This window comes from Notothenia rossii (assembly GCF_949606895.1).
Source record: "Notothenia rossii genome assembly, chromosome: 9".
Lineage (NCBI taxonomy): Eukaryota > Metazoa > Chordata > Actinopteri > Perciformes > Nototheniidae > Notothenia > Notothenia rossii.
Window position 1 is genome coordinate 12,409,377 of NC_136907.1, and position 144,179 is coordinate 12,553,555.

At 40.3% G+C, this 144,179-nt stretch overlaps 3 protein-coding genes and 2 long non-coding RNA genes across 7 annotated transcripts; 4 read left to right on the forward strand and 1 right to left on the reverse strand.

Annotated features, from left to right (window-relative positions):
- Positions 1-13,418: 13,418 nt before the first annotated feature.
- Positions 13,419-14,328, forward strand: LOC307019123. The gene is made up of 2 exons (XR_013802585.1): positions 13,419-13,601; positions 14,040-14,328. It is a non-coding gene; the product is annotated as an uncharacterized lncRNA (long non-coding RNA).
- Positions 14,329-21,517: 7,189 nt separating this feature from the next.
- On the reverse strand, positions 21,518-106,374 carry rtn4rl1a (reticulon 4 receptor-like 1a). 3 transcript variants are annotated; one of them, XM_079649751.1, is made up of 3 exons: positions 105,859-106,374; positions 25,935-26,389; positions 21,518-25,025 (listed from the first exon to the last, which is right to left on the reverse strand). In XM_079649751.1, the coding sequence occupies exons 1-3, from the start codon at positions 105,869-105,871 to the stop codon at positions 24,126-24,128; spliced, it is 1,368 nt and encodes a 455-aa protein (XP_079505877.1). In that variant the 5' UTR covers positions 105,872-106,374; the 3' UTR covers positions 21,518-24,125. The 3 variants fall into 3 exon arrangements, with proteins under 3 accessions (XP_079505877.1, XP_079505876.1, XP_079505878.1); XM_079649750.1 differs by lacking the exon at positions 105,859-106,374 and adding an exon at positions 94,774-94,908; XM_079649752.1 differs by lacking the exon at positions 105,859-106,374 and adding an exon at positions 54,828-54,851.
- On the forward strand, positions 76,220-77,637 carry LOC307019120. The gene is made up of 2 exons (XR_013802583.1): positions 76,220-77,317; positions 77,538-77,637. It is a non-coding gene; the product is annotated as an uncharacterized lncRNA (long non-coding RNA).
- Positions 84,820-86,700, forward strand: LOC307019119 (claudin-4-like). Its single transcript, XM_079649759.1, has one exon. It carries the CDS (start codon positions 85,380-85,382, stop codon positions 86,004-86,006), a length of 627 nt encoding a protein of 208 aa, XP_079505885.1. The 5' UTR covers positions 84,820-85,379; the 3' UTR covers positions 86,007-86,700.
- A 25,847-nt stretch (positions 106,375-132,221) lies between the features above and the next one.
- On the forward strand, positions 132,222-134,031 carry ovca2 (OVCA2 serine hydrolase domain containing). The gene is made up of 2 exons (XM_079649758.1): positions 132,222-132,611; positions 133,251-134,031. Exons 1-2 carry the CDS (start codon positions 132,458-132,460, stop codon positions 133,769-133,771), a joined length of 675 nt encoding a protein of 224 aa, XP_079505884.1. The 5' UTR covers positions 132,222-132,457; the 3' UTR covers positions 133,772-134,031.
- Positions 134,032-144,179: the final 10,148 nt, after the last annotated feature.

Below are 144,179 nucleotides of genomic sequence, written 5' to 3' on the forward strand. Positions count from 1 at the left end.
TCTCCTCTTTCTCTCTTTTAGTCAGGACTCTACCCTCTGATTTCTGAATCAGCTGCTGATGTCTGATTGACTTTTCAGAGAGACCTGTGGAGACGACAACTTTCTAAAACCTACTGAGGCAAAGCTTCTTTAATTATTCATATGCTATTCAATCCTATTCCTAAGTCGTTAAAAGCTTCATGTATTCGTCTTAATGTGGACTCCGACAGAGGCACAGTTTAGTTTCCCTTTCAGTGTGCAACCCTGTTAAATATTTGAGCCGTGGTACTTATTTACAGTTTTGTAACTTACACACACAAACAGTACATCCTGGTTTACCTCAGATGGGAGATTTATAAAGGTTTCACATGAGAAAGTAGGACGTTTAGTCTGGGACTTTACTGGGAAAAAGGAAAAAGTGTGTGCGTGTGTGTATGACCTCAGGAGTAATACCTGCAAGTGTGTGTGTGTGTGTGTGTGTGTGTGTGTGTGTGTGTGTGTGTGTGTGTGTGTGTGTGTGTGTGTGTGTGTGTGTGTGTGTGTGTGTGTGTGTGTGTGTGTGTGTGTGTGTGTGTGTGTGTGTGTGTGTGTGTGTGTGTGTGTGTGTGTGTGTGTGTGTGTGTGTGTGTGTGTGTGTGTGTGTGTGTGTGTGTGTGTGTGTGTGTGTGTGTGTGTGTGTGTGTGTGTGTGTGTGTTACCAAGAGGTCCTCAGAGAGAAACTGAGCTAAAGTTCCCAGCCAGTGGAGTTATTTAGTTGTCATCGGTAAATCGCTGCCTGTGTAGTAGCGGGCCGCTGGGCAAGCAGAAATAATGAGGACTGGTGACGGAGCCAGGTGGAGCTCTAATTTACGCAGCATGCCTCTGCCACACTTTATAATGGACAGGGCTCTGCTACTGTATGTAAAAGTAAAACTTGGGTCAGAAATCTAACAGTTTACTTTAAGGGGATTCCTTATTTCTGTTGAAAATGCTGTTGTGGAAGAACATGCACATGGTTTGGAAGTCAGCATATGGGAACAGTGCCTTATCAGATCAGCATTATTGAAATATCAGCTTGTAAAATGATACTGTAGTTGTAATAGAAGCCGAAGTAAAAGGCTATCATTTTTTAAAAGGGTAGAAATTCAATGAGAAACGTTACATAAGCAATCATAATGGATTTTTTTGACAGAATTCTGTGCTTTGTGAACATCTTTTTCTGTGCATGTGGGCAAATGTGAATGTGCGTGTTTGTTTCTGTGTCTGGAGAATTGACATTGCGTGTTCGCAGAACAAATGGTGGATTGCACAAGCATGGCCAGCTGTATTTGTCTGCTGTAAACCCTCTCAATCTGGTATCACCAGAGCACATTGTCTGAGTCACCCAATTGTGTTTTTGCATGTGTGTGTGACTTAAGCTCAAACTCCTTGTGTATTGTAGGACATTGCATAAAAAAAGAAGGAAATGCACTGTATTTCTCTGGGCTCTTCTTTAAATGTTGAACAACAGCCACACAGCAGTTACAAAGCATGAAATGACATGGGAGAAGTTGGATGTGGTTACTGGATTCTGTAATATGTTGCCAGCACTATGAGAGAATATGCAATCAGCTTGAATGGCTTCAACTGGAATGGAGAAAACCTATTTTGTTTAAAACATTCTTCATACTGTACAATCCTGGGCAGAGTAAGGATGGAAGTCTTTTGAGTGTGGCACAACATTGGTTCAGATACAGAAGGTTTTCTACTTCACAGGGTCTTCATCTGGGTGAAAATAACAAAAAAAAGAAAGACAAAAATCATAAAAATACATTATTAAAAAATATTGTTTCCCACCTGTTTCAGCCAGTGTAATCCATTAAACATGAAGCCAAGCGGCATTCTCAACATCTGTTCATGTGTCCCTGCAGAGACAATACATCACAGGAGTCAAGACACGTTGTATCATGATTCATAAAAGAGCCCTTTTACATCCTGTTGTTTACCTCTCAAGGCTGCAGCATTTCCTGTTCATGTTGCATTATGGATTTGGAACATCTAAATCAGACGAATTAAACATAAAACATATTCAAGTTCATCTTATTGTTAAATATGTTTGCCATTTTGAGGCAGCTAGATGCAACCTGTAACAACCGCTGACATACAATCACTTTTGAGGATGAGTTGGTAAGCTTTACTTCTTGAAATCTCCTATCTCATAATCTTTAGATATTACATCTCATACCCAATATCTATCATAATATGAAGCATCTCTTGGTTTCAATATTGTCTGGCTCTGTTTTTTCCAACTCCTGAGGGAAATATCTTGCTTTTTGTCTGCCAAATTGCTCCACTGTTCACCAGCTAGTTGGTAACTTTGACTGTCAGGAGAACACTGGGATTTAGAGCTTATTGTGTGCTAAACAGCTTCCTACTGTGACCGTAAACTACTCTCAGGATGAAAGTGAACCAAGGCAGAAAGTCCTGAGGCTGCAAAGACAACACAATGAGCTAACATGCTGAAATGCTAGCTGAGGGGAACTGTAGAGTAATAATTCTCTGGGTCTGAAATATTGTTGATATAAATGCATTGATTATAGCAGCTTTAACGACAGACAAAGAAAAATATCAACTCTATCATAATATTTGACGATTTGAAAGTGCTCCTTCTCAAATGCATGCATAGTAGAATCTGATTTTTGAATATGAGATGCTGAGCTCACACTCTTCAGGCCCGGTTCCAGAACAAAATGACTCAGGGTGCATCTGAGATTAGAGAGGGTGCAGTGGTAAAGTGCTATTTTTATAAATGGGGAGTGGACCTAAAACCCTTTAGGAGGTCCTCACCACCTCTAGGGGGGTCTAGGGGCATGCTTCCCCGGGAAGATTTTTTTTTCAAATATTGAAGTTAAAAGCATCAATCTGGTGCATTTAGCAAAATTAGGAGATCTATGGGTCTATGTGCTCTTTGCTTGATTCATGCCTTTCCAGTCCCTTATCACGTACAAGAGCATGGCGCCAGTTGTTGTAGCCAGTTGTGGTGGCATCTGACTTTCTTGAACCAAAATGTCTACAGAAGATGGCATCTTTTTCACATGAATATTCCAGCCAATCTCTGTTTTGAAACCATGAGCTGCAAAATGAGCGCCTTACCCCACTGTACAGGCGAGTTGGGTACTTTTTTAAATATACCTGGGCAGGCTCCGTTTTGCCGAGGTCCTCTGGCACTTGCTGAGGGGTGGCGGTGTTTGGGGCAACGAAGGCGGCTGCGGCTGCTCCGCCTCCGTGGGCGAGGCGGGCAAAGCCGGCAAGTCGGTTGTTAGTGTCCACGACAGTGGTCGCGGGTAATGTATGTCCCTATGATCTGAACTGTTATTACCTGCAGTAGATGCAGTGTTACTGCTGGCGATAAGGGCTGGTTGTTTTAACCATTTTCTGATGTCCATCACTGACTGCTGTGTAAGCATCTTGCAGATGATGAACGCGCGGCGGCACAGGTCCTGCGCACCTGACATAATAACGTTACCGTTTAAATTGACCAAATAAATGCAGCAGACCATGTTAATTAACCACAATTAGAATTGATTTTATTTCAACTATATTCTTCTTCTTCTTCTTCTTCTTCTTCTTCTTCTTCTTCTTCTTCTTCTTCTTCTTCTTCTTCTTCTTCTTCTTCTTCTTCTTATTATTATTATTATTATTATTATTATTATCATCACTACTATTATTATTGTTATTATTATTATTATTATTATTATTATTATATATGTAATATTTTTGACTTTTAATTTTTTTCCCTATTTTTTTTTCGCTTTTCATTTTTCAAATGAGGGTGCATAACGACTCAACTGAGGGTGCAATGCACCCTTATGCACCCCCGTAGAACCGGGCCTAACAATTATGCACATTTACAGAAGTTATTCCATTTGCTTTGCGTTTTGAGAAAAAGGCTGATTCGTTGTTTGAAAATCCGCATCGGCTTGAACTTGAGTATTCTATCAAAAATAACCCTTAACTTTAGCCTATCTATATTTGTAGCACTCACTGCCCTCAATGGAACAATTAAAATAAATAACAACAGGTTGAAAATCCAATCAGACAACGCAACAAAATAACTGAACACATGACTGAATCATATCGCAGATATTTTCGCTAGCTCTATTAAGCCCTGTGTTGGAAAAGTTAACCTTTATAAAAGTGATGTTTGATGTTTCATACCAGTGAACTATATATGCACTATATATATATATATATATATATATATATATATATATATATATATATATATATATATATATATAGCAGCCTTCAATTGAGCCCGTCGTGCGAAGCAACTTTGTCACCACATACATAAGGAAAGTCTCACAGAGTGACAAGGAGGAGAGGAGGTGATTTACCCAACAATGATGGAGGACGTGATGGATCTCAGAGAGGTGCTGGGGAGGAAAAGAGAGGAGGAATCCTCAGAGAAGGATGAAGAGGAAGTGACAGCGTGACATGGATGGGTGTCGCACCCTCCGTCTCTGCCGTTGGTCTTACAATGATGAAAGCACCAGCAGCCAAGACAGTTATCTAAGAGGCACCGGAGGAGGGAGGGAAAACAGTGGGAGAAAAGAAAGAAATGAGGAGCTGGAAGAGCAGGGGAGAAAGCATGAGGACGAGGTGAGAGTGGGAGGAAAGAGAGGAGCAGCAGGAGGTATAAACACTTCACATGTGAATCATAGGCATCTGGCAGGGAAGGAGAGGGAGGGGGAGACTGAGATGAGAGAAGTAAAGCGCAGCGACAGAGTTAGAGAGAAGGTGAGTGAGACAAAAGCAGACAGAATGATGGAGAGAGAGGGAACTAAAAGCATCAGGTAAAATATTATGAGTAGAGACAAAGAGGCAAATAAAGTGTTATACATGTTTCCTACTTTTTAGACGGCCTTTCTTTGTTCAGAACTTGAAAGGGCAATGGGCTTTCCCTGCTCGTGTGTGTGTGTGTGTGTGTGTGTGTGTGTGTGTGTGTGTGTGTGTGTGTGTGTGTGTGTGTGTGTGTGTGTGTGTGTGTGTGTGTGTGTGTGTGTGTGTGTGTGTGTGTGTGTGAGAGAGCAGGAGGGAGGTAGGGAAACTGACAAATCTTGTCAACTTGCTGTCCTCCCACATAATCTGCTGACAGCTTTTATGCCCAGTTAGAAAAAAAAATAGAAGAAAAAAAGATTTCAATTCCATCACTTTTTTTCAGATATTAATGGGCTCCCACAGAGGGAGCTGAGAAAACCTTTAGAGAGAAACACTGAGTGACAATGAGTTTTAAATCGCTTTTTTCAGGGGAGTTTTTACTAATGTATGAGCCAGTCCGTTATGGATGGATTCATATCCAGATATATCCCTTTTCACTCTGTTGCAGACGATGAAGACATTGAAGGCAAGCTCTTACAGCTGAGTCGTATTTAAACTGATAATGTTGTTTATGTTTTTGGAGCAAGAACACAGGGTTCTCTGCAGGTTCTGCTTATTATAAGGTGCCTGTTTGAACACAGGGTGAGTTAAGGTTCAGTTTCATAAAGGAAAATGAAGGCGTGATAAAAGATTAAAAAAATAAATTTGGTGTTTTATATATTCTAGAGTTGTTTCTAAATCATGATGTTTCACAATTTTGGCCAATACATTACATGTCATGTTAAACACTTTTATCCTAAGCGACTTAATTAAGTACTGTGGACAGTCCCCACAGGAGCAATTTGGGGTGAAGTGTCTTGCCACAACGGCATGCCGACTGCAGTGGGACTCGTACTAGGTACCCCCTGATTCGAAGTCCAGCACTCTATCCACTGAGCCACAGCCTCCCATACATCACCAAGATAATGCAGGGTTTAAATATTCTTTCACCACAGATAATTATTTGACACATTGTGTTTTGTTCTGACATATCTAACCCTAACCCTGCAAACACAGTTTATAATCTTTTTTTTTAAAAACCTCTTTTTCCACACTGTCTGACAGTGTCATGCATGTTACTGAACTTCTCATTAAAGCTGTATAATGTCTAGTGAAATATTCAACGTCCAAGTTATTATGGATGGAATATTTCCATCAAAAGAAAGATTCATGTTATGCTAATTTCCCCAAATATTTCAGCCGGACATATTTTGGAAACTATTGGATTTTTACTGGAATTTAAAATAAACTTCTGTGGGTTTGTAACTAATGACCCACTGGCAGCAATTTGGGGGGTTAAATATGTGGCTCCCTCGACTAGAAATGGTCTGATAACTATCCATGAATTTAAATCAGTTTTTAAAAACTGATTTAGCCAAACTCCCGCAGTCAACGGTTTCTACTCTAGTTTATTTGGATGGTCATGTAAGAATTCAAATTCATTTTAAAAGTTGAAATGTACAACGTATTTCTTATGCTGTAATAGGGTGTATGTAGTGTTGAGCATTTTCTCATGACTTGTTTAATATATTGTATTCATCTCATTTGTTGTTGTTTGTTTTGTTCTGATCCTTGGATACATGACTGCGGATGTTGCACACGGCGTTGGTTTTACACTGTGGTAATATATAATATGTGTAATATATTGAGTTTATGTGTTGGAGCCAGTGAGGATATATCAGATTACTTATATATCATGCTTGATCCATCCACCAGACTCTAAACTACTTTCTGCTGGTCTACAAGTAAGCTGTCCCCTGAAGATAAGTATTATCTGTATATGATAAATACCGTGGCAACCATCCCTGCACAGGATTTGTCAATGAAATACCAGTAGAACATGTAGAATTCTCGCCTTGAGAACTTGCATGAATGCCCCCATCAGCCCTGATCTCTGAGGACGAACGGAGCAGTTTTGCGACTTGAGAATTGATGAATTAAATAAATAAATGCCACATTCTTTGTTGTAATCAGCCCCCTGCGACACACACACACACACATACACACACACACACACACACACACACACACACACACACACACACACACACACACACACACACACACACACACACACACACACGGCTCAGACAGGCTCATAAAAAACAGATTAAACCATGATGGATCAGGTAATCTGCAACACAAGTCACATAAACAGAGTGGGTATGTGAGGAGAGGAAAATAAGAACGAGAACGACAAGAAACTATTTTGTTCCTCCTTACTTTCTGCTCCCACTCTGCTTTCTCCCATCTCCTGAGTGTTGTCTGTCATTATGTGAACACTAGAAATGTGCACTCGCACACACAAAAAGCTGAAGACACAAGCCACCTACACTCTGCCATTGTTCTCTCTCCCTCCATGTGGTTTTAATTTGCCAAATGCTTAGGCTTTAATTAATAAGAGAAAGAGAGAAGCCATTAATTGAAAGCATTCCTGAGAATATCATCTACTTCTCATGAGGACGGTTCCATTTATTCCCTCTCAACACTCCTAATACTACAACATCACACATTTCATACCCGCTTTATATTACATATGCACTACCAGACATTTAGAATAACATGATAAATGATTAAAACATTTACAAAAACAATACATGTGTGTGATGTGACGTACGCATGATAAGTGTCTTTTGACCCCGAGCGGTTAAGTAGGACACAATAACAGAAGCCATGTAAGTAACCTTACGGACAGATTCTGACACAGCCGATCGAAATGGAGCGGTGAAGAGTTGAAACCTGCACTCAGGGCTAAGAGGATTACAGTTGAACATTATCCAGCGTCTGCGGACAGACGAAAGTCATTCTTCACTTTAAGAAGGACAGTCTCACTATTGTGTGTTCTGAGGCCTGAGCGCCCTATTGTACATTTGCACACTGCACTTTGAGAGACTCACAACCCTGCTGCTCCCCGTCTGGGAATGTATACTAAGTTATATTGTCATGCTGTTTATTCCTCTCTCATACAGTCAATCTTCTCTGTATTATCTCTAGATTTGTATGTTAAATATGCCAATTCATCGTATGTGCAATACTGGTAAGGTCTGCCAAGTTCATGAGAGAGTTCACAGTGGTTTGGTACAGTATTGATCCTTGTGCTAAGAGGATTACATCTGAACATCACACTGTGCTGTCTGAATACAGATTCTTAATCATTCATAGATTTCAGAGCAGTAGATGATGTCAACAGATGGTTCATTTGCCTTCTGCAACCAGATAATCACTACCCAGTTCTGTACTGTTCTCGATGTGCTGGAGCTCCGGCAAAGAGAGAGTTACTTTCAACAGAAGTCTGCCATTCAGGACTGAACACAAAGAGAAACATATTATAATGTACCTGCCATGCACGGAGATACATTGCAATTATTTTTTAATGAACCAAAGCCTGATGATCTACGTAGTATTATACAACAGCTATGAATAATGCAAAAACATTTAGTTGCATGATGTTTAGGTGGATCAATGCTTTAAGTCATCTGGATAAAACCTCTGGGACATGAAGCAAGTTTTCTGTCTAACATTCACTGACATATCATTTCTGTATAACAGTGGTAGAGAAGTACATTCATTTACTCAAAAATGGTACCTCGCTGATGATACCCAACTGTATCTCAGCACCACTCCATCCTCCCAGCTCCCCCCTCAGTCTCTCATCAACTGCCTGCATGACATCAAAGCATGGATGTCATGCAACTATCTCAAACTAAATGGCAGGAAAACATAGCTCATGGTTGTGGCACCCAAGGCGCTGCTCCAGAAGGTTGGTGACTTCACCCTCGAGGTTGACGGCTGCTCCATCTCCCCATCTCCTGCCCGCAACCTGGGTGTCATCCTCGACTCCACCCTCTCCTTCCACTCCCACGTCAAGTCTGTGACCAAATCGGCCTTTTTCCATCTAAGGAACATTGCAAGACTCCGACCGTCACTCTCGGAGCCGGTTGCCGAAACCCTAGTCCATGCGTTTGTCACCTCCCGCTTGGACTACTGCAATGGTGTCCTGTTTAGGGTTCCCAACAAAACCCTGGACAGGCTCCAGTATGTCCAAAACTGTGCTGCTAGGGTACTCACACATACAAAGCCGTGGCAGCACATCACTCCCACCCTCATCCACCTCCACTGGTTGCCGGTCAAGTCCCGCATCACCTACAAAGTCCTCCTCCTTACCTACAAGTCCCTCCATGCCCATGCCCCCCAGTACCTATCGGACATCCTTCACCCACATACCCCACCCCGGAACCTGCGATCTTCAGACTCTGGCCTGCTTACCACCCCCCGCACCAAACTGCGAACCTTCGGGGACAGAGCCTTCAGCGTGGCAACCCCCACCCTCTGGAACGCTCTCCCTGCGGAGATCCGCAACATCCCTTGACGCCTTCAAAAGGGCCCTCAAGACCCATCTGTTCACCAAGGCCTTTGCCCCCTAATCTATTTGTTGTTTTTGTCTGTCTGACTGGTTGTCTGATTGCCTTTTGTTTTGTTATGTTTGTTTTGCCCGGTTCTTCCTTGTAAAGCAACCTTGGGTCCCATGAAAGGCGCTATATAAATCTAAGCTATTATTATTATTATTATTATTATTATTATTATTAATGTTGAGGTGCTACTGCTATTCCCTGCTACAATATGCTTGAAATTTCAGAGGGAACTTTTTTTTTTTTTACTACATACAAGCTGTTGTCGCTAGTTACTTTGCATATTGGGAAACTATAATGAGGTCATTCATTATAATACAATGTTAATGCACTTAACAATATTTAAAATTGTTTAAATTAGCTGCACTTGACCGGCTACAACAATAAGTGCTGCTTACATGTAGACACAAAAGAACATCCAATACTATGATAATGTAGCCTATTAGAGAAGCAATTATCTGAACAATGAGCCCTTTTACTTTTGAATCGTTTGATTTGACATTTTCTTCTAATAACCCGAATGAACTGACGCTATCACGTAGATCGTCTTGTGACAACCCTGTGGTTGTCCATCAGGTGGTGCTGCTGTAACCTGTGTGTTTCTTGTAATCAGCAGTGATGGGATGGGACTCACCTGTGGCCCTTGATTCCAGGATATAAGAGGGCTGCAGAACAGGCTCTCGCTCTCTCTCAGCTGCCATGCTCGGTGTAGCAGGACACCGCCCTTCTGTTTGTTTTATTGTTGGTTGTAGACACTGTTAGTTAAAAATAAATGATTGTTTTGGGCAACTCCTGTGTGGAACTGTTGTCCTTATGTTACAAGCAGAGCCAGCTTGTAACATATGGGGGCTCGTCCGATCCAAGAACCAGGTGATATGTGTTGACTTGATTTGTCTGCCTTGATTATTAGACAGTTTGTTTCTGGTGTAGGGCATTAAGCAGTAGCTTTGGAATTATCTTTCCTGATAGGCATAAGCAACATCTCCTTCAGGGGAGCTTGTTGGTTTGTTATTTTTGTTTGTTATTTTTGTGCATAAACATGATTCGACATCTTTTTGTCATGGGTACACGTCCGTGGCTGTCTTGGTGAGTAACAGCTTCGCTGGGGCTTTACCGGGTCATTGGGTAAGTGTTTAAAACACCTGTCGTGGCATGCATGAAGACTAGGGTGAGACAAGATAGCTAGTATTGGGTAGGCAGTTAGCTAGGGGAGAGGTATTCCAGAGTGAAACCAAAAATATATATATATATTTGTAGGTGTCTGTGCACCAGGTTCAAGGGAGTTCGCATAATCATGGCTACATTGACAGATTTTGTTAAGTGTCCCAGTGTGGAACTGCTGGAAAAATGTACTAAAGACAAACTGTTAAAAATTGCAGAGCATTTTGAAGTAGACGTTCCAAAGCAGGGTCGTAAAGACACCATAGTGACTACGTTACAGGCCCAGTTGGTACTGCAAGAAGTTCTGCCAACAGTGGCTGTCCATGATGGTTCCGAGGAGGAGTTGGCTGAGAAGGCAGCTATAAATCCAGAGCGTCAGAGAAGTGCAGGTTTTTCTTTGTTTGACTTTGGTGAATTGACATTTGAACAGAGAAAGGAAATAATGCTGCTGCAGTACCAACAAGACAGTGAACGTGAGGAACGAGCAAGTGCTCGTGAGGACCGGGCTAGAGCTCGTGAACAGGAAACTGAGATGGAGCGTTTAAGGTTAACCACAGTGGTGCAGGAAGCTGAATTGCAACAAGAGCGTTACAAGTTGGACCTCATCCAAGAGGGTAAGCTTTCTTCTGGGGTGTCCCCAGCAACTTTTGATGTAGCTTAGAACTTGAGGTTGTTACCGAAATTTGAGGAGAAGACTGTAGATTCGTTTTTTTGACTTTTTGAGCGACTTAGCCAAAGACGACAGTGGTCTGATTCTGAAAAAACATTGCTGTTACAGTGTGTGTTAACTGGTAGGGCTCACGAAGCATTTTCTGCATTAAGTATGGCTGACAGTGAAGATTACTTAAGGGTAAAGACTGCAGTGCTAAAAGCTTATGAGTTGGTGCCTGAGGCCTACCGTCAGCAGTTCAGGAAGCTAAGGAAGTCAGAAGGACAGACCTATGTGGAACTTGTTCGGGAGCTGACGATGAAATTGAATCGATGGGTCACGGCTTCCGAAGTAGTACATCTTAATGATTTGAGGGAACTGTTCCTTCTTGAACAATTCAAAGATATCCTTCCAGAACTCCTTGCTACGTACCTCAATGAGAATAAGGTTAAAAATGTAACAGACGCCGGGGTGTTAGCTGATGAATACACTTTAACACACAAGATTCATTCAGGGGAGAGATTTGACTGGGGGAGCAGAAATAACTGGTCTGGTGACCCCAGAGGTAGAGTGGGTGAAGTGTTAGGATCGGAGCAAAGGTCCGTGTATAGCTGGAGGGACAAAGTAGATCCAAATACTTGCAACTTTGGTTTGGGTAATGGTCACTGGAAAAATGAATGCCCGGTACTTAATGCAAAAACCAAGGGACTCCAAAATGGTCAGGTTCCCAGGCCTGTTGCCCTGGCATCTCCTGCCCACAAGGTTGCTAGGGATGAGGCTATAGCTGCGGTTAAACTCCATACCACCCCGCCACCAGTTGCTGCTGCGGTTTCTAACTTGGGACTAGCCCTGCAGGAGGCGAAGACTCGCCCCTCCCTGGCAGCAGAGGAATTTGATCCAGGTTATGCCCCTTTCATACGTCAAGGTTATGTGTCTTTGCAAGCGAGTGGCAAGAAACTCCTTGTTAAGATACTGAGAGACACGGGTGCTTTGGATTCGTACATAAGTGAGGGTGTTCTTCCATTTTCCTCGGAAACTGACACTGGAAGTTGTGTATTGTATAGGGGAATGGGGATGCATTTGCTATCTGCTCCAAAGCATTGGTTGGTGTTGTCCTGTGATTTGGGGCAGGGCGAGGTTGCCATGGGAGTCCGGCCTTCTTTGCCTGTTCCAGGAGTCATCCTGGGTAATGATTTGACTGGTGGCAGACTGTGGCCCGATGTGCTTCCTTCACCAGTGGTATCCTCAAAGCCAGTGGTGAGAGAACTTGCTGACCCTGAGAAAAAGCGGACAAAGGTATTTCTAGCATGTAACTCATTTTTTTCACCTTGTGCAGTAACACGAGCCCAGGCATATAAAGAGCCAGGCCCAAAAGGCAATTTGGGGAATGCTGTTTTTTCGCTGCCTGTTGTTCCATTGTCTGTCTCTCATAGTGAGTTGGTGAAGCTCTTGTCCCAGGTTCGCCACGCCGAGGAAATCACCAAACCCAAACCAGCGGTTAACGAGATGGTACCTGTTTCTACAGCCTTTCCAGTTGGACATCCGACATCTCAAAGGTTCCCAAAATATGATGGCTGATGCTTTGTCGAGAGCAGTACCTTAAGGGGGTTTTGTTCCTGTTTTCACTTCTTTTTTCCAGTGTATTCCTGCTCTTTAGTTGCTTCCAGGTTGCCAGGGTTGCTGAGTTGTGGAATGTAGGCAGTGGTAAAATGTATGTTTCATGTATGAGCTCAGTTATTGTGTTTCTTGTAATCAGCAGTGATGGGACTCACCTGTGGCCCTTGATTCCAGGATATAAGAGGGCTAGAGAACAGGCTCTCGCTCTCTCTCAGCTGCCCTGCTCGGTGCAGCAGGACACCGCTCTTCTGTTTGTTTTATTGTTGGTTGTAGACACTGTTAGTTAAAATAAATGATTGTTTTGGGCAACTCCTGTGTGGAACTGTTGTCCTTATGTTACAAGCAGAGCCAGCTTGTAACAGTCTATATAAGGAAAGAGTGGCCACTTTGTTCATGTTTTTGAATACAGTCTATGGTAAAAAGTATGGGATTAGTTTTGTATCATAAAGATAAAGCAACACTTTCTCAGAATAAAGCAAAACTATGAGTTCAAAAGAAAAAAAAACTGAGTCAAGCAAAATAAAATAAATTTCAAAAATAAAACTATAAGTTGCAAACAAATCATTTGTGTAATCATGTAAACTATAAGTATTTTTTCTTTGTTTTAACATAGGTTTTTGTTTGCAGTTTTTGTTTCTTCTTTCTCAATGATCAGACTTTTGCTCTCGCTGCAGCTTTCTCTTTTGCGCTCCCTCATTTTTTGTTTGAGATTTTGACACAAACCTCCCAGGTGGGCGGGAGTTTCAGGGGTGCGTCCCCATTGGCTACTCAGTTTTTGAGTGACAGCCCAGTCCTCCAGCGATTGTACAGTGCAGGCAGCTGCGGTGCGGTGGCTGCCTGAGCGTGGGTAGAACACCCGCAGAAGAACCAGCATTTCAATTATTATAATACTACAAGTGAAAATATATGTAAGTATTGATCGATTTTTGTTGTTTGTGCTGTACTATACGGTCTGTTTCTTTATTGTGGTAAGTGAGAAGTAAAGCTGTGCTATGAAAGTTAGCTTTTCCTACCTTTAGATCCATAACAATGCAAGCTAAGTAGCCTAACAGTTAGCTACAAAGCTAGCAGTGAGTGAGCGTTCAGACACCGGCGCACACACTCAAACTGACTCGTGTGTGCGGCGTGCCTGACTCTAACAACAGGCTTTCATGATTCTGTTTGGATATGCAAGTATAAGCCATGATAGCTTATTTTATATACGCTAATTTGATATGAAAATCAATGGAGGCTGAGTTAACTTTGTAGGAAAACCTACCGTCCATGACTGCCCCTGAGCTGTGTTTTATTTGTTAACTTCATATTTTTCCTTTCCTAAAACATTTATTTTCCTCTCATATTAACAGTGTGGATCATTGAGACAGCGTGGCGTCCAGAGGTCTTATCCCATTTTCCCACTTCCTCTGAGGGGACAGCACGGAGGGGGGCATGAAGAAAGAACTGCACCAGCTTCATCCACAGTGGCGTTACTGTTATCACTTGCTCAGTGTCATTTAATTTGACCCAATGTCTTTACATATACATTTAATATATTTTATTATTATCCACCTTTTTGTTTTATGTCCTTTTATTTAAAACATTCTTTGAGACTTCATCTTCTGGTTCAAATTTCAATAAATGTAATTTGTATAATCACTCTTTTGTCTTTATTCTACAGGAAAATGTTAGAGATTCCATTCAAATCTGTTGATTTTTCATATCTTCCTCAGGCTATGAATAGTATGTCGAATTTTTAATGCTAAATGTATATCATTTTCTCACAGGATATAGAATGAAACAACACCGGTTTTATCCATTGTGTATGAATGCTTCAGCTCTTCAGACCAACATAGTAAGATGTGAGCATGTTCCTAATTGTGTTGGTATGCAGCCTAGGTCTGGTCTGTTTAATAAAGCAAATCTGCCACTTTTATATTAGAACACAATATAGAACACAACATAGCACAGAGACAGCTCTGGTTAAAGTCACAAATGACATTCTAATAGCCTCTGACAAGGGACTTGTCTTTATTCTTGTCTTGCTCGATCTTAGTGCTGCATTTGATACTATCGACCATGATATCCTATTGCAAAGACTAGAGCACTTTGTTGGCATACAGGGAACTGCTTTAGGCTGGTTTAGGTCCTATCTATCTGAACGCTCTCAGTTTGTACGTGTCAACGATGAATCTTCCATGCAAACCAAAGTTAGCCATGGAGTGCCACAGGGCTCAGTGCTTGGACCTATTTTGTTCACCCTATATATGCTTCCGTTAGGCAATATTATAAGGAATCATTCTGTAAACTTTCATTGTTATGCGGATGATACTCAACTATATTTATCAATCAAGCCTGATGAAATTAATCATCTAAATACAATTCAAGACTGCCTCAAGGACTTAAAAACGTGGATGACCACAAATCTTTTGATGTTAAACACGACCAAAACTGAAGTTATTGGACATTTGGACATTTGGACTACCTATGTTGCAAATGTATTATCTTTTCAATTTATACACGGCATCTATTGCACGTCTGTCCGTCCTGGGAGAGGGATCCCTCCTCTGTTGCTCTCCCTGAGGTTTCTCCCATTTTTCCCTTTAAACTGTGGGTTTTCTCTGGAAGTTTTTCCTTGTACGATGTGAGGGTCTAAGGACAGAGGGTGTCGTATTGTCATACTGATATTCTGTACAAACTGTGAAGTCCACTGAGACAAATGTAACATTTGTGATATTGGGCTATATAAATAAACATTGATTGATTGATTGATATTGCAGAATTTGTTAAATTAAAGCAGTCTTTAATTGTTTGTCCTAAACATAGCAATATATGCTTTTGAAATGTAACATGTCTTTGAAAAATAATAGTATACAGTTTATATTGTGTATCACCTTTAGCTTGAAAATACATAGATGTGTTTTTCTTAATCTATAAAATAAATAGACAGACACTTTATCAATCCCAAATTGGGAAATTATTTAACAGCAGCAGTGTGTTCAGGTATTAAAATATTTAAAGTTGGAATAAGGTATGAACTACACATCACAAGTATAATGCACAGCAATCCATAAGAGAAGTCTGATATGTTCATGAAACTCCCCAGGAGACACCGACACTAATGTGGCCGAGTGAACTCCGGAGTTTGCTGCATGAGTTGCACTGTATGATCTGTGGTGTAGTGGGCTGTCACTCAAAAACTGAGTAGCCAATGGGGACACACCCCTGAAAGTCCCGCCCACCTCGGATGTTTGTGTCAAAATCTCAAACAAAAAACGAGGGAGCGCAAACGAGAAAGCTGCAGCGAGAGCAAAAGTCTGATCATTGAGAAAGAAGAAACAAGAACTGCAAACAAAAACCTATGTTAAAACAAAGAAAAAATACTTATAGTTTACATGATTACACAAATGATTTGTTTGCAACTTATAGTTTTATTTTTGAAATTTATTTTTATTTTGATTGACTTAGTTTTTTTTCTTTTAAACTCATAGTTTTGCTTTATTGTGAGAAAGTGTTGCTTTATCTTTATGATACAAAACTAATCCCATAAAAAGACACTCTTTATTACTTAAACATGAAAATGAAACAGAGTGGAGTGTCGTGTTTCATTAAACTATCTTTGACCAAACATACGGTTAAAGTTGTAGTTTGGCCAACGCGTGGAAGTAGGAAATATCATGAAATGTATGGCTAATATATGTTCACTACAGTTGGACACATTTCAAAGTTATCATTTCTGCGAGTGAAATTGAGTTGCCAATTAAAACGTTCAGCTTAAAAAATAGCTTGTCAAGAAATCATGTAAATGGTCTAATTGAGGCACTTCCGGTTGGACACGTTCTTCTTCAAAAGTATGAATTTAGTTTCCTGCAACATGTGACAAACTAAAGGCTGAAACAGCAGCCTGGCAGACGCACCTATTTGCAGTTCAAACCAGCTTTGCCATGTCTCTCTCTTCAACTGCTTTGCCTGCTAGCTCTGTTACAAACACTAATTTAAAAAGACACTTACCTACCAAGTCTAAGCATGTCCCTTCAGGCTGGTTTTGTGGAGTAAAATCAGCGTTGGTCCTTGATGGCTGGACCCCTCTCTCCTTGATGTACATATCAGCTTTTTGTCCCAAGATGAAAGCACCACTGAGACTCAGAAGCATCACTGATCAACTTCACATGAAAACATGCATGCTATGATTGGATGTCTTTGATTTGTGTGCTTAGCAATAAGGCTGCTGGTGACATTGGTTGTTGTAGTAGTTGATTTGATTCCAAGTGAAATGGTATTATTTATTAATTCATACAGCTGGGATATACTAGAGATGCCAGAAACTGACCATGATCAAAATCGAAAATCGGACAGCCCTGGCGAATAATAATCATCCTGCTTATCATTGTCTGAGCCATATGTTTGAGATGTTAATGTGCTTGTGTCAGCTAGTGAATAATTACTGTGTGTGCAGGTGATGTGTTTTAACCTGCTGCTGCAAATCAGGTTGAACTCTAGTTTTGGATCAGTCCATATCAGTGCACTAATTAGTATTTTCCCTGTATTGGTTGGAATTACTCTGTAGGGGAATAACCACACGGCATCCTTATATCTAAATAATATCTTGGCTCTGTATCTAATGTGGTTATCAAGGAAGTTTATCATCACTGTGTGATCTCTGGTGAACTGAGCGTGATGTGTGTTTGGGGAAAATATGAGATCACAGCAAAGACTTCAAATATCTACTCTTCATCTTCTATATTCACACCCATCAAGTCTGTGTGAATTTTCTGACTATATGTGTGCTGTGTTTGCGAAACCCATGTGTGTTTATGTCAGTACATTTATGTGTTCAGAACCAGTTTAAAATGGAAAGTTCAATCAAATATATTGATGCATATTATGAAATTTAACACAGTGATTTATCTAGCTTGCCACAAAATTGACCTCAAAGTAAATAAACAAACAAACACAAAACTTCTATTTGACATGACATGACTGATGTTGCAGTTTCAGAGCAAATCCAGTTGGACCCTTAATGAGGAAGTTGAAAACATTTCAATTCATGCACTAAATGCTTATATTATATTTACACTTTCTACTTTTTAGAGTTGCTGTATAGTTTTGCTGTTTAGCCAATCAAGCCTTTTATTTACCATCAAACTGAATAACAAGATGAAAGAAAGAAAATCACCCTCAGCAAACAGGGAAAAATGAACAATCCCACAAAACTAAACGTAACTATCTCAAAACTGAAAGGAGAATTACTCACTGCTACAGTAAAAAAAAAAGCTGCAAATAATTAATCATATAGAAAGTTTTATGGTGTAGGAATTAAGTCATGACAGCATCTTTGACAGGTAGGACTGAAAGTCAGACGCTGTCTCCTCGAGGAATCCAGCACAGCACAGCACTGAGAAATAATAGATAGGATCCCATTAGTACAGGAGCTCTGGGTGATGTTCCAGAGTTTTTTTTCTCTTTCTGAGAAAAAGTAGGAAAAAATAAAGTATTTTCATATCCCTCAGGGACGGTTTTGAGTGGGAGGAGCTTAAAGTAACCGACGTCAGACTGAAGAGCACTCAGACTGTGGTGATTCTTGGCGTGATGATGCTTTCCTGTTTGCACCTTGGTTTCAAAGTGAGCGGTCTACACGGGTCAGTGGACATTGCTGCTTGACTTGTTTCTGACCTGATTTAGGATCTTGGTGCTTTTTTAATGAAGGACAGTTGAGCATTTTCTGTAGAGTTTCCCAAGAAAAATACTGAAAACACCCTGGTGATGAGGCAGCAGAGAGTCGCATGAAGGTCGTCCCCCGCGGGCAGCCTGCGGGTGACGACCGGCAGAGCTGTGAGATATAACGGCATATTCATGTGCAGCCAAAGGTGTTCAAGTCAAACATTTCCACACACAATTGACAACCATTGACCACTGATGACACATTTTAGCAGTTCTAGCGCTCGAGGGATTTCATGCCTGTTGGTTATTCCACCACTTTGATCCACAGGGAAATATCCCAAAACGACTACATTTTATTAATATGACATTTTTTACAGGCATTCATGGTCCCCAGGAGATGAGTTTCAATGACTTTGGTGACCTCCCACTGAATTTTTCTATATTGCCACCATCAGGTCACAAACATTTGTTCTCAATAAGCTAAGTAGCCTACTTTCATTCACAGTATGATAAAAAAAACCACAATAAATTATATTTAATCCTGCATGGTGGGAACCATCATGGTAACGAGTGTCATTTATGTGTCTCGATTGATTTGTTCGATCTGTTTTTTTCGACAAGGGAACAGTGCAGAAGTTTAGTTAGCAACACAAATATTGTATTTGACACTGCCAAGGGGGCCGTGTTGCAGTGGAGATGCAGACACTTCTCTTATTTAACACATCCAGGATGATGAAACATTCAATAAAGCTCCAGCAAGACTCTAAAACTGATGAAAACACACTGACACGTTTTGATTCAGCATTGCCGACACAACAGACGTTAAAGCCGCGTACTCGAATGTAATTTCTATCACTTCCTTGTGTCAGATTATGCTGCTGAAAGGTTGAAAATGTCTTTCACTGTGGCTGACTGTTCAAGTGCACATTAACTTTGTATGCCCTTTTTAAGAAGATGAAGATGTATTGAATAATGGAACTTCACAGAATGGCAGGTTCAGGCTACAAATAGTAAAATGAGACGCAATTAAATGTAAAAGTGCGATTGATTGTGATGAAAGTTTTGATTTGAGCAGAAAGGCTGTTAGATGTTTCTTATCTAACAGGATGTAGGCCTGTGGGTTCATGGCTGTGAGTCCGCTTTCCTCCATTACAGCCCCACACTTTGACCTTCTTCCTAATTAGAATCAGATATCCGGCTGTAATGTGTGTAATGAAGCCAGACGGAGTTATGGCACTGGAAAGACGGCTGCTGTTAAATGGTGCTTACAGAAAGGTACTGTAAGGCATGTGAGCTGGTGCATGATGGGACGCCATGCGCTTGGATGGCGTCGGTAACGAAAATCAAATCAAGTAGAGGGAACATTGGCTTCTGAGAGCGAGTGAGTACAGCACAAATGTTGTGTATGCATCAGTTTAGTGGAAACATCATACATTTGCAATTCATTGAAGGTGTTTCTCATTTCCCAGTTTTCCGCTTGTTTCACAAAGTCTCCCACTGTTCTTTCTAGCACTGTTTTCTTTCTTTCTTTCCACTCTCCCTGGCTCTCTTCTGCTCTTCTATTGCTGAGTCTCAACTCTTCGGGGATTCACACAGAGAAATCAATTTTGCTTGGCCTCTTTGCCTTTGGAAGGGAACATAGGCATATATAAATATTCACATGCGGCTATTTCAGATCCTCAGCTTAGGGACTGAACTAGTGGATGAGCTGTTCTTCTGTTTGATCATGGAGCCTGTATACATGTGTCTCTATGGATACGTTCTCTCCTTCCTTACTACTTTGTTTTCTATCCTAAAATGCTTCTCACATTCCTCTTATCGTCCTTAAGAGCATATCTATTGATTTCATTTTATTTAGCTTCCTACCTCTTTCCCATCTAGACTTTCTTGCATCCCATATTTTGTCTTCCTTGTTTCTTCCCTCATACTTTCACCCATTCTCACTTATTATCCTCTTTGTCTTTCTTCATAGCTTTCACTCTTCATGCTTTCTGCAATATTTGTTGTTTTATCAATTTGCCCCAACTTCTTCCTTTCCTCCATCTTTACCTTTGTTTTTGTATCTTTATTGTTGCTTTCTATTTAAACGTGTGATTATTTCTTTCATCCTCCTTTTTTCAATATTAGTTTCGACCCTCTTTCCATTACTTGAAAACCTCACCGGCCATTCTTTATTGTTCTTACATACACATGATATATTTAGTAGTTCCTCCATAATTAATGTTCCTTTACCCATGTTGCTTCTATTTTAGAAACAGATTCATATTTCATATTCTCCCTGAACTCTATGAAATGAACTCAGTGACAGCCACTGCTCCTCATCACATGTAGAGTTTCTACATGGGCGAACACACGCGTGATCAAGGCTTAGTTTGGGACACATGTAGTTATTCACTGAAAACATGTCAGCGCTGATGCTGCAGCCACCCATATTATTCCTGTTTCCTCTCCCCTGGCTGCTGGTCTGTTTGGTGCTGATAACTACTTCATGGATTTCTTCCGCAGATATCTCCACCCCTCTGCTTTTAAATCCTTGTGCTTTTCTCTCCCTCTCTCTCCCCCAATTGTCAGCTTTGTTTTTACAAACGGAGCAGTGATACTGTCTCTCAGAGGCACCCCTCCCATGCCCTGGCCTGCTGTCAGGCTGGATCTGCCGTGACAGTGGGTACACTGGTGGACACGCACATATAATACATAAACACACACAGACGTAGAACTATGCAGTGCCGCGGGCAAACCCAAAATGTGAGCAAAAGGTAGACGTGCCAGCGCTCCATTTGACCTCACCTTGACCTGACAGAAGACACCTCCCTCAAATCCTCACCCTGTGCTAATGCTGCTCGACAGGTGTGTGTATTTGTGAGGTTGTGTGTGTGCTTGTGCTTACAGTCATTCTGATGCATATTTTATGGGAGGCTGCTGAATGTATGAGTGAAACTAGGGCATGATGGTTCAATGTGGCTGTGTTTCTCTCCCTGCAGTAGATGAATGTGCATACTTATTCCATTACCTTTTTATTTATTTTTTTACTTTCTAACCATTTCTCTTTCCTTTTCATTGCCTTATCATTCAGCCTCAGAGCTCGTTTTGAAGGTGTGTCTTAGACGCATTCACGCACGGACACGCACACAGATGTGCATATGCACTTACAAAAGAAAGGTGAACAAAAAACAGACCACATCAGCCATTTGAGGACACTTCCTGTTTAATGTTATTTATAAACAGCTTTTGAGTCTGGCATTGTTTGATAACCACATACAAAACATTTGGGTAGCACAAAGGAAGAAAGGAGAGGAAGAATAAGGAGGAGTGGGGAAGGAGGGAGCAATGAGGGTGGAAGAAAAAAAAGCATATGCGAGAGAGGGAGGAGGAGAGGATGAGGAAGGGAGAAAAGAGAGGGGTGAACAGGAGAAAAGAAAAGAGGAGGCGCAGGAAGGGGACAGTGCAGCTTACCGTTTATCTTGAATGAGTCAGCAGAATAAAAGACAGAACTGAAAAAAATATATGATATTAATCGTATTAAATAAAAAAAGTCCCAGCCCTTGGCTCCCTGTTTATTTTTTTAGGGAATTACCGAGACAAAACAGAGAATTTCTCTCTTTCTTTTTTTTTTGTTGTACTTTCTTTGTTGGTTTTTTTACAAAAAAAATCCTCACAGGAATAAACAGACACAATTTACATCACCTCTGGGTTCACAGCAGCACAAACAAGTTTACCAGAAGGGGGTCTCTAATCCTACATGTCAGGGGAATGACACCAGTGACAGGCCTCTGTCTGTCCCCAACATCTAGATAGATAGACATGAAAAGGCAGGGCTTAGCAGGAAACACACAAGCATGATGTGGCCCCTGCTCTCTGATTCCCATCCAAACACTTTAAAGTTGCCTGCAAACTCTATTCACACTATTCATTTCTTGTGCTTTTTGTCAGCATGTCATGATGTTAGCTTTTTATAGCTAGGTCAATCTTTGCATACAGGCATCCTTCTTAAAATAGAACATTTCAATGCTAAAGGAAATATAGACTTTTAGCATTACTGGCTAGTTAAGTATACCCGGAGGCCCGTGTGGTTCTGTACAGGTTGACCTCATTGGAGTTGTGCATTTGAGACTTTGGGTGAGTGACTCTGAAGTACTTCTAGAGGTCTAAAGTCAAACCTGTGGTGCTCTGCTGTGGGATTTGAAAGCCCCGGACTGATAGGGGTTAGATGTGTGTGACAGGCAGGCCGTGAAGGTGACCGGGCTTTGTTAGGTTTGTTTGTGTGCTTGAACCGCTCCACGTCCCATAGTCCTCTCTGTCCTTGTTATTTCCTGAAGAAGAATCCCAAGACACAAAAAGTTCCCACTTTGCCGGACGTAGCAGCATAAATATCCAACTCTCCAATCAGGGTTTACAGATCCTCAAGTCCGTCTGTTTTGGAGCACCCTGAACATATCACAAGGACAAGACCAGGGAATGCAGAAGAGGTTTGTCTGTCCCTTTGCACTGCGGGAACTTCACAGATTATCAACTGCTTTTGTTTTCCAGTACAAGCAGTTGTTTAGACCGTTGCAGGAGATATTGTGTTGGTTATCAGTGACTCCTTCCTGATGGCTTTTTTTTCTAGCAATCAAAACCCTCCTGTGTTCATTTGGATTGAATCATCACTACTTCAAATATATATATTTTGTTTCCCAATAATTCTCCACAGAATTACAGAGGAAAGTACATCATTTTTTGTGAGCCAGGCCCTGTCTTCAGATTTTCCTTGGCCTGCATGTCTTGACCCTTCAGGCTCGTTGAAGCATCTGTTTCATTGCCGTTAGGTCGAAGAGTGAACAAAACCATCCTCTCGCTCCATGGTTGGTCCACGTTGGCCTCTGGCTGTAATTAGGCACTCTTATCTAGTGTCGTTCTACCCGCATGGCTTTAGAATTTTCTTTTTTTCTTAGTAGACACACTCGTACAAACAGTGACAAAAACTTTAATTCACTCATTTACACTGACTTTGATGGCTCTTATAATGAAATGTTGGTTCTGAATGGCTTTTAAGTTCATGAGTTGGAGGATCAACAAATAGGACTAGATTGAAGAAATATCAGTTGAATAGACTGTTCACAGCTCCAGTGTTAATTCAGACAAATAGGCAAGGATACATTAGTGCGTCAATATGTTTCAGGTTCACCTTCCTGTGAGACATGCAAATAAAACCCTTTTTATGAGATATTTTGTGAATGTATTTATTACTGCATCTCAGATGACACATTGTTAATGCCACTTGTGTCTGTAGCATTTAGTTTCTGGATCTGAAGGTGCTGTTGAGTGAGCAGTCTGACAGTTATTAATGACGGTCTTTGTCTCAGCATGAGTGAGAGACGGAGGGTGCATTTTGTGTCAAGAGGGCTAAACAGAGACTGAGCCGTGAACTATTCTGATCCTTATTGTGCGTTCTTCTCGCTGTTACTTGAATTAATCATTGGTTTATTATCTAATGCGTCTGTACAGTTTTCACAAGTTTATGAATTCAGTAAAGCCATTAATGCCACGGAGACAAATGTAAAGTTTTCCTGATGTTTCTCTTGGTGACATCATCAAAGAAATGGGCTGAATTATTTTCCCTGACTTCCATGTTTTAATTATGACTCGTAAAGATGACTGCCTAAATACCACAGGGATACTTCGACAGTAGATATTTGGTTATGTTATGTACACACACAGTAATGCACACATGCCTCAGTTAAAGAGCCAGGGCAGGGTGGTTCAGGAGAATGAATCATAACTCTGCATCACCAGCACAAAAGTGTCCATTTCCTGTCTCAGCGTAGGATGACGGGGATGAGTGACAGCAACAGAGCTGATGGTAAACAGAAAATGTAATCTGCAAAGTGTGACCCTGCTTTATTATTGGCTCGCATGACCCCACTTGGTGGGCCGATGGAAGTTCTGGGGATGCACTTGTTCTTCCTCCTTCCATTTCCAGACAGGTCATATTTACCATCGTCTGGAGTATAGTCTTTCTCACCCCCCTCCCGTAGTACCTGCACCTCATTGAGCCCCCCTTTTGCCTTGCGGCCCCGGCGGGTACAGTTTCTGCGGCTTCCCTTAGGTGGGCGCGGCAGTGAGGAGGGGGTAGGTAAGCTGTACTGATCCCCATGGGGCAGGTATGGCCGCTGGTGGGGGTTGTGATGGTTTCTGTGGCGATTCAGGTGGTTCAAAGAGTCTCCGTTCTCCATATCTCTGCCCGGCCCACCCTGTGCGTGACCCTCGGTGGACAGACAACTGGGCAGCTCCTCTTTCTTCAGCGTTTTCAGGTCCTTATCCACCAGCTCTGGTGGTGAAACGCACATCAGAGAGGAGGTGGAGCCTCTGAACCTCCGCAGCCAATCCCAGAGTGACAGCGCCTTGCAGTCACATTCCCAGGGGTTGTCGTTGAGTCGAAGGTACTCCAGCGCCGGCAGGAGAGTCAGGCTGGATCCGGAGAGCTCGGTCAGAGAGTTGTTGAACAGGTAGAGGGTGGTGAGGCGCCGCAGGTCATGGAAAGCCTGGTGGTCGACCCACTGGATTCGGTTCTGGTGGAGAAGCAGGCGGTCTAAAACCCCCAGACCACGGAAAGTGTTCTGACGAAGGCTCCACAGTTTATTGCCATGCAGGAAGAGATGGCTGAGGTTCAGGAGGTCGATGAACAGATCGTCCTCCAGGAACTCCAGCTGGTTGTCCTGCAAGGATGTAGGGGAAGAATACAAGTTAAAAACAAAGGTTTAAAAGGGGCGCAGTGCAGTGAACATCACTTTGATTATTTCATGTTTACATTAATTTGCTGTCTTGTGATATGTTATTTAAAAAACGTTATGATCACTTTCACTAATTTCCGCAGTAGAATGCCCTTGTACAGCTTTAAGCTTGATTATGGCATCACATAGGAAATCAATAATATCACAATATTAAATGCATACATTAGATAATGTTAGATGATGTTATCCTGAATGCTTATAATACATAAACAAAGCATAGGATTAAAAACCTTTTTTTTTTTTAAATATTAAATGCAGAACGGTCGCATAGTTGACTAACTGTATGTGTTTTATAGGCTTCTAGCTAAATACCTAAATAAAACTGTGTATGAGGGGTCAGGAAGGTTTCCTGTCAAGGATTATGAGGAATTGGGCCAGTTGCCAATAATCATGGTTGATGTTCCCATCACCACTATCTATGGTTTTCTGTAAATCTGAGAAGTGGTAATACAGTAGATGATGTAGGGATGATGCCGTTTAAGCTGTAACCTTAACCCCACTGAGCGTCATTGTCAATTTATATAACCATTAGCTATATGGATATGAGATCCTTAAGTATATCTGTATAATGCAAACTTTTCTCCTCAAAGCCATGTAAATAAAATCATTTCTAAATGTCTATTTTAATTTATGTATTGTTTTCCAACAGTGGTTGATCACAAAAGCTATCCTGTGGGGTTACTTTAGTACGAGGGCTGCGTTCTCTGTCCAATTAAAATAAATGTAATCAGAAAAGGCATTAAGTGCTGAGCCAGGCTGATGGACGGATTAAACCATAATGCGCTTGTGGTGGCAGATGCAATATACAGTAGAGATAAAATGTTATCCGTGTACCTGTAGGTAGAGATATTGGAGATTAGTGAGGCCTGCAAAGATCCCTGGAGGCAGCGTAATCAGGCCGCAGTGGTACAAGTGCAGGGCGTGGAGCCGGCCCAGGCCCAGGAAGGTGTCCGAGGCCACGGCCTGCAGGTGCCGGTTGTCCCCCAGGTCCACCTCCTCCAGGCGGTCGAAGCCGTGGAAGGTGGAGGGCTGTATGTAGGAGATGTTGTTGGAGTAAAGCCACAACATGGTGGTGGTGGGCGAGAAGTGGCCACGGAGCAGCCGCTGGATCTTGTTGTTTTGCAGGAAGACTCGCTCGCTCTGGGCCGGGATGCCCTCAGGCACAGCATGGAAGTTGTGGGCCTGGCAGGAGACCGTGCTAGGTGAAGTGTAGCAGATGCAGTGACGAGGGCAAGGCAGAGAGAGATCCAGGCCACACAGCACCAACAGTAACTCCACCCCGCCATAACCTGAGAGAAGCAAAGAGATGAAGGGGAAGAGAGCGTGAGAGAAGGACAAGCAGAGTTAATTGAATTCATACAGCAGAGCTCCTGTTATCAGACACATCTTAAATGAAACACTCATTGCTCTCAGTTTACAAGGACAACAATAGGCATGGTTCAGTGAAGACAAATTACAACAACGACACAAATCTCACACACACACACATTCAGTATTGTTTTATTACTCAATTTTTCTTACTGTTTACTCTGTACCTTAACCTTGCCTATCCTTTGCTTTATCTTCATCTCAACTCAAATAAAGACCACCATGATGTTTTACAAGAACCTTGAAAAATCCCGAATACCAAGCGTCCCCTTCAACACCACACACAGATTTGTAAGATCACTAAAAACAACAAAGGAGCAGTGTGTGTGGGTCTTTGTTTTTGTTTCAACTGTGCGGGAGTATGATTGTCACATTTCTATTCATGAGTTCCTTGGACCAATCTTGATGCACACAAACACACACACACACACACACACACACACACACACACACACACACACACACACACACACACACACACACACACACACACACACACACACACACACACACACACACACACACACACACACACACACACACACACACACACACACACACACACACACACACACACACACACACACACACACACACACCCTCATCGAGAGCATCCTATCTACCGCTACACAGTGTTATATCCTTTGGTTATCCTCTAAAGGCGACAGAAAATCGATGTTTCTCCTGCTTACAAGTGAACACGCATCTCACCTGTAATACATTCACACAATAAGGGAAAGAGAGAGAGGGAGGTGCAGGATGAGGCGGGAATCATCTGCAGCATGCCTGTGAAGTGGATATTACTTTGAGTTTTTTGGATCCCTCTCGTCTCACTTGTATCTTTTATTAGATTGTTTCCCCCCCCGCGTTGGATCACTCCAGTGTTTGATGTATTATACGGCCAGAGGGGTCAAAAAAACAAAAGAGGGTGGAGGCATGCTGATCCAGGGAGCAAAGACGGAGAGAGGGACAATTCAATATTGTGAGTGTGTGAGTGTGTGAGTGTGTGTGTGTGTGTGTGTGTGTGTGTGTGTGTGTGTGTGTGTGTGTGTGTGTGTGTGTGTGTGTGTGTGTGTGTGTGTGTGTGTGTGTGTGTGTGTGTGTGTGTGTGTGTGTGTGTGTGAGTGTGTGTGTGTGTGTGTGTGTGTGGCAGGGACAGATGTGATGGACAGATGTCAGTCTGTGCAGGACACCGCCGCTCCGCTCTGTAAAGAACAACATGTTCTGAAATGTCAGCAGAGGACGGAGCAGTATTACCGGTGTAGTCCACTTGTGTCTGTATGGCTCTGTGCATTTGTGCAGCCACGTACACACCGGTGCGTACTGTATGTGTTTGTCTCCTCGTGTGTGGCATTTATCTGGAACATATGAGAGCAGTGTCTGTTGTTTGACAAGGCTGACCTTTTCCATCAAAAACACAGCTGCCGTCGTGATTGCCCATCTTCTGTCCTGTTGTACCAACAGCAAATCAATAGTGCACTCTTCGTAAATACTTTATGAATGGATGAATATTTAACATTTATAAATATGGATGGTTTAGCAGCAAGCACTTAATTATTTGTGGATTTTAGCATGTTTTTACTTATTTAATCATGAAAAATTATCATCACTTATCATCTTTTTATGAAACAATTTTGTTTATGACGTGTGACTAAAACAATACATCCTTTTCTCATCACTTATTCAAACCTTGATTGCAACCTTTAATTATATTAGACTTGGTAATCGGTAGACGTAAGGTGGATTTGTGTTTATCCGTTTGCCTTTTTAAATATCTATTAAAGTATTTGTTCCTTTTGTACAGCTATGGTTGCAGACTTTCTGTCCACCTTCTACACTTGCATACATTGATCGAATAATACAAAAACCTACAATAAACAAAGTTAAAGATGAATTGAACTGAAAGCACTTTCGATTTTACTATTGCGATAATATCATTTTTGTTCATCTTTTGTGTGATATCTGATTCAGAAACACCTCTTATCTACTTTGGAGGAAGGTTGAATAATAAACGTTAAACCCTGATAAATTCACATTTATTATTGATGCTTATGCTGAAGGCTCTTTATGTACGTGTATTATTGTATATGCGCTCGTGTCTCACTCCCTCCTCTTTAACTGTTATCTGTTTCACACTGATGCTTCTCCCAGCTTTGATTGGTCTAATGGTTATAAGCTGGCTGTAACATACTGTACAACATGTAACCAGTCCCTCGGGTAATCAAAATGATTTTTATCTCCGTTTTTTTCCTGCCCCTTCTCTACTCCTCTGCTTTATCTGAGCCATCTTTGTTGCCCTTTTGCTTCATGCTCCTCTGCCTCCTTCCTCCACATCTCTATCTTGCTGTGCTGCTCAGCCCCGCCTAATGTATCCGTTAATTAGCTAAAAGGCTGCTGTTTGCTTCTCTGTATGTGAGTGTGTGGACATGTGTACATTTCTGTATCTGTGACTTTGTGTTCTTTCTTGTTTGTTCCTAACTGAGAATCACTTTTTCTATTTTCTATTTCTTAAAGTATCTTGTATTAACCTTTTGTCTCCATTTTTATGATATTGAGCTTTTAGATTTTATTGTCAAAATTGTGACATTCGCCACTCGTGCATATATTTTACTTAAAATATAAGCTTGACTTACACTAGGGTTTCATAGATTAGACTGATGCAATTTTCTTTGCTTAAGCCTCAACTGGTTTACAAAGTACAATATAGATTTTCTCAGCTGTTAGTGTAAGTTTAAATTTAGTAAACGCACCAAGGGGGTGTCCCCACTGGCACCATTTTCTTTTTGTACATTCAAATTGTCCTCAGTCTGGCTGACACATACATCTAATAGTGCTTCCAGCGTTAGTTAGCATTTCCAATTGCTTTGCCGTTGCCTTTTGTTTACCCCTGCAGTCTCTCCATTTTTTTCTTTTTTCTTATTTTCATCATCATTGCTTTTTATCTGACTTTCTTCTCCCTCCGCATTGCCTCTTTGATTTTTTGCAATTATATCCTCCATTTTTTTGTTTTGCTTTCCATAGTGCATTATAGTGGGTACTCTGAATAATTATGCGTGTTTACATTTGAACCCTTTTGATGGAAATGTTCACAGATGTGGGTGTTTAGATGGCTGTAGGGATGGAAGTGATGACAGAATTGTACTGACTGCCATATGGATGTGACATGGGGGCAGCACATCTCTCACCATCATCCAGTCACTCAAACATTGTATTCATCTATTGCCTAGTTACAAGGAAATCATCTGGATTGACTTGGAGGACTGCTTTTGATAGCAAGGCGGAAAACGAGAAATTAGGTTTAAAGTTCATGGTGTGCATATTATAAGTAGCAAAAAGGAAGTGTACATATGTTGTATTTCTCTCTACAACAGTTAGGATTCACCTCCAATTCTGTGCTGAAATCTGATTTCAGCCCTGCTGCACTGGCGCAGTCTGCAATACTTGAATAGACAACTAATTGCAGATCAGCAATTAGCTTGAGGCGTTAAGCTGGCGTTAAGCCAAGATGTAGATCTGTAGGTTACATAAAAATCACCCGTAGTTCTTCATAACGCATTTCCCCGAGTACTCCGGTAAATAGGGAAATGAATCAGGAGGAGTTGCTATAAAAGTGATTTGTGCGTGCCGTGAATCTCTGGTGAAGGGGAGTAATGTTTCAAAGCTCATTTGATACCTAATACCTTCTTAAGATTGAAATATTTTACAGGATTTTGTCAGGCATGGCTCTCAGAACAAAGATTAAGAGAAGTATGTGGGCTGCAGCTGAATTGTCTTAGGTGCTTAACCATTTGCAAATGTGATTACTCGAACAGGGGAAGAGCGAAAAAGGCAGCAATCAAACAAAAGTAAATACTGTCTAAGCTCATATTTATATGAGATACCTGAACAATAACCCCAGACATTCACAGTAAACTCAGTCACGTTGCAGTTACATAATATTACATGTGATATTAAGATTCAAACCTGTTAGCTCTTACATGTTGCTGTTACAAGTGAAAAGTCTGTTGGGAATCGGTGCTAATGTTAGAAAGCTGGGTTAAAGCTTTGAGTTTTTGAGCAAAATACAAATTTAATAGCAATATTGGTCCTTCCAAATGTTATCCTATATGAAAAACACATCAGCAGAATACTTTTAGTTTATAATACCTTATACAAAAGCGTGAAAAATATTTCCTGTATGGACACTGTAGGGGTGTCACCTTAACCATGTATCTAACACACTTCATGGCATGTTGCGTAATATTTACTTTAGAAAGTGATACTGTCTTTTACGCCACACAGCCGAAGGTGGTTCGCTGATCGTATTCCAGCTTGATTGGATCATAATTAAACTGCTGTCGATGTCCTTTTGTCCTCCGGGGCTGGTATGCAAACGCAGCTTCTACCTTATACCAGTAATTGTCCATTTCAGCAAGTGATGCCTTTTTAATCACAACTCTCCCTCTCATTTTCTCCTTCTCTCTCTGCCTCTGCATTTGTTCCCTGCTGGTTGTTTGTCTGAATTCTAATCTTAGCCTCTTGGTTAGATATTTGTTGAAAGCTTCATCAAGCACAGCCAGGGTTCAATTACAATAGCCATCTCCCTCCTCTGTCTTCCTCGTATCACTCCACACCAGTCGTAAAGTGAACACAAACATACAGGGAGAAAATAAAAATAAACCCCACTTAAGCACACACACATTCTGCTTGTCATGCCATCATCACCGAATTGCCTCAACTGCAACTTGGCATCTGGGGGAGACACCTGCCATTCATTCTGGCAAACACAGGGAGAAGGTAACAGAGCAGGGAATGTGAGAGGGGGAGGGAAAAGGAGAGGAGGGGATCCAGAGAGGGGAGGAATGGGCAATATCTTATTTAAAGGGAATGAGGAGCTCCTAAAACATGAAAGCCAAGACTAGGCAAGAGAGGCACAGCATGGCGTCGTGGGAGGAAGTGAGCGCAGCGAGTGAGACTGAGCTAAAAGAGGAAGATGGGGATGACAGGGATCTACTGCGAAGCGTAGACCATTATATAGTTAGCTGTGGAAATGTCTGTCTGCTCTGCACGGAACACAACTGTGACGTCTAAGAATCGCTAACTAATTATATGACCTTCTGTGACGCGAGTCAGATAAACAATCGCAAACTGGTTAACGCAAATGAATACTCCACTTGCAGAAAAACTCACAGTCACACTGAAACACTCTTGTGCACCCAGGTGCGCACACACATGCACGCAGGCCACAGGCGCACACACCCACATACAGAGACAGATAATCAAAACAAATTAAACAGCAGTGGAAGGATTAAACCACAAAAAAGCTGGTGAAAAAGTGAGTAAGAAAGGAGAAAACACAAAAGTGGAATTTTACAAAAATGAGGCGGAAGAGAGAAGGGGTTTGGGAGGGACGACGGCTAGCTTAGACACTCCATAGATGCGGCTGCTCTCTTGTTGGTGGTTGATTTAGCTTAGCATAATCCCAAAGATCATTTAGCGTTGCTCATTGGAATGGTGATAAATCTCTGGCTGAGTTAATGAGAGATTTAAACGGCGTCATTGCCTCAAAGCCACAGCTGAAATATCTGTGCACTATATAATCCTCCCCTCTCATGTAATATAGTACATAACCATTACATCCATCTTCATATTGCAGACAAATCAGGTCAATATTGCCGGCTCCGCACCATTGATCCTCTGTGGCCAAGGAATTACTTTTTTGTAGCCTTGTAGGTTTATTTTATTTAAAGCCCTACTTTTACGACCCAAAAACTAGAACAATTCAAATCAAGCTGACAGAAAACTCCCAGGCCGAGTACGGGTAACATCTTTAAAGTTGGGGTAAAGATGCAATCAAGACAGAATACGAAAGTCCCAATAAGAATATATTCATCCCAAGTCATTAATAGTCTTTTAAATGTAATCTTGTCATTAGTGCACATGCACCTTTACTCTTTTTTTTAATTATGTATACTAATAGGAAACTGCAGACTCATCAGTATCCCCATCACAGTGGTGTCAGCCTTTAAGCAGCAGTGAAGCAAAGTCCTAAAAGTTGAAAGAAAAGTCGATGTTCATTATCATGAAGCACCCTAAGTGGTCCCAGTGCACCCGAATCTGAGCGGACTTGCTTAAAAAGCTGTTTTTTAAAGGTATCTAGGAATCATACAATTAGCTCCAGCCCTGTTTAGTCTATTCTTCCCGCCTGGTCTTGTTCTCTTTTCCAGTGAAGCTTTCCGACATCTGTTCAGCACTCAACATACTGGCCCAGTAAAAATAAATGTTAAGGGCGGAGGCAGATGCCCGCACTTTTGAGCGACCAAGAGAGAAAATGCAAAAATAACCTCTACCCTCTTTGCATGCAGTAATTGGGTCATTTGGAAGGCTAAGCTTATCTCAACACTAATCAAGCTCTAATTATACTCAGAAAAACTTTGCCCACCACTCCCTCCCTCCCATATACACACACTCTGCACATGAATAATCAGATGATGCAGGTCACAGCTTTCCCTATTTAACTCCTGCCTATTAGCGGAGGAAAGATGTGAGCGAGAGTACAGTTGTGCTGCCTGCTGCGCTCTGTTTCGTCCTGCTTCACTGAAACCACGCTGACAAACACAGGCCGACAGGGTGACATGTGTCAATGGGAAACAGGGGCGATGTTCTGACTTCAATGAGGAGGTGCGGCACCTCCTCCTCCGACATGAAACCCGAATGCATTCAGGCACACCAGGACACAGGAAGCTGAGACCCACACAATCCTTGCTTGGCACAGAAACAGAATGTACACAAATATTTTGATCATGAAATAACTCAAAAACTCTTTATTAGGAAAATGAAGGGGAAAATATTCGATCTAAGAATACGAGAACGGCATTTAACTGCTTATTTCTGAAATACTAAGAGGTTGATGATGATTAGATAATGATTAGATGCTAATTTGAGCCACTTTTCTCTCACTTTGCATTCCTAGACATATTATCTGAGTCTTGAGATACTCATATTAAAAGTGAACCTTGTTTTTTGTAAAATAAATAATGTGATTAGAGTCCTCATAAAACAATAAACACTCCATACACAATACTTTGGGTGCGTGGTAACATAACAATCTATAAAATCTGAAAGTTATTTCTTTAAAGTCACCCATAGGTTTCTGAGAAGTCGTTGTGAAGCTCAAAGTGTGGAGCCTCGGCCATGTTAGCAGTAACACCGTTACATCGACCCAAGACAGCACCCACCTGTGACTCAAAGGGGCTAAACCCCTGAGAGTGCTTCACTTTAACTGCTAATGTAATTGAAATGACCTATAACATTTTTTGTTCCTTCGTAAAGTTGGGCATTTTAACATAGGGGTCTACGGAGATTGATCCTATTTGCTGCCATAAAATGATATGCATTTCCGCAAAGGCTTCAGTGCTGCTCGGTAGGGGAACACAGTCTGCGTGTAAGTAGCCTATCTTGTGGATAACAATGAGCATACTGAAAATGATGAAAAAGTACACTATTCCAAACAATAGCACACATGTTTTCAAGCATAATTGCAGATGCAAGGTGACACACACACACACACACACACACACACACACACACACACACACACACACACACACACACACACACACACACACACACACACACACACACACACACACACACACACACACACACACACACAAACACACAGATGTGCACCCCCATTGGAGCTAATTCACAGGGATGTTACAGCTGACTGAACCTGATCTGGCAGAAGGCAGTGTCTGCCGAGATGGTGTGTATGAGTGTCAGTTTTAACATCTGTGGAGTGTGTGAACTTGCGTGCACTCACACTCTCTCCACAGCAGATGTAGTCGAGGTGCTGGTTGCCCCCCTGTGTCTTGCGATGACTGGATCTGGAACGTTTTTTTGGCAGAAGCCCTCAGTGGAGAGCGAGGAAAAATGAGCCTGTCCAACCGGCCAATGAGAAGTGCAGCATGGGGTCCGAGTGGGCTCTTCTCTTAATAGCTGTTAGGCCAATTTCCCCAGCATGAGGAAAATATATGTTCCTGTTATTGTGACTACATCATTCCCTGCTCTCCCCTCTACACTGCAGGTATGAATCACCCTTTGTCACCCTCCCCCGCTCTCCTCCCTGTTGTTCGTTTAGTTTCCCATCTGTCTCTATTACAAACACTGCTAAAAGTACATCAGGACTTATTATTGCAAGAATCTTTCAGGGCGATGACTGTCTGCGCTCCTGCACCTTGTTCCCACAGTATTTGTTTTTGAGGCACTCGGAGCGAGACATTTCCGTCATGCTCTCGGATTACACTTGTAAATCAAACGCAGAGTGATTTAAGAAAAGAGAGCAGGAAGGAGGCAGAAGGCGAACAAGACGAAGTGTTACAAATCCAAATCTCCAGAATGACAAGTGAAGTGAGCGATCTCAGCACAGTGACATGTCCGAGAGATCATCCGTCAACGGGCTGTTTTGTTGGATCACACGCTGTTGCAGCACACTTGCCTTTGACTGGGCCTTTTACAGGCAGGCATGGGCCATCTTTCAGTCTGATTGGCCGAAACAAGCGGGGGAGATGGGCATCAAGTCCCTCATTAAACAGGCTCCCCATAGAGAATCATTTGAAGGACTGTAGAACTGTCAGAGCTTGATGCGATCAGTTTCGTTCCAAAATGAGTTATCCGGCAGCTGACAAAATTGTGAAACCTCCAGCAACAAAGAGATGAATGACTTGAAGTCACGACTGCATATACAGTATAGTGTGCTGGAATGAAATTGCCTGATCAACCCCCGTCTATCTAAATCCAGAGTGTCACATTGAAATGTTTCTAATGGCTTACAGCTGACTGCCGTTTTAAGCGTTCTCACCATTAGCCCGATAGGCCTATTAGTGGAGCAAAGTGCTACACTTTCCCCTGTCCGGCTCGCTTTTTACTTTTTGACGTTTTTCACACTGTGGCGCTGGAGGGAAATACACTCAGGTGGAATGACAATGAAATAGTGGAGGGAAGACATCCGTCAGGAAATATGAGAAGGGCAGTGAAAGGGAGAGGAGGGATGTGTGACAGGCGAACAGGCGGCGCCACAGCTCTGCTCCATCAGCTAAAGAGAGATGAATGAAGCGAGAAGAACATGTCGGTTAAACTTCCTCAATCAGTCATCAGAGCGGGCTAATCTGAAGGTTGCTGGTTAAACTCCCGCGCCTGTCATAGTGTTTGGCTCCAATGAAGGTTAGAATCATCTGGAAATATCTCGTCCGGCTCTTCTTCTGTTATCTAATTTGTTGCACTGTATTTCCTCTGTGGCTCCTGCTCTGTTTACCGTTTTTGGTTTTGATCATGAACCTGTTTTGCTCTCCCATTTTCAAGGGCTTGTTTTTCTATTTTTAAATATAAACTCCCCGGGATGTTGATAGGTACACGTCCTGCATCTCTTGACACATTAAAATAACAAAGCATGCAATAAACTCACCATTGATTTGTGTAGCGGATGCACCCTATTTACTCCCTGATAATAGGAGGCTCCAGATTCTATTCAGAGGTGTGTGTTTGTACATTTAATAACACAAGACAACTTTACTGCTTATTTATTTTTTCTGCAGCTACAGCCAACAGCTGATCTTATCAGATTGCGTCCTTTTAAAATGACCTCATTTGAAAACTGTCTTAGTTTCATGCCGGAGAGGTTTTTGACAAATGTTTTGAAAAGACACTTATCATATTTGGGATTTCATGTTTTACATTTTCAGATACTTCTTCAACAAATGAATTATATTAGATCCAACCTCAACATAACCTTAATTTCACTAAAATGCTCACCTGTGGGTCTCAAGGACTCACTACATTGAGAACCTATTAGCATCACTGCACTCCACTGAATATATCTCTCTCTCGCCTGTATGGTTTAAGAGTGGCTTTGAAAAGTTTGCAGCTTCAATGGCAGCTTTTCAGCTTGCCTTCACAGCAGGTACAATGGATTCCAGTGATGACTCAGTCCCAGCATAATAATTTCTCAACACATTCACAGAAGCCTCTGAAACCACTGCTGCAATACAACCGTCTTCTCTTCTCTTGAGCTTCATGCTCTCTGTCCTCACTTTGACATTAAATCTCTGCCTGTGTTTTATTGGTGATCTGAGAGGATAGAAGACGGATACAAAAAAGTCAAAAGACGGCACACTGGCATTATGTGTTTGTAAATCTGATATTTCTAAAAATAAACCAATTTAAGATTCACTCTATAAATACCTGCTGTTGTGCAGTGCAAGAGGGAATAAGAGAAGAGAAGAACAACAGTAGTGCTGTATACTTTAGACACTGTTTCTGTAGTATCAATATTGGTTTGCATAAAAAGGTTCTTAATTTCTAAAATGTACAGTGTAATGCTAAAATCACTCTCTACATCTTAAACAGTGGATAGGCCAAATAAAATGGAGTGGTACGAATGTGTTGAGCCTAAAATGGCAAAATAGCAAAGTTTGTGACTTGAACGACAATTTAAAAATCTTTATATTTAAGGGAAAGTTTTGTTCTCTGTGTCCCCACCACACACAATCCATTCTAAATGTAGGTATGACTTGAAATACACAAGGGTCAGGATTTGTAATGTTGAGCGTGCCTTTTGATATTCCGTTCCTCATTTCATTTGAACAAGATTAAAGTGGAAAGCTGTTGTTTTACTTTGTTGAAACATCAAAATGGCTGCAACCCATAAATAATATGGCATGGCATCAGTTTTGATGATTCAGGCTATGTTAAAGATGCGTTCGGCCACTATAATTCAATAACTCCATTCCTGCATTTGTCATGTTCCTTGACCTCCACTTCCTGTTTACTTGGTCCTTTTATTTTGTGCTTCAGTGTCTTTTCATCCTAATTTTCTCTGGTTACCTGCTTCCCTCAGCTTTTTGTACTTGTTCTGTTGATTGCAGTACCTTTCAGTTCATTGCCACTATTTGATTTATAGGGAGTTTAAATGAAAAAAACTCACATTGAGGTCTGTGGATTATCCAGTCTAACTGGGACACGTTTCTTTGGTAACACATGTCACTGTTGAGGTTTTCAGATGTCGATTCTCAGTGCTTTGAACATCACAATGTGAAATTCGATTCACCTCTAGTTCCTGGGGACAGTTTCCAGAGTTGGATATATGTAAGCATTGGCATTTCAATCTAAAAACTGCATTGTGATACACCCACAAGGGGGCAAATGAGAACATATTTGGTTTAAACAACTCTTTAAGGTGGAAGGTTTGGTTCATGTCAGGGTCAGATACTCATTCCAATTTATCCCGCAAATTGAACAGGCTAAACTCAAAAATAATTCCTTGAACTTTCTCTTTATTTTTGGCTTCTTTTTATTCCACGAGGAATCTTTTTTCACACGCTCAAGGACAAGCATTATTCGTCAAAATACATCTTGGCAATTCGTGATTTGGAATTGAAACATTTTATTCCAGGCAGAGTGACTCCGCTCTCTCCCCTCACCCGAGGCGAATAAAGACCCACAGTGCAGTGTGTCCCTGACATTTTCCAGCATGGGGGCCACAGCACTCGTCACAATTCCATTAATGTTAAGATGTTCTTCCTCAAGGCCACACAAACACACCTACAACCACACACACGTTTGAGGACCCATTGGAAAAACACAGAAAACTGAAAATCATTCATTCACAGGCACACTCTTCACTAACACTTGCCGTAACGTGCAAACACACACTTCTTTATACTGCATCTAAATGCCATAAAGCATGCATGAACACACACACTTTTGCTTCCCCAAAGGTGTACTACTTGGACGGTTTCACAAACACACACCACCCCACGGACACACACATTGTACTTCACACAGAAAACCTCACAGAGCAGCTTGGAAATGAATTATGAATGCATATCTTCGAGTCCACCCTCCTTCCAGACTCACAAAGTCTGTCCACTCGATCCACCTCCACCTTGGCTACATAATCCTCTCAATTCCACACCCTCTTTATACCACCTTTCTCTGACCCCTTTCCCTCCTCAATTCCTTCTCTTCATCATGCTTCTTCCTGCCCGACTCCCAAATTAGTTTTAGTTTCTGAATGAAGGGTGGATCTGAATTCTGATGCTTTCTTTGCAAAGTGGAGCACTAAAGCATTTTTCCCAAGTTGGGGTAATGTAATGTGTGCACGTGTTTGTGTGTGAGAACAGTATGCACTGTGCTGCTGCACCAAGACGTCAATCAAATCTGAATTTTATGATTGCAAATGAACCAAAACAGCTGTGCATGTAACCGGCTATATTGCCTTTCAAAATGAGTGATCACAGAGAGAGTTGGAAGCGGCGTCATCATATTTGAAAGCATTTGTTTGCTTGTCCAAGCCAATAAGAGAGGCCTGAATTGTTATATTTTAACACGCGTTGATCTGTGTGTGTGCGTTTGCGCGGGTGTTTGATGTCCTCGTACATCTTACAAATAGTACTTTCTAATGCCAGCTTATGGCAGCCCTGAAGAAATCAGAAACACACACACACACACGCACAAACACACAGTGTGTTATAGTTGTTCTCTACTGCAGGGTTCAGCATGACAGTAAAATGCCTTGCAAAGAGGTAAACCATATGCCAGTACCTCTCCCACGCCGTAGACACACACACGGACACACACACTCTCTCTCAACCATCCTTCTCTCTCTCTCTTTCTTTATCTCTCTGTTTGTCTGTCTCTCCTTCAATTATAGCCCATATGCTAGAAGGCCGCGAGCTCTCCATGTGCCCCTTTGAAGTGAAGTAGATTAAAAAAAACAACGTTTGGAATACCGTAAATGAGCATTTTTCAGAGCTGAGAGTAAGGCTACACACATTCAAATATACACAAATTCCCAGAAATGCATTTATTAACATGCACATGCTAACTGTATCGCAGACATGTATGTGTACAGAAAAACAAGATTTCTACTATGACATGAATATATTCATCAGTGTGTGTCTAAATACATAAATGCGCACATATAAATGCGCAGTCAGCATATTAATATTTGATTCATTATTCCCTGTGACCTCTGCATGTTTCAGAAATGTACAGTATGACGCATGAGCTGAGAGATGGGTGGAAAAAATACTAAAAGCAGAATGTCCTCTCAAAAAATGTTATGCTGCATTCAGGAACAAGCTTTCCCTACTGAATGTAGAGCAGGGTTGGGAAATTGGATTTTGAAGTAATTTGGTTCACGTCTTTAACTCCATAGATTTCTCTGCTCCATGTATTCACTGCACAGGGATTTGTTACCTGAGGTGCAGTGCATTATCTGTCTCTCTCTGCTTGGCCTAACAAAACATACAGCGATTACACTTTGACTCTGCAAATGCGTATAACACTACGGAGAGAGAGAGAGAGAGAGAGAGAGAGAGAGAGAGAGAGAGAGAGAGAGAGAGAGAGAGAGAGAGAGAGAGAGAGAGAGAGAGAGAGAGAGAGAGAGAGAGAGAGAGAGAGACACACACACACACACACACACACACACACACACACACACACACACACACACACACTGTGTTCATCCGGTATTTACAACCCGTCCCATAAGGCCTTGGGATAGCCCTCGCAATTTTTAACAACTAAGTTATTAACGGGAACGTTTCTCACTGGGGTGGATGATGCCAACCACACACTAACAAGTACACAAACATCGACACAAATATTGAGAAAGATGTGAAATGCATTTTGGATGAATTGAAATATATATATATATTTAAATAATAACGTTACTCGTTTTAAGGATAATAAAACTTTTCTGAATTAGTTTGCTGTCCAGATTAAACAAGCTTTTGAATCAATGTTTGATTGATTTTCACACAGAAGTTAACTAAATAGGCTTACATTTTGAATCTAACAACAGTTGATTTGATCAGTTGTAACTCAGTCATTTACTGCTAACTCTTATGTGTAACGCAACGTCCACACGGTTCCGTGACGTGCTTCAACGTAGACACTTCCCATTCACTTTGAATGGGGTGACGTCAAGCTTTGCCGAACTGCATTGTTGTTCCGTCGCGTCGCTTTGCCTCCGTTGCTCGCTTTGAAAGTTGAGAAAAGTTCAACTTTTCAAGTGTCGACGAAAGCACCAGCCAATCAAATCATTTGCCAGTACAAGTGCTAGCCAATCAAACCGCGTGCTTGTGTGTCCAGGGCGGGAGATGTGTTTGGTTGTTGGTCGCGCACAAGTCGCGCACCAGACATGCCCACCGGCAAGCTTCAACGCGACGGAGCCGCGTGGACGTACCGTAACGGTGGTTGGTTATTGTGTATGACCTGCTGCTAAGCAACAGTATCTAGTAAAATGAATTTTTCTTGTATTACATAGTGGAGATAGTAATCTACAGGAGTACAGTATTATTATTAACGGTATGCTCCAGTTTTACATGACAAAGGATTTGAGGATGAATCCCTTTAGTGAGAACAACTAATAGAAATGATGGCCAAAATGTTGAAACCAGAGGAACCTGAACAAGAATTCTCCTTTCTAGCCTGAGGCTTGGTGGAAAAAAGACAAAAAGATGACGAAGAACAGACCTGAAATGTTAGACTAAACTGTCACAAAGAAAACCTTGTGCTCCTCTAAGCCCCTGCACCGCCAAATTCAAGAGCAACTTTTCTGTCTCCAGGGAACAAAGTCTGACGGCACTTCAGGAGCAGAGAGGGCAGTTTTTTCTCATATTCTTCAATAAACTATTTGTTTGTTGGGTTTTAGTGGTGCCTAGTTTTATGGCCTTTATGGAAGAAATTTGAGAGTGATAAAAGTTGAGTAGGGAGCAGTGTGAAATGACTAGTGCCTGCGTGGGTGTGCAGTGTGCATGTTTCACATGTCCAAATGTATGTAGGTGTGTGTCAGCCATCCTCACATCCAGTTTTGTCCATGTAATCAACTGCTCCCACCTGTCAGCTCAGGTGTAATAGGAACCCTAATTTGACTGTGAGAATGAATAATGCATGCCACAATAGAAAGAAATCCACAATGAGAGGATTTAGGAAACTTTGGTGCGTACAGTATATTCAAACTGACACTGCAGAGCACTGAATCACACCCGCCTGTTGACAGGACTTACTTCTCCTCGCTGACTACATTTACATGCAGGCCAGAAACCAGATTCTTTGAGAAGTTCAGTCACGAGAAATCAGATAACGTGTTCACTCAAGTGGTCTCATTACTGCAAAAGACAAAGCTTTCATGTGTTAAACTTGTCAATTAATAAATGTTTTCCCTATCAATCTACCAGTTTCTGTGTTGGTCAGGTTTAATTATAATTCAACCTGCTAAAGAAACCTCTTTACTTGATGTCAAAAATATATTATTTTGACTTAATGTGGCCTTGACACTTAAAAGTTGTGATGTTTTTGCCTATTTTGTACAAGAAAACATTTGCTATCTAATTTTAAGGCAGGTTATTTTGAAGATATTAATTCAATAATTTCATTTCTTTCATGAAAAATATGCTCTCAATGTCTTAAAAAGTATTAATAACAAATGTTGTGTAGGTGAGGTGTAGACATTATTTCATTGGCCAATGAAGTGTTCATTTACACCTACAGATAGCATAATCTCTTCCATTAAACCAACACTGCATATGTCTAACACCTGTTCTCTAGTGTAAGGTTATACATCTGTGAAATGTAGATTCTTGCCATAAGAGGTATATTATGATCTTTATATGTATTTATCAGGTCTTGCAATAGTTTGGTATTTATGTGCTTGCTCTATAAAATGACTTTCAGCACTTAGCTCTCCATCAACAGCTAGTCAGGTTTCTAAAGCAACATTATCACCAACCCTCTCTTCTGACCTTCTGAAGCAGTCTTATGGCGACTACACAGCAGCAAAATGTTTACTGAGCACTTCCACACTTTGTTAACAAGAATGTCATCTTTACAAAGATACTGCATATTAAGTCAGGTTGAAGATTGGAAAGCCAAATCTGCTAAACGTGCTATGTGCTGTCATCAAACACGTTGCATCCAAACTCTGTGTAGCAAAAATACTGAAAGGAAGTTTTGGAAAAAGCAGACACAGAAATAATGTCAGATTTTTGAAAAATGTAAGCGGCAATCAGGGTATACAATGATAATCATGAACATGTCAAAGTTCCTGCAATCATATTGTTCATGTATATGTCACTTTTCTAACACTCAGTTATAACGTGCTGTACAGTTTGGCAAGAAAAGGCTTGTCAAGCAAAATGATTTCAAAAAGTTTTTTCTGTACTCCATGTTGAGTTGGAATGTCGTTTGTTCTTGTGTGCTATTTCTCTTTGAGATCGTACTTGTACATACGCTGGGTGTGTGTGTGTGTGTGTGTGTGTTGAAGGAAGTGCACAGCGCTACACTGTACTGTAAGCAGTAACGCTGCTCTTATGGAGATCCTAAAATACTGCACAGTGGGTTTTCTGCCTAGAGACAGACACAGACACACGGAGAGATTGAGTAAGAGAGCGGAGATGAAAGCGAGAGAACAGCACAACATTCGGAGAGTAGGGCTGAATGAATAATAGGCAATCTATAATGGATGGCAAGTTGACCAAGTTCTCTCTCTCGCTCTGTCTTTCTCTCTCTCTCTTTTGTTTCCTCCTCCCCCCTCACTTCCTCTGTGCTACTCTCTCACTGTGACACCATGTCACTGCTCTGAGGCACATGTTCTGGAAGAAGAAGACGACTGCCATCCTCCCCTGAGCCTCTTAGCTGCTTTTGGAAAAGAGCCGCTTTACTTCATGGGCTTCTCAAATCTCCTGGAGCAGTCTCTCACTTCTACTTTCTCCAAAAAGTCAGATTTAGGGGACAAGGAGATGTGAAAAGGGAGAGAGGAAGGAGGAACAATTAAGGAAATGGATATTTGAACAAGAATGTAAAACAGGAAACTGTGTAAATGGGTAGAGACATTCTGGGGTGCAACGTTTGGCACCGGTTTGTTCTTTTGCACTTAGCACAAAGCAGTGCCATTTATCTAACAACAACATTGATACATGGATATGCAGCGTTCATGAAATAGGTGAAATCTTTAACACAGTTTTAAAAATCATTTGTTATTGCCTCCACTCTTTGTAATGATGAAACCTCTCTAATATGAATGCAGAAAGAGACACTTGGTGAGGCAGGTTTGAATTGATGTTTTTGACGTATATTTTTCTACATTTTATTTCTTTATTATATCATTGTCAGACGTAAACATTTGCACCTTTGTGCCTGTCGCCATCAGGCTGCACAATAAGGGGTTAATGATGAAAAAGAAATACAATTAAATCACTGGACATAAATATACACTATTTCCACAACCCATGTTAACATATTATTAGTAGTAGACCAAATTGGTAGATAGATATGTCACTATACTATATACAGATGTCCATTTTCACTTTAACTTATTCCGTACTTTATAACTTAGATGACCAAATATGTACATATGCTGACAGTTATTTTACTCTTATTTGTACTCATCTCCTATTTCATAGTCTTTTATTATTATTATTATTATTATTATTATTATTATTATCATTTAAAAGAAATTCTTGATTTTATTTATTTTTGATTTTATTAATCTGTGTGAATCTTTGCTGTCCTGTTTTTTCACGCTTACCCTGTTGCTGCTTTGTACAACTGAATTTCCCCTCGGGGATTAATAAAGGTTAATCTTATCTTATCTTATCTTATATATTTTTCTACATTTTATTTCTTTATTATATCATTGTCAGACGTAAACATTTTCATCTGTTACAAGAAAGCTTCGCTGCTTGATTTCCATGCTTGTCAGCAAGCAGGATGTAGAAATGCTCGGCTCTGTGTTGTTTAGTCTATAACAGCTGTGTATGTTGTCCATAAGCTCCTAAGCTGCCTTCCCTACTGCGTGACTCCCAGTGTTGCACAGACCTCCCGTTATGTTACTCTGATAAGTTTATTGTATACATCAAAACCGAGCACTGAGCATATTACAACATGGAGAGAGCTGGAAATAATGGGCAGGGAAACATGTACGGCTTCTCCGCGCTTTGTGTGTGGGTCTTTAAGACGAAATCCACATTGTTGTTGAGACAATGACGGGAAAGAGGCTGGCAGCGTTCATTCAAGAGGTGGAAAATGATCATTGTTTTTAGAGAAGATGTGTTGCTTGTTATTGGATTTGAATGCCATATTTGAACAAAGATGCACCGTCTGGTAGATGCCAAAACAGAAGGCATAGGCGGCAAAGATAAGAAGAGATTAGATAGAGATGAAGATGAGAAAAGCACCTGGGAAAACATAGTTTAAGAGAAACAACAGCTGAGGTGATTTATTTGTCCACAGCCACTCCTCCCTGTTGGTGTAAGAAGAGTCAGCTGGGATCCAAACACTCGGCCCCCATTGGACACGCTCAATTGTTCCATCACTCCATCTCAGTCTAAAGCATTTTGAGTTTTTACAGCTCACACTCTCAATCTGTAGTCTGAACTGCATCATTTTAAGATAGTAAACTGTTATTGCATTCTTTTGTATTGCTACTTTAGTGTCCTCCATCCATCTTTTAGCTGTTAACATCATCAATAGTCTCTCTCCGAGTACACTGCGAGGACATCAGCTGAAACATTTAACACATCTCTCCTTGAATCCACAAGGCAGGCGGCAGCATGTAAGCAGCATTAAGCGAAACTCCAAACATTGTTGATGTTGTCTCAGCTGTGTCGAGTGCACAACCCATCGCTAATTGGCACGCTTCAAAGTTTACAAGGTCAAAATCATTTTGACTTTGTTTTCCAATTAGCTGCAACTAACACACAATAACACCCATTTGATACACGGTACATCCAAGCTTGATTTGATCCAGCGAAGGCACACACAGTCTTTAGTGAAATGTAAATACATATTTTAGACACATCTGCAGATTGTTGCCGCATAAGAAATTAATTGCTTATTAGTTTGTTTTTCACTTGTATTTAGAAACAACTGAAATTCATTGATTTTGTTCTCATGCCAAACAATATGGAAATAATATTTCTAGCAAATAAACAAATCATTTGCACGATAGATCTTTCGGGTGACTGACGGGTTGTTTTGCAAATGGGTTTTAATTTAATTTGACATTTGCTGTTGCCATACCCCAAAGACGTCTCTGTGTGTAAAATCCTGCACATCATTAGGTTATTTCCGAATCCCTAGCCTCCAGATATTTTGTTTAATATTTTGGTACGCCCACTACTATCCCTGCACAGCCTTATATAGGAACATCTCTTCAAAAAAATTCAGCTAGATCCCCTAATTAACTCAGTATTCTTCTGATGTCTGAAGGTCTCCTCAAGCAACGCAATCCCATGCAGGAGGGGAATCTAAAAAGACGCCCTTTGGTGACCTACGTGAGCTTAATCGTGAGTCAGCAGAGAAAAAACTGCCCCACAGAGTTTTATAAAAAAAAAAAATCAAGCAGAAACATGCCCATTCACAAACAGAAACACAAATATTAACGAACACTAGATAATTCTCCTTTTAGTTACTACTCATACTGTAAGTCTGCTTTAGTTGGCACCAGAAGTGGAGCACACAGCAGGATGTTGGGCAGAACCAGCAGTACTGCATGTTCCTACATGAAGTGAAAGATCCAAACGTACAATTAACATCACAAGAGTCTATATCCACATACATACACTGGTGTGTGTGTGTGTGTGTGTGTGTGTGTGTGTGTGTGTGTGTGTGTGTGTGTGTGTGTGTGTGTGTGTACGCACTTATGTTTGACTGACAGCTGATGTAATTATAGTTCCACAGTGGCAGTAACCCCCGCGCAACCTCTCTGGCTGAGTCTCCGCACCCCGGCTGTGATGAACTCCAGCACGGAGGCTAATGCCAAAACGTACGCTTCCCCTTGCTGAAAATAAACCCACTAAATGACCGAGGGAAGAGACGGACAGAGAGAGGAAGAAGAGGGAGAAAGGGGAGATAAACACAAGGATGAACGCGCACAACTTGGTCCACACTGAGCAGATAAACCACGATGGAAAAAGTGATCAAAAAAGATAACCAGGAAGAAAATTATTTAGGGCTGGGTAAAGTGGAGAGAGGGGAGAGAAGTGGTGGTGGGTAAGGATGACAACGATGTGCTGCTAACAGGCACAGGACCAAAATAAACTGAGCAGAGGTGAGAGACGAAACCATTTTTGATTGAGTGTGAGGACGGAGAAAGAAGAGTTTAAAGGGGAGAGAGAGGGAGGCTGAGGGAAGGGAGAAGTAAGTGTTGTATGAGAGCAGGGAGCGTGTGGTGCAAAACAAATGGCAAGAAAATGAGAGGCCGAGCAGACAAGATCTAGCAACTAGTTGGTGAACATAGTGGAGCCAGAAGTGTACCTCAGGAGTTGGTAGTGGTGGACGTAAACACAACCTCAAATCCATTTTGATGTGGCTGTGTTTTCGGAATATAAATGTATACATGTGTCAAAGTTGTGTTGACGGCTAGCTTACTGCTCAGACCCTATGGCTAAAGAGAATCGATGGATACAGGTTGTAGGAATGTCCCTAGTAGCCCTAAGATCTTAATGTTTAATTCAGAAAGGAGAATTTTCAGCACGGTATAAACAGGAAGTCTCGTGAGCTGTAACAAACGTACTTATCTATAATGTAAAGAATAACAGAGGCTTGTCTGATGACCCAACCGAGGAAACTTTCGATCTAATAAATCTATTGTTTCTGAAATGATTCAGCAAAACTTGAGGTGAATTGTTTTTTTTTTATTAAAGGGCTAACGGGTAGTATTCAACTGGGACCCTATTTCTAATGTTTTTTGTCTAAGCAACTATTATGACAATGTTTGTAAAAAACAGCCTGCATCGTAATTGGGGCAAATGCAAGCTGTGATTGTACGTCCACTAAAAGTCTGACAGCATCACGGAAGGATACCTATAGAGAAATAAAAACATATCTTTACCTTTTAATTTATTCACAGTGTTTGTTTTTGTGTTTCTAAGGCTCACTCGAGGACAATTCCTTATCATAAATCTAGCGATGCATTCACAACGTAGAAGGCGCCGTTAAAATAAACTCTTTCATTGAAAATCTTTTAGACATCACTAAGCTACACCTCTCTGCCCTAACACAACAAACTCTGACAACACCGGCACTCACCTTTCAAAATGTCACTCACACTTCTACCATTTTCTTCCGGCAACAAGTCACATGACACAAAAAAACAAGCATCAGGAAAAAACTAAAAGGTAAAACATTTATATATATTTCCTTTTTCTCTGTAGGGTATTTTTAATCTCTCTCGCTTTCTCTCTCTCTCCCTCCATTACTCTGTGTTCCTGATCGTCACAAGTTTGATGAAATATTCATACTTCCCTGACGTAGCCTTCTCTTTTCCCCTCCCTTCTCTCCACCTCTTTCCCTCTGCTTCATCTGGCATTAAAATAGAAAATCACTGTTATCTTCTCTCTCCTCATCATGGACCCATCTGTGCATCCCCTCCTCTTCCATCACCCTTTCTACCTTCATCTCATTCCACCTGAGTCTGAAGTCTGTTGTCTCTCTCCTGTCATGTGGTTTTAAGTCCAGCTATGTGAAAGTCATCTGTAATCTGCAGGTTCAGTCTGTGCTATCGTTGTGCTGGAAATGTTAATGTGGAGGGTGGCAGAGCAGGGATTATATAAATTAATGTGATGTACAGCGTCAGTAACGGAACAGCTCAGACGATCTGATGTACAGCGGAGTGAAACATGCTCAGCTAAGCCTCCTCGGGCTCCAGTGATAAATGATAAGTGGTAGAAATTCAATAGAGCAACTTATCAGGGGGTAGAAATAATTCATCATTTCACGTTTGGTATATTTCTCTGTTCAAGTTCTGTAGGTACTCTTTGTGGCTCAAGATGAATATAAGTCACGGTTCGGCGGAGGCACGTGCCTCTAGCATTCTTGCAGTGACATATCGAGGTCACATTTTCAAATGATGTTTTGGTGTGGGCTTACGATCGTACACAGTTGAATCCTGTTTGCTTTGGTTTCTGCTCAGTCTCCATTTATTTTATGCCGTGTCTGTAACTTTTGCTAAGCAGGGAGGCCTGTTATGAAACGATCCTGGTTTTCAAGGTAGAAAATATTAACAGAGCGTATACCTCTGCCAAGGCCGTACAGTCCTTTGAACGGTTTTAAATAGACATCTTACATGCAGATACATAGTTATTAAAAGAGATGTGACCATGTGACATGTTTTTGGTTCCAACTTTAAAAATAAACATGAGGGAAATGTACTGACCTTTTGTATGTATTGCATCAAAAAATTAGAGTTAAATAAGAAGACTGATACAAATCTAATGTACGTAAATAAAGGTAGATTTTGTTGACAAATGATGGGAGCCATCACAATACATCAATGATAGATTCTCATATAAAAGGTTTAAAACACAACCAGTTAAAGCTAAACAAATGTAAGCAGGGCCGATCTGAGGTAGTGGAAACTGCAGAATCCTTAATTGGCTCTGAGAGGCTGTTTACCAACGAGCAGCGATCTGATTGGACCAAAACCCCCAACAGAGATATTTTTGACTGCAGTGACAACACCTGTACTTTTTTGCAATCTGTTCTGTTCTAAATATCTTCAGTTCTGTTTAATTCACACAGCATTAAGAAGAAAATGATAGCTCAAAGAAAAGAAATGTCAACAACAACCCCTTTTGTCAGATAAGTTGAGCCACGTTTCTTTCAACCTCTTGCTGTAGTTGCTTTTTTTCTCCTTTGGCGCTCCACACTGCACATGTTAAAGTCACAGATGACAACTATGACTCAACAACAACTACCCACAGTGAGGCATCTGTGCTGTGGATGCATTGCCACGGCTTTATGACTGCGACAAACTAAAACTACTGCTGAACAATGACAATGATTATTTGAATCAGTCAAAAAACGTGAGTGTTTTAAGGTAGAGGAGAAGTTTTATGATGTTTGTGCGGCAGTATTTTTTGGCAGAGGGAATAATGTTGCAGGCCAATCGACATCAACAGATGATGTCGATAACCAATCAACGAGGAACAAGTCGTAACTAGAAATGTTCTCTATAAAGTCGTCACAGTACAGAGCTGTGACACTAGCATACTTCACACAACTGCAGACGTGTTTAATTATCAACTATATTACCAGAAGAGGAGGAAAGAGTTACTGTGCTCCAGCTGGGAGGAAGTAAATATCATTCCTTGACAAATACATTTCATGCCTTAATGTACTTTTTGTGTACTTTAGTTTTTTATGTTCTTTCTAGCGATTGCAATTCCACCAAAATACATTATTATTATTATTATTATTGTGAAATGGTCTGGGTAACTAAGTAATGTCAATTTAAAATGTTATGGCTTTTAGGAAATGAGATGGAATGAACAAGATGACTAACATGATGACATGATGGACCCGATGCACACAGCCTCCATCTCCGCTTCACATAATTACTTCGGGGAATAGAGTGCAGATATGACTCCATTTCAATCATTTAGATTCAATAACGTCACATTGGAGTGTTTGGGTGAAAAGAGGAGAGAAATTAGTGTGTGTGTGTTTGTGTGTATGCATGAGCATTTCTGCACACACCTTGCATCTCCATAAGTGTCTGACATACTGTAGAGACACTGCAGCCTTGGCTCAGTCTGACACAGAGCCCGCACAACAATACTCTCTGAGCCAATCACAGCCTCCAGTTAGGAAGCCAGACAATCAAGGAAGAGGTAGAATATGAGGTAGAGGGGAAATAACTTAAGAGGAGGCAAGAAACAGAGAGAAAGAGAGGGGTTTGCACTCTAAAGATATGAGGCTTACAGCTAACAAAACATCTTCAAGTTCTCTCACTGAAACATAATAATTGAAATGCACCCACAATTTATCCCCCAAAAAAAGGGATAATAATTATTTCCTGTCAGTTCCATTCGGCTAACTCCATTTTGTAATTGGCTCTCTTCAGGTTGACTGTTTGTATTGAACGGTCTGCAATTGTTACTTCCCCGTCTGTTCTGGGTTTTTTAGATGTGTGAATGTGCAATATAATGTGTAAATAAACCATAAGCACTGCAGAGTTTTCACATTCAGATTCACGGTGCAGAACAGCAGACATTTCACGTTCCCCCCGACATATAAATGTATTGATTTGTTGATTTGAAGCCAGAGGTTCAGCATAGCACACGCTTCTGATGAGATGTTTGTCTCTACTTGTGTGACTTAAAATAACATGAAGGTCTCTGTATTTGTCTCCCCTTCTCATTTCGCACCCGACCTCACATAATAATTTGTATTTACATGGCACGTGTCAGTGTGTAGGTGCTGTATGTGTGATGTACAGAGGATTGGACTTTCACCCAGCAACTTTCTGAATACTTATCACACCTTCAGATTGATTTTAACCCCTCTATACATACAACCATACATGCGAGATGCCATATATATGCAGTATGAAAGAAAAACAAAAAGAGATGTTCTTAAATTTGAAAAAGCAATAATCTGTTGTTCATGACTTGACTTGGAGCGAGTGAGCGAGTATGATGGGATTCGTCACCCTTCAAGTGGCAGCACGGCTGAAGTATGTGGATCATTGCCATTACTGTCAGGTGCATTAGTCTCTGTTTACTAGAGGCTGCCCTGGAAAAAGCTTAACCACTGCAACTAGTGGTTAATGAGGTGTGTTCAGTGCAGCAGCAACTCTAACTATTATCTAGCATGCAGGGGAACAAAGCCACAGGAGGATATTGATTATCTATTTGACATGCTGCTGAAGCCACAAGGGCAGAATGGGACCTGGATGAAAGAAAACTATTTGAGCCTTTACATCTGGCATGAGCTTTGAAAACATTTTGTGTGAAAATCAGACAATAGAAAAATGGATGCCCTTGGAAGATGATGGTTTCTTGTAATGAATAGTTTGAAGCAGGTTTGACTTTTATTCTGAGAAGATTGGCCCAATTCCCTGACAGTTATAACATCAAATTAATGTCAGAGGTGTCTGTGGTGGATGAGGAGCAGTTTTGAAGGAATACGCAGCCAACTTGCTCTTTTGTTCATATATTGTAAACACCTTAAACAGGTTGTATATACAGACGAGGGCGGTCTATTTTGAAAGATGTATGTATTATTTTGCAGCAGTTGAGTAAAATGTAAGATTTTACACTGATACCTCTTCTTCTGCTTGTCTTTGTTTTTCCATTTAGGAATTGCAACCACACATGGAGCTTTGTGGTACTACGAGCAGGTACTAAAGTCATTTACAACAACATTGATTATTTTCATTACCCATTCATCTTCAGATTGTATTCTAAATGGATCTATCTATTGTTTGGTCCACACAACGTAACAAAATTGTGAGGAGTCCAAACCATATTTCTTTGATTGTCTCTTTTTGCCAGTCCTAAACCCAAGGTATTCAATTTATTGATAACAAATCTGACATAAAAGCAGAAAATGTCCATACTAACAGCTATTTCGGACATCTTCTGACTATTTCCATAGCTCTGCAAACCTGTCATATTTATCTTCTAGAGTATTTCTAATAGGAATCTGCTCTTACAATATTTTGGCTCAATATGTACTGTATACACCAACAACTACCCCTCTATCTGTGATCTCCTAAAGTTTATCTTTGCTGCAATAAATGGCTTAAACTTGACTGAAACAAGCGTTAGTAAAGTGTTACATAATCATAGTTGTTATTACTTAATGAATAAGAAGTAGTATAAGGGATTTCAGTTCAGTGAATGTCCTTTTTTCACAGCAGATGATTTGACTTGTTAAGAAGGAAAAGCAGTTATTACTAATCCATGACTCCATTGATGGCCATTGAGCCAGCATGTACAATACCACGACCCTGAACTGAAGCGGCTAAATGTTATCCAGCCATCATTCATTTATTATTAACACCTGTGCTTTTACTGATGGAACATGTATTTTTTAAATAATTAAAAACTATGAATAATCCCATTATCGCTCAAGGTACTGCTTGTTTGTTGTTTACCGTGATGCATTATAAAATATTACTCAAAATGCTGGATGAGTGTTGGTCACTGCAGTCAGAAATGTAACTCCAAAACCTTTTTGTCCTCCAATCCCTGCCAATGTGTTACCTTGAGAGGAGACCAACAGACACAGTGCTTGCCCAGAGATGATTATCATTACAGCAGTGTTCGGTTTCCTGCCTTGGCAAAAATCAAGGCATTTTTAAAAATGGTAATGATCAAAGCCGACCTCAACGTGGATGTGAGAGTAAGTAAGAGGAACTTCACTCCAAAGACTACACAACAATAATAATGGTGCAAATTTGCCATTTCAAGGCTAACAGTAATCATAGATATATTTATTTTTAGCTGTGTGCATCTCTCTTGCTCGCACACAGCTGGAAATCAAGACTTTGCGATGTTGTAGTAATTCACATCCTGGTGCCGCTCAGCTCAGTTAATCAGGGACACAATCTGAGGATTTGTGATTGTTTGAATATCTTAGTCAAATAATTTCAAATGCGTCATAATAATTGAGTTTGAACCACGGCCTTCTAAAACCATCCTAAAATGTGCCTACCTGTGATTTGCACTCCTTACACGGCTGTCTAATATGACAGCTTCAACATGTGAGTGAGCAGTGAGAGAATTATATTATACCAGCATATTTGAATGAATATCAAAGATGAGTAGAAACAGGCGGCTGTTTTGGTTTATAAATCAAAAGTAAAGGTGTGGCGGGTGGATATATCTCACTTCATTAATAATGAATACTTGTTTATACTTAAGCACTTGTACTGTAGCACTGAACACTCTCTTAAGTGATTTATATGGCAGGGATTCTTCATTGTTTTTTTTCCCAAAGCTATGATGCATTGCAGCATTAGCAATGCTGACATGAGTAACAAAGGATCCGGTTTTTGAGAAACCACAAACTGGTTGTCTAAGACGGAGCGGAGGCATTTGTTTTCAGTTTCCCCCAAAGTTCAAAATCTGTATTTCAGAGCTTGCTTAATTCCTGCATTTCATTACATTTGACCAGACTATGCTTTTTTTGGAGGTGTTGGAAGCTGGGATTCTGTGAAGGGGGGGTGGGGTGGGAAGCATTAGTGGAAAGGTCAGTGGGTTGCCATTACTAAAACTGTTGTGTTTCTGCAAAACGCAGCACATTGTGACACACCATCCATTGCCTCTCAGAATAACTGCTCCCTCAGGGATGAAGACCCCCCCCCCCCTAAAGTCTTCTTCACACAGTCCTGCTATCAAAGTCCTCTGCTAAGGACGGGCATCAATATGTACGATTGACTGGCGATGTCAAAGCGTGGATGTTAAATCAGGGTCACAGGGTCCTCTTCATGTTAAATGGTTAGTCTTAGAGCCGTGTGTGTGTGTGTGTGTGTGTGTGTGTCAAGGCCCTTATGAATGCTAGTGTGCGAGGATCTGTAGAAAACAGCATCAAATAACTAGCTTTATGTTTCCTTTCCCAGGGGGCTCTGGCTATCAAGGATATGGGAAAATTGGATTTAGTATGGCAATTTTTTCTACCTTTAAGTGAGGCGAAGACAGCAATCAGGGCAGGATTAAAATGTACAACACTGTGAGAGGTCACATGTAAACATGTTTCCTTTTCTAATCTCTAACAGCTCCTTCATTTGAACTGTGAGGAAGAAGTTCACTTAACATGGCATCAACAAATAACCACATCATGTGAGTGCATCCTTTTAGCCGTACTTTAACCTGTGCTATCTTCAGGTCCAGAACATCTACCTACCTGCCTTTTTTAAATCTAATGCAAGCAAAGCCACCTGTTGTTTATTAGGGTGATTTTTGTTCAGCGGAAGGAAAAGTTAAAAAAGAGAAGCTTTGATTAATCCATAAGCTTTAAATATACTCTGATATAATAGTTGACGTATGTGGGTATTAGTGGAGTAAGATTAACTGCTATGATCAAATATTAGATAATGCTTTAAAAATAAGCTGCCAACATGGAAAGTCCCTCGTATGACGAAGCACAGTGAAGCCGAGGCACATAATGTTCCTGTTAATTGCACTGCTTGTTCTGTGCGCAGACATTGTTCCTTGAGAGCATGAAGATAATTTTCTATAAAATCCACTACTTAAACCCAACTGAATAAACTATTACCATTTTTTCCAATTAAAACATTGTAAGAAGTCATTATTTTACACCAACATGGGACCCTGAGAGCAATACAAAGGTTTTAAAAACATTCTAATACAACTCTGCGTATGTGAAAATCACATTGTGAGAAAATCTGTCTCTTGTTCTGTGTCACGGTTTGTGAAACAAGCAGGACCCAAATGCAGATATAAACTGAACATTCCTTTATTTCAAGGCTGAGAGAGAGAGAGAGAGAGAGAGAGAGAGAGAGAGAGAGAGAGAGAGAGAGATATATATATATATATACACACAATGACAAAACAGAACACTCACCGCAGAACTAGTCATGGAACAAGACGAACCGACAAAGACAGACAGACAACCCAGCACTTAAATACACACAAGACTAATCACACAACAAGACACAGGTGAGGAGGGAGGAGGAAACACAGGTGAGGAGGGAGGAGGAAACACAGGTGAGGAGGGAGGAGGAAACACAGGTGAGGAGGGAGGAGGAAACACAGGGGCCACAGGTGAACATAATCAGACAATTAGACACACCAGGGAAAAGGACCAGACAATAAACAGGAGGAAAACATGACAGGGAAAACAGCAAAACACCCAAACCTAGACATCGAATCGTGACATTCTGAGCCCATGAGATTAAAAAAGGGCCGAATGTTAGAGATAGTAGATAGTAGAGGTCAAACCTAACGATGCCTGGAAGAACAGGAGATGTTCCTCCACACACTCAAATGATCACTTAATGAAGCGTGTCATTGGTTATCGGATGGTCATACAGCAATGAGGAGGTTAGAGGTGGGGAGAGACGGGATGGAGAGGGAGGACAGAAGAATGTAAGGAGACAAGATGGAGAGCAGGGCAAGCTATGTATTATTCATATGATGTCAAGTAGGTCAGCCTCAACCCAAAACACCCAATGAGCAGGAGTCACATAAACACAATCTCAGAATGTGACTACAGTATTTGTACATATTGCCTTGAGAAAATGTGCTAGAATAAGCAATAAAGTTATCAGACGACGCACCGAGCTGTAAAATGCTCACGCAGTACCAGCATGTTTGAAAGTTTCAACCTACACTCAGTGACGTGGAAAGAGAATATGGTAATTGTGCATCGCTTAGGGGATTCATGAAACATGTGTTCCATAATGGTGCAGCTCAACTCGCAGCTCAGCTCCCCAGTAAAGATGTCCAGGTCACACTACATAAACTGCATCCATGTGCCAGATGTTGGTGCAAAAACATCCCAGAATTCAATGTGTATGAGACGAGGATTAGCTGGTTATCTTTTATCATCGTATTCTTCTTCTTTTCTGAGAAGAGGAACATTTGGAGTTAGAACTTTTGAATTTGAGTACATCAAAAGTAAAGTAATCATAGCGAATAAGAACGTTTTGTTATTAAGATTTGATTGCGTACTGTTACTTTAAGAGCTCTCTCCCTGGTGTATCTTCTACAGTGACTGTCACATTGTTTTCTCAACGTGTCCTGTCATGTTTTTGTTTAATATCAAAAAGAAATCTCTGTAAACTATACCTTGTGACAAATGTGGAATAAAAGTTGTTTATATTTTTCCGACTCTATAACCGATGTCAAGTGGATTTTGTTCAACTAGATCAGACAGACACATGTGGACCATGACAAATTACAAAGTGAACATGTTTGTGTAACAAACCACTGAAGGGAATAAATAGTAGTACAGTGTTTTTAAGCTGTATTTTGTTCAGTATTGTATCTGTATTTTGACAACTATTTTTAATAATAGCTGTGATGCTCTACATCACTGACATTCAACATATTTACCATATTCACAATTCCTATTGTTATTACCAACTAGTGCACCTGGTGGATGATTGTTATGTCATTGGTTGGGAAGGTGCTTGCTCCAAAAGGAAATACTGAACTAAGAGAGCTTTTGACAGTTATAACAATTGATCACCTTGGATCATCAAAGTTAGCACAACACTTGATGGTCAATTGAAAATGTGTTGGCGACGTTAAACAGTTTTTTATTTGGATCAAAGTGGCAGGCCTTACTAATAGCAATATGAAGGCTAACACTTAATAACAAGGTAGAAGAGGATCAATAATTGATTTTCTTCTACACAAAATGATGTCTTTTATCTTATCTGCCATTTGAATTCTGAACTTTTAACCTCTTTAGGCCTAATTTCCCCTGTTTTATCCACTGAAAATCGGTCAACATTTCTTATTTTAACTCCATAAAGCATTAGATGTCGGGAACTAAGACGTAAGTGTGCCGCGGCAGAGCTGGAGAAGCTAACCGTGTCAGACGGGAACCAGCAGTGATGTGACTCAGCCGTACTGAGCATCAAACTCCATGGCTGAAATAAGGCTGGTCCTGACTGTACATCATTAAAATGTACAACAGTAACAAACACTAATAGTATGCAAACTGACTCTTGTGGGTCAGACAGGATGTGAAGGGACTGTGGACTAAAGCAGGAGGCCTGTGCATAAATATTGTACAAGAATAATTCATACAAACATTTACATACCATTAGAGTATGCTGTCATTTCAACACCACTGTCCACTCATTACACTTGCAGTTCCTCCTATAGTATTGCGGAGCTGCAGGCAATGGCATGCATATTGACAAGGGAATACTGTATGCTACTGTACAAGTCATAATTATGGAAACCGGATAGCCTAAGAGTAGGGATGTAAATATGGAAATGGGGAACAATGCAAATATGTCATTGTATAAGAATTAAAGGAATTCTACGCTCCAGTTGGAGACAGGTTGAAGGAAAAATTAATTCAAGTGTAAGTGTGAAATGAATGCAGGCGTGAACGAGAACAAGCATGTTTTTATGCAGGAGAACGAGATTCCCAGTCGCACATTTGCATACTGGTTCAAGCTGAAAGACAGCCTCTGTACTTCTCTAAGTTAAGGCACACAGACAGTTGGAAGAATCAAAGAGTTGACTCTTGCATTATGCAACAATAATCATATCTGAACAATAATATTTCTATAATATCCATCTCTTAACAGTTCGCTGCTCTGTCTCTATTACAGCAATCGCTCATGCCAGACTGCTGTCACACTGTCCATGGTGGGCTCATCTTTCATAACATATTTTGATTTTATTGGTGATGGAAGTGGATGATCGCTACAAAAATGTTTCAGAAACAAGTCCTTTGGTTTAAATACCCTCTCTGAGAAAATGTTGCTTGTGAAAGTGAACTGGTAATCTTAATGAATGAGTAATGATCCGTCTTCCCTATTTTATGCATCCATCTTGCAGAACGCTGCTTTTGCTAAATGTTGGCATCATATAAGCTTGCAGTATCAACATACAGTAAAGCTACTACACCCTTGTGGTTGTTTTCCTCTGGGAGGAAGCAGCGGCTCAGCAGGCAACCTTATAAAAGTTCTGAGATTTTCAGAAAAATAAAGTCCGGAAATTTGGGAAAAACAATCCATTTCAGTAGTTAGCGGCAGCACGAATCACCGTTTTGGATCGAGCTGTTATGGAAGCACAACACGTGTGTCAGAAACTGAAACGAGGCCCCTGGATCTTTTCAGGGATTTTCCCTCTGTGCTGAAGAGCGTATTGTATCTAGTTCCACTAGTCCCAAACTGGGGTAAGTGTACCTCCAGGACTTTTGGAGCTCTCCAGAGCTGTAAAAGGGGATATTCTAAATGTGGCATCAAATTATTAACGATAAACCTCATTAACTTTGAGAGCCTTCTGCTTATCATTGCCTCAGTTAATTGTGAGCACTAAAATATGTTTCTTTAATACAAAATAATTTGAAGATTAAAAATGGTTCACTATTATAACATCAGTTGAACATTTTCAGTGCAATTGTGTTTTCTCTCCCCGATGGTCTCAGATCAGTAGTCGACATTTTGACTAAAACATTTTTTGTCAATCATGTCTTGTTGCTATCTTTCATTCAATCAAAGTGCTCTGAATGTTCTGTTTCTCTCACTGTCACAAGATGATGGTATGTTATCAACGAGTCCAAATGAGAAGTCATGAAAAATCTTGTTTAAAATCTTTTTGCACCATTGCGCATTAGCTTACTCTTTGATCTGCACTGTTTCTGTGTGTGCCCAAGGCAACAGAAGGATGCAAACTGTAGATCAGTCAGGCGAAGATGACAGCGAAGATATTTGGTATTCCTGAGTTTCTTTTGCTCGTGGTCCATCCAGTGACAGTGCAGAGTTATTTTGTTATTGTGGTGCCGCTTGTCCGTTCCATCTCCTCTCACATGGACGTTGTGGACGTTGTCTGCTTCCTGGCCAGACTAAGTAACTTCACATCAACAAATCCTGCTGCTGCCGAACTGTTTCCCAACCACAGTGTGTCCTGTCAAAGTATCCTTGAGTAAGATTGAACACCTACCTTGCTCACTCAATCAGAGCCATACAGTAGAGTGTGCTTATACATTAAAGCACCAGCTCATGGTTCAACACTGTCAGTCTGCTGTCAGATAAATCTTTTAATCTTGAAGAAAAACCTCAGAAGACCTTTTTGTTGAAGTGCAAAGATATTGAACAACTTGTGTCCTCCATAAAATCTCCCACTATCAATCAAATGATTACCTAAACTGCATTTCTGCACCAATGCTGATCAATGGATGTCACACCAAAGACCATCTTTCCTGTCATTTTAGGTGATGAATTACCGCTTGGGTACTGCACATATCAATTGTTTCTAATTTCCACTTGCAATATTGTCCTTGTCTAGTTTGCCCTGTAATTATTATTATTACAATCCCCTGCCAGGGAAAGTTTTAATTAAGCTCAATAATAGGAGAATACAGAAATCTTCAAAACAAAACCACAACAAACATGCTTGATTGACAACTCCTAACTATAAATACACTGGATTAAAAAACAAAAAACAAAACGAATGAAAATACTGCATAATGTTTTCATTTGTGTTGCCCTTACATAAATGAACGAATAAACTGAATATATCTACAGGTAAATTAAGTAACCTATAATATTTTAAAAAATGTTTTGAAGCTGTACGAAGAATCAAATAGCTTCTCAAATTCACAGCTCTGAAGAGATCTGAGGCCTGTACTACGAATCCAGTTCAACATACCCTGGATATGTTTGAGTTATCTGACTTAACTAACCCAAAACAAACACGATCTCGCTAAGCGGTCCTACGACGCTGCTTATCAACTCGGTAAACTATAATATAGACAAATATGAAGAAGTTCAACTTTAAAGATCCATGACTTAAACACTTTATCCAGGATAAAAGCCACATAGCTGCAGCTGCAAGGTGAATACAGAACAGCTGGTAAAATAAAAAGTGTTTGAATGCGTACATTAACAGGTTTATTTTCTAAGACACGAGTGGATCTGACTTTAATTACATTTGACTCAAGTGTTTCGTCAACTTAATGTGTTGCTTAAAATAATATTTCTGAATACAGTATGTGACACTGTGAGTGTTGCACGGCCAGATACGGCTCAGCTGACTCAGATAAGGAAATATATGATACATTATGATGTGATAAAATGTGATATGAAGGATAATGGGACACATCGACGTCTGCACTCACAGTGCCGCAGACTGTACGTAATGTTACTTTGATGATCCGGTTACTTATGTTAACTTGTGGCAGATATTTAAGTAAGTTTTCTTAATGCTAATGTTATATTAGTCAGATTGCTCTGAAGATGGGAGGTGATATTCTATTAATATTCACGTTCACACAGTTGATTTTTGCCGGCCGTCTTTCCTGCAACGGCAGTTTTTCTGTATTTCCTTTATCCTGTAATATGACTTGATAGCTTTAAACTCTGTAAACGGAGCTCTGATTGGACAGTAGGCGGTGCTTTCACTGAGTTGATCTCTTATCCTGGAACCTCCGGAGCAGGTTAGCCGTTACCATGGAGATCTACCCCGGTAAGAAGTGAACTAGCGTCGTAGGACCGGAAACCCAGAGTTAACCCTGAAGTCACCTCGCTAAGCAAAAATCCGGCTTCGTAGTACAGGCCTCTGGTCATGAAGGTACCTTTTGATAAAATAAATCGTTTTTTTTCAGCTTTTCCTTTTGTTCTTCAGACTTTTCTACCAAAGCTCTTGGGCTCTGACTCCTAAAAACCTTGTCACCTTTTGTCTTTGACTTTAGAAAACCATCCTCCCTGTGGAGTGGAGGCACCGACTGGCTCTGCAGAACGAGGTCAACCTGTGCTGCTAAATGGTTTCAAAACAATCAGAAACACAGGTTTAAAATAACTGGCAACCAGTGAGCGGAGGTAAATAAAACTACCTTTTAATGGCGTAAATAATGTTCGGGACATGCTGTGCTACAAACATTATGTTTTCTCTTAAGCTCAGAGGAGGAAACAAAGGGTAGGGAAAAAGCTGTACGAATAATTCGGGAAACATAACAAATGTAGATTTTCCAATACAGCTGGGCTTAATGAATATTAAAATGAAATCTATCAAGTTTAGTAGGATGTGATCGTTGGTATGGCTAAGGTTGATGTTTAGAAACTTTGTAAGCTATTAAGTTTAGGAGACTTTTAATTGTTAATGGTTAGGTAATGATTTGAGTACATTTGGTGGCAACATATCAATCTCCATTATTAAACGTCAGAAGGGTCGTTCACAATTAATTTAAAGTATTGGAATCAACTTTATCATGAATCCCATCATAGCAAGAACATAAACACAGATAAATGATGGATCCAAAGTAAATACACAATAAAGTTAAATTAAGAGCTTTGGCTATACATAAAACTGTAGAAACATGTATTTGCGGAAGTATCATACTGCATGTCTGTCTGATTTGCAGTGTGTGTGTGTGTAAAACAAACACAATATTTTTTGTAGGGCAATGGCATATTCATTATCTTTTTTGCAGACACATTGTTTGTACATATGGCCGCAAATCTCTGGTGTTGAAAGCGAATACACAAATACTAAATCCCTTTCCCCGGCCTCCGTACTGTCTTTGTTGCACTGGAACTGAACACTTTGCCTGTATTGTGTTTTTGCATAATCACAGGAATGATTTGGTCCAGTTGAGAAAAATAAATAACACAAGGGATTAGGTCTGAGCAGAATGGGTAAGGAAAGCCAGGGAGGAGTTTTAAACTGCAGCTCAATAATAAAGAATGTAGCGCTACGACCTCAATAACAGACTGATTAGTGTTTACATTTCCATCCAACTTTACATTACAAATGCCTTATCTTGTTTGCGGAAGGTATGGAATCAAGTTCTTTTATCAAATAAAACTGTGTCCGGGGTTTATAATATCAAAGGTTCAGTTTTCTTTTGATTTCCTTTGTGAGAAATCTGTCTCTGCGTGTCGGAAATCGATCAAATAGACCCGCCATTAATCTTACTCTCACTTGTGTGGGAAAGAAATAAAAAAACCTGTTTCTCTCCGCGCTCGCTGCCTCTCTGCGCTCCGGCTCCCAGGAGCGGTTCTCAGTGGGCAGCCTGAGCTAACACACGCAAACGCAGCAGCCGTATACACCGGCAAACATGCACATACACACCGCGGTGAACACTCAAAAACACAGGGGCACACACACATAGCGGGTAATCTGTCTGATTGAAAGAGCTTTCAGATGGGTAATTAAATTTCCCAATGATCCGCTGCGGTGGCTACACACGAATCCGGCTTTCAGAGGTGAGCAGACGACCAGGGCCCACAACAGTAACACACAGTTACTGCCACACACACACACACACACACACGCACGCACACACGCACACACACACACACACACACACACACACACACACACACACACACACACACACACACACACACACACACACACACACACACACACACACACACACACACACACACAGAGAGGTTATATTTCATGTTGACAAGGACAAGATAAACACTGGGGTCTTTAACGACCATTAGCTCTTTCCTCAACTTCATCTTCAGCACTTCTGCCATCCCGCCGTAACCGAAAAACAAGCACCCATACTGCTATCTTTGTGACCTGCCAGTAGTGACAGAAAGTAAGAGAGGCTAAACCATTCATTTAAATACATCATAATACAATTTATGGGGATACAACACACACACACACATGATGATGATACCTCCTTGTATCAACAGAAGACTTCACTGAAAAATAACCATATTTTTGAATGTGCGTAATGGCTTGAAGTAAGAGTTTTAGCTAATGACAACTGTAAACTGACACAAAAGAGGCAGGACACAGTGTGCCATATTGTATACCATTGTGTTAAGAGATTTTCTCACAACTGTATCTGGCAACCTGCGCCATATCTGGATTGATGAACAGTTGGATTAGATCCAATAGATCCTCGTAAAATCAAATATGTTCATCACATCTTACTTACTTTATAAAATGTTGGATTTGATGGCGATCCCTGAATGACTAATTGTCTTGTGTTTAAGGCTGCAAGAAGACACCGTTCACTGTTTATAGGAACACTCTTCACGCAATCAAAAGCAAGATAGAGAAAAGGCAAATACGATTATTGTGCGGCAGAATGCTTCATTAAAAAGAAAATTACACTAAGCTAAACGCTTAAACCCTGATCCAATCTCCCCACTGATAGTTTGTTTTGAAAAAATAAAATCTGAAAATAATGAGCCCACAATTAGCTCATCAATTAACAGAACTCTGGTTTAGGGGAGAGAAAAATCACTTGTTTTCATCTCTTCTCTTTTTTTAGTGTTTGGCTTCACTTACAGTATTCATCCTCCCAGGAGAAAAGAAATGAGCAGCATTACCAAGAGAACATGTTGTCTGTTCACAGCAAATAGAAACAATAACCGCCGCCCCGTCGGGCTAAATGTAGCATATCGGCAGCAATGAAAAGAACAGAGGTTATAAAAGCAACAGTGTGATTTGATCACCAATCGGCATGGCAACCAGCCCTGGCCAAGCAGCCTAAATTAATTGAGGTCTCCCATGTGAAACAGAGGCAAAGCTAATCGAGCCGCTCAGGATCTGTCTGTTTAGCTCAAAAGGCAACAAAAGCAGGTTCAACACACATCTGGATCATCGACTCCAAACGGCTGGATATACACGAGCTTTAGTCACTCGTGATGGTGAGGTTTAATATAACTGAGAGGGGTTTATTCACTCCTGCAGGGAAACCTTTTTAATATGTTTCTCTGCACATAAAGGTCAGAGTGGAAAGCTCAGAGCTGAACAGGCTCCCTCGAGCTTGTAGAGATACAATGTTTAGCTCAAGGACACTTCAGTAGGTGTGCTTGAGTGTTTGTGAGAAGGAGAGAGTCAGTTTGAAAATATGTTTTCGATGATTTTGCTGTATTTTGCCATTTATTCGTTTGCCACAAAGTTTAACAATAAGTGACTCGTGGGCACACACACACACGTACACACAGACACACACACACACACACACACACACACACACACACAAACACACACACACACACACACACACACACACACACACACACACACACACACACACTCTCCTTGCTCCCCTCACTGTTTTTTCTTTCTGTGTTTTCTTATTCTCAAATCTGCTGATGACAACAGCTCAGGTCTTCAGCTTCCTCGCCATCTGGACAATGTGTGCACATTGTGAAACTTAAATAAATGCTCTTAAATACATGATGATTTTGTAAACGATTGTGAGGTGAAAAAGCATAGGATAAAATGAAAGAAAGCACAGAGCAAACTAGAGGAAGACGGCTTGGAAGGAAGGAGAGGGGGAAGCTTCTTGTTCCTTCTCTTTCTTTTTTTCCTTCTTTCCACCTTAATAAGAGAGGTCTGTGTGAGCGGCATAGCAAGCAGAATGATGAAGGAGCCACAGGAAGATGGGGGGGGGGATTAGTCAGGGGAGACATGATGATGATGATGATGATGATGAGCCAAATACTAGAACAGCACCGGGCGATTAAATTAGATCAGATCGAACAAGGAGCAAGGTGGCCAAAACAGTGTTGATTGGCTGAAGTGAGCCAAATGAAAATGTGACATGAAATACTGCGGATGTGTTGGAAAATTCCCACCCCTGTTTTTAATTGCAGAAGCACGAAAGTAGCATGCTAATTGAACAGTCAGAAGAGGATAGAAAGAGGCTTAGGCTCAGCCACTCTCAATCCATGGTGTTTATCTGATTTAAGCTCTAATGTGAAATTGGGACACGAGAGAGACCGGGACTAGAGAAAAATGGTGAAGCAGAAGGGGGGAGAGCATTGGGAATTGGAGAGAAAGAGAGAGGTGTAGAGGGGTGGGACTGGGAGCAATTCACAAGCTTGTTAAAATACCTCTAATTACCAGCTGGCCTTGCAATATAATGAGTGTACCTGAGCGCTAAGAGCTGAGGGGCAACAGGGAGACGCATTTAATAGCAGGACAGGAGGGGAGCAGGGAGAGAGAAAAGGAATTATAGGTGAGAAAGATAAAAAACACAAACGGGTCAATGAGGTGGAGTGTTCATGTAAACAGAGGCATGGTCACATTAACAATGAAACTGCACTTCGTGAGGCACAGAGGGAGCCGGAGCCGAGACAATAATCACAGCAGGAAAACTGAGTTGTGCATTTCCTAAACTAAGGCTGTGGTTGATGATTAATTTCTCTCTATTATTTTGATTAATAAGTAATTAGTTTAATCTGTCAGAAAATGGTAAATAGCAATGTGAGTTTGTCCTGAGGCCCAACAGTGCTGTGAGCTTAATGCTAACAATGATAATGCTAACATGTGCGTGTTTATAAAGTAATATTCACTACATCCAGCATCTTATCCAGCATTTGCTAATTACTATAAAGAGCAGGTATAGATGGGAGTAATGCCATTCGTTTTTCAAGAAGTTGGTGAAAAATGAGCACTAGAGTAAAAGTGATTAAAGTCATAACACATAAAAGTGATTTATTGGCAATTAATCTGAAAGTTATTGTGACATTTTACTCTGGCCCACAAATGTCAACCAATTGATGGAGGGAGTTAGTGGATCTTCATTCTCTGGGGATCTGTCTGTACCAAACATTATGACGATACATTTAAAAATTATTGAGATATTTCAGTTTGGACAAAATGGTGGACCAACTGAACAATCAACCCAGTCTCACGGCATTTCGTGTTATAATTAATTTAATCTATTGATTCGTGTTCACCAACACGATTTTCGCATTTCTTTCGTGTCACACAGAACGATTTTAAAAGCAATGTATTTCTATTGGTAGTATGTTTCGTGCCTGCACCACGTCTTTTTGTCCGGTCGGGTCTTGGAATACCAGAAGCTGTGTGGTTCATAAAAACATTTTTTTACTCAATATCTTACCCTAAGCCTAACCATATCCCTTTTATTTTAAATTGTATAATGTCGGAGATTTTTTGTCGTCCGTGAGGAAAAGAAATGGGGCTCAGAGCCTCAAAATACTGAAATCTGTATTTTTTGTCATATTTGTTTCCTTCTAATTTGTTATTATTTGGTGCAGGCACGAAACATACCAATAGAAATACATTGCTTCTAAAATCGTTCTGTGTCAGAATACTGAAATCTGTTTGTTTTTTTTTATCTGTTTTTCCTTCTAATTTGTTATTATTTACATTGCTTTTAAAATCGTTCTGTGTGAAACGAAAAAAATTGCGAAATCGTGTTGGTGAACACGAATCAATAGATTAATTTTGTGACTATAACACAAAATGCCGTGAGACTGTGTTGGAACAATATACAGTAGTCATCGTTAGCGCTGCGCTAAAAAAACATTATTCCTGCAGACCAAACTTAAAGATATAGATACATTTACAATGATAAATGAGCTCTCCCATTTGAGGGGCTGAAACCAGAAAATAAATGATTTAACCTATAAACTGGTTGTCAACATTGTTATATGTTTACTGCTGTCATAAATAATTTTTTTATTTCATTTAAGTTCAGCCTAAAGTTTTGACCACGTACTTTTTGATAAATCTAGAGCACAACAAAGTATAAACATAAATCACCCCAAATGTTTGTGACCACAGACTATAAAGTGCACAGTAAACACAATCTTGAGATTGGCTGTCATGCCGTTTCTCTGCTTTATTGGGGGAATAGAGTTTCTGCTCCACGAGGCATGCACACTAACCACTGAAGATACAGATCCACAGATTGGAAATGGGCTTTAAAAGGTCACTGCTTACAGCGGCATTGACAGTGCTAAATGCAGGGTTCTTGTAGAGCATGACAGTAATAGAGAGGGAACAGAAAAGACTGCAGTATCTTTTTGAAGGCCTTGTTTGAAAAGACAGTTCAGCAAGTCCAATATGTTAACTTTGAATGTTTTAGCACAAGAGGCAGCTAACGTATAGCCTTTATTCTTTTCTTTTTTGACAGTGTACAGTAGAGTGAGACAAATAAAAAACGGGCTGAGTGATGACATGAGACAAATAGCACAGACATAAAACCGGGACCCCGCTGGTATATGTTAACTGCTGAGCAAACTGAGCCACCAGGACGCCCTGAGGACTTCATGTGTGACAGCTTTAACAATGAGGAGCATTTGAAATGGAAAATATTCGCAAAGATAACTCATACATCAACTCACATATCAAGAATGCAGATGGAGGGCAGTTGTTTCAAAGATTTGCTCTATAGCTGGAGGACATGTTTCCTTTTAAGAGTGGAGTAAGAGATGAAGTAATGGAAAGATACATTGTGCCAAAAGCAATAACTGTTGGATAAAAATGAATTTGTAGTCCATTGGCAGAGAGGTGGAGTCAATCCGAGCTCATTTTGAAGCATCATTTGATTAGATTAAAGGACTCTATAGGTCAATGTGTTGCTGCTACACCTCACTGCACACGTACTTAGCAGGTCATTAGTTTCTTCATTGCAGATCATTTGTTTCTGAAATGTTTTATCAACATTTACTTTGTAAAATGGCAACCCATCCATTATCCAAAAATGTTTAATATAGAAAATTGTTCAATATATCAAATACTATTGATGTTGGATTGATAAACTCCTACTGATATCTCCTACTACACTGCAAAGTCAGATGTTTACTCGCACTAAAACCTTTATGTTTCCACAAATATACAAATACAATGTATCTGATGTCACAAAATTAGACTTTTATATATATATATATGTATATATACATATATATATATGTTAAAAGATTTAATTAAGGAGAAAAGAGTAAAGTTTCCCTTTTCATCAGATGATTATATATATCCCTTTACTGTGTCAAACACTGCACGTACTGTACAGTACATCATTTTGAAAAACAAAGCTCAAACATACAGGTTATGTAACAATATGAAATGAACACATTCTTTTGAGTGGAGGAGGACTTTAGAAATAGATGAATCGATAAATTACACGGTGTACCATTTGAAAATGAATACTGGCACAGTATGTAGGTGCTTTAAAAGAAGGATAAACCTTGAAAACAAGTAACATCAGCAGGAACAACAGAAAAGGGCTGCAGTTATTCTGTGTACATCACCGAGCTGAATATATATGTTCACTAGAGCCGTGTTCAAAAAGAACATGTTGCCGAACATTGGTTTAAAAAAAGGATGTTCTGATTTGCTTAACAAAGAGCTAGTTACAAAACACATGATTCATAGGCAATGTTCTGCTGCCACGTCGATGAGTAATTACGGTTCTGCTTTCATAAGTAGAACATGCATAATGAATCCTGCTTTAGTTTGGTGCGTGCAACATTGTGCTCAAATGTTGAGAAAGCATACACACCTGTACCGTTGGTCGATGGACGGGGTTTAGATTAAAGGAAGCACAGATGGAGCACAGCGGTCTCTCTGCGGAGTAAATATATAACTCTCACACAGATATCATTACCGCAACAAATTCACTAACAAGACTGATTCAGACTGAACCAATTATTGATGAATCACCCTCTATTAGAGAACAGAAAGCGAGAGCGCGGATGCATCAGATGAGCTTCTTCCCCCTAAAATTGTATAACGAGACATGATTGTGTGACAAATGTTGTGCATGTAGGTGGCTGCTGGTAACCTCTACTTTGGATTGAATGCATCATGCATGGTTTCAAAAGCCCATCGGGATGTACAGACTGCACCTTCCCACTATTCAATCATCCAAATCAGCAGGAAACGTGAACAAAATGAAATGGGGCTTTGTACTTTGTAATCATCTGTGTCACAAAGGGTCTTTATTGAGCTATGCTGGGAAGCAGATCAACACTTTAAGAAGAATCTATAGGACGTTCTCCAACTGTTTGGCATTTTGCATCATGAACAGGATCAAGGGAGCTCAGGCATCTGACAGCGGTCCACATCACAGCCGCTCTCTCAATCCACTTCTCATTGATGGTGGCAGTCGGGGGGAAGCACTCTGTCTTCATCTACACAAAGCTCTGCTGGATTTCCTTCTGATTTCATGATGATCACTTTTATGCAAAGTCTTTTATGGCTTCATTACACTGGTTTATCAAGGTGGTCCAACTTCGCCATTTTGTTCTCGTACCAGAGATAATAGGATACTTTCTCTAAGTGTTCAGGTCTCTTTAACCAGAAAGGCTACCACAGGGGCAACTTTTTCAAATTTCAGAAATGTGGAGGCTGCACTCCAACAAAGGAAGTAACTTTGGCTTTGACTCAAAGGGATGTGCACATGGGGGGCTGCTGTCATGCCACTCATGCATAAGCAGCAGTGGCCTTTTCCAAAGTGCTGTAGGATGCTAATGGAATGTTTGAAGGCCCTTTGACATCTTCTGCTTTGCAAGTAGTATTTTTCTTTTGCTGTGAATCTCTTCCTGCATGCTCCTCAACTGTTAAATGTTTCAATCATCAAAAACTTTGAAGGAATTTTGAAAGGAAATAGTGCTGTGCAAAAACATCTAGTGGTGTATTAGTGAAAAGTTGAGGGTGGCTCTCAGGACTCTCACTGTCTCTGGTTTCTGTAAAGCTCTAAGAGAGTTGCTCTCATCCATCTGAACTGACCTACATATTTAGACCTAATGCAACCCCACTGCAGTGGCATTCACAGCCTGCTTTTTAATTACAAAGAAACAGCATTTGTAACATATGTCTTGAAGTTTTTGAAGATTTGAGTCCTTGTTGATTTGGCCATGCTTGTGTTTAAACACGATAAAAACAATTGTTGTTTAACACGACAACCATTTTTGAGCAGTTATACTGTAGATACAACAGAAGTAGAGCAACTGGAGTATCTGCGTATATTTATGTGTATATTGGAATATTTAAAGAAGGACATTACCACGACATTTCATTCTTTAACACTCCAGGCAATGTAAAACCATCTTTTCAGACAGTGTCACTTTGTTTTAACCTTCTTCAAAAGATATGACATCACTTTTTGACAACCTCATATCGCTGAGTGCCTATCCTCTGAAGTGACAGATCAAAACATGAAAGGGAAGCTGTTTTTGTTGCACAACATGAATATAACTTTGCAAGTTCAGCGTCTGGAAACATTTGCTCATGAATGTTAGAGTAGTCTAAGCCTGACTTGAATACGAAATTTGATCAAAATGTGTTGATGGCCCGGAGAATCTGTGCCTCATGCACTGCTTGGTCTGAGAATAAAATGCTTACATTTAAACTACTGTGCAGCAGCTGCTTCTAACAATTGTGTTGCAAACATATTAAGATTATTTTGTGTACCCTGACTATGTTAAATGGGATCTTCCCTGATCTACAATTGCCCACTTTGCATTGTCCACTTCAGGCTTTGTGCTTCATAGCTTTCAATATTTCCAGCAGATGGAACTCTTTTTGTGTGATGTAAAGGTCATTATGAAATTGTCTGAAACCTTCAGATGGGTTTGCCCTTGTGTCTAACCCTCGAGTGCTGAAAGATCTTTCATCATTTTTATCACAACATCAAAGGGTTTTCTTCAAAATGTTTGCAATATGCTTTTTATTATTTTTCTAACTAAAACCATGAGTCATTTAAACTGCAAATGTATTATCTGATACATTTGATATCATCTAGTTGAGTTAATTAAAGCAAAGTAAAACTCCCTGTCACCTCAGTTAGGGCTTTAAAGAACAAGTGCAGAGTTAAGATATTTATGAGCTCTTAATATTTTATTGTTTTTCAGCAGACCTGTCTTAACTGTTAAAAACTTTATCCTGAAACTTACTGTAACACCTCCCACACTTCAACCAACCAGCCTGCACTGTTTGTGCCTGACATTTATCTTCCTTAGCAGAGAAAGGCTCATACATTCATAGTTTTTTTTTGCCTAAACAAATTGTTTACCACATACATCTACCAATTTGCTTTTAAGTTGACCAATTCCACATCTGTGAACATGTTGAACTGAAAGCTTGTGTCAAATGGGATTAGATTGGGTGCTATGTTTAACTTTGAAATTGGATTAGCTGAATTCAAGTGTGTAGATGAAGCTGTAGTTAAGGAGAGTTTCATAGCTAACATGTTTAAAAACTTTTGGGAAATGGGTCTGTGTTTACTTGAGATGCAGATTGCTTGAGGCCATGCATGACACTAAAAGTTTGGGGTGGAGGGCCGCTCAAATCAAGGCTGACTTTGAAATTTCTCGCAATTTCCTTTTGCAGTTTTCTTCTGAGCAGTGCTGGGGGCTGTGTGTGACTCAGGTAGAGATCACGACCGTATTGGGCATCCTCTCACGTCCTCTGCAACCAGTCTGGCGCAGTCAGTGGCTGAGATCTCACAGATTTGAGAACAGGAGAGGTTTTTTACAGATGTGAAAGCTGACAGGGGTGGAGAAGATGAAGGAGAGGGGCGTTTGGCTCCAGGAACTGTGTCTGTTTTGCTGTGTTGGAAATTCCGACATGAGTTATATTTGTCAGCTGTAATAGAAAAGGATTTCCAGAGTGTGGTTTGCTGATGTACTGGACTGGAAAGAGCTGCCACTGCTGTCGGGATCTTATATATATTCCTGAAGTCACAGGAGCTGTGCAACACATTAGGGAAGGTAGCTGTTTCCATCAAGTACACTGATGAGGTGAATCCAGGCAAAAAGTCATTATCTCTTATGGAGTCCCCTTTATTAAATATCAATCACAAAGTGAAACAGAACATGTAAACAGGCTGACAAACAGAGGCTGATGAGAAACACTAAAACGCTTATGATAATTAAAATGTGACTGCAGCTGGAAATCAGGAAAATGTCCCTGATGTTTTGTACTTTCAATTTAGTTGCTCCTCAGTGGAGAGAAAACTGTAATCGTCAGTCATTTCAAATTGAAATTCCTGACACTAAAATTGACTGTGATTGTAACTGACTGCACAATGTCATCTTTCTCTCTTTTAATTGCCTTGTTTTCCAACCCGAAAAGGATTGCTGCAGACCTTCTCAGCCTATTGTAATACATTTTAATCTATGAGTCCTTTCAACCCACACAACTCACCTGTGTACATGCATATTCTAACTACATGCAGACTTCACACATCTCCCTGAGTCTCTGCAGGCGACTCACAAATGAACGTGCCGCTCCACAGCTGTCTCATCACTTCCAGTTTGGACAGATTTCTTTTGCTGCTTCCTCTCATAGTTTGTCAGTGTTGATGTGTTTGTGTGCTTGAGTGTTTCTGATTGTGTCGCGGGTGCATGCATGTGACAAAAATAGAGGGAGGTAAAAGCAAATTATTTTCTTGATGGAAAGACATGTATTTCAAACAAGTTTGAAATGTGCATCCAGAGATATGAAATCTCTTGTAAGACTGCAATGATAATTGGCACGTTTTCATCTGGGACACAATTGGAGAGAAAGTGTGTGTGTGTGTGTGTGTGTGTGTGTGTGTGTGTGTGTGTGTGTGTGTGTGTGTGTGTGTGTGTGTGTGTGTGTGTGTGTGTGTGTGTGTGTGTGTGTGTGTGTGTGTGTGTGTGTGTGTGTGTGTGTGTGTGTGTGTGTGTTTTGGCTGTTGTGTGAGGCTATGGGGAAACGATTTAATGTGAACCCCCAGGCGATAAAGACTAAGAAATGATGAGAGAACATCTCACACAAAGGCATTAAATAGCCAATATTACTGTTTTAGAGAAGGGCTGCTTTTGATTTGGACAGGGTCGCTCCATTTAAATAAAATGCAAGTCCATTCTGTCTTTTTACACAAAATAAATGCGATTGAAACACTGGGATACTTGTGTTTATAAACAGAGAGAGATTATTGTGAGATTATGTTCCCGAGGCGTTGATCCCCGCAAATGGGATCAGACTGTGATGAGTATGACAGCTGAACAATATTCTCAGAGGGTTTGAATGTTACGCCTCTTCCTGCTTGTGTCTTTATATGATAACAGGCATAACGTCACATAGACAAGTTCAACTTAAAACGCCTAAATACCTGGCAAACAGCCGTCAGGTTGAATTAGGTAAGCAGTCAGTCATGGAAAAGTTTGCTGAAATGCCTTTAAAATAATTTTCTCTGAGTGGTAACATCTAAATTTGGCATCACGGATATGCATGGGAGAGAATGAAAAGTTTCTCTGACTGCAGTTTGACCATAGTCTGTGCACGTCTGAGTATTTCATAAAGTAATTTCAGCCCACTCCCATGTCTGCTGTCTGCCTCGGTCGCTTCCACCCTCTTCCTCCTCCCTTGCCTCCATTTGTATCCAAATGTCTGTCACAATTCTGTGCCTTGTATCTACCAAGCCTCTAACGCCGGGCGGAGGGGCTCGAAGAGAAGAGTATGAAATATGAAACAGAGTTACATAAGGAGGATTCAGTCAGCGGCTACAAGTTGAGCTGAGTTAAGCATCTGTGTACAAGAAAACACCCTCCGTCACACATAAATACACAGTGTTCACACACCAAAATACACTGTGCATATCCTGGAGGTCTAACAAATGCATTTCCTTTCTCATTAAAACTTTGCTAATAACATTTTTGGGGAATTTGTCGATTATTAAATAATGTGGAACTATTGGCAGGAACAGGGATTATGTCAATTGGGTGTGTGTCTGTGCGTGTGTGTACACAAGGTAATAGAGGTCTCCATAGTGTGCCTTTGAAGTCGCATTGATGCTAATACCAAGGAAAACCCATATTGGCAAACTGCCTTGAATAGAGTGACAAATGGGTATTTTGTATTGATTGGAAATAGACAGTCATGCCTATTCATTTGTTATTAGGGGTGTAATGGTTCACAGAATTCATGGTTCGGTATGTACCTCGGTTTGGGGGTCACGGTTTGGCACGGGTTCGGTACAACAAGAAAAAGCAAAAAAAAGTCCCAAATGCATAATTCCAGGTTTGTTTTTATTTTGAACAGTAGTGCAAGTTTCAGTTTAAAAAGCAAGGAACTCTAACATTTTGAATAATTAACTTTATTACGCAGTTCAAAACAAACCGCAAACAGTACCACACACACTCAGATGGCCATATTATCTATAATGGCTGATGTCAAACAAAAGGTTCAATACAACTAAAAATAATGTCTTGAAAATATTACAAAATAATTAATAAGATAGTGTTTCAATCACTTTCAATCACAATCAATAAAAGCCGGGGTCCTCTACTACAGTGGTTCTCAAACTTTTTTCAATAATGTACCCCCTTTGAAAAAAAATGTCAGCCAAGTACGCTCTGATCAGCGCAAAAACGATTTGTTAGGGACAAAAAGCCTACATAAAGAGGTACAGTACAGCGCTGCACCATCAGTGTCTGATTCAACAACCTTGTAACTGAGAAACCCTTAAAGCTACATTTCAAATGTTTACAATTCATCACTACATTCATGGCAAACCAATTTTAACATCATGCAATAACACTAAAACGACATTAGTTACATTGAACTGATCTTTTAAATAACTTGTACTTACAATTTAGTGAGAAACATGGGCTTGTGCTTCACTGAGGATCTTTGTCATTCTCAGTGACAGGGAGGCAACCGCAGTTATTACACTTCGCATTTTGAAATATGTACAACTTGACATTTAGCTTGAGCTGGCTTTAATACTTTCTTTATGGTATTCAAATTGGGCTCAAGTAGAACCTTTACCCATGATTTTGCTAGTTCTGAAAGAATAATCAACATTGTGCATAAGATAAAGCACCATAACACCTCTATCAGCTGACGCCAACAGGCAGAAACAGTGAGAGCACAGCAGCCCAAGGTTGCAGGCTACTCTGAAAAATATAAAATATAAATCATATACTGGTTTGTTTAACACCTTTATGTTTACCACATCATTCCATATTATGTTTTTTCATAGTTTTGATGTATTCGGTATGAATCTACAATGCAAAAAATAATCTAAATAAATAATAACCTTCGAAGGAGAAGGTGTGTCCAAACTTTTGACTTGTACTGTACACTATAAGATCAGACACGCCAGTGTTAACATGAGTTATTGTGGCTGATGCACTTCAGTGCAGCAAACAAGGATGCTGCTGCCAGCAATTGGTTTTTCCAACTGTCTCTCCTCTAAGGGCAGGAAAATACAAAGGGCGAATCGGATAATCAGCCTCAACACACACACACACACACACACACACACACACACACACACACACACACACACACACACACACACACACACACACACACACACACACACACACACACACACACACACACACACACACACACACACACACACACACACACACACACACACACACACACACACACACACACACACACACACACACACACACACACACACACACACACACACACACACACACACACACACACACACACTCGCCTCAGCTCTCTCTCTCTCTCTGCAAGCCTGCATCAGTGTCTGGTCTGCTTGGTATACTTTATGACTCTTCTAGTCCTTCAGCTCTGACATGTACACTAACGATTCCTGAGGCTCACACACACAAACACCCTCACAAACACACTCACAAAATCCTTATGATCCTTGTGTTGTTGCTCTGTGATCACACACATTTGTATCCCATTTATCCGAAAATGTTCTCACACACACAAACTCACAGTACATACATAACAAGCCCTAGCTGTTGCTAGGTGAACCTGCATCTGAGGCCTCCGCAGGGCTCCTGATAGGGAGTAGCCTTGGCACTCGGTCCACAAAGGACTTTCCAGCTGTGTGTCTGTGTTGTGCCTTCTTTATTTCTTGCACCATAATTATGTCTCAATGTTCTTCCAATGAAACTGTCACCCTGCCATGGGGTGTGGACTCATTTGACTTGTTTTTTGTTTTAGCATGAATTCAGTATAATTTTCCTTGAAATATGACTCCTCCCAGGTAATGATTGCACAATGACCCACAGCATCTGTTCTCTAAGTCTACTATTGCATAAGGGCGCAGCATAGCCGTTGAAAAACATTATGCCAAAAGCTTCTGTTATTTACTTTGATCTGTCAGCTTTCATGTCTATTGGCTACGGGGATAAGCTGTTGAACTGCTGTTGTCTTTTGCCGGGCTCCGGTGATTGCCAAATCTGGGTGATGCCTTCTGATATGATTTAAGCATGTTTGGCTTGTGTTACCATTAGCATACCGCACCGCTGACGAACAACGCCGGTGTTGTGTCAAATTATGCACCCCCGTCGTGAAATGCACCCCCGGCCTAGCCTGCCGTAAAAAGCACCCCCCCAAAAACGATGCTTCTATTAATCCCATCCTCAAGCACTTGATGTAAAAATAAACAATACATTGTAAAGCACAAGTATACAGACAGGATGTCACAATTAAATAAAAACATATATTAAATAAAAAATGTACTGAAAAATAAGTGACGAATGAGTGCAAAATCCAGGATTGGACAACCCAACCATCAAAAAAACAACATAGATTAGCGGACTATAGAGAGGCGAAGTCCCTCCCCTTCCGGGAGCCTCCATGGGACCCCGGAAGCGGAAAATTATACATAGAAGTCAATGGAGAGAGAAAAGTTATCTTTTGATCCCGTTTGAATTGTGCCACGAATGACACATATGATGTTTGTCAATCTTAAACAATCATTTCCATGCAAAAAAAGTCACAGTTTGTCGTAAAACTGCTGAAATATAAGACTATGAATAATACGCAACTAGAAAGACTACAAATCCCAAATGCATTCTGGGTCGCGTAAGTGATGTCATAGGCGATAATGCTCCAAGACTGGTTGTGACTCGCAAAGCAAAGAGGAAGAAGAAGACTGATTTATTCCCTCCAATAAATATAAGAGATTGCTCCAATAAATTCACTTTTACAAGATGCCTGTGTGCTTTGTACGAGGTTGTAATCACAAAAGAGATCATACCACTTGCTCGTTCTATCGCTTCCCGTCTGATGAAAGGACCAGGAGTCGTTGGACCAAACATATCAGGTAATATACATGTTTTGCATGGAACATAGTCAAGTTAGCTACCTAGCTAGTAGCGAGCATGTTAGTTAGCATTATATTACATTACTTAGCCTTGTCATTTGTATTAGCCTTAACACGAAGTAAACCGAAATGTTAAACAGTAAGAGTATTCATGATGGTAAGTATTTTGTGAAACATTTGAAGAGTAGCCTATCGCCCCCTCCACCAGGTGCTAAGGGGGCGGGAGGTAGGCTAACCCCACATTAGTATCAGCGATCTTTTCTACTTAATGCTATCTGCACAAATGGTTAACATTGACCATTAAAAGATCAGGCAGTTCAGGGAGAGTCGAAGGAAGGAAGGAAGGCAGGCAGCTTTGCATGACATTCTTCTGGACGTGTTTCATTGTGATGATAGTGAGAGTGAGTCAATCTGTTTGTTGGAAAGACAGTAGTTGAGTGATTACTGAGAGAAAATTATTAAAAGAGATAATTATTCAGTGTTGTTACTTTAAAGTGTTGTTACTGACCTTTTTCTCTTTTATTTTCTTTACCTCACCTGTAACTGCTGAGACCCTGAGGAACAAGCACACTGGACTGACCTGCTCTGGCAACCTGATTTCCACTGTACGTAATAGTATTTGGTTATGGTATATTATTTATATACATCAAAGGCACAATGCACCCCCCAGAGACACACATGTATTGAGTGTGATATTTTGCATTGGTCATGTGAAATCATCTTTACATACTAGAAAACTGTAGGAGCGGCAACTTGTTTTGAAATTGAATTTTTAATATCCGATAATAAAGTTGATCTGTTTTCTTTATTCTTCTCTCTTCCCAGCTCCATCCATCACCATTCTCTGTTCCTGCAGGTCCTGCTTGCTAATCAATATTCATATTTTTTTACACAATTACAAATAAAGTCAATGTATTGTATGACATGAAGTTGTGCTTCATTCTGAGTCAATAATAAATTCATTCTGCCTTCAGCTGCAAAATTATTGTGGACTGCACTGACATCCATGTAGCTGCCCCCCAGTAAGATGAACCAAGCAAAGTTGACATACTCAACATACAGCTGTACTCTTAAGTTTACATGAAGAATTTGTGAAATATTGGTAATAACAGGTTTAAATGATTATTAGTAATTAATTATATAATTTTCTCATCGTAGATGAGCAGACAGGGAGCAGATGAGAAAAGCAGAATATGCAGCTGCCATTTTCCACATGGAAAAGAGAAAGGGCCAAGTGTATTTGAGTGGACAAAAGAGAAATCCCAAATACGAAAAATGAAATTATACAATTTACAGATATGTATACAAATAAATATATATCCTATATACACTATCATGTATAATGATGGTGTATGATGTAGAAGGAAGTGTGGTAGATAACAAGTAAATATAGTTACATACAGATCCATGTTACAGCAAAAGATGGAATAACTAAGAAGCACGCAGTATAATAATAATTACACGCAACAATTAAATAACTGCTCAGCATCTCCACCACAATCCCAATCTGCTGTGTCCTGTTTTCCTCCCCTCTGCATAACACCCCATCACACATACGAAACACAACGCAGAGTCCGAGGGTGTTAAGAGTATGTTTATTTAAATGTCCTCCTCTCTACTGGCCAACACAGGGAGCATATGCTGGGTGTAGAATTGTTCCAGGAGGAGGAGATTTCCACGCCATGCAGGGTCTTTGGGGATGGGGATGATAATCCCCTCCTTCGTGGTCCACAGTAGCAGAGACTCTGGTCTGTGATGTGCAGCTGTTATATAATATACAATACATTTTTTTGAAAAACATTTGATCAAAAAATAAAGATTTGGTCAGGATCTAGAGTCAGTGTGTAGTTTATTAATTAATCAATGCTCTCTACATTAGGAAAACACATACCAGTGTACCAGAGGGAGTCACACACAGCTGTGCCTAGATAACCAAACAAATTGACAACAGGGATGCAAACTCATCAGGTATGAAAAAGGTGACAAGGATCCGAGCCCCCTGACCCCACAGAATATCGGCTTTAAAATTAGGAATAACAGGATTTTAGCAGTCAGAACAACTAAAGCAGCAGTGTTAATATTAACAGAAACGCCATAGAGTCACATCTAATAGAAATATATAAAAAGCATTTATTTTAATTGTGTAGCAGTCAGTTTATAATTTTGGCAGCACTGTTGAGCATTTTGAAAATGTATTTTCATGCCTCTGTGCAAGGCTTAGTCTTTCTATCTTTATAGCCACTGGTGTAAAGTAACCAAGTTCATAAACTCAACAAGTACTATACTTGGGCACAATTTTGAGATACTTGTACTTTACTTAAGTATTTCAATGTTTTGCTACTTTGTACTTCTACTCCACTACAGTTCAGAGGTAAATGGTGTACTTTTACTCCACTACATGTATGTAATACCTTTAGTTACTTCACAGATCTGGATTAATTAAGTGAAATATAATCAAGTGTTAAATCAGACTTTAGTTCCACCTGGATTAAATCCACAAGCTACCCTGCAGTATACAAAGTCATTCAAACTAGCTGCACCTTTAACAGCTTTGAGAACACTTTCATGATCAATCATTATAAAACATATCATATTATTCTGAAATGGACCAATCTGCAAAATGACTACTTTTACTGTCGCTACTTTCACTATATTTTGATAATAATAATTTTCTACTTTTACTTGAGGAACATTTGGAATGCAGGACTTTTACTGTAACAGAGTATTCCTACACTCTGGTACTTCTACTTTTACTCAAGTACAAGAACTGAGTACTTCTACTTTTAATCAATTTCAAGATATATACTTATACCACCTCTGTTTATAGCCTATGAAAAAAACGATTAGAAAACGAAGGCTAAAGCTAACGTTAGCAGATAGTGACAATGTATGCTAGTTAGCTAGCTCAACGATAATATTGCGACGGGGAAAAAAAACTTTTCAGTGCATATCACGCTCTGCCGCTCCGACAGGGAGCTCTACTCTGAACACCTGAACGGCCCGTTCTAACAGCTGTTCACCAGCGGTCCAGTCTGTGCCACAGTGACTCCGGACGCACAGTTAATATTAACGAACGCACCGTAGGTAATGTAGCTGCTGAAGCTAGACCATCATCGCCGAGCAGCAGAGGCTTATTATACATCATGAGCAGAGCCGACAGGCAGGAAGACTCGAGCACACAGCTCGCGCTTCATTATAATATATAAAAAAAAGCTCGCGGCCGCACATTAATCCGGGTCCCAGACCCCCTCCCATACCCCAAAAATATTTTTATTGCAGATCTACATAAAAACGACCTATTTTGGATTCAAAACGGAGAATTTCGCCGAAAGATGACAAGTTTGCATCCCTGGACAAGATAACCAAAATCCTTGAATCTACACACAGCAAATAAACTCAAATGACACAACGAGATGTAAAAAGGAGATCACACATATAGTCGATATAGAACTGGCCGCTTCAATCTGAAGAGCAACTAAAACAAAACACGGGAGTGTATCTTGTTCTTGTGAACACTAATGTTATCCACAGCATACACAGACACCACAAAGTTCTTAAGGAGAAAACTAGTTGCTAAAACAAAACACGTTAGTGTACCTTGTTAGCTAGCTGACATTAACCTTAGACATTGCACTCATATTACTCACTGAAACCTTGTAAAGCCGGTCCCGCATGCTGGCTCTTACAGAACCGCTCCCTTTCGTGTATGTACAGCTCTCAACATGCCCAGACTTGTAGTGATTTTCACCTCTTTTTATACTTTTTCGCCTCATTCTGAAAGAAACAGGTGAAATTTACTAACGTGACAGCCATCTTTGTGATGGTGACGCGTATTGTGCGAGACCAGAGACCTGTAGTTCACTGAGCGGTTTCACACAAAAAAAATTGTAACTTCACAGTTTTACGACACATTTTTATTTTTTTGACTTGCAAAATGTTCTTTTAATTTGACAAACATCATATGTGTCATTCGTGGCACAATTCAAACGGGATCGAAAGATGACTTTTCTCTCTCCATTGACGTCAATGTATAATTTTCCGCTTCCGGGGTCCCATGGGTCGGAAGTAGATGGGCGGGACTTCGCCTCTCTATACGTCTAAATGCGCGTTCCCGTGTATTTCACGACGGGGGTGCATCATTTGACACAACACGGGCACACCGTTCTGGTCCGATCCACCACTCGCACTTTATCGTTATTGTAGTCCACAGGGAACCCGAAATGTTCCCACACAGCTGATTTAAATTAAGCAGGTGGGTTCTAGCTCCTTTGTGTTATCCATAGGTGTTATCTGAACTCGCAATACTAACTTCTTCTTCTTCTTCTTGTATTTTATTCGTTTTGTTGCGTTTTCTTCTTCATTTGTTGTTTATGGGCGGCTGGCAAACAGCTTTTAGGTGCAATACCGCCCCCTGGATTATATATAGTGTAGTGGATACTGCCCTGAATGACAGACTTTTTTCCCACTCGTAAAAAAAAGGGCGTATTCGTCGTGTGACTGCATGCCCCGAACCGTGACGTCCGAAGCGTGACGGTACGGGACGAATACGGATACCGTTACAACCCTATTTGTTATTGAATATTCTGTTAGTTCATGATATATTATCACTAGTTCAAGTTATACCTCTGCTAATTTATTATAGTAAAAAGCCTGTCAACCTGTAACTCTTAGACCTTTACAGTTCAATATAAAGGTGAACATCTTTATCAAAACACTGATTTTCTGTACACAGAAAGAAACAGTGATTCTGTTTGGTTTTTACCCCGCTCCTTATTACAGAACATAAGCCCCACATACTGTGTGTCTAATTCTGTGTACTCTGGCAGTGGAAAGTGTTATGAAACCTCCTCCTTGTAATCAGCCGTTTGTCCTCTTTGACCTCCATAGAACAACTGTGTGTGTTTGTGTGTGGAAAGAGACATTTTTAGTTTTCATTCGTCTGTCTACTTTGTGTGTGTGTGTGTGTGTGTGTGTGTGTGTGTGTGTGTGTGTGTGTGTGTGTGTGTGTGTGTGTGTGTGTGTGTGTGTGTGTGTGTGTGTGTGTGTGTGTGTGTGTGTGTGTGTGTGTGTGTGTGTGTGCGCTCTTGAGAATATGTGTGCCTTTATGATACTTTTAAAAGGAACAATGCAGGTTAACTGTGATAAGGACATACAGAAAGAACAGAATATTTGTTGTTGTATTAAATCCAAAGGAATACTGTTGCCGAGCTGCTTTATACCGTATGTCTGCCACCAACTGTCTGATAAAATGATGTAAACAAATATGGTAATGCTAGACTAAATTACTCTGAAAACTATTTAGGTATGAGTACACAGATGGAATACAGTATGCGAGTCACCTCTGCAGCCACTCAGACTCAATCACACTTTAGACAAACCACTGCTCGCTCCTGTATGGTTATTTTCTGTCTTCCTCCATGTTAACTAGGTAGACTCTCCACATTCATGGATTAAATTATGAGAAAAAGTGTTAGTCCCAATGCAGCATAGCTGTCAGGGATGCTGTGTGAAAAACATCAAAGCCACTGCAGCCCCATTTTCTTTTTACACCTCATCAATTCTGCTCCAAATTCTTTTTTTACTCTCTTCTCTCGCTCTGCTTTTTAACTTGCGGTCTACTTAGTGTCTGTGACAAAGATTACTAGACTTGAATTTGATCTCACTGCGCTCACAGTAAAAGTATTATGATCTGCACAATGGTCTAATAGCCAAGTTACGACAAACACTATGCAATCACTACTATACCATAGTACTGTGTACTTTAACATGAATACAAACGGCTACATTAAGAGGAATGTTAACCAACAGGGGTTTAAATAACAAAGCGTTGTTCTTCTAAAAATATATTATCCCACGTTTGCTGATTTATTTCCTATATGTAGCAAACCAAATCAAGATTAAGCTGAAACCTTCTATGTGTGCATCTATTTTTCCTGCCCATCTGGGATGTATGTGTGTGTGAAAGTTTGTAGGTGTGGAAGTCGTAACACCACAACCTAACAGCATATTTCTACAAAGCTTGCATTGTAAACAGAAATCGGCACAAAGGAAACCCTCACAGTAACATATTGCTTGTTTTACATTGCATCTAATTAACTTTCAAGCAGTTAAAGCAGAAGTTGAATAAGATCCTTACGGTATGCGTGTAATATGACTGCATTACACTTTGATACTGTGTTACTGATGAATCGTCAGCACTTGTTTGTTATTTGTTAATCCTGTTAAAGGATGGAGGTGTAAATTCATCTGCCCCACCATGACCAAGCCATAACATATTTTCCTAACTAGTAATCCTATTGACTTGAATTCTTATGTGGATAATATAATAATAATAATAACAATACAGATTTTTGCTACTTAATGAAATTCATGACGAGGTATCTAAACAGTTACTTGACTTGTAATGTATTGCTGATAGCCCCTAGGAGAATTATCCTGATATTAGTTTATTAAATAGTCTCTTTCCTGTAGTACCACCACGGGGCAAACATGTCCACTTTTACAAAAGAAATGTCAAACCTAGAGGAGAGATAGTTTGAAATCTGCTAAGCTTGTTCATGCATAAAAGATACAATGTTGCCATTCTTATGATTCGCCTTGTGTTTCCCTCAGGTCAAATTGTCAACTTGGTACATGACTAAATCTATTTCCCGTACATTTCCTCTTTATTTGCCCAGACAAAGGGTGTCTTTTGCGATCTCACACAATGCTATTTAGCTTCACAGGTCAAACTCTCAACTACACAAGAGACCATATATAAAAAACAAACCATAATGACATGACATGTACTGATTACATTCTTGCTCCCCAGAAAATACATTCTTATATTTGGACTTTTCCCTTGTGGGTTGGGGTTAGGGGTTGAATTACCTCCAGGCTAAAATATCAAAACTGAACTAAATAAATCTTTGAAGCCAAGTTCCCCTTTCTTGGCCTTTAACCTGTTAAGCCTGTGAGCAACATCTTTCAAGAAACAGCGTCTGAGGGCTTCTTAAGATTTCACAAACTATGAATGTGTCATACCCACTTAACGGGAAGAAACTCAGCTACCTGACGATATGAACAATTTTTACCCGAACAAAACACAACTCTAACACCAAGCTTCTGAATTAGCACTAAGTGAAAGAGTGCTAACGCACTTAGCACATAACTCACGGTAGAAATATTGTATATTTCATCGGATCTGCACAAACAAGATATCATGAAAACTGAGATTCCACAGATTCAGGGCAGCGAAGGCAAGCAAAGACAACACACAACTTAGCTTTACAGGGCCAAAACGGCAAATATGCCTTACCTTTGGTGTTTTCTGATCAAAAGTTTTGTTTAATGGCATTAAAACGCATATAAACGCTGTTGAAGGTTAATCCAATGTCTCTGTGTCTCTTTGAAATGATTACTGATAATCCATCATAACATTTATGTCAATAAGAGTAGTTTTCATATATAGCTGCTATGAGAGTGTATAAGAGCTTCTGGTTTTAGGCATTCTGGCTACGCATCACTCATTCACCAATGGTCATGTTTAGGTGGATTCAGGGACCTCCCCTCGGTTCTATTGGGTCTAACGGTTCAAAAGAGGTGTCAATCATCAAAATCAACCCATGGGTTCCAGAGATATGGCAAATCCACCCAAATGACCCCAGAAGTGGGTTATTTTTTTCTAAAACTCTCTAAAAGGTTGAATGTCACTTGTTTTACATCAATCTTGATTCAGGGTACTTATTGTATGTTATAGTTTGGATTCCTAAAGCTTGTAGTCTGCTATCCCATCATTCAAGGGTGGTTTTCACTATAAGTAATGGGTTTCTTTTGGACGGAAACTAATTTATATTTTTTTACTATGTTCAATCTGAATTTACTTTAAAATAAAAAAATCTATAATGATTCTGACTTTTCTACATCCAACTCAGGTTTATCATTGTGTATTGAGTAAAAATATTATTTATTCACCCCTTTTCAGAAATTAAGATATAGTCATTTGTTCTGGGACCTGAAAAAACAAGCTTGGGGCTTAACAGGTTTAACCGATACTGTGAAGATCACGCTGTCTGTATGCTCAAAGTATCAGAGAATCGGCCTATTGTGTTTTCCCTCTGCTCCTATTAGCTCTGGTTACAGTTATACCGGTTTCCATGCAGAGCTTCTGGGATTGTTTTCCTAACACTGAATCCTCACTGTTTAAGAAACCCACACGACCAGAACCAGGAAGTAACGAAGCTCAATAATGAGACAGTTAGTCTATAGCCTGAGTGTGTTTTTGCACCATTGTGTGTGTGTTTGTGTTTCTATGCTTACTCACAACAAGCTCTCTAAGTAGCCTGAAGCTACCTCTTTGTTCTCAAGCACGGTTAACCATGGCATGTATAATTTAACTCTGTACTTATGTTTAAGGAACTATAGCAATTGTTTTTTTGTGAATATTTTAAACAGAACTTCTCCTTCCCTTGAGATGAGGTTGCCATTTTACCAGGGACCAACCCAACCTTAGACACACCCTCCCAATATCACATCCCTCTTTTCCCCCCTGCCTCCACACCCTCTCGCAGGTGCTTTCACTTTGCAGGGACACCTGAACAGAGAAGGAGGATCTTTACTGACAGCTTTGTTGGAAAATCCGTGGACTCAGTATTTCAGTTTAGTTCTGTCATCACACGGAGAGCCAGCATGTCGATGGGCCAGGAGATCGTGGGCATTGCCGTTGGAGTCATTGGTTTTATCTTAGCAATAGTGACATGCGTTCTGCCAATGTGGAGGGTGACGACTTTCATCGGTGCCAGCATCATCACCACTCAGACCGTCACGGAGGGCCTGTGGATGAGCTGTGTGACCCAGAGCACGGGTCAGATGCAGTGCAAGATGTACGACTCCATGCTGGCCCTGGCTCAGGAGGTGCAGGCCTCTCGGGCCATGATGATCATCGCCATCATACTCGGGATTCTCGGGATCTTGATCTCCGTCATCGGAGCCAACTGCACCAACTACGTCGAAGACGAGGGAGCCAAGGCCAAAGTGATGATCATCGCTGGAATCTTCTTTGTCCTGGGTGGCCTTCTGGTCCTCATCCCCGTCTCCTGGTCAGCCAGGGTCGTCACCCGTGATTTCTACAACCTGAGCAGCTCACAGAAGAGGGAGATTGGGGCCTCGCTCTACATCGGCTGGGGCGCGGCCGCCTTGCTCCTGATTGGCGGGGCATTGCTTTGCAGCACCTGCCCACCTAGAGAGAATAAGTACAAGCCAATGGGGTACTCCGCCCCGTATGACAGGAAAGACTGTTTGAAAAAAAGTACCTGACAGATAGATGTGGAAAGTAGGATAATTTTTTGTTGCACATGAGTGATGAGAGATTTGAAGACCAGTGTTTGTGTGTTTGTATCAGCCTTTTAGGGATCAGCAGTTGTCGCCTCTTGAGATTTAGGTATGGAGGGGAGTGATGTCTCCAAATAAGATAAAAGTTGCACACAAAAATGTGAAATGTGTCTAAAGGCATGCATGGAATTGAACATATATGCAGAATAAAAGTGCCATTGATTAATAAATAATGCTTGAAATGTTACTTTGGGTGAAGTTCACCATTTTATTTTTAAAGAAAATCCCAATTTTCAGCTGGTTTATTATGAAATTGTGTAGCAAATTGTTTTAAAATGTTGCACCTGTCAAAACAATGTCAATATGAAGTGTCATTATGAGTCTAATTTAGTAACAAAAAATGAACCTATGTGCAGTAAGATAACAATATGACTCGCCTTAAAGTCTAACGGCATATACTGTATATCTTTTGCTTATTAAAATAAATGTTTGTAACTATTTAAAAAATCTTTTCTGACCCAAAAATATAAATTCAAATGTTCTCAATTAGAAATAAGTTCTCACTTGGACTACTAAAATGGATTAAAAATGATATGAGGAGCAGTATTTGTTTCTGTACAGTATTCTCATCCACGTGTTCCCCAGAATTAAATGGTCAAAGAATAAAGGGTTTACAGATCTTCAGATTTCTGTACTTATTCTTGAAGATTCAACACTAACCATTCACATCATGAAAACATGTTTGGTCATGAAAAAAGGAGATACACACAATGACGTACTTCCACACAGGCAGTCAAGCTGTTTTATTATTTTTTGTTGGCACATTCGTGTTCACACAAAATACTTTTTTCCATGTTCCAGCATGTTTTCTTCAGGTGCAACAACAACTCTGGGCGGTGTTGCAAGTGCACATAGCACACCCTTTCAGGCGCCTCTCAGCTTGCGTCTTTGAACAGATCACAGATCCGGTTCAAACTAGGACTTGCCTCTGATCCAGAGATTTTGTCGGAGAGCTCCAAAAACTGTTGGCAAGTGGGCTAAAGTCAAACATTCATGGTCTCGTGGGGATAAACCTTTTAGATTTCTTTGACCACTCATCCTCTCCTTAAGCCCCACTCTCAGTAGGAACAATTAGGCGGGGGTTATAGTCAACCCAACACTTTTCTATCCTGGAGTGTAATGATGTTGAATTTTAGGCTTCAACCTGTGCTGTTTCATTGATGCATTCAAAGTAGCCATTATATGTATTCTTCATGGGAAGCATAACCCTGATTAATACATGAAATTATTTCCTTTCCTCACTATTGCTTTCCCGCTCATCTAAAAGGTTTTCTTCAGCCAAGGCTATATATGAATGGCCCTGCACATATGAGTGAGCCCATTAACTTTGTATTCCTTGCATTTGTTTGATGTGCTTCTCACGCAGTCTTTGCAGAGACTAGCCTTCAATCTGACTTCAATCCCCGCTGTACTTCAAGCTTCCTCTTAGCTCCCTCTTGATCCTCCTTCTCACGGTAGCATTGCCCTTTTCTACCCAAACAACCTCCTAATGAGGCCAAACCACTGCTTTCATACAAGACATGCATGTCACACCCAATCAGTTCACAGGGCGGTGTTGCCGGCCCTTGTTGCTTTGGTTCAAAATCCATCTCCTGCTGTCAATGTTTTACACATTTCACCCTCTTTCTCCCGCCTCTTGCTGCCTTGGTTTCCACCTCTAAAAAGTGGGACAACGCCAGAGGTCACAGGAAGAGGTGGCGCATTATAGGATAGACACCGTGACATGGTTTAAAGAACCCTCTGCCCTGCTCCAACCTTTGTCTTTTAGTATTCTCTCTACGGTGTATTCCAGCGTCTGCTCCCCCTGGTTCGGGTGCAGCAGATGTTACAGAGTTAAGCTATAATCGTTCTGCTTTAGCTGTAGGCGACAGCTGTGCTTATATATTCTAAACCAGCAGAGTCTATTCCACTCTACCATCCCTCTATCTTCTGGATGAGTGATAGCTATTGGACTGATCTTTATATCACTGCAAAAACTCACTTTCTGCTCCAATACACTCCAGACTTTCACAATGCTCATCTGCATCGATCTCTTTCTGTTGGCTTGAGTCACTTTCTTTTTTTCTCCATTCTACGTATTCTTTTTCCATCACTTCTTTTATTCAACACCATCAATATGACTTCATGCATAGTCTCTCTGAGTAGTTGTCTTCCCATATTTCAGTATTTTGCCTCTGCGTCTCATCTCTATCCGGACTCCTGTCTCCTATTCCTAATTAGCCTGTCCATAATGCATAATGCCACTCGGTAGACAGGCTTTGTGCCTCTCTGGTATCTTTGTAGATGAAGGAGAATGGACTGGTTTATCCCAGATACAACGGTGACACAGTAAATGAACAAAGTACAATTCACTTTATTCAATAGGGCCAGCACTGCAGCTGAGACTGATGGAGTGTTTGCAAGTTGAGACTGAGAGACTCAAAATGTTGCAGAACATTTTTGGGTTCAGCCTGTTCTATAAACAGAGTGCATTTAATATTTACGATGGTGACGCTCTTACACTGAGTACTTAGCAATTACCATTATGGTAGAATAGCCCTTATTTAAGCATCACCAGCTGTACAAGTAAGCAAAGGTGAAACTATTTGAGTGGGTTTAAGGTAATAAGCTCACGTGGGTCATCAGAAACATCAACATCACGGTTTATCATTCAAATCATTTTTCTGGGATAAATGCCACAAAATGACCTCTCCTCCAATAAGGAGCCTCTGTTTGTATATCCCTTATATCACTGTAAACTGAATATCTGTGGATTTGGAGTGCTGATCAGATAAACAAGACTGTTGAAGATATATTTCCTTGGACTTTTGCTATTTTTCTTATTCTTGCTGTCTTATTAAATTACAGTGCTTGGCATCCTGTCAATACAAGGTTCAGTTATGGTTTGCAGTGTTGATAAGACATACAAACATAAACTTTACATTTCTTTTTACATCTGTTGCTGCATTTTGATACAGCATGGTGTGTTCATGCTTTAAAACTACAATTTAAAAAAGCTGTGTCTCATTTACAACCTTATTTTACCTTGTTGAATCTTGGTTACAATGGCAGCTGTAGTAGGAAGCTCTTGTTCATAAACTGAAACTTCATTAAGTTGAGTTTTGTTGAAATTTTTGAAAAAAACTGCAATGAGACATTACTTCATCTAGGAAAGGTCATGCATCTGTGAAAGTTGTTGTTATTGGTGCATATATGTGCATCGTCAAAGCTTGTGTTAATCAAATGATGTGGTAAAATATTTAAACATGTGCTATTGACTTGTGATTTGAGACAGCTGAAATGGAAAGAAACAATGATGACCACAAGGATAAGTCACGTTATTCATGTGTATGAGATCACATGTTCAAGTTATGGACAAGGACCTTATCTCCTTGTCTCTTTAAAGAAGATCAATTTCATTTTTCTAAGACAGTAAACATATTGCACATGTTCAAAAATCTGAATAAAATGTATTTGTTCCATTTTCCAAAAATGCATATTAGCCCCTGAAAACTCAAATTCAAATCTTCTATATTTCCCAATAACATTCATCAGTACTGTGAAAAAAAACAGTTTTTATCAGGTTTGATTGACAGGTTGTCAACATAAGCAAACAACACTTTAAACCTAGCGTGGAAACAGAACAAAAACTCATAAAGTAATCTGTCATGAAATAACACGACAGAAAATAGTGCGTTCATGTAGGATTTACTAAAGTAAGCTGATTGAGAAAATAGGTTTTCAGGGCCTTAACATTGATATCATGTAATACAAATCTTTATCGAAGTGGTCGCATTATGTGCTGGGGTGTGTGTGCTTGTGAGCACTCACACACATTTTGTGTGCACGCATATGCTAGTGCTTTGGATATCAGTGGCTCATTTGGAAATAAACTGATGCTCACAGTCAGATAAGAGGCTTATTGTGTAGTGAGACCATTTCCTAATTAAAAGCGAATATTAATAATCTCTAGAGAACATGTTTCACTAATACAACGTAACTGGAGCGTTTACTCCAACATTCATGACGCCCCCGTCATCCGATGATAATATCCCCATCAGGCTATAAAAACAACCGCATGCAAACGTAAAGCTGCTAATCCACCCATACAACACAAGTGAATTTTTTATGTTTTCGAAGAATGATGGTATTACAATTGGCTAATTGCAAGAGAAGCAACCTGCAACACAAATGTGTCCCCCAAAATGTATCGATTTAATAGTTTTGTTTCCATCTTGAGGTAAAGCATTCAATTAGAAATGTCTTAGTGGGAGTCAGCACGATGCTTCAAACTGCTTGTACAAAGCAGGATTTATAAACAAGAAGCTGTCAGGATGATAAAATATGCCTAAAGAAAAGTAAGGTGGGCCCAAATGGGCCGAAACTCACAAACACACACGCAAACATGTTCAACACACACACCTTGGGGAAGCGATGAGACAGCTCTGGTTTTGAATTGAAGCTGCCCATCTTTGGTTAGCCCATAAAACTCCTCTCAGAATCACAGGTCTGAACCATTAAATTCCCTTTGATAAACGGAATATATGACAGCCTCCCCCCTCCCTTCTGTCTCCCCCCTCCATCCTCTCTCTCCCGGGGACATGGCTGTGGACGGCCCGTCCCCTTTGATGTGAGGAGAGCGAGGGCTTAACTCGCTCTGGCCTGGATGACTGACTCCTATTCCAGGAGGTATTACTATGCTAACTCTTTAAGGTAAACCTGTGCTCAGTCATCCCTGGACCACAGGGGACTCGTGGGTTAACACGGACGGATTGTGGTATGAAGCGGAAATGTGGATGTATGGCCTATGATGGAGGTGTAAATCAGGGAAATACAATTAGGCTCAACGGAGTTTGGGTGTGCTTATAGTTTTAGTATGTTTTCCTCACATTTAATCCAATGTGTCCTCCTTTGCTGAAGCCTCCTTGGTGTCATTAAAACTCCAAACTAGCGTCCAACAACTAGCAGCAATAGGATTGAAGAAGTGGATTACATGCTATTACCCTCTTTATGGTACATCTCAGAAGGATGAAGGAGGAACTAAGTCCCTCCTTCTCTGACTCGACCATTTTAAGAACACTTTATTAACAGCCTGTCCTACTTCTCCTTCTCACCATGGAAACATATGTAATCTATTTAGCACACACATGACATACGCATGGGACATAGCTGGTTATCACACCAGTTGATCCAGACAGAAGAATATGGCGTCTTTAGGTTCAGTCTCAACTCCCACACGTTGCACAACAAGCAGCACACATGCACATATGACTACATGAAAAACCTCTTTTGTAAATGTGTCTGGGGAAATGCTTGTGAAATGACATTTGGAGAAGATGTAGCTTGTCTCGATCTGTTGCCGAACGGAGCGTGTAAGGTCCCCAAGACTAGCAGCAGAGACAGATGGGAAGAGACGGTAGGTAGAGGAGGCAGAGGGAAATGCAGACCAAAACATCCTGAGATATGACGGGAACCCTGACACTCTGTATTAGTGTCATATTCATAACGGTTTAAATGTGTGGTTTTTTTACACTCATGATAGGATACAGGACTGTTTCATTTGTTTTAAATCAGACACAACAACAACAAATAAGTCGTTTTTGGACATAAAAATGCTTTACTTTTAAATCAATTTTTTGTTTAGCCCTTTTGGCCTCAGGTAATAACTTAACATGTAAATAAATTAACCGGGGCTTTGAAGCACTACTGCATTTCCTCTCAGTTGTCCAATTAATTAGTTTTTCCAAGTTCCGAGTCAATGAATGTGAGAGTAGCTGATTCTGCTCAATACAAACCTAATACTTTCCAGCATGTGCTCAGATCAATGGCCGCTGACGGATTGGGTTAGGGCAAAACACCCACTTTAACAATCTGGCAATCAAATATGTTCACGTATCAGTGATCCTCCCTTCAGCGTGGATTCGTCGTTAGTCAGGGTGAAGGTAAAGCACAACCTGTCTTTGAAATATAGACAAATATACTCATCCTGTTTGCCCTACATCTTGAATGGTGCAGCACAAATCTGCTCCGGGGATGGATAATTTTCTAAGAGTCGCCTGAAATGCTGTTAGTCACATGTATTCAGGGAGAGAGAGAGAAAAAGGCAAAAGAAGGGTATGACAGATTGATGGATAAGTAGATCAAGTAAAGAGATGTTTGTTGTGTTTAAAAGGTTGTCTGATTCATCCTCGGTGTAATGCTTATGGTGGAATTTGGTCTAGTTTATTAACAGATGTTAACTGCCTCAAGGCCTGCTGTAAAATGCAGGTGTTAAAAGTCTAGAGGAAGCTATCATTGGCTAAACATGGTGTATTACATTTGGTGGGGTTGCATACCAGTGTCGCTATTACTGACTGATTGCAACGGCATTGATCTGCCTGGCTTAGAAACTGACCTGAACTGAAAATGTTTGGCATCATCGTGTCCTCCATCATGGCTGCGCCCTATATACTCTCGTCATTTGACAGTGTTAGGCCGTTTGCCTTCACCTCGGCCCCCAACCTTCTTTTACAAACCTCTCTCTCAACTTTCCACTATGTCACTCTCGCTGCAATCACTCTTCCCCAACAACCAACCTTTCACCTCACCCTCATCAGGAGCTTCTGTGGTTCACTTCCTGCTCCACTCTTTCTCTTCTCACACCTCTTATGTTTGTTTTTCTACATTCAACCATCTGCATCCCTATCATCACTTCCTCCCCACACATGTTGTGCCTTCTCCATGGGACCTTTCTGCACTTTCCCTTCAACTCTGTTTTTCTTAACTTCCTCGCCCTCACCACTCGCTGTTTCTTTTTTTAACCTCCTAACTCATGCTCCCTCCCCCCTCCGTCCCCCATTCCCTCCCAGGGTGATTAAGTGATGGTTGGGCTGGCACAGCTGGTGTTGGGCAGGCAGCCCATCTTCATGACAGCTGTGCTGCAGTGTAGCCAGATCCTCATTGGGGCAGTAGCACTGTAGTAATCGTAACAACATCGCTGGTCATACAGGCTTTTTTGGGGTTGACTGTCTTATTGGCAGGCATCTGCGGTGTTGTAATTATTACTTAGATCATTATATTACTCAATAACGGGTGTAAGCAAAGGTGACATTTTTTTTTCATGTTTTTGTTCCAGCAAACCCCTCTCGTCTTTCATCACATTTTCTCTATTTCACACATCCTCGCAGTGTCACACCTTTAGCTTCACACTGCTTCTGCATTAACACCTTCCATTAGTTTGCACCTGCATCACCACGACATCATCCTGTGTATGATGTATGAGCCAGTCAATGCACATCTGGAAAGAAACTCAAAAGTCGATGGAGCGTCCTGGTTCAAAGGCAGGTCACATACATCGGGGTGGATGCACTGACTTATGAGTGAGCAGAAACATCTGAGGTAAGCAACTTTCTCCAGGCAGTAATTGAATTGTGCCAAGGTGATGGTGCTCCAACTCAGTTATGAGCTTGGTGAGCTGCGCTAAACTCACTATTAGTCACAAGCTGTTGTCTGCTCGGTGGGAGATTTTTTTTCACTTGTGCATCATCAGTTTTAGGTCATGCTGACAGCTTAAGAAGATGAGTGCCATATTGGTTAAAGATGGAGAGGGAGTTTGGAGGGTGCACAGTGGATGTCTTCACCCGGCCTCGCTCTCAGCCGCTGTTATATTCACTTCCACTGCGATCAACCCCACGTTGGTCTGTGCGTTGTAGTAATCATCCTCTAACAGACCCTAACCCTCAACATTACCGGTGCCCACACAGATGCTGCAGGGACACGTCTCCCATAAACACCACTTACATGTGGCAGCAGCACGTCCATAAACCAGCTCTATCAACAAAGGCTATACCAGCGTGACACTTTTATTTATAGCTCAATATATTTAATGTTGTCCCTCTCAGCACATAGTGTAGCTCTGGGAGAACGTTCTTATGAAATCAACCTTTGATAATCCCTCCATATTTTAAGGGGCAATGTACTGTACAATTGTTTACATGCCATAAATGAGATGTTTCGTTCCCAGCCACGTTCCACCACTTGAATGATTACCGACATAAAATCATGGTTCGCAACATAAAAGGAAAACTCACTATGGATTATTACAGCCAATACCCGTCAGCCCATCATGTACAGATCATTCCCATTAACATTATCCTGTATAGGCTACTCCATTTTATGTATTTTATTATCCAGCTACAAAAATAGCACTTCCAGGCATTAATTCAGTAGGGCAAGAAAATAAGGAGTTTAAAACAAAATATGTAAAAGCCCATCCAAAGTATTCTGACTCACTCATTCTGGAGAAGAGCATCAGAGCTGCCTGAAATATAAATGTAATGTCATAAAAGTAGCTGCGGGTTTTGTGCAGCGATGTATGATAATGTTGCTAATTTTCTTAAATATTCGATTGAGAACACATTTATGACTTTTTTTAGCCCTGAAAAAGTTAATTTGTTCAGTTCTGTTCCATAAACCTCCACACCAAATCCAATAAAAGAACGTCATGGGATTCATCTTCATAGTCTCCCCAGCTGAGCATCAGATTGTTATGTAAGATGAAGTGTGACACACACACACGCACACACACACACACACAGTGCTTGTTCACACACACAAATGGCTTCATGTTATAATGAGACTCAGATTGAAGACACAAACAAGCTGTGGCAGCAGACAAACAACACTTTCTCACACGTCCTTCATCTCCTGTTCTCTCACATCACTCCATCTTTACCTCCTGTCGTCACTCTGAAGCATGCATCAAACACGGTCCGCCACAAAGTAGAATCTTCTAATTTCAGCCATTTCATGCGTCATTGTCTTCGTCTGGTGTGCCGATGCACCTATGCGTGGGCTTAGCAATGTGAAGTCATTTTTGGCAGTTTCCCTATTTGTTCTCCGTCTAATTTAGGAATTTTGTCAAGACTTGGATTTAGCATCAGAAAAATGGAACAGGATGAGCTCCGTTTAACGTGTGTGTGTGTGTGTGTGTGTGTGTGTGTGTGTGTGTGTGTGTGTGTGTGTGTGTGTGTGCGTGCGTGCGTGCGTGCGTGCGTGCGTGCGTGCGTGCGTGCGTGCGTGCGTGCGTGCGTGCGTGCGTGCGTGCGTGCGTGGTAAAGGAGTCTGCCTGTACAACCCTAGATCCCTAAATAAGCACAGATGAAAAAGAGAAGATGTGTCACCTGGAAATAAAATAAAACAAGACAACACACTTGGTTAATTTTTTTCCAATTGTTAGAGACTGTTTGCTATATATTTTTCCAAAGACAATTTTGTTTTCTTTGCTCCAATGAGTTTGATAGATAGACGTTTTTATTTTATTCAATTGCATTCATTTTTACCTAATAATATACAATTGACAGTTAGGTTCACCTGACCTAACTGAACAGTTTATAAAACAGTCCTGCAATTAATTCTGCCTTCATGAAGGTAAATCTTTATTTGAATTGAAATAGTTTTGTAGGTAAAGTTGAATTGTATTGTGTTGAAACACATACTGTGCAGATGAAAGACGTCTCTCCACTTCCGCCCAATATCTATATATATATATAAAGTGAAGCTAAAGTATCTCTGACACCGAGCTGCCATCTTAAGATGTTGACGTCATTTGGAGCCAGAGTATGCCAGCAGTGACCAGCTGGTTGTGGCGTCAAGGAGCCAGACTAACTAACAAACAGAGAAATCAACATTTGAAAATGTACCAGCTTGATAGGAATGACTTGAAATGACAAAAAACACTTGTTATAAACCTTTGTTTGTTTGGAACATGTGCCACCAGGGGGCCATCACGGTGTTTTTGCCTCATCTTTTAGCAGCTATCTTTTGTGCGTCAGTCTATGGGTTGTACTGAAAGGTGTTACTTTTGTCAATTTTGTCCATCTTTAACACACTAAATATTCCAAATCATTGTGTAACATTTAAAAAGGTAACACTTATTGAAGGATTGCAATAGCTGTAACTATAAACTGGCAACTGATTGTATGGTAACAGATTTTGTCTGGATTATGATGTAACATTTTAAAAAAGCAGTTAAACTACAAATCTGGTGAATGTATCCATAATTTGTTGAGGAGTATATCTCTTTTTAATCAATACAGATGTGGGACAGTTCAGGTATACAGTCTCATATCTTGTGCACTTTTATAAGTGCGTATCATTTTAATAGAGCTCTAACTCTAAGAGAAATCACCAGTCAGAGGCAGATGGGCTCGTTAATGCAGTGATGTAGTTATGTAAGACTGAGGCCGCTCCTGTCTGTCTGTAATGCAGCATAGAGAGAGAGAGAGAGAGAGAGAGACAGAGAGACAGAGAGAGAGAGAGAGAGAGAGAGGAAATGTTTAAAAAAAAGCGTGTCTGTTTTAGCAATCCTGGATGTGCAGACACACTCACACGTGTGTGTGTGTGTGTGTGTGTGTGTGTGTGTGTGTGTGTGTGTGTGTGTGTGTGTGTGTGTGTGTGTGTGTGTGTGTGTGTGTGTGTGTGTGTGTGTGTGTGTGTGTGTGTGTGTGTGTGTGTGTGTGTGAACACAGCAGGACGTGTGGGGATATATGTGGTAAATCAGGAAGAATGTACTTGTTGTCCTGAGTTAGATGAACCCTTCTCCTTCTTTAACCCATCCCCTTCAATTCCCCACATGCTGGGTAACAGCCAGTACAAGGCTCTAAACACTTTACTGCACAGATCTGGAGAGAGAGAGAGAGAGAGAAAGAGAGCAAAGCAAAAAGCCTGAGAGGCCAAGGCAAACAAATAAAGAAGGAAGGTTGTAGGGCAGTTTTAATACAGCAATGCATTTTAGGATAATCAAAATGTTCCCTTTGCAAATTCTTGCAGGGGTGTAGACAAAACAACATATACAATACATGGACAATTTATTTAACTATAAAGTAACTGATGTAAAAACACTGCTCAATGTGAATGGATAATTTGAGGTTGAATGAGTTTGTAAACTGTAGAAAAGGAGGAACAGGAATCAGAGTTTTGAATGCAAAAGAATGATGATAACAGCTCCATGGAGGGAAAGTCCTCTGCAGCCCAAAATGCAATTCCGTCAGTCCAAAATAACACTGCTAGATTCAGAATTCATAACAACATTAGACAAAAGCGTTGCCTTTCACAGAGACCCATGTTTGCGTTCCCTGATGTGACGCCACTTACCGGACAACATCATTTTCATTGCAATCCAGATCACTTCAATAAACATCTGCCACCACAATAGTTAAGACACGGCGAGGGACAAAAACAACTTGTTTATAATAAGCACCGCTTGTTAGGAAATGATAAGCAGTCTCCTGTGTCAAAGTCACACTTTGACGCTGCCAAACAATCTTACCTCCTCCCTAAAATGTTTTGCACTGCTACCTCAAAGCCACACAAGCAACAAAAAAAGGATTTCCGATAGAAAACAGTTACAATTTTAAAGCCACTAGAGCTTCTTGCCAGTAAGCTTACAAATAGGCCACAAAAGTAGACGTTAAGATCAAAAACAGCTGTGCTTTAAAAATAAAAATGCAAGGGGCTATGTTGGTAGGGCCGTATTGTTTTTGTGTAACAACATAAGTTCAATGAAGCCTGAATCGTGTAAAAGATCAGTGAATTTGAAGGCCAACACAGGAGCCAGGAGCCTTTGGCATATGAACGGACAACTGATGCAGTCATTTTGTCTCGAGGACAGTCCCAAGATAATACCCTAGAGTTAAGAATGTAAAAGGTTAAAAGTATCCAACAGGGATATAATCGTTGCATTGCAGATGTTGTTTTTATGGATTGTAAAGTTTACCTTATCCTATTTACTTATATTTCAGTCTCTACAATTTTTTTATATGAAGAAATAAATATGTGTATTTATGTTTGCAGGGCTGTTTGTCAAAAGGAGAAGATGGATATGAAGAGATTATCTAGAATACAACCTGGAATAATTCACTACATTGTACGTTTATGCAAACATGTAACAGAGATAGTGAGTGGCGTGTGTCAGAATAATGTGGACTAGGAGAAGATGAGATAAAAACATGAGGGATGCAGAGTGAGGAAGGGGAGGAGAGAAAGGATGGACTGAGCTATGTGATCTGCCGTGAGGAAAGCAGCCCATACTGCTGAGAGCTGTAGACCCAAACGCCTTATCGAAACCAAAACAGCTATCAATTATTCAACAGGTACAGAGCGAACCAGCTACAGAGGAGAAGACATGGGAGGAGAGAAGATTTGAGGGGAGAGGGGGGATGGAAGAGATAAATCCTGCATGGGAGTTAGAAACAACGGGTTTGAGTTTCTGCTTCTCTTTGTAAATGTGTTCAATAACGTGCTGTGAGGTGTTACTTTTTGACGCACCAGAAACAAATATGGGACTTGGGGCTTTGTGTCAGTTAGTTGATATTAAAAGCTTTAGTTTAAACAACATTTTGAGGAAGTTCACTTCATTGCTTTCTGAACAGGACGGAAATATTTATATTTAATATGTATTATTCAGAACAAGGCTAGCTGTAGACTTTATGGACCAAGGGAAAAATTCAGCATTGCAACACCTCTGCTGCATGATGAGAAATGTAAATAAAACAGCTTGTGCTTTCAGGAGGAGTTGCATCTTGGGTATTTTTCTTGATAAACAAAGCCTGGGTTTAGTCTTGTAGTAGAGAACTTGAGAGGTTATCAATGTGCCTGCACGGAGATTAAAGTGCTCACCCATCTGGCAACCTGCATTATAGCCAGATGGATGAGCTGCGCAAACATGTTACTCCCCATGCAGGCAAACATGTTGACACTTCTATGCATGTAGCAGGGTACTAAAGGTTTTTTTCTAAGCTTTAGAGCTTTTAGGCATATTTTGTTCCTTGGACGGAGGTTAGATGTTTCCCCTCTCTTCAGCTTAGATGCTAAGCTCCCCTACTCTAGCTCTGTGCTTTAAGCAAAGACATGATATTCATGTCCATCTTCTCATTTCACTGACATTTTCTGTTTATATCTTAAATGCCAACCGCTACTGCTGGATTTGTAGAACTCAATGCATCCCACACTTCCCCCAGAAGCCCCAACCTATCATCTTATATACCCCTTTTGTATTATACTATGTTCTACGATGTTATTAAATGCGTACTATATTAGAATGTTATATCTAAGGGAGGCTGTGGCTCAGTGGCTAGTGTGCTGGACTTATCAGGGGATAGCAAGTTTGAGTCCCACTGCAGTCAGCATGTCATTGTGTCCCTGGGAAAGACAATTCACCCCAAATTTGCTCCTGTGGGGATTGTCCACAGTACTGAATGTATGTATTACCTCATTCACACCAACGCAACTCCGGTTCAAGCTCCGTGCTAGAGCTTTTCAGGTTCAGAACCGGTTCTTCGGTTTAGCTCCGGCTCTTTTCACACTGCCCAGAGTCCGACTGGTGCTGCGTCATTGCGTCATAGTTTGTGTCATGACGTAACCGTTTGCTTGCCTGCTTCATAAAGCCAAACCGCGGAAACCCCTCACAGCTCACACCGACAACAACAACAATGGCCGATTGTGCTCCGGCTTCCTCTGTACCTCTTCGGAAGAACAGTTTCCCAGTAGGTAGCTGGTCTCTTCAGTGGACCACTGCTGCTTGATAAGTTTCTCCATCGTTGTGTACAAACTGGATAAAACGCCGGCTTTTTGTTGTTGTTCAGGAGTTGATCGCATGACACCTCACATTTTGTCTTTAATTGCTCTTGTTTAGCTTCTATTTTTATTCGTACTGTCTATATTTATCTATACTTATTTCTGTTGTTGTGCTGTGGCAACAACCCACAATTCCCCTCTAGGGATCAATGAAGGCTTATCTTATTTAAAATCACATTATAAGATCAGACACGCCAGTGTTAACATGAGTTATTGTGGCTGATGCACTTCAGTGCAGCAAACAAGGATGCTGCTGCCAGCGATTGGTTTTTCCAACTGTCTCTCCTCTAAGGGCAGGAAAATACCAAAGTTCCTGTTCCAAACAGGGCGAATCGGATAATCAGCCTCAACACACACACACACACACACACACACACACACACACACACACACACACACACACACACACACACACACACACACACACACACACACACACACACACACACACACACACACACACACACACACACACACACACACACACACACACACACACACACACACACACAATCGCCTCAGCTCTCTCTCTCTGCAAGCCTGCATCAGTGTCTGGTCTGCTTGGTATACTTTATGACTCCTCTAGTCCTTCAGCTCTGACATTTACACTAACGATTCCTGAGGCTCACACACACACACACACACAGACACACACACACACACACACACACACACACACACACACACACACACACACACACACACACACACACACACACACACACACACACTCACACACAAACATCCTCACAAACACACTCACCAAATCCTTATGATCCTTGTTTTGTTGCTCTGTGATCACACATATTTTTATCCCGTTTATCCGAAAACGTTCTCACACACACAAACTCACAGTACATACATAACAAGCCCTAGCTGTTGCTAGGTGAACCTGCATCTGAGGCCTCCGCAGGGCTCCTGATAGGGAGTAGCCTTGGCACTCGGTACACAAAGGACTTTCCAGCTGTGTGTGTGTGTGTGTGTGTGTGTGTGTGTGTGTGTGTGTGTGTGTGTGTGTGTGTGTGTGTGTGTGTGTGTGTGTGTGTGTGTGTGTGTGTGTGTGTGTGTGTGTGTGTGTGTGTGTGTGTGTGTGTGTGTGTGTGTGTGGCTCTCAAGGTGAAGCGAGGTGATTCATAAGCCAATTAGTGTGCCATATTTACCAACAATTCAGCAGCAACTTTACTGCCGCAGCAAGTAGTATGAGTCATAAACCATGTCATTTTGCTGTGCTGGCCTTATGGTTTTTGTATCTTACTTTGTTAGAATACTCTCAAGTTGTGAAGGGTAATGTTTTCTTTGTTATGGCTGGTTCCATTATCTTGTGCCATGATCTAGTTAAAACAATTATAATTGTATGTTTGTACATTATGATAAATGTGGGATAAAGCTTTGTTTCGAAAGAAAGTTGGAATAGCACACCACAGGGCCACGGTGAAATGCTCCATACAGTATAATTTGAAGCAATTGGGGTTTGTTTACCTAGCATCAAAACATCTCCTTCTCATTAAATGTTTATTTCCTAGTGTTTGCTTGTTCACGAGAATTCAGCGTTTTATAAGCTTGGAGCTGTAAAACATTACAGCCCCTCTGTAATTATTTGAACGCATTTAAACACGCTGTTACGCGTGTGAACGTTGCTTGTTCCAGAAAATGGTTGTGCAACTTAATGATAAAATAGAATTCAGCAGGCAAACCACACTGAGCCCAGGAAACGGCAGAAGAAAGAAGGAGTCTGTAGTGACCTTGAGATCAGGCAGGAGGAGCGGTTGCAAAGGTCATTGATATGCATGGCCATCGCACGGACGCTCGCTGTGTGTGTGGCGATGCGTTTCATCCTCTTCTACTCTCTGACTTGCATTAAAAACCCTAATTGATTATATTATGAGTTCCATTCCAGTCGTTAAATCCCAAGATGATTTAGTTTTCTAATATCATATATCCACACAGAGAACCACATTCCCTATGTTGTGTACCTCTGCCTAATCTGTCAAATCTGTCCACTGCCCCTGGATGTAGGTACTGAATGCACACATTTGGAGCAATCTAAGCACTCATTTACCCCGCCATTTGGTGCTTCACGACCCGTATAAACATTTTGTCACAAATCCATATGTTGTTATCTTCCGGCAAGGCTATCATAAATGCATATAAACGCGCAGCAACACAAAAGAGCAACATCAGCCTCTAATTGTTTTGACTGTAGACTTGACAATGGCCTGCAGGCAAAAATGTTGTGTGCCAACGCAACTGTCAGCTCAGTGAGACAAGTTATATTGTGACATTACTCTTTGTCACAATGCCATCAGATGAAATAAATTCATCCAATGTGAAAGCATGTTTAAAAAATACAAATTATTTGAACTTGATTAGCATGAATTACTTATAAACAGATCAACACTCCCCACATTAGGATAACGTTTGTATATGAAAGTGTTGGGTTGACTGAGGACAGCGTTCTCAATAGTTTAGGATCAGTTTAGCAGGAACTCCTTAATATTTCTGGAAAAGTTTCCTAATCAAGCCTGACTTTATTCATTTAGGTCCAGCCTCGAGCAAGGTTGAGGCTAAAACTCTGAATGAACAGTGACTTGCAATTTTACCATCATTTATATTGATATTGATCAATGGAATTTCAGTACTGAGCTAAAGTTAGTTATATATTATCATGGCTGAAGGTAATATCACAGACCATTTTTCAGATATTGCACATTTTTTCTTGGATTACAGTCATTGGCGAGACGGGGAGTGTAGGCGAGAGGATGAAATCACATTAACAAGTAATGATAAGAAGGAGAAGAGGAGATGGTGTCGTGCCTTGTAGAAGTTTTAGTTTCCAATTCAAATAGAAAGGAATTACAAGAGTTTCATGACTTTTTGCCTCAAAAGATTTGAAACTATTAGGTCAAACTCACACTCCTTTTCCAGCTTTGACATGAAGCTGTCTTTCATTTATATATAACTGGTGTGTCTTACACACAAATATCCAAGAATACTTTACAGTTATGCAGCTACGTATTGTTTTCTTCAGTATCCAAAGTATCTCTTCTAATGAGTCAGTGAGTGTTCTCTAAAACCAAGGGACTATTGCAAACAGTTGCATTTTTGTATACTTTTAATTGTGCAAATGTGCCAAAATGTAAACAACTAAAGGCTACAAAAAAGATTCTAATGTCGATACAACAACACATTACACTATGAAGTGATATGACGAACAATATTTAAAGAAAACTAAATCAAAGAAAAAGATAATTCTTTTTTTATCAATTGCTAACAGTTTCAGTTCCCAGACTGCACAGCTCTATCCGAACATACCAAAGCTTACATTGTCATTGTTTTAACTCAACCTGCATTCAACCACCAGTGTCTTTAAAATCTGGGTATTTATCACTATATTTGTAATCACAAATCATTTTGCAAATGTTTGCACACTACAGGTTCTGAATCTATTTTAAAACACATAAAGCAAAAGATAGCCGTTTGCTGATTAACAAATACTCTCAAAACACCCCCAGACTGGCTCAAAATGATCATCATTACTGCAAATTATAGTCTAGACTGGCATTCCATAACGCCATTACATTATTGTCTTGTTTGAAAGTAGAATAATGGGGCTTATGGTTGAGAGTGTGATGATACTGTTCCATTTTCCAATTCTTGAAAGAAAAGCCCACCCATTGAATGCCTTCAAAACCCTTTGAGGTATTTGATCAATCCCAGTTGTTTGTCAGATCCACCAGTGTCATGTTTACACTTAAATTCATCCACAGTCTGACTGCTGCTCAGCTGGTTAGTGTTTGCACCTTGCACAGACAGAAGTTTCTTTCAGCATGATATCATGGGCTCAGCTAAGCCTTATGAGGGTAATTGTTTATTAGTGTCAAAAAGCTGCAAATCTGTATAATGTCTAAAAGAAAAACAAAACCAGCTAAGCTTTGGCAAAAGCACCTGGCAAAAAAGCATGGGCTTAGTGGCTGTAACATTTATTTGCAGGTATTTTAATTATTGATTATTCATTTGAGTTACTCTTTTCCAAGTAAAGGGCCAAATAATTGTTGTTTTCAGTTTTTGTAATGTGAAGATCTTCTGAAATTGTATAGCCAATTAGATGAATCAAAGAGCTTTTCTTTTCATAACTAATTTTAAGGGTTTGCAGTGTGTTTTGTTCACACATTGTCAGTGTGTATGTGACTGTAAAAGGCAGTAGATAAAGAGAGAAACTTGGAGACGAAGGCAAAGTCAAGTAAGGGAAACAAATCCAGCTTCAAACAAGCTGGGAAACAAAGCTTCGGCAGCTACCCAAACCAGCGGCTAGCAGCCAATCAGCCTGCCAGGCCCCTCTCCTCTCAGACTGAGGCTGGCAGCAGGAACTGGCCAAGCAGAGAGATATAGAAAGAACCAAAGACAGACAAAGAGAGGGAGAGTTTTCATTACACAAAAACACTTCTCCTCCTTTTCCTCACTGTCTCCCTCTCTTGTTTTATCCTACCGCGGAGAGATAGTGTGGGTAAAGGTGACAGACTCAGATAACTGTAGCCTATCTCAGGCAGACTGCACAATTACTCTGAATCGTATTATTGTTACTGACAGCCACATATTTGTAGGAGGAGATACAAAGCATCAGCCATCATCGCTGTGTGACATGCGTGTGTGGGTGTTACCCATCTGAAATTACAGGAAGATTAAAATTAAAGCTTGTCTGCCTCTAGCCAGCTCTCTCTCTCTATCTTTTTCTTTTGCTCTGTCATACATACAATGACAGCACTAATCAGCCCTCTGTCAAGCCCATTAGCCCCCACCCTTAATGAGGAGGTCGCCCAGCTTGTGCCCGACTCGGACTAACCAAGTGAGATAATAGAGGATGATGTGCATGGATGTATGCATGTTTTTCCCTCCTCGGTGTTGTGCTGCATTGATATGACAAATGACCAGTGTCTCTATTAAAAAATGTTTATATTAAGTTCTCATGGTTCAGTCAGCACTACACTCATCACAAAGCAGTACCTTGACAATCTGCCTTTCATGGCAGCCCATGTAATTATTTTTATTTTGTGAGGGTGGGTTGATACATGAGTCACCAATCCACAAATACTCTCTGTAAAATGTATCTTACAGAGTTTTTGGTGTGTGTTCTTCTGTATTTTAAATGTACATTTATGACCTCCTTTTGCATGGCAACATCAATTTGTGAAATGGCTTTTTAAGATTTGTCAAAAGTGCTGCCAATTAGATAATAATAATAATAATAATAATAATACATTACATTTATAAAGCGCTTTTCCTGGTGCTCAAAGCGCTAGATGTCTAAGTCACACACATGCACGTCCGTGTGTGATGAATGCACAGAAAAGCAGGCTGCTAGTGTATCCTCCCTGTCAACACATACGAAGGCAAGGTCATCGTGGTAAAACTTAATACCTTTTCTCACCACAAAACAGTGCCCGCTTGTCAGTGTGATAGTAAACAGGAAGGTGATGTTGTTCTCTTGTCTACTCGTCCACCGGGAGAGCCTTCCTCTCCCTCAGTGCTGTCACAAGTCAAAATATAAAGTTGTTTATAGGTTGGTCACCAAAGACACCATGCGCGCGCGCGCACACACACACACACACACACACACACACACACACACACACACACACACACGCACGCACACACACACACACACACACACACACGCACGCCCGCACGCGCGCCCACTCCAGCCATGGGTGCATGCTCTCGCATAAAGTGCCCAAAAGGGTGAAACTTTTTAGGACGAAAAGCTCACTTGTGAACTTTTCCCTTACACTCTTATTTCTCAAGCGCTCTCTTTCTGTTTCTCTCTCACGCACACTGGCGCGTGCAGCAACAGCACCAGCCCTCCTCTGCAGGCAAGTCCTACAAACTGCAGTGCGGCAGCGGTTCGCTATTTTAGGAATAATTATTACATGAAGTAGATAAATATTTAATTCCCATTCCTTACCTGGCTGGCAGCGCGTATAAAGCATGGCTGGTAAGTTGTTGTTTTTTAAGGCAACACCGAGTGGCTCTTCTGGGACTCTTTTTAGCCAAAATGTTGGGGGGGGGGGGGGGAGAAATACTCCCAAATAATGTGTACCTACTCACAGAAACACACACATCGATAAACGGCCCCGCCACCCATGCTCACCATCAGCAACAAAAACAAGTGAATTCCTAACTGTCTTACCTCGCCTGAACATGTTGGCAGCGGCTGTTTGGAGCGTCTATTGGTGTCTGTAACGGAGTAGCATCCTTGTGAGGGTCCAATCCGGAGCTGCTGGGTGCTAAATTGTTATTTTGATTCCCTTTGACCGCTGGCAGGCAGGCTGTAGTCTTGTCTCCGCGGTGGCTGTTGTTTTAGGACTGTTAGAGGAGGTGGAAGGATGATGTTTGACTAAATGAAAGATGAAAATAGAAGCTCCGCCACCGGTAATGAAGTTTTCTCGTCTGCAATTGCTGTGAATAAAGCTGAAGAAAAACCCCTCGTCCTGTCCCAACACACTTCAACTCAACGCCATCTGCTGTAGGCTATTCGAATAATAACGTGACTTTATTTCATGCCCGAAAAAATAAATACAAATATTCCGCTAAGAGCGGATTGAAAACAACCCGAAAAACAAGAGGAAAGTTCCTTTGTGTATGGATGGTGTTCCTCACGTCAGGCTGCAGGTAAGGTCTAAAAGGCGCTGTGTGGATCGTCAGTGAGTCAGTGCCGTCTACTGTCTCCGTTACAGAAGCATGGAGCAGCCACTTCAACCCCTCCCACTGCGAGCCCAGGGCCGCAGCTACACCCAGCCTGGGCTCCACCGAGGGGCCCACAGAGAGGGGTTCACACTGCCTAGAAAATAAAAATAATTTTAAATGTGTTAAAAAATTATACATTTTAGTCTAAATAAAAAAATATTTAAGGTATGCTATAACCAGGGGTGGACGAGGTCCTTGTGCTTAAGTAAAATTAGATATACCGTGTAGGAATACTCTGTTACAAGTATAAAGGTCCTGTATTCAAAATGTTACTTAAGAAAAAGTACACAATATAAAATGTCAAAATATACTTAAAGTACCAAAAGTGAGAGTAGGCCTACTCATTATGCAGATAAACCCTTTTCACAATCATGTATAATCTGTGTGAATCTGTGCTGTCCTGTTTACTGTGTGTTACTGAATTTCCCCACAGGGATTAATAAAGGTCCATATAGCTTGTCTTAAATACATGTAGTGGAATAAAAGTACAATATTTACCTCTGAATTGTAGTAGAGTAGACAAAGTAACATACAATGGAAATACTCAAGTAAAACCCAAGTTTCTCAAAATTGTACTTAAGTACAGTATTTGAGTAATTGTACTTGGCTACTTAACACCACTGGCTATAACACACACATACTGTAGTCTACTGGAAGTAAACTGTTGTTGACAGAACCGTCAGTCTTTTTTCTCTGGGTTGCCAGGTTTGTCTGTGTCCACCAGTCTCAATTTCCAGGTTGGTCACTCAATCTGTGCCTCTCTCTGTTTGTCCTCGCTCACTGTGCCAGATGGTATTGTGCTGCAACTCTCTTTTGTCTGTTCAATGCTTCACTTGCTGTGAAGTTTTCTTTTAGTTTTTGAAGTAAATGGCTGATATACTTTTCTTTTATCTTTGGCTTTAATTTGGTTGGTCCAGATTGCAAACAAATACAAACTTTGTTTTCAAACTTATGCTGTGTTTTTTGTATTGTGTTCTCTTGTGTCTGGGGGTTAGGGTTTCTTGCATGTGTAACAGAACCTTATAACAAAGTATTTTCTACCGTTTTAATTATGAAAATGTTGTTGATCACAGCAATTACCTTTTTATGTTTTTCTCAACTGTGTTTCTCGTCGGTTGTGTGGCATGCGTTGATATATTTAGCTATCTCTGGAGAGCTTTTCTCTTCCAGGAGGCATTTCAATTTGATTTGGTTAGAAGAGGCATCGTTCTCTTGATATTTCAATTAATTTGGGTAAAACGTGGTCTCTTTCTGCATCACATTTGTTACAGCGGAGAAGAAAATGTTTTTCTGTCATCCCATTTTAAAGGGGAGAACTGACGCATCCTGTCTTCTATCTGCCACCAGGTTTTTGGCTTTTGGTATATCGTTCAGTTTTTATGTCCCGCGTCTGCCCGCTCTCACTTTGATTTGTTTCTGGTGTTGCTGTGTGTTTTGTTCTGTCTAAATTGTGTCAATTAAGGTTTTAGAATCTGGAATATATTCTTTCTCCCTCTGTTTATTCTGTTTTCAACATCCACACTCTCATAAGCATTTTATCCACACTTTCGCTATAGCCTATGCTGTTTTTGTCGTCCACAATGGTCCCGATTGAAATATCTAAACGATGGATTTCCATGACTTTGGTATACCGAAGTTCATTGTCCCCAGAGGATGAAGCTTTATATTCAAAACAATGTGAGTATAATAAGCAACATGTCTATCTGCCTGTATCAGTCCCGCCCAGGGCCGCCCCTCCCTATACACGCAGATCACGCAGACTGCGTGTGGCCTCACCTCGCGGAGGGGGGTGCATCTGAAGCGCAAATGTGGCGCACCTTTACCGAATTTGCGCTTATTTCGCCGCTGCGAGGCTCCACTAGCAATACCCGCTGTAGCTAATAATTGGACAGAATATATTTTTTGAAAGGGATTTCCTCCCCCCATTCATATGGACTTTGCACACTGTTTCTTGAAGGCTATTGCACCCATAGGCGGATTTTGCGGGGGGCAGGGGGGCATTGCCCCCCCTAGTGGTTGAAATATGTTACAGCATTACTATGTCGAAAACTGTTCCAATACACATATTTCGTATATCAATATTCTAATAAGGTAGGATACTGCTTAATAATATTGTAGTGTGTTCAAGTAACCAAGGAATGAAGTATAGTTATCAAATAAGTATAAGATGTGCACAGTTGTGATACGTTTTACAGTTATGTAATGCACTGTTGTTGGGGGGAGAGACCGCCCCTTTCATATAAGTGTGTGTGTACGGCGGGCATGAGGCGTGCATGACGGGACGAGTTGTGTTCGTATGTGGAAAAGTCATACTCAGTGCGGTGAGCGCTGGCTTTATTGCTACTGTATCCGTAGCACCCCACGTAATAGTTGGAACTGTGTACAGATGTCAGTAAAAAAAGGTTTGCCAAGCGCAAATGTCAAACTCCGCCTATGATTGCACCCTGTCTGATTAGATACCCTTCAATCCTAAATTGGGATTAAAGCTCTGCTCCTAATTCTGATTTCTGTAAACTCTGTGTAGGCCTACTAAAAATCAACTCAAGCCAATCGTTATACTACAGCTCAGTATCACAAATCACGATTTTGCTTCAAGGGACTTATAGGAGGAGTGAGGTTTCCCACTCAAGCAGGTGCAACAAGCAGGATGTCAATCAACTGCATTCCCACGCAGTCTTTACAAGAGGCATCATAGAGATCTGTGAAGGTTCACTGTAGTTGTGTGGGGAGGATAATGACGCTAATGAAGGACATGAAGTTCACAACATGTTGCTGCCTGAAGGGCCCTCTCTTTCTTCCCCTCCCTATTTCCCTGACTCTCTTGATTTTTATCAACATAAATGAACTATATCTTATCTTTCTTTCCATTTCCCACCCACCTCTTTTTCAGACCTTAAATTCATTTGGAAATAACTTTCCTGCAGATGGAAGTTGGATTTCTTTCAAAAACAAAAAAGTGTTTTACTATTAAACATGATACAATAAAGGTCCAGGAATATATATAGACAAGATAACATAATTTGTGAGTGGTTGAAACTAATAGCTAACATTATTTAAGATAAAGCCCATCCATCCATCCATCCATCTTCTCCCGCTTATCCGTGGTCGGGTCGCGGAGGTAGCAGTTCCAGCAGAGAGCCCCAAACTTTCTTTTCCCTGGCCACATCAACCAGCTGACTGGGGGATCCCAAGCCGCTCCCAGGCCAGCGAAGAGATATAATCCCTCCATCTGGTTCTAGGTCTACCCCTTGGTCTCTTCCCAGCTGGACGTGCCTGGAACACCTCCCTAGGGAGGCGCCCAGGTGGCATCCTAACTAGGTGCCCGAATCACCTCAACTGGCTCCTTTCGACGTGAAGGAGGAGCGGTTCAACTCCGAGTCCCTCCCGGATGACCGAACTTCTCACCTTATCCCTAAGGGAGACACCAGCCACCCTGCGGAGAAAACCCATCTCGGCCGCTTGTACCCGCGATAAGATAAAGCCATACAAATACAATTGAGTATTCAGAAGAGAAGATATTGAGCTGATAAAGGTTCCTTATGCTACAATATACAGTAACATACTGTTTATACAATGTATGATACAGTAGTGAGACCAGTGGCGTAACAAGGTTGTGATTGGCCCCGGTGCAAATATTGTTTGCCCCCTCGATTTCGAGGACGATGTATGACAAAAAAAACGGTCTAGTTTTGTCAGTTCAGCTGTTACGTTTCCTTGTTTTCTCTTGTCCTTTCTCTTTTGAGCGCTGCTCTTGTGCTTTCGTTTGCGGTACATTATAAATTAAAAAATTAAAAAATGTAAAAACATTTTAATGAATTTTTTTTGCATGGGCCCCTTGCTGGCTCTGGGCTGCACCGTTGATAGTTATGCCACTGAGTGAGACCTTGCACATCTTCGATATCCATCTTCAACTCAGTATGAACTGGAAAGAGGAGCATGATGATGATGATGCAAATTATGTAAAAATGAAAACATCAGCAGTGGTTATATCAGTCCATGCATCAGTTAGTTTAACTTTGACATAGTTCATGAATAGCTGCCCTAGAAGCAAATCAGCTCCAAATGGACAAACTTGACAAATGTGTTGTTTTGAAGCACGTTTTGTTGTGTACTTATTTGAGCTTGCTGCAAAATGAATTGATTGCATTTAATTAAACAAGCCTAACATTAATGTGTAGTCCGGGTTAAGAGACCATCAGCTTTTCATATTTTCAGATGAATTATCATACAAAGAAGCATCTATTAGTGTGCAAGAAGGGGAATTTATATACTTTGCGTCTAGCGTTGCAGGGAATTCTCAAGTGCTCCAGTCAATTCTCTAACCTCATTAAGCCTAAGGCCCTGTTTATTTAAAAGCTCCCATTATTTGTTGTTTCTTTGAATATTTTAAATTTGAATCTTCTTTAAACAGCAGTTCAAAACATCTTATGAATGTTTGTATCTAAAGTAAAGCATGGCCTATCTATAAAGCAAATCATGCTGCATTGCTTTGCATTATGCTACATTGAGATAAATATGTGAAGCGATGGTATGAGTGGTTTAATATATGCTGTGTTCTTCCATGATTATAACTCTTCCCTGGAATAATTCAAGGCATTAAGAAGTGATAAAAAAGGAAAATCCATTTCTCCTGGGTCCAGGTTGTAATGTTATACAAGTTCAGCAGCTCATCAGGGCAAATGGGGAAGTGAACATGATTTGTATGGGTACGGGATACTTGTTCTAATACATCAATTTTAAACTTGAAAGTAATGTGCTTTTGGGCCCTATTAGACTAAGTGTGCATATTTTCATGAAATTAAGAAGAATATGGATTTGAAGATTTACGAAAAACCATCTTACGTCTAAAAACCAGGTTGAATTTAATGAATGAAACCTTTATGGCCTCAAGGGGAATATGCCTTGCACAAATACTGTAGCATTTAAAAATATCTAAACATCAACAGCAACACATGACAAGACATAATATAATATATAATACATAAAGCAGCTTGAATGCTGTGTGATACAAAGGATATGATGCCTCGTTTTGTATGCATCCTGCGCATGCTCCATCATGTAAACAGCATGTTTATATTCATTTCCTTCTGGTTTGTAATGTTACTATACACTGCACATTGGTATCCCAGTTATTTTACCCCCCAGTTTTGACTATCTTGTCCAGTTTGTTCTTGTTTTTGTATAAACAAACCCTGGCAGTTGCTGTGAGTAGTTTATTCTTTAATCAATTCTATTTTCATCAATTCTTTATGTTTGAATCGATGAGTTATATCATTTTGATGTTTGATATATGGGGGTAGGATACATCTGAGGTTTTGGAACATCATAAATGTAGTGTATGAGTCATATAATACATTTAGAATGTTTCAATCTAATATTGAATATGGATAGTGTAGGGAGAATCTGAAAGGATCTTACATAAGTGAAACACATTCTATGAAACATGTTGTGGCATGAAACAGTATCAGTTGGATGTTAGAAAATGAAAGAAATCTGGAGGTTTATAGAAAGAAGTGAGTTTACCAGACCCCTGTAGACTCCACATTTTCACTTGGATGTCTGAGCTTCACATAAAAGCATTATTGCGTAACATCATTACTCGTTTTTTAAGCCAATCCTTCTCCTACATGCAACTTACACAAGTGTGATGTTGAAACTTCCAGTGCACTTACATTTCAACAGACTTTTCAGTGAAGTAGGAGACATCTCGAGTGCAGTGATAAAACCTCTGAAATAAACAATATTTGCATATTCATAAGATGTGTATTTTTCAATTATATGTAAGAATATCAGACACTAATTGTTATTCAAAGCATTCAATGCATATTTTTAAACGTCTTAAAAACATACCTGGAGGGGATTTTACAAGTATTAGTATCTGACAGTGGTGTCACAAGTTGGACACTTCTATTATTGTTTGTTTGGTGGCTCATCTAAACTCCCCTGTCATTTCAGATCCCGCCTTCCTCCAGGCCCTTGTAATCAGCTCACTCCCCTCACCTGGTCTCCCCAGCCCTTCCCCTCACCTGTTACTCATTCCCTCACTTGTCCTTTGCCAGATTGTCTTGTCGTTTCCGCCAAGCTCTCCAGTGAGTGTTGGTCTCTAGCCTAGATTTTTGTCCTGCCAGGTTTTTGATCCCTGCCTGCCTGTTTACGGATCTCGAGTTCCTGCCTGCTCCCTATCTGGTTTTGGTTGCCTGTCTGACGGATTTCCTGGTTTTTACCCTGCCTTTCCCTGACCTGAATAAACTGAACATTGCTATACACTGGTTGTATCTGAGTCGTGCTATTTGGTTCTGATCTGTACCTGTGATCGTGACAAGTGGAGCATGAGTAACTCAAAGAAAAAACTAACAGATCATCTCATCCATTTATTCATAAAATCCACACCTCATGTCGACTGCTACTTTCAATCAAAATAAGATCTGCAGTTATGCAACATTATAAAGTGAATACATTGTATTGTATCACTAAGTTTGTTCTCTGTGTGAAATATATCGCCCAAATATGGTCTTCTTCCGAGTTTTGATGTCAACCACGGTCAGCAACCATCTGTCCATCCAGCCCCTCCTCTGCCAAATGCTGTCTAGTATTATCTACTTACCGGTAGCTCTGGCAGGTAACCAGCCATTGTCTGTCGATTGTACTCAATGTTGGTTGGTAAACAGTCGAAATGTTTAGTAAACACCCGGAATGATCAGATTCTGTCACACGTCCTGATCATACAAGGCCTGTTTATATCCTCTGTGTCTTTTTTTCCTCGTGAACTTTAGCCATTAGCTGTGTCAATACAGTACGGTATTGTAGAGGTCAAACGGGTCACCAGGGATCTTGTTTTAGATTTAAATCGATCGTCTGAAATTGTCCATTTCCCATTAGACTCCTTCCATCCAAACAGGCAGTTTGTTATGCTCCTGTGCATCTTTCTTGAGAAATATATACTATATATTATACATATATTTTAGTCTTCTGCTCCAGTTGTTACTTTGCCCCTCTGTCTCATCAGCATCGCTGCTCTAAATGACTTGCTTCCCCTCTTGTTATCTGTTCTTGTGAGGCTAATTTCTTTATTTCCAGGTGGACTGTTTCTGTTCTCAGTAAATGTTGTGTTGGTCTCACCTAGGCTAAATGAATGCAACACAGAGACTTTAATAACTCCTCTCCGTCTCGTTCTCGTGCTCACCTTGCAAGGATAGGTCATTCGCAGAGATGATGGACAGGTGTTCTGTGCCGGGCTGCTGTGACCTCTATAACCTTTTAGTGACCTTTCACGACCTTCCGACAAGCCGATTAGTGTCCTGCCTGTCCCGCTCTGATTAGCCTGAAAATTGGACTTATTTGGACGACCTTTTCAGCGGAAAGGTCCACTCGCTACTCTGCTTTCCCTCTTCTTACCCAGACTTATTTTTCACCGCCTTCAAATGCAGCAATGCTCAAACACACACACACACACACACACACACACACACACACACACACACACACACACACACACGCACGCACGCACGCACGCACGCGCGCACACACACACACACACACACACACACACACACACACACACACACACACACACACAATCCAACACTCCACCTCAAGCAGCCCATCTCCTATCTCCTCTTTTTGCTTCTGAAGGGTAACATGATAATGCTTATCGACCACTGTATTGTTAACCACAGCAAATTTGTAGTTTCGTTCTCCTCCATTTCAAAGTGTCTTCACAGAGTCCTCTCCATACCTACACACTTTTTTTTTTACAGTACTTATTTTGTTGCTTCTTTTATATTGGTCAATCGTGAAAATCACTATTCAAGTTACATTATAAATCCTGTAATTGCAGGAAAACACAAAGAGGCAGTGAGTCATTTCGGAAGGCAATCAGTTGGAAACGGAAAGGGCATTTTTATCAAGCAGATAAAGAGAAAGGTTGGTCAGACCATATTAAAAGACCCTCCATAGAGCCCACAATACAACTTCTTCCTCTCAATCGACAGCTTAGTTGGACTTAATTTCAGTGAGAACAATGGCACGGCTGCAAAGGAAAGGCTGGATTGTGAACCGCCACCATTGCCTTCCCACACATTGCATGTATTCCTCTGAGACTCACCCCAAATGAAGGAGTTATTTTATCTCCCCAATCCATATCTTTCACTTGTGCTATCGTTTATCTTTGTCTCCCTGTTGTATTTTATCGCTGTCTTTCTTGTTTTACAGGGTTTGGGGTAATGAGATACAGGGAGGGAGAGAGGAGTGATGTGTTTACTGTGGAGTGTGTCCGTCCCTGTGGGTAAGCCATGGCCTCACCTTGAGGTGTGCGTGCAGACAAACACGCTGCTAAAACACTGACATACACAGAAACATGCACACGTGGTTTAAGTGAGTCTAAAACAGACATTAACAGTGTTCACCTAAATCTAAAAGGCTCATCAAAGTTCATGTGTTTTTTTAACTAATTAACATTGAGTTGTTACGTTAAGTATCAAAGCAACGTGTGAAAGGGGTAGTTCCTGTTGATGAACCTTAAGAACATATAACCTTTATATACTGGTGCCTTATAGCTTTATTGATTTATAGCGAGTTTCAGGTCATTGTTTGGTGTACAGACACAACTTTGCTGTTTTGTTCATTTTCACTGATCTAATCATTTCTTTGTCAGCTGTTTTCAGAAAAAAAGCTCTAAAAGCCACAATGTTCACCAGATTGACACACTGAAAAACTTTAATTCAATGTGTACAGATTTCACTTAATTGTATTTAGTTAGTAGAAAGCAATATGATTCAGTTTAAATAAACACATATTAGGTTCAACTTAATAGTATTGCTTTCAACTAACCTAATTCAATTATGTGACATTTGTTGAATTAATACATTGAATTAAAGTAAACGTTTCCGTTTTTTCAGTGCACCGACAAATCAGTGTTAATCTGACACAATAACAATTTCTTTCAGGAGTTGGTCGAGACCCAAACGGAGCTTAAATTATCGGAGTTCAAAAGGTGGCTGAAAAAACATATTCCTACTGAAAATGTTATTCATTCAAAAATTATAACAATTAGTTAATTTATTTTAGGATTAGTAATTTTATAAAAATAAAAGTTTCCTCATTCGTCTTTTGCAAACGACAATGAAACATTTAAGGTACTATTTTCTGCTTTGGATGAATGCATGTTCATTGCACTCAATATAATTTTCAGCAACAGAACGGTGTGCAGGATTGACTTAAAATAAACTACAGGTTTTCTTACTTCTTAATAAGTGATATCATTTGAATAATTCAAGTATTTTATAATAGCCCCAATTTAGTTTCAGGACTTCTGTAGCACTTAATAACACTGCTTCCAACTGTGTCACTATTAAAGAGAAAGCGGGGGGGAAAGTGCTTGACGATGCAATTATCTAACTGGTATGAAAACTGAGAGGAAACTGAGAACACCGCCCACCACAGAGTTTTCTCTGCCGTGCGACCGCTCGGCCCCTCACCGCTCAACACATTTATACTACTTATAAACATGAAAATATCACAGACCAGAGCAAACATCTATAATTCACATAACTCCCATCTCCCTCCAGTAATTAACCTCCCTCGCCATTTTATCCTCTGCAAGTACATAACATTTCCAGATCGAGTGCGGTTTCACAATTGGTTTTAAACAGTGAAAATCATCCATACCATTTTAGAGTTTTTTTAAATGTGAAACGTCCTACTTAAAAAGATAATTGTCGTCATTCCAATAATAAGCTTCATGATTAATGCAAAAGCAAAGATATTTCCAAATATTGTTTAATTAAATACTACAAGGACATTCCGAGCAAACAATACCAAAGAAAACCTACCTGATAACCTTCCTTTTCTATTTCATGATGCTTTTTATTTATGTTTACTTATATTAGGAATTTGTCAAATGTAGGTTTTAGCTGAAGAACCAAACACTTGTGAATTGCTGCTTGATTCATTGATAAACTTTGATACACAGAAATGGCTGTTTTTTAAAGAGAATATTATATTGAAAATCTATTCCCAAAACAACAATGTCTCGGTTGTGCAACAAACATGTTTAGTACAAGATGTAGCACATCACATTTGCATATCACCTTGTGTGATTTTTAATTACCATAAGCTGTTAAAATATTCACTGTTGTTTTTGGTGTTAAAAGCAGTGCTTTGGCCCACATGTATTCCCTGATTGTTGTTAAAGGGGTGAGGCCTTTGATAGGATAGTGATACACAAACACATGCACTAGATAGTTAGATAAGAGGATTAATAGCACTCTCATGTCTGTACATTGGATATAGAGATTCAGTCACCAGTCGATTACATCAGTTTAGCATAAAGAGTGGAAGACTGGATTATTACTTGTTTATTTGAAGACTTTTTCATCTTTGTACAGGGCTGGGCGAGAAGCTTCCTCCTGCTTTCCGTCTTAATGCTAATCTAAGCCTAGCTAGCGCTCTCCTGGCTGTAGCTTCATATTTAATAGGCACAGATGAGAGTGGTATCTCCTAATATCACTCTCAGCCGGAAACCAACAAAGCATATTTCTTTGAATGTCTGAGCCTTTTCATTTAACTTGATTTATAGTATCCTTGGCTACTAAGAGAATATCATTTTTGTCTCTGATCCCTCTCTGTATAAGGACCAGCAATCCATTTCAACATACAGTATGTGTACTTGTACACTGCTGAGCACAAGTCGACCCTGTAAACAGGAAAAAAACAAATAGCAATGTGTGGTTAAGCTGTAGGCAAACCTTATATGATGAATCAATAGGGAGAGGATCAAATTAGGGTTAGACAGAGTGGCAGTGAGAAAAAGGAAGTGTGATGACTATATCTGACAGGTGTGCTGAGTGAGCTAAAAACACACTGTCTTTAGCATACTCTTTTGTCATTTGTATTGACCCAGTGGCAACGGCTTCAGATCCATATCACATTTCATGTAATCAACGCTGTGTTTTCTGTGTGCACTGATAGATGCCAGAATAGCTCCTAGTGGAGTACAGAGAAGGTGTAAAGTCGTGTTTTAAACCTGTAGCTGTGCAATTATACATCTCCCCTCTGACCACGGAGCGTTCCTTACTGTTCCCTCTCCTCTTTGTCATCTCATACCTTTTGTTATTACTGTCTTTTAGTGAACTACATTGTTTCTCGTGAGATAATACGATTGTAGTTCACTCTGCCTGTGGGGAGCATTGTTTGTTGCAGATTCAAACTGTTGATTCATTGTTTCTACTCAAAAAAGACATTGGACTCTTCTTTAAACTGAGCTTGTTGGAAGTACTTGAGGCCAGTTCATTTCAAGTCAAATCAAGTAATACGTATTTATAAGGAAAGAAGAAAAAATAATCAAATTGGACTGTACTTATTGTACTAAAGCAAAAGTTGAGGACAGTGCATCCATACTAACATTTCTACACTGAGAATGTAGGCCAAGTAAAGAATTATCAGAAAAAGGTTGAACAAAAAAAGTACTCATTATGCAGAATACTACTTTATTATTATTAATGTATAAGTAATTTTATTTCTTGAGGGGTATACTGTGAATATGATATGCACATAATCCCTGTTTTGTAATCCCTACCATATGAGATTCTACTTGGAAACACACTTATCACTACTGACTGCTGCACGCCACCTCTCCTGATACATTGCTATTGTACTAATTCATGATAATCATTGACAACATTGGCCAGCTCCCACATCTTTCATGAAGTCAGGCAGCTCATCGATACAAACACCTACTCTGCAGCCAAACTAAAAACAGCCGGGTCAGCCAACGTGCCTGGAAGCTAAATCAGGTGAGTTATGTGGGAATAGAAAGGTGTAACTACCGACAAATACAAGAGAAGCTGAGTTTCCGTAGCTGAAAGCTCATTATGTCCTCTGTAGCTCTAATGTACTCCCTTCTTTCTTGACTTACTCTCTGCTTGTCTCGCCCTGTCTCAATATGTTTTCTGCACTGTTGGATGAAGTGAAAATTATTCATGAGAACCATGCAGCATCTCTATTGTATGCAGTCATAAACTGCATGACCACTTCTAACTGTCCTGCAACAGCAGAGCCAGAATAAAAAATACTAGTGAACGACTCTGTGAACTGTGACTGTTTTCTGAAGCCGAGACAATTAGGGAAACGTTTCCCTCATGGACAAAATACATCCTCAAAGGAATACAATTTATAACAGCTTCTTACACATTTTCAAAGGGAATAAAGCTCAACATGTGATGGACGCTAACTGATTCATGTTTTAAAATATGGGAGTCTGAAGATGGAAGAATGTATAACTTATGAACAGAGACAGTAATAGTAGTATTTTTTCCTGAAATGTGGGTGACAGTATGCAGCTCTGGTTTGAGATCTGGACAAACCTGTCGTTGTGTTCTGTCTGTGAAAGAAACAGTGGGTAGGAATATGCTTTTTGCGTTTCTCGCTCTCTCTCTCTTGTTTTATAACCATCTAACCCAATCTGATAGCAGCTAATGAGTGTGATTACTTTAGAAGCTGCTAATATCTGTAGCTAATCCCCCCCTCTGCCCCCTTTCATTTCATCTCACTCGCTCCTCCTGCATCACTCCACAAATCTCTCAGCTTTCTGACTTTTCATGCCATTATCATTATGATTGGCCTCTGTCCTCGTCACCTATTATCCATCACTAATGACAGGAGGCAATGTTGAAATGTTCTACTTGAAGTGGAATTAGTTTGCGTGTGTTCTATCAGGAAGTTTGATAATGGTCTGCTTTTGTTTTAATGGGGGTGCTGCACATGAACCAAATCTAAGTGGGAGTTGGGCTGGCTGACCTGTTGATGACACTTTGTCCTACCACCATGGCATCAATAGAGATGTTTCACATTGTTAAAACATTTTCACTTTTAATCAAACCTGAAGGGAAGTTTTTGTTTCTTTTCAGGGTCAGTATTATTTTTTTCTGGACAAACTGCAAACAAGCAAACATGTCTTTAGGACACATAGTTCAGATTCCAAATTACATTACAGACGTTTGTTGGCACAACATTTTGATGATGTTTTCAAAATGAAGGCTAAAAGGTGGTGCTGACTGGAGATCCCCAGAGCAGCCTGGGTAATAGAAATGGTATGAAGTTATGTGAGCTAAAAATGTAAATGTTCTGCCAAAGTGAAAGATTGATGGATCTCACTGTGCTTGGTATTCTCATTACTTGAGGTCAGTAGTAGAGTCCCATTGGTGTAAAGCAATATCAATATATTTTTTTTAATGATTATTTTTATGTTATGTTAATTAAAATCTTAAAAATGCCTCAAGCTCCTGTGTGTAAAGCCCATAACTAATGTTCATGACACTAATGTTTCAAGCAAAGCAGCGGGTATGCAGTACATAATCACATTGGAGTGTAAGTGTGTGGTTGTTAGGTGAGACATGTGCTGGTGCATGAATGAATGTGATAAGAGTGTGAGAGACGGGATGCACAGCAATACTTCAAAGAAGGAAAAGCGTGGAGAGTCACATCGGGAAACCTTCTCTCAAGGTTATCAGTCTTTTCATGCTGTCCTCCCGTTCTCTCTGTGCATGTTCTGCAGTGATAAGGTAAATTAAAGCCACCTAATGAGCAAAATATATGTGTACACAGGACTGTATCAATGCATGGGAAGCAAAAGGGAAATCCCACAGAGAAGGTTTTCACTCAAAAGGGAAAAAGAAGTCTCAAATATAGTTTTCATTTTTACTCTACGTGTTGTCTGACCTATGAAGTGAATGGTGCTCAAATGACAAAGGACACCAAGTTGAGTCACAGCTCTAAAAACCCATTAGCAAGACGCCCACCTCTACAGTTAAGGAGCAGAGAAAAGGCAAAACATGCATCTAAACATCTTGGTACTTACTTCTTGGAGTGTATGAATGTGTGTGTATATACATTTAACATATATTCTGCATATGAAAGTTTGTAGATGCGGATTATAGATCTGGATCGGCATTTGCACTTATTGTTATGAAATAGTTTCAACACTGATAGGAATATTGACTGGACCTGTTTGACTTAAACATGTACACATTTTAAACTTCCGTACTTCCCTCTTTCTCCCATTCCTCTGACTTACCGCAGTATTATTACAATATCTTCGTTCCTCATTAATCACAGTGACAGGAGAGGGCCACATTACACCTGAGTATAGGAACTCCCCGGCAACCTTTTTAAGACACCGTCTCCTATTAGCAGTCTCTCCCTCTCTGCCTCCCTCGGGAATCGACACATGGCTCCTCATCAGTGCGGGAGAACATCAACAGCAGCTTTGTCCCCCGGGTGTGTTTTTTAAACTCTCCCTAATTGGCATGTGCACCACGACACCACAGTAGGCCTGTGTGTGCTTTCACAGCAACAAAAGACCTTTAATAAACTCAACTAGCACGGCCAATAGGTGACTCCTCTCTGAAACCTGCGTCACAACTTTAAAGATGAAAAATACAAAAAGAAAACAATCACTGAGAGGAAACACTTCAGGGAGCTGCGTAGCTTTGGAGGAGGTCCAGAAACCACATCTATTAAACAGTTGGTGTACATTCTGCCTAGCAACCAGCTCACAGCTGGGCTCTCTGGTAGCAGGAAGAAACTCACTCTGGTTACCTGTTACCAGCTGTCAGTAATGTCTGCCTTTAAACATTCAAGCATCAACTATTTAATATGAGCATTTGAAGGGACACAGGAAATGGGTAAAATGAATAATGGCACTTCGATGATTTTCTACAGCGCCTTAACGACAGCCATTACTGTGTTTCCGTATCTCTCAGCCAGAATGACAGTTTTATAAATCATACCAGCTGCTATTATTCTAGCCATTGGTTCCCATGCATTTCACAAGAGCGAAAATATTAGATTGAAAAGACTTCAAACTAGCTTGTTGTGGCAGGTGTTCTCTCTGTTTCTCAGTTAAAGCTCTGTTGATGGCTATTGTTGTTGTTACTAGGGCAGAAATACTCCAGAAGCTTATGGCTGACTTGTTGGCAAATCATTCCCCATTCAGCAGCAACATTATCATCCCATTCATTATCCTGTCATCCATTTTTGTTTCTAGCAATGTGACACTCTTCTTTTAGATCCAGTGCGGCTTCAACCATTCTGTTTGTTAGATGATCCATTGACTTTACTTACCAGCTAGTAGCTAACTGTTTTTGTCTGAGAAGTGAAACCCAAACAATCTGCAAAAAAAATACCATATATGTTATTAATTGTTCAACAGATCCTTAATTAAATTAAACGACAAAAGAGAAGGTTTTCTGAGATATGCAGGATGGCATAAGTTATAAATCACTCCTGTAAAGAAAGTCTCATTAAAGATCTAACATCGCCATGGTTCAGGTGTGGTTAAGTTTAGCCACAAACTTGTTTGGTTAGGAATAAGGAGAGTTTCGGGGGTTTCTTTATAAATACTTAGGCACATTTAGAGAAAGAAAACAACCTTTTAAAGAGTAAGGGGACTTTTGTCATCATGGTGCGAACAACAACATTGAAAATCTGTCTGAAACGGAAACTAGAGTAGAATGTGTTTATCAACCTCCTCTGACTCTGTCTCTACAAAAAACATTAGCCAACCTTGATCCAATAGACAGAAGTCATAATTACTACATTTGCACAAATATTATTTGAGGGCATTTGCTCCAACTTCTGATGGTGCCGCCTCATTCCCTTCAATATTAATAGAAAAGTATTGATTAGTCAGCACCAGTCAATATGTGTGTTGTGTTCCCATGACATGCTATGCAATTACAAGAAACATATGTTTCTGCTTTTAAAATGGCTCAAACATCTATAATGTGTAAACTCGAGACACTACCCAAACCAGGTACACTTTCCTTCACATCTATGTGTTCGTATACATTTTGATTTTCTGAAAACATCTAGCTTAAGAATGCAATTCAAAACAGCTGCATGGACGTGATGATGACTAAAGCACATGTTGAGAACATTCTCATTATGATGATGGGTTATCTATCTCATGCATGATCCAAGTCTCTCGAGGTTTATTAGCAGCATATAGTAGCAGTATTGCATCAGTGATTGTCCAGAAGGTAAAATAAGCAGTGTTCTGGTGATTGCAGACCAAAGACCGGTGCTGATGAAGATCATGACATATTGAAGAGAAAATCAGCTGCTCACTTAGTTCCACGGATTTATTTCGTAACCAAACCATCAATGCACACAACATAAAGACTACAGCTTTTGGAGATTGCCACCAATTTGTCTCTAAAAGCCATCCTAGAGGACAATCGATAGGTAAAATAAATTGATAAACGGCCGGTATTTATTCAAGGTATTTAAAAACATATGTAGGTAAATATTACATTAATTACAGAGACATTTTATTTATAAACTCAACATTAAAAGACAATTCAAAACAAAAGGAAACTCTAAAACACTATCTCTTTTGTTTGTTATATTTGTAGTTAAAGTATTTGTTTTAAACAAATACTTTAACTACGCCTAACTTGGTACATATCGGATGTTAAAGGTCACCTATCATGCTATTTTTAGGCAATAGCATAGGTCTCAGATATATAAAAAAATATTAAAAAACTGCGGCTCATGCGGGACCTAGCAGATACTGTCTAAAATGCTGCGGTGATGAAACGCAAGGATTATTAGATCAAGAATTATTTCTGAAACACAATGGAGCTCAAAGGCATTCTCTCTTGCCGGTTATATGTATATATATATATATATATATATCGTAAAATCACATGCGACCCCAAACACATCCTGTATAGAGAGTTTGAGTCGCTACCAGGGCAGAAGGTATAGATTACCAAACTGTAAATTGAACAGGTATAAGTTTTCCTTTATTCCACTGTCAATCAAGCTGCTGAACAGTCATTCGGGAGTGTTGGGAGGTGAAATGTTTACAGTGTAGTTTGTGCAATCGAGAAGGTTAAATAGGGGAAGTGCATTATGTGTAAATAGGTATGGATACAATAGGGATATGTGCAATTTGACGGACACTATGCATAGGTGCAATAGGGAAGGTGCAATATTTGATTTATGTATAAATACAATAGGGAAAAGTGCAATATTTGATTATGTATGAATGCAATAGGGAAAGTGCAATATTTGATTTATGTATGTGCAATAGGGATATGTGCAATAGGGAAAGTTCTGTACCTGTATGTTTCTTGTTTGTTTCTTTGCCATGTGATATGTGATCTCTGTTCTGTATCTATGACTGATTGTCCTAAATGTTTTATGTTTATTATCTCGATGCCCAAGACAAATTTCTCCTATGGGAGACAATAAAGCTCTATCTAATCTAATCTGATCTATACCACAAGGTGAGTTCCTTTTTATTTCCTGCTTCTTCACACACATGCTCTCTCGAGTACAGGTTAACTCTGAGTGTTAACGATGCTAATGTAAACACCAACCATATTACGTCCGAAACAGTCGGGCATTGTTTCTGATGGCAACTTTCTGATAGTGCTGTGGGTCCGCCGCCGATATTACGTCATATCGGACGCAAATCTGGATCAGCTCCGTTGTACCCCCGTTTTTAAAGATTTTGGTACGGAGGAAAAGAGTGAGGGTTTTATTTTCTGACACACAACGGGGACACATATTTATCTATAAAATACATCAAAAAGTGCATTTTGCATGATAGGTCCCCTTTAACTTAACAGCTAGGATTAACTTTTTCTATGAGAGTACTCAAAAACCATTGTAGTATGCTTTGGAAAATGGACCACAGTCATGTTAAATGTATATGTGGTTTGTAGCTAATGAAGTATCATGTAAAATCAAGGGCATGGTCCTTCTGAGGATCTATTCAGAGCAGTTAAACTAAAACTGGGTTGTAAAGGAGCTCTAAAAAAAACACTCCAATGAAATGTGAGAGAGTACAGTGTGTAACTTCTTCTCTGCCTCCATTAAGTTTTCATTTGCTGTAGGCAATTGAAATTCCAAAAGACTTTTCACCAAAAGTTACAGGGTTGCCTTTCTCCATTGTCTCTGTGGGGGCACTGATACACTTCCTCTCTGTTCATCTCCTCAATCTTCATCTCCAGTGCCCCCCCCCCTGTCACCCTTCTCCCTCCCTCTGGACACTTATCCTGCTGCAGCTTCCTCTTTTCAGGCTCTGCTAACAATTCTCTATATAACCTGAGTTCCCAAATACACCATTCTGCAAAAGCTCAGGGTTATCTGTCTCTCTGAATGTTTGGCCTTTATCCAAAGACAGCAGAAGATCCGCTGCATTAGCATCACTTGAGTCACTGCTTTGTGCTGACTCCGGAGCGACTGGTTTAATGTTTGATAACGTATGCAGTGGTTACTTGATCTTAAAATAACTGTAACATAAAATCGAATCATTTAGCAGCATGTGAGGCGGATGATGGTGTGAGGATGAAGGGTGGGAGTTCCCATGTTCAGTGCTTGATGCATCTGATCATACATTTCAATTTCTGGTAGCGACGCAGTTTATCCCTCAGTCTAGACTTTTATCAACTTGACCTCTTTGATCTTTTTTATTTCGACTGAAGCCTGTAGCCAAAAGCCTTTGCAACCCACTGGAGTTCTGCTAGCTCTGCAGCAGGCCATGCTGTGTGAGTTTGAACACAGATGCGTCATCATTTAGGATCACGCACCAGAGAATAATGCTGGCCAGCTTTCTACAAATGTAAAAATCTTCACTGCCGATTAAGAGATGTTTTACTTCCCACAAATAATTATTGGAGGTGAGAGCTTGTTGCTTTTTAATTTTCTTCCTTCTCCAAATACCTTAAAGGATACTTTCACATGTGTCTCCTGTGATTCCAATGCAATGTAGTGTAAAAGTCGTCATGTTCTATACAAATGTATTCTTAAGTTTGGCACTGGAGGTAAAAGTATGAAGATGATTTACCTAACTACAAGTAGAAGTGTCAATACAATAGTGTAAACATACAATTTGTGTGGTAGGAGTGGCGCCTTACACATATTCAGTAAACTCAGAAGTACAATAATATCATTGCTAAAATGCAGACACATTTCTCCTGGGCATATAATATATTCTTATATTTTACATGATTGGATTTTTAACAATGGTGCATTATTTTTCAAATAGATCTAGTTGTAATGCTGTAGTGTTGGTAAGCTTAAGTTTTAACAACGCATTCATTGAATTACAATTCTAAGCTAATTGTTTAGGCTAAGTACAGATCTTACAGTATGAGTAAGATGTAGAGTGCAAATATCTTTATTCAAGACAAAACCATCCTTTTATTCCACCAGCTTCCCTTGAATTTGACTGAGTAAAGTACAATATGTACCTCAGTCTTACAAGTTGTCATATAGTGCAGTTTGTTCCCAATCTTTAACCGCTAAGTTCCTGAAGAATCCCTCCTGGATGAGTCAATCAGAATCATACTGAATGCTTAGAAATACGTACTACCTCCTGTTATATTTCAAGGCTGCTAGGATGAAATATCCAGTGAGTCAATGAAGTGGGCTAGCCTAAACTCATGCATCAGCTTGCAAGGTGTGAGTCTGCTGGACCGGGGCATTGAACGCGTCAGATAAAGGAGAAGCTTTGCCATATGGGAAATATATATGTGAGATATTTCTAAGGAACGGACTATGTATAAATCAGCTGTGTCTATGTATCTGTCACATAAAGTATACTGATCTGACTATTAATAAGTGTATAAATATTATGATATGAGAGGGGATACCGCTTACCTTTTGGATATCGTAATATTACAGTCGTTTTTCCCCTGGTTTTAAAAGCTGCATTACAGTAAAGTGATGTGTTTTTACCAAACTGCCCTATATGTACTATTTCCTTTTACCTGTTTAGTCTTTAAATCTAATTAGTGATGATTACTTTATCAAAGGTAAAGTCAGCAATATTGTTATAATATCGATTTCAAGGTATTTTTTAAAGAACATTTTAGAATACTTTGTTTTCTTCAAGTTGTCTAGCCCTAGTATCAACTGCCTCTGCTTCATGCATTTATAAAATAGCATTGATTATTTGGGGCACTAAGAATGGGTATTGACTTGCATTTTGGATGGATCTGGCCCTTCCTACATCCAGGACATGGTTAAACCGTACACCCCAGCACGTCCACTCCACTCTGCATTGGCCAAACAGCTCGCTGCACCCGCACTGCGAGGGGGACCCAAGTTCCCATCAGCAGAAACTCGTGGGTTTGCTATCCTGGCTCCAAAATGGTGGAATGAGCTCCCCATTGAAATCAGGACAGCAGATAGCTTACACATCTTCCGGCGCAGACTGAAAACTCATCTCTTTCGACTCCACTTCGAGCGATAGAAATACTAACAAAGCACTTATAGACTAATAAAGGGCTGGCTTATCTAAAGCCAGTTAAGTAGCACTTGAAATGTTTGGCTCTATAAAACCTGATGTACTTATATGATTCTGTTTTTCTTCAAGGTTGTATCTTCCTGGTCGAATGCACTTATTGTAAGTCGCAGTTGGATAAAAGCGTCAGCTAAATGAAATGTAATGTTATGTAATTTTGAAGCAAATATCTCACACTGATAATCCTGATGGAAAAGCACGACTAAAATGTTGTTAACAGTCTAACGGAAACATTTTCAGATACAATATCTGACATGTCTTAAACTTCCGCCGCCTCACCTGTCACCTTTGTCCCAGCGAATAACGTCTGTCAGCTGTCAACAACACAACAACAAAAAAGGCTTTTATCACAATGTTTTTGCAGTACGCTTGTCTTGATAAGAATCATAGAGGTGTCTCCCTGAATACAGCGCAACACTTAAATAAACACTTCAAACACGCACAAAGATGCTTTTTTTTCCCCTCCATGTATCTGCTTTTGTTCGAGGGCATTCGCACTTTGTATGGCCTACATGCCGCCGGCTCCGGTGAGGATCCTGAGCAGACAGGACATTCGTCATACTCTTCTCTGTCCTCTTTATTTGCACACAGACTTCACAGATCTCATGGCAGAATGACAGGGTATATAATATCGCTGCTGCAGAGGACAGCAGCACAGATCTGCCACTGGAGGACACAACCTGCAGGCCATCCTGACCTCTCCCCCCCTATTTTGGTTCTTGGCTCTGGCTGTGAAGATTAACCTGTGTGTCCTCCATGATCATCTGCAGTGCTGTTCCCCAGCAGCTGTCTTTACAGTGAGAGTAAATATGGGATTATCTTGTAACAGACACGGTAATTCTCCATCTGTAGTTTTAATTTGAATGGTTTCACTTTGAGGGTTTTCTGAATATCCTAATTACATTACATGACTCCATTCTTGATCAGTATTCTCTGCAGTTACTTTCAGTGGATGTGTTTTCTCGTGTACTCACACACAGGTAGGTTCAGCCTGCTGGTGGTGTTCAGTCAGGGAGGGTAACGTTCTGGTACAAAAGAACAACCGGAATTTACAGAGCGCCACTGCCCCCCTGTGGTCTGCAGTGAGACATCATGAGAGACCTCCAGAGCCATAAATGGTAACTTTTCTCAGTCACTTTTCCAGACAGATTTACATTTACCCATAGCCATTCTAAAAATACTAACGCAAATCACAAATACGTGACACTCCTCTCAATATTTCACATGATGCCACCTGTATGGTTTTGTTTTAATATTAAGTTATTTTTCACATTTTGGTTGTTTAATTCTAAAATAAGTATTATGTTCATATTTAATGACTTACTACATAATGTATATACTATATGTTATAATGCATCTTCCTTAAGCCTCTTCTGTTTTTTATCCATTCGATTAATACAATTGTTTGAATTGAAAACATATAAATCACAGATACGACAGGCAACACATTTATTTAATTGTTAAATTAACACAGTTTGACTATCAATAAAAAATAAGAAAAAAATCTGAACGTATTAAAAAATATTCATTACAAATATAAAATATAAATAGAACAAACAAAACATGAGACATTTGTAAAAAAATTGTATAACAACTCATGTCATAAATGTACTTGTTGTTTAAGTTGTTAAAGTTAAAGTTATGTGATTCTTGATACTCATTATGGCTTCATGTTATATTTATAGACTAATTATGCAGATTAAGTGATGTCATTAACGTTATAAATATGGATTGTATATTATATTATGCTGCAATTCAAATAATTAACCAAATATGATTGTGATTAACTTCTTATTTTTAGATTTGTTCAATTACTTATTAATATTAGGATGTGATGCTGCAAGTTATATTGTTATGTTTTGAGGATGCTGAGTTTTGAAAAACAGGAAATGTCTTTTGTGTGGAGCTGGGACAGCCAGGGAGTAATATGTCACAGCAGCAGACTCTGGAAGGAATTAAAGAGATGGCTCAGTTTGTCTTCACCATAATTCTCTCTGTCCCTCGCTTTCTGCCTCCTCACCAGTGTTGGAGAACATCAACAGTTGTGTCCCTTGGTGGTTGTTTCCTTGCCTTTCTCTTTCCCTGATTAGCATGTGCGTCATGGCAAGGCAACACATGTGCTCTCACAGCAACAAAAGACCTAAAGCTAATTGACAGGACCTGCATGTGAGATCACTTCAAAAACATCATCAAAGAAAACAATTGCACGTAGTCCACCTCAGTCTCCCTGAATTAGAAAATGATAATGCTTTGAGGCTTTGCCCACAAAACAGCATCCTCCCTGCTCTATTATCATGAGCCTGCAGCTCTCTCATGACACACAAATATTCACAAAATATCTCAGTAAACATCTGTGTAGGTGTGCCCCGGTGTCAATATTATTTTTAGATTTGTCATTGAAAAGCCAAATAGGATAAATGTGAGTCGACAGAAATGACACACCGACACTGCATCCAAACAAACATTGTTTGTTTGTCGGATGCAAAAGGGATTTTAGGAAAAGGTTGGCCACAGTATGATGCATCCATAAGGGAAACATTTTCTCCCCATACTTTATTTTTCTTTTATGGCTGTCACTGATTTGGACCATCCCCAAACCCTTAGGAGGGCTATAGCTAAATGCCAACTCTGACGAGAGAATACGGTGTTTGGAATATTGCCTTCATACGTTTGTCAAAAGGGAATCTGAATCAAAGATAATGTCTGTATTTTCGACTGAGTCCTTTGGGAGAACTGCGCCCCCACTAGGGTTGAAAGAGAGTCTGATAACCGTTTCTGTGGCCTATAATTAGCATTTCACTTTTTACTGTGTTGAAAATAAAGTTCCATTTCGGGCTTTTTTGTGTTGTGCAGAGAGATGAAAGATTTAAGTAGTGAAAAATGTCACTTTCTTTTCAATAGCAGATTGTAACACCTGTTTCTTCTGAGAATTTGTAGCACAAGCATTCTCATCTTTGTCTCCCAACGGTTGACTTTATTCTGCTGCACAAGAAATGAGAGTGCTCCCTGTTTCATTAAGTAGATCAGTTCTTCCGCTATCAATGTGACGAGGTGGATTTATTTATATATAGCCGATATAAGATTTATTCATACTGTGAACCCTTGGTGTTATTATAAGTCCTTGGTTATATTCATACATTTTTCTCCAGTATTTAGTCTGAAAGTTGCTCAAGGCCATGAAAGGGATGTTCAATAAGCCTTACAATGTCTTCAACTAATCCAAAAATGTGCATTTCTCTGCAAAAATGTGCTAAGCTCTACCTTGCAATAGGCATACCATTTATTTAATTTATTATTAACTTCTTTCAGTCATCTTTTTGTAAATCAATCCTTTGAGAAGTAAACTAAAGTAGAATATCCAGCACAGAAAAAAATCTCACCAGTACTGAAATGCCCGAAGAAAACAGACTTTCTTCTCTCGTTGATTTAACTTTCAACTCTGAGAAGTTAAACTCTGCAGCACTACTTGACAAGCTTTTTTTTCTTCATATATAAAATGGGATCTGAATGGCATATTATGGACACACACTATTATAGTTGTTTTCCTGTGGGAACATATAATGAGGCCTATAGTGTCAAGAAGTCATCACAACATTGCAGTATGTCGCTGCTGTTGATGGTAGCAGCAGCATCATCAGCATGAGCCATATGTTTAGCAGGCTGTTAATCAGAGCTGCCGCTGAAGAAAAGCAGAGCAGCCAAGCAGTCATTTACAATTAAAACGTTTGATGTTAAAAGGCTTTCAAAAATTCGTACACTGATTAAATATCGCTGTAATACTTTTTTTATAACTAGATGTTATATGTGCTTGGGCATAATGTATTATGATCATCATGAGATACACTAAATGATAAATACCCCTATGATCTGGAAAACACCTATGTAGTCCAACATGGAGGGACTAGGAAAGAGCTCATTAACCCAGTTCATTAGGGTAAACTCTGACCTCTGTACATCCTTGGCCTTGTGTAGGTAAATTATCTCCTGTAAATCCTCCGTCCACCCTGCTTAATGATTTGCATTTTTGCACTCTAGTGTGAACACAATGTCATTATTGGGCCTTTCTTACAATTGTGACATATGTACATGTTTAAATACTGACAAATTGCACAGCCCATAGACATGCTAACAGACATGTCAATACATTTAGCCCACTGTAAAACCGAATGAGTATAGGCCTACTTTATATTATTTAAATTTTTTAACCTTATTTTACTTTTTATAATTTAGGCTGTTATACATTTGGCACTTTTAGAACAGCCCTACGTTTACAAATTAACAGAAAATAACTTTTGAACTGACTCAAAATATTATACTAGGGTCATTCCAGAATTGGAGGACAATTTAGACACCAACATCTTTGAAAAATGAACCTTTTATTTTATAATTTTTTTGTATGGATTTAGGAAAAACAGATAATAAATCATCAAAAAAATTGATTTGCCCAGCTTGGCATCAAATGTATATTTTCCAATAAAGAATTACCCCTGTTACTCTAATTATAGTAACAGGGTTGAAAGTAACAGGGTTGAAAATCAATGCTAATTTGAGCTTTAACCTCAGGAATTATTGCTAGATGTAGCATGTAATGCTACTTTCAAGGCAAGGACAAACTTGGATATCTTATGCAAGAAAGATAACTTTGAAATTAATATGCTTTATTCTGATAATATCAGTAACAGGGTTGAGTGGGTCAGAGTGCCACACTCTTTTAAGACCGAAAAGATTTTAAAAATATGAAAAATAAAAGAGAGGACTTAGTTTTGGTCTACCCATGGCACTAGCACATGGCTTGCTGATGTCACTTCCACTATGTCATCTGAGTTACAGTTTTTTCACTTCCTGTGCCAATCTAAAAAGGTTTGGGTAACAGGGTTGAACGCATGTTGAGGGACACACCTTCTGTGCAAAATTACTGTTATTTAAAATATGTTTATGATTTAACAAATTGATTTTACCTTTACAAGAGACATATATCAATAGAATAATACCAAAAAAAGTAAATAAAATCCCTATTTTAAATGTTATATTTGACATGCAAGTTGGTCACCAAGAAGCGGGGACAAGAGTAAAATGCCATTTTAGAGTATGTTCGAGAGCTATTTGAAATTTAAATGATATTTTGAAACCACTTTTTCGACAACTTTATATACATTTTGTCTCAAGACAAGTATGTTTAACACAACAAGTGCATGTTTTAGCATTTTGGGCATGGATTATTAGATTTGTAATTCTGGAATGACCCACTAAACTGTGACATTTAATCGTTTTTCTTGTTTTGGTCAAACGAGTCTCATCTCCAGTAGCCTAAGTTTTTCAATGTTGGTGTTGGTACTCTTTCATAAAGACATGTAAATTAAACGTTTTTCTATTCAGGATTCACGTTTTTTCATTGTTTATACATTATCCTTTATGATATCGATTACATGTTTTACATTAGTAGTGATGTTTAGAAAAATGTGTTTTACTTTGAAAAGCCCAACCCGGAGGTACATTTAGCTTTTTTCGACTTGCTGTCAAGCGGCTCCCAAATTCGCTCAACTTTCTTTCTTTAAATAGCGAAGTAACTCTTTTTTGTCGTAACAACATTACCCTTCGCATTGTATCTGACCTGTGGGTTATTTGACAACAACGTGTTAATCTTATATATTAACCATAATATCCTACTTCCTGTAATTGAAACTAACTTCTCGGGCTAGCGTTAGCTGAGTTAGCAGACATCTCCATGGCCCCTCTCCGGGTCCTATGTATTCACGGTTACCGGCAAAACGGCAGCTCGTTCCGGGAGAAGACGGGAGCTCTGCGGAAGCTGCTGAAGAAACACGTGGAGCTCGTTTACATGAGCGCACCGCACAGTGTGCAGCAAGCCAGCAGTGAAGGTGAGTTATCATCTGCCTCCAACCAAAACACCGTGTAGGTGTTGGTAGAAGAAGCTAGTTGAGTTAAAGTTCAGAGGTTTACATGACGAGTCTGTTTTCACTTGCTGTTAAAGAGTGTTCTACAATGAACCCTAATGAACATAGTTATACATGAGGCATAATAATAATAATAATAATAATAATAATCATAATCATAATAATGCAAAGGGAGAGCCAAATACAGAGCAGATGAATAAAGTAAGTGATAGGCCTATAGAACATTGCTATATGTTTCATCCAGTATAAATACATTATTAGATACAACAAGTAGGACAATCTATTACAAGACAATTCTTTAATGCTTCGACCTCCACCTTGGCTTAAATCATCTGGCTTTTATGCAAACCATTGTAAAGTTTTGCCAATTTTAACTGCATTTGGTACTCATAAATATACAGATTCAAAAATTATTACAATTACAGAATATTAAAACATATTTAACTTGTTTCATGAGCTGCACAAGTTTGAGTTTAAGTTCTAATTCCAAGATTCATTTACAGAGGATAAACACAATTCCTGTCCACACTTGGTCCAATTTCTTTGAATTATAATAATTGAAAGCAGCAGAATAACCACTTTCTTCTTATCTACTATCAAAAGCTCCAGAGAAGGAAAATGGTCCAGGTCCTGGACCCGGAGGGGACGAGGACTCCAGGGGTTGGTGGTTTTCTGACGTCCAGGCTCGGAGTTTCAGCGCTCAGCAGCAGTGTGAGGAGAGCCTGGGGCTGGATGACAGCGTGGCGGCTGTGAGAGAAGCTGTGAAGGCCCAGGGTCCATTTGACGGCATCCTGGGCTTCAGTCAGGGAGCAGCTTTTGTAGCCATGTTGTGCTCTCTTCAGGAGCACAAACTGGAGCCAGATTTCAACTTCCACTTTGCCGTCCTTGTCGCTGGTTTCCCAAGTGCATGTAAGGAACACCAACAATTCTACAACCCTCCCCTCCAGATCCCCTCCCTGCATGTGTTTGGACTGGAAGACCGAGTCATCCCTGACTGCATGAGCAGGGAGCTCCTTCCCTCCTTCCAAGACCCTCAGGTCCTCACTCATCCTGGGGGTCATTTTGTTCCTGCTGCGTCCGCCCACAGACAAGCCTACCAGGACTTTCTCAAGAGATTCCAGTGAGCAACGACGTCACAGAAACCCAGGTGCTGAATAAATGAATGGCTGTGAATTCACCTCAAGAATGTTGATTATTTAATGATCAGAAAAGTCTTGTGATACCATAATTGATTCCAGATGCGCGCTGGGCCTTAATGCCAAGTTCAAACTCATGACCACGATACTTTGGAAGTACTTCTGATCTAATCATTTCTGCTGTCTTTGTCAGGTAAAATGTCTTGTAACAGACAAATAAATTAAGTGACAATTGTTTATTTATTGTATTCTGGTCTCTGTCTCCTTTGTGGGTGGTGTAATTAATTTAAAGACTCATTTATTGAGACTTTATTGCTTGAGTTGTTACTAATGCATGACGTCAATTTGTGATGGCGGAAAACAAAAGTGTAACTAAGAGCATTTATAGTGACTTTGTTCCAGTAGGGCCATATGGGACCAATCCGGCAAGTTCAGTAATGTGTTTTGGGAACTAGATGTATCAGCGTATTGATAAAATGACTCACTTTACAGGAATATACACAAATGTATTTTCCATTAGTTTTTGCCATTCTGCATATTCCATATTCTCCACACATTCTCCCCTTTTAGAAAAACAACACCACACCAGAAGAGGGCTGAAATATGTATGTTCTCGTGATTGAGAAAAGTTATGACAGGAATTTTATATCAGAGGCAGAGCCACAGTGGAAACCTTGAATCAAGTAACGTGTTGCATAACAGATCCTTGCACGCTGCTCTACTTGTGCAGTACTGTAACATTCCTTGGACAATTTAACCAAATGAAAATGTTGGATTCTTAAACATATCAATGTGGTTACAGAATCATTTTCCACACATGTTGAAGTTACATATGAGCATTACATATCTATCAGCTGTGGTGAAGCATCTCAATGATTGGTTTAGCTGTTTTGCTTACAGGGATGCATGAAGGTGTTCCCTCATCTGGGAGTTACAGGTTTATGCACTCACTCAAATGCACAGAGTTCAGGGACGTGCTGTTCTTTTATAGCTGAAGCATGTGCACCTCAGACTGCACTCATCCGATTGTTTCCAGATGTGTGCGCTCTCCTTCCTACCTCTTTCTATCCCTCTGTCCCTTTCATCTCCCATTGGCATACCTCAATTCGAACTCTCCTCAACATCCTCCTCCTTTTCACATCTTGTATGTCATCAGTTTTAAGCGAAATACCTTATTTCATGTCTGCTATTATGACATGGCCACACATATTTGTCTAGACAAAAAAAATTACAAAACGTGGTTTGTTATTTGCCTTGCTAAGATCACATTCCACTCTTAACAACTTATAGTGAGGATCAACTTCTTACTTTCTGTCTTGATATGTATAATGGTACCTGTTCAAACACCTCCCGTACACTCACACATGCTTACATCATAGCTATGTGGTCTCGTTTCACCGTCACAACTCTCACTCATTGTCTCCTGCGCTCCCCTGTGGCCCTTGTGTCCCTCCAAGACCTCACAGCAGAAACACTCAAACACATGGTTTTGATAACGAGTAGAGACGAATGGAGAGAGTGAGCGAACGAGGGAAACAGTGAAAGAAAAACACAGAGGGTCACTCTTGCCAGTAAGTTTTACAACAGAGCCGTGACTCCCTTCTCAGGAATCCATCCCCCTGTTGCACAACAACCGGGAAATAATGGAATGGGAGACAGATGAGGGTGGAGTTATCCTCTCTGCCTCCCTCTCTCCCCCTCTGGCTGTTGTGGTTAAAAAGTGAGAGTAAGGGTACTTTAAAGTGTTCGCCTGCGATTAAAAGGATCACTTTTTTCCCCTCTTCCCCCTCTGGAGTACAGGGGATGGAGCAGAGGGCAAAGGGGGTGTGTCAGAGCACAGATGGGCTTTATTTTGATTATGGAGCATTTGTTGTTATGGGAGACGGAAGGAGGGGAGGGGCCACGAGTTGAGTGTGTCTATATAAGACTTGCACTCAAACTCCGAAGAGCCTGGTCATCCCACGGCCCAGACTCGTCCAGACAAAGTTGACCAACTTGTGACTATCGCTTCCACTACTGACAGCTCCCACTGGAATAATCTCTGACATTCAACAGTGGATTTGAGATCACCTGCTGGCCTACCATTTTTGGATTTACCTGCATTTTCACCTTGTTTTTTGTGTATGTCGTTCGGTAATCTACCATCTTCTGATACCATGGACCTGATGAAGACAGAGTGACTGTTGTCTCATTTTGAGTTTTAACCCGCTATTTCACACCTGTACAAATTGAATCAACGCATGTCTGCATGTGTGTGTTCCTGTGGAGTTAAATTGTTATGCTGTTGCAGATGGATGTGATGTAACATCATGTTGGAGGTTTTCCAGAGGTATGGCTTGTGTTCAGTATCACATGGGTTAAGGCAGGCCTCTCTTTTTCCTGTGTGTGTGGGATGGTGTGTTTGTCTGCGACTAGTGCATGGGCTCCTGCATAGAACAATGAATGTGAAAGCTGGTAAGATATGCAGGGTGTTTGACGTGTGTTGACATATTAAAGAGGGAACAAGGGGAGTATATTTAGCGTTGTCAGTCTAATCGCTATTTAAAGAATGCACAAAGGCATGAAAGTCAGCTGATGGTAGCTAATGACATGAAACTACACAGTGAATAAATCTATGCTGCAGTGTTAATGTGATATCTTTGCCCAGACAGTGGGTAGAGGGGGTGTGAGTGTGTGTTCATGCGTGGCTGTGTATCTCCATATGGGTTTGATTTGTTATTTCATACTTGTATACTGACACACATCTTGTTTCGCTCTACTTGGTGTGTTTTTTTGTGTTCATGTGGACAAAAAAGTACTTTAGTTTGTGCCAAAACTTGTCTGGTTGTGGTCTCCGTCCAGTCATCAAATGTAACGTTATCTCTTTCTGTCTTTCCTACTGATTTAAGACAGACAACTTATTGGAAGGTCCTTCCACCTGGAAAAATGTCCTTAAAAGTCATCTTTTTGATATCCTGCAACATCCTGCATGTGATCTGAACCAGCTCAATGTGGGTGTGTCCAGTCAAAGTTTTTATACAATATATAACTTTGCTCAGGAGTGGTGTCCAGGTTGCCTGAGGAGGTGAAGAGGTGACCTGAGGACACAGCTCAGGCTGTCTGAAGTTAGGGCAGCGACCGTTTGATATATGATGTCATCCGTAGTCTTTTTTCTGCTTGTGTGCTTTTAGGACTTTTTTTAGAGGCTGTGGCTGCCGGGCCCTGGCGAGGACAGCTGTGGTTCGGCTGTACTTAAAGTTGCCTAACGAACACTACTGGGGTAAATATTAGTCACTGTGACCATGGAGGAGGGCTGTGGTAGAGTCTAGATTAGAGGGAGAGAGAGAAAGAGGCATGTCTTGGCTCTCATATACCCCAGAATATGTGAATGCTGTTGCACAATCATGTTTGGTTTCAGAAAATGATCAAGAATTTGAAGGCGGAAAAGGGATGTTTTAAATTTGCTATCAAGAGCCTTTGCTCTGTTTGTGTAGCACAATATTACCAGAGGATCACGATGCAGACCTAAAAACGTTAAACAAGAATACCATCGAATCAGAATTCCTACTTAAGTAATGACCATCAGAGATTGCGTGTGTGTTTGCGTCAGATAACTTGACTTCTCAGCCCTGAACAGTAAGAGTTTATGTGCTGTTGTTAATCTGTCAGCACATGAGCTTTTACGGTGCAGGGAAGCAGACGACCAACATCTTTGTTTATCTTTTCTTTCCTTGTCTTTAGTCCCTTAGCACACAGCAATATTTTACCACTTCTAAATATCACAGACAACTGATGGCAGAGTGGATTAAAAGTATTTTGTGCATGAATTTCTTTAATTTTTAGGTAATATGCTTTGTGACCCGTAGTGATAACTTGACATGCCTCATTCGATTGTATCACTCTAAAGGTGTGAATTGGCATGTTGTTATGTCATGAAAAACCTTTTTTGGAACCATTCTCTATGTGCTAATTGTCTTCCTGCATCACCATAATAAGCTGACAACATGAACCTTTAGTTTTACTTCATCTCAAATGTATAGGACATCTGAAAGTTTAGAAAGCTCAAATTTAAACGTGTTGTTCAGACCTTAAATAACACCACCATCTGTTGCATCAATGACTGAACACAACTCATTATTGAAAGGCAGCAAATATTCACAAAACACTGAGAAAATGTTTAATTTGTTATTGTATTTTATTTGTATTTAATCAGGCACAGGTTTTGCTCTAAAATGTTTCAGCTAGAATAAAGTTGAGTAGCTATATTCTGTGACAGTTGGCAGAGACACATCTTGACCTGCAGAGGGCAGACTAGCTCTGGATATCATAGAGTAGTGCTTGAAAGTGAGTGGGCCAAGGACTAGTGCATTCTTTGTGTGTGAGTGTTTGTTGTGAACATGGTGAAGGTGTGTATCTGCATCTGATTGAAGCCTAATGTGTGGTTTATCTCTGTATGCAGGTTACATAGTTTGGAGGTTTCAGTGTGTGCTCTTTACATTAATTACTGTTCTCAATGTGTAAACCATAAAGAAACACTTCCAACACATGTATACATAATAAAGTAAGAGTGAAAAGCATATGTGTCATTGCGTGCTTATTTGGTAAACTGTCTATCAAAGTGCGTCCATCATGTTTATCCTTTTGATATTACATAGAAATAAAACACTTGTTTGTTTTTTCTATCATAGGAATTGTGCAGAAAAGTCAGTTTGACAACTGTACATGAATGGCTGAGTGATCTCTGACCTTTCTAAATGAGAGGTGAATTCAAACATTAAAACCAAATGCAAACATAATTTTTAACTGTTACTTAACTTATTTTATTTCCTTTTTCCTCCCGGGTGTCACCTGCCCCTAACGACCATGGCTGTAGACTGTTACCATGGTGCTGTTGCTAGAGTAACAATCTAAAGCCACGGTCGCCATGGAGACAGCAGGTTGGAGGAGGAGCTGGTGTTGGCATGGTAACTGGAAACTGCAAGGTCTCATTGGTTTGAGTGTGAAAATTACGCACTTACATGGTGTAGGACTCCCCCAATGCAAGCCCACACAGGTTTCCTTCCTCAGCAGGGGAGAGAGGGAGAGAACCTCTAACACACAAAGTGTACTGAACAGTTTTCCATGGTGATTTCATTCCCTTTAGGTTGACGTCACTACGGCATGGCTGCATGTTCATGTTGTCTTGAGCTTGGTGTTTGGTGCATTCATTGCCAGGCTTCAGTAGCCATGACTGTAGACTGTTACTGTACTGCGACGCTGTATAAGCAGTAAGCAGTCTAAAGCCAAGGTGCTGATGCTCTGGCCAAGTCAGGAGGACGGGAGAAGGTGAGAAAACACTTCACGAAACCTGCATAAGCAAAAACAGGAGAGGATATTGGTAAAACAGTCTTGAATAACACCTCACACAATTCCCAAGAGGTGAAAGCTGATCAATACAGCCCTCAGTGGCCAGGGGTATCCCAGTGACCTACATAGTAATCACAGGCAGACTGCACTGAGGAAGATGCTGAATCATTTTATTACTTTTTTAAATAAAATGTATTTGTTTTTGGTCCATTTCTGCATGTGCAGTCACTTTACAACAAAACCTGTTGCTTACTAAAACGTGAGGTGAAGACTTTCCTAAATTGACTTTAACTGCTATGCTCTGAACTGGGACAGAATGTAAAATAAGAATTTATTTTATATATATTTTTTTTTTTATATATCAAATATCTTATGTAACTTAAAGTCTCAATCCTGGTCTCGTACCAAAGAATAATGTGAGGGGAAAAAACATGGCTGTAGTTATGTAAGACTAAGTCTAAAAACAATGTATTTAACCATGGTTATGTTTTTTTAAAGATGACTGGAACTGAATGCAGGCAATCAGAAATAATGTTTCAAACAATCAATGAATCCTCTTACTCTCACTGAACGGCCTGTCAAGCAAATGTTAAGCATGTAATGTGTTTACATTTATAAAATGTCAACAAATGAAATAAAATGTTTTAGCTAATTTTTAAACTAATATAATTTAGACACATGCATTTAAAAAAGCTAATGCATTAGGCATCATCCGCCCACTGTTTTCCTGTCTGCCCTGACCTATTTAGTGTTGATGTATGCAAGTGTGTGTCAATGGGACAAAAAGGGAGAGGGAGAGAGAGAACTAACTTTGAGTTATGCAAGAAGAGGAACTTTTTTTTGTATAATTGCCCCCTTTAACTTGAAAATAGCTGATTGTATATGCTGATTACTCATTTAAAATCACTGGTCAAGTACAGGGGGCGTTTCAAAGCTATATCATGTTAAACAGTCTAACCGCTAACTCTGAAAGAACTAGGACATTAACTTACAACAGCAAATCATGTATGTCTACCACCAGAACACTATAACCATTCAAAGGACATTTCATAAACAAAGCTAAATGTCATCTCGACAAGCACATGTATTGTTAAACCAGAGTTATATCCTTGAATAAGCTCGATGTCTCTTGTTAATACGGGTGTTTCTGCAACATGTTCCCTCTCATCTGTGTTTCAGCACCGCAGCACTGGGACAGCGACACAGCGGCTCTGTGGCTCGGCGCTGTCCGCCGTGCTGAAGCGGAGAACGATTCGAATCTCTTTCAAATACAACTAGCCATAACCATATATTACATCTATGTAATACAACTCTAAAAGTTTTTCTCTCACTACAAAGTTTAGCCTTGGTTTCTTAACTGGAACAGGCTCTGCAGTCTCTCATTATAGAATAGATGTTTGTCAGGTGACGAGCGCCGTCACGCTCTCACTGCTCTGCAAGAGGGGCACGAGTATATGACGTCACGTCTGAGCCATCCAATCGGCGCTATTCCAATTCTGCCGCCTGGCTTATCAGAGCGCGTGGGCAGTGGCTTGGTCTGGCTCGGTTTCTATGGCACCGGGAGAAACTGCTCGGCGAGCGTCCAGTGAAATAAGCAAGTAATGAGAAAAAGTGAGCTGTGAACTTGTGCCTGGACCCTGTTGGATTTTCACTCTTTTCTTTGTATTTTATTAATAAAAAAGGCTCATAATAAGAAAAGAAAAAGCTATAATTTCTTAAGACCCAGCATCAGGCTGTTGTATGATATTAAGTGATGAACAAGGTTTATAAAAAGGCTGCTCTGGATGAATACACAATATTGTATCATAACAGGTGTTCAACAATATATTCTCTATAATCTAGAGTCTGGATCATTTATTGTACTACAGTATCTCAGGTCTCTTTCTTAACATTGCCTGATCAAAGTCAGTGCAACAGTAGCAACAACAACGAGTTGTGAATGAACAAGGGCTTTCATTGACTCGCTCCACCCACTCCTCCCTCATGTTGTCCGCGCACGAGCCTCTCACATTGCGCATTCACACCCACGCACGCCAGAGGATCACACTGCAGTGTGCGCGTGCGTGCGTGCCTGCTATGACTTTAAATGGGTTATAGTAGGTGACTGCGCATCATCTGCAAAGTGCGCAAGAGTGACGCAGGGCTGACTTCACTGCCTGACGACGTCATAGAACTGAGACTGAAAAAAGTTAAAGGAAACGCCGACCGGAAGCGAATGAAGGGGAGGGAGGGGAAAAGGGGGGGGGGGGGGGGTGGTCGAGTGGTGTTCCGCCACCGGAAGAAAGAGTTGGCTATAATGTCATCACTATCACCGGAAACCTCCCGGTGCCATGCGCTCCGGAGGATTTAGAGGGGTTGATTAGGAACACCCCGACCTCCACACTCCCCTGACTCTCCCCCCCCCCCCCCCCAAACCAACACACACACACACACACACACACACACACACACACACACACACACACACACACACACACACATTAGAGCCCAGAAGACGTTTGTGTGTCTCTATCTGAGCACATGTCCGTGTACATTGCACAGTGGCATTTGCAAAAGTTAAAAGCAAACAGACTACAGAGGGTCCAGTGCTGCCTGACCACCAAAACAGAATCTACATTATCAACTGTGAACCAGATGCAACCTGTTTGAAAGGTGAACAAACATATTGGATGATTTATAGATGTATAAATATGACGTTTTTAATTCGAAGATTAAAAAAACTAAATATTTTAGGCGAATTGTGTGTGTCTTTTGTGATTTTATTTGTTCAGCTTGCAGGCTCAATGCTGCCCACATGGGAGAGAAAGTGAGTCACACTGCAGCAACTTCTAACCGGAGAGGAAAGATGGGGATATAGAGTCAGTCAAAGCAGACTATGGGGCTTCTTAAAGGGATGTCCAAAGCACCCCATTTGAACTTAATATAAGAAATGATATATCTCCACTCCCATGATTGGGATGTAACAACATCTGCTCTGTAGAAGAATAAATGTAACTTACCTCAGACAAAGTTCCCTGTGTGGCTGCGGCTCCTTGCTGGAGAAAAACGTTTGGCTCTCTTAACTCGCTGTCTTCATCCACATGAATCTGAGCCACGCTGTCTTTGCACTGAGGCTGCCGTCCCTCTTCTCCAAAGTCTCTTCCCATACAGACCGGGCTCTCCCATCAACCCTAGGCTTTTTATAGAGATCCCGTAGTAACTAGTGGGAACGGGGGAGGGAGGGAGAGAGGGAGAGCTCATTCAAAGATTCACCTACACATGTACGCGCGTATCCCACGTCATTGAGCGGAGTGCAGCTAGGGGGAGGGAAAAGTATATCCTGAATCACTGTCTTTAAAAAGAATGATGAAAATAGTTTTGTTGTGTTTATGGCTTTTTGGCTATATCTGAGGTGTCAAATATTAAAAGCTCTTCTGAGAATGTTGCTCTGAGGTACTCGTGACTTGAATTTCCACGATCTCCTTATAACAGCCTATTTATCACTTAAGTATCCAAATTCGCAGAGGATGCATTTCACATTGTTGTCACATTTTTCTGCCAAGAAGACATGCTATGCTTCACTCAGAGGATAGGTTCGAGTTGATCATTTGTTAAAATATTCGAAAATCAGTCTAGCAGATCTCAATATTTTTTTTTTTAATGTATTCCTAAAGCTGACACAGTCGAGTATGTTCCAAATGTGTTAACCAACTAATGATAGCGATAAGTAAATCGTGATGTTTAGATGGTGATTCACAGCAGCTGCCTGCTCAGAGTGACAGAAAATGTTTGGTGCAGTGCACAGTTTTTTTATACAGATGTAATTTCAGAAATAAAATAAGGTCCAAATAGCCAACCCAGATTCCAAATAAGCTGTAGAAACATGACAGGACTGTTGCGTAAAGCAACCCCGACACCGTTGAGCTCACAATGTTCACTCAGAGGAAACAATTGGGGGAGACCCTTGTGCGTAAAGAAGTGTGTCAGACGGACGTAGGCGTGAGCACTGAGAGTCTCCTGCTGTAAGTTAGACGCACTTTGGACGCAGAACTTAAAATATGTATTTTTCAAAATGTCCTTTTGAGTTGAAGTAGCCCAGAGTCACATGCAGTGGAAGTGGAAATAAACACTTTATGGCCCTGCGATCCTCCTAACACTCGCCAGGTGAGGATTATGATCCGGCTCCAACACACACGACACACACACACACACACACACACACACACACACACACACACACACACACACGCGCGCGCGCGCACACACACACGCACACACGCACACACACTGAATACATCAGAGGTGAATTCGCTCGCGGATTTTCAAAATAAATGTAAGTTGTAATTCAAATAACGATTTTAAGTAAAACTGAATTAAGCATTTCCAATACATCTTGAGGCTTTATGATTTGAATGTGCCACAGAATGCAGAATCAAACATAACTTAAATGTTATCAAGAGCAAGTTCAATATCCTAGGTCCATCCATCCTCTCCCACTTATCCGTGGTTGGGTCGCAGAGGTAGCAGTTCCTATGCAAGGTGGGATGTGAAAATGTTATAATTAATAATGTGTACAACTATTATGTAATTTATTACGTTGTAAACCTTTTTCCGTGGTACATTGTTTCAGTTCGTGAATGAATGAATGACCACCTCATTAAAATAAACAGCAGGGAACACTGTAGTGATGATGCGCTGCTTGAGATCCTCTTTATTCATCACTACTACTTCTTCCTCCCCCTTCTGTTCCTCAAGGTTATCAAGGTCACCCCCGCTGAGTGTTCACGTCATCCGTGAAGAGGCTGCAGGACTCCGGAAAATAAGAATCCAGAATTTCCTGAGCTTGATTTTGTTTTTAACCTTGAGGGTTATCTGTGCAGCACAGGGGTTACAATCTCTTTTATTCATTATCTGTAACATCCCCTGTTTAATTATGACCATGGTTGTTCCATTCCTCCCTGTCTGTATACTATACAAACACATCGCCATATGAACAGACATTTACATTTTAAGGGGTTATTTTCTTTGATAGATTATGAGCAGTTTAGATATTTCAACACTTGAGAGTTAGTCATTTTTTCACACAACTCAA

What these genes read in the sequence shown, in the direction of transcription:
- LOC307019119 (XM_079649759.1), top strand. Translation starts at nt 85,380, where the DNA reads ATGTCGATGGGCCAGGAGATCGTGGGCATTGCCGTTGGAGTCATTGGT.
- rtn4rl1a (XM_079649750.1), bottom strand. Translation starts at nt 94,849, where the DNA reads ATGAAATGGCTGAAATTAGAAGATTCTACTTTGTGGCGGACCGTGTTT. An exon ending in CTTCAGAGTGACGACAGGAG is followed by an intron (nt 26,390 to 94,773) that starts GTAAAGATGGAG and finishes TGCTTCTCTCAG; the next exon opens with GTTATGGCGGGGTGGAGTTA. An exon ending in TCCAATATCTCTACCTACAG is followed by an intron (nt 25,026 to 25,934) that starts GTACACGGATAA and finishes ACATCCTTGCAG; the next exon opens with GACAACCAGCTGGAGTTCCT.
- ovca2 (XM_079649758.1), top strand. Translation starts at nt 132,458, where the DNA reads ATGGCCCCTCTCCGGGTCCTATGTATTCACGGTTACCGGCAAAACGGC. An exon ending in GCAGCAAGCCAGCAGTGAAG is followed by an intron (nt 132,612 to 133,250) that starts GTGAGTTATCAT and finishes TACTATCAAAAG; the next exon opens with CTCCAGAGAAGGAAAATGGT.